Below are 144,179 nucleotides of genomic sequence, written 5' to 3' on the forward strand. Positions count from 1 at the left end.
GGTTAAATTTACACTGACGTTATCCTCCCTAAAGCTGCAGCTTGCTGTAGGGTCAACATCTCTTGTTTTTTGTATTAAAAACTTACGAGCAGCTGTCTTATTATCTGGATCGCTGTAATCCTTGGTCTTAATTTTCTACAAACATGTGTGACTTCTCTATATTTCAATAAATTCAGCAATTAACTCTCTAAAGCACTTTTTGAATTCACAAAGTAGAGAAGTATTAGACTGACTAACTAGCTAACTCAAACATGTGTTTTAATCGGACTTAATTCGAGAAAGTAAGTTATGTCGTTTGCATTGTGCCAGTTTTCAATGGTTGTGCTGCCACAGCCTTATTGTTGGATTCTCAAAGATATTCCAACCCATATGTTTGTGACAGTGTTATGTGTTGTTGGGAAAACCAAACAAATTTGAATGAAACATAAATGAATTTAAATGCCATAAAACGTTGAAAAGCGGTAAGTAATTTAATGAAAAAGTCTTATTGTGCTGTAAATTACAATTTATTTGTGAAGTTAGAGAAATTGGTTCTGTGCGTGTATTTCGAAAACATCTAATCTTACAATAAAATTGTTATACGTTGTTTGTGGTAGGTTCTTGTGTTTCTTTATTCTGCACCTGTTTTAAACACACTTATAGAGATCATGTGTCTGTATGTGTGTGCCTGTCATAAAGTGAGCGTGAAGTGCCGTTAACGCCTTCGACGAAGACCATTCGGACCACGGAAAACAGTGAAATATCTTTTTATTGTGGCTTAAGATAATGTAAGTTATTGTCAGCATTTTCCCATATTTTTCGCTGCGGAAGTGGATGAAAACTCTAAACTGTCCCATTCCACAGCTTAACAAGAGATTACGGTTATGCTCCACAGTAAATGCCAATAACTAGAAATGTTTCCTTTCTATCTGCAATAGTTTATAACATTTATAGAAAATGATCTTATCTGTTTGTGTTAGTGCTGTGTTTTAATGCAGGCTCGTAGTTTGTGATCCCCATACCTCGAATAGACGTGGCAGTATTATTTTTCGTATTTCTGTTCATATTTTGTACAGAATTTTAAAATGTGGCTATCTGTTTGACTCGTCCCAAGCATTCTATTGGAGTATTTAACAAGAAATATTCGAAATCAGTCGGAGATTAATTTTGACAGCTATGTTCTGTGTAAAAGGCGACAATAAACCAATCACCTAGGCTGCCAAAGTTGGGATGTGCTGGGTGCCCTACTTGTTTTCATCCTCGCAAAGAAATGTTTTTAAACATACTCATTGACCGAAAGCTTTCGTCACTGAGTTGAAATTTAGTGTTCTTGTCTTCAGTCTGAAGACTGCTATGTTCCAGCTCTCCATGCTACTGTATCCAGTGGAAACCTGTTCTCCAAATAACTGTTGACACACATACATTTGAATTTGAACCTGCTTACTGAACATGTCTCTTGTTCTACCAGTGCTGTCCCCCTCCCCTCCCCTCCCCTCCCCTTTCTACCAGTGCTGTCCCCCTCCCCTCCCCTCCCCTTTCTACCAGTGCTGTCCCCCTCCCCTCCCCTCCCCCCCACCCCGCCCCACACACACACACACTCACCCCTGTGTCCCTACTAAATTGATGTTTTCTTGATATTTCAGAACGTGTAAATGTGTCCCTCAGAATGTGGGAATGTGTCCTGTCATCCAATCCCTTCTTTTACTCAAGTTATAACACAAATTTCTTTTCACGCCAGTTCTATTCGATATCTCCTCAGTATTGTTGTTTTGTAGCGCCATATTTCTTAAGGTTGTTGTATTTTGTTGTGTTGACTGCTTATTGACCACATTTCAATTCCATCCAAGGCTGCACTCCAGATAAATACCTTCAGAAAAGTCTTCCAAACACTTAAATTTATATTTGATGTTAATAACTCTCTCTTCTTCAGAAACCTTTTTGTTGCTGTAGAAAGTGTATGTTTTATGACCTTTCTATTTTGCCCATCTTCAGTTACTTTATTGCCCAAATAGCAAAATTCATCTATGAGTTGTTTCTCATTCCTAGTATAATTCCTGATTTACTTTGGCTATATTCCAGTACCATCGTTCCGCTTTTATTAATGTTCGTTTCATAGCTTACTTACAAGACACTGTCAGGTCTGTTCAACTTCACTTCCCAGTCTTTTGACGTTATCTGACAGAGTTACAGTGTCACTAGCAAACCTAAAAAGGCTTTATTTCTTCTCCCCGAACTTTAATGCTTCTTCAGAGTTTTCTCTGCCTCTATTTACTGCTTACTCAATGTAAAGATTGAACAATGTCAGTAATAGGCTACAAACCTATCTCACTCCCTTCCCAGCCAGTGCTACCCTTTCATGCTGGACTGGTGTCTGGTTTGTGTACAAGTTGTATAAGCCTTTCACTGATTGTATTTGACCGCTGCTAACCTCAGAGAGCTGCATCAAACCAGTCTCAGGACTGAAGACCACAACAAAAACACCCTCAGAATTTCAAAGAGTGTATTCCAGTCAGCACTGTCAGAAGCTTCCTCTAGGTGTACAAAACCTGCAGATGTAGGTTGTCCTTCTTCAACCTATCTTCTAAGATAAGTTGTGGGATCAGAATTGCGTCGCGTATTCCAACATTTCTCAGGACCCCAAATTGACCTTCAGTGAGGTTGACAGACATTGTTCATAGTACACAGAAAGAGGCACAGCAAATGCATTAATAAACTGAGCTCTTATCATTCTGTAACAAAATCTAATGGTGGTGGTCTGAAAAGTTCCCAGCCTCACTCATAGATCATGTTACTAAGTGCATATAAATATTGTAAGTCAAAAATGAATGAACACAGTGATGTCATCAGATCAGACCACATATCATATCTGCAAAAATGTCCAACCATTCACTTATACCCCACAAATGCATGTAATTTCCTGTACTGAGGACCTTGATTTTCCCAGCAACAGACAATACTGTCACAAACTTCCGTATTGGAATTCCTTAAAAAATTCAACAATAAAGCTAAATTGGCGACGCATAACAATAGAACTTGCCTTCTAAACTAAGACAAATGGGATCTTCAGGTGATTATCCAATGAAAGAGTGCTTATAGTGTTTCAAAGACCAGTATTAAGTGAGAATTCTATGATAATACTGCAGCACTCTACATATTGTTCCCATAGGGAATGTGAAAACAAGATTCAACTTCAGTGGTTACCATAGTAGCTGTCTCCAAGTCATTCATTATTCATCTGTGTTTAATTATTGACTTTCCAAAATGGTTGCTGTGAAGACCTTTGTTTGTACAGGTATTTTACACAATATTTTGATGAATTGGGAAAAATCATAAACACCAATAACACACAAAATCTTAAAGCAACTGAACAGTTTAGATTGGTATTGACAAAGCAGTGAAGATAGTAGTGCAGATTCTACGTCGGCTGCACTGCACCCTGAGCCATCTTACATACTGCATGTAAGGGCATACTTCCGAATGGCACTTGAATCTTGAGGTGAAAGACAGGTTATTGTTTAATTTTTTACTTACAATAGGGCCATTGTGGACAAAAAAAGCTCAAGATATTGCCTTGTTATATTCCGTAAGACCCATCATGCAATTAACCTTAAGCAATTTAGGAACCTCAAAAGTGAGTCTACTAAAGAGTAAGCAGCCTTGCTTTGTGAGAGTGAATGAAGTAGTAGTCAAATGATGTGACCAAACTCTGATTGACTACTGCTTACAGCTTGGGAACTATTTAGACCTTCATAAAAGATGATTACGTGGACAATGATAACCTCTTGTCAACAATCAGGATTGTGGGCTAGACTATGACAGTCTCTCCCCTACCCCCCTCCCTCCCCCCCCCCCCCCCAAAAAAAAAAAAAAACTGCAATGAACAACAACTTACTGCAGAATAATCAAAGAAGCTGTTGATATTTTGACATTTACATAAGTGATGATAAAATTGAGACACTATACAGGGGCCTATATAAAGGAAACAAACTTGAACGCAATATTATAGAGAAGGAAGAGGAAGTAGATGGAGATGAGGTAGATGATGTGATTCTGCAAGAAGAAGACCTAAGCCGAAACAAGGCCCCTTGACTACACTACCTTCTATCAGAACTGCTGATATCTTTGGGACAGCCAACCATGACAGAACTATTCCACCTGGTTTGAAAGATCTATGAGGCAGGCGAAATACCCTCAGACTTAAACAATTTGTAATAATTCCAGTTCCAAAGAATGCAAATTCTGACAGCTGTGAATATTACTGAACTATCTGTTTAATAAGTCACGGTTGCAAAATACCGACACAAATTATTTTCAGAAGAATGGAAAAAAGCAAACAGACTGTGGCTTTACAATCAAACAATGGAAAATCCAGGATGGACTGTAATAATACCAGAGAAGGAAAGTTGTTACTCACCATATAGCGGAGATGCTGAGTCACGATAGGCACAACAAAAAGATTCACACAATTAAATCTTTCGGCCATTGAGGCGTTTGTCAGCAGTAGACACACACACACACACACACACACACACACACACACACACACACACACACACACACACGTAAACGCAACTTGCACACACATCTGCAGTCTCAGAGAACTGAAACCACACTGCGAACAGCAGCACCAGTGCATGATGGGAGTGGTGACTGGGTGGGGGTGAGGAGGAGGCTGTGGCGGAGAGAGGGAGGGATAATATGTTGGGAGTGGCAGACAGTGATGTGTTGCAGTTTAGACAGAGGGCAGGAGAGAAGATGCTGGAGGGGGTAAGTAGTGGAAAGGAGAGAAGTAAAAGAAATTAAAAGGCTGGGTGTGGCGGTGAAATGATGGCTGTGTAGTGCTGGAATGGGAACAGGGAGGAGGCTGGATGGGTGAGGACAGTGACTAACGAAGGTTGAGGCCAGGAGGATTACGGGAATGTAGGATGTATTGCAGGGAAAGTTCCCACCTGTGCAATTCAGAAAAGCTGGTGTTGGTGGGAAGGATCGATATGGCACAGGCTGTGAAGCAGTCATTGAGATGAGGGATATGTTTGGCAGTGTGTTCAGCAACAGGGTGGTCCACTTGTTTTTTTTGGCCACAGTTTGTCGGTGGCCGTTCATGCGGACAGACAGCTTGTTGGTTGTCATGCCTGCATAGAATGCAGCACAGAGGTTGCAGCTTAGCTTGTAAATCACATTACTGGTTTCACATGTAGCCCTGCCTCTGATGGGATAGGTGATGTTAGTGACCGGGCTGGAGTAGGTGGTGGTAGAAGGATGTATGGGACAGGTCTTGAATCTAGGTCTATTACAGGGGTATGAGCCATGTGGTAAGGGATTGGGAGCAGGGGTTGTGTAAGGATGGATGAGTATATTGTGTAGGTTTGGTGTACAGCGGAATAGCACGGTAGGAGGGGTGGGAACGATAGTGGGCAGGACATTTCTCATTTCAGGGCATGACAAGAGGTAATCGAAACACTGGCGGAGAATGTAATTCAGTTGCTCCAGTCCTGGATGGTACTGAGTTACGAGGGGAATGCTCCTTTGTGACTGGACTGTGGGACTTTGGGAGTTGGTGGGAGACTGGGAAGATAAGGCGCAGAAAATTTGTTTTTGTACAAGGATGGGAGGTTAATTACGGTCAGTGAAGGCTTCAGTGAGATCCTCGGTATATTTTGAGAGGGACTGCTCGTCACTGTAGATGCGACGGCCATGATTGGCTAGGCTGTATGGAATGGGTGGCAACTGTCGAAGTGGAGGTGTTGCTGGTGGTTAGTAGGTTTGATATGGACAGAGGTACTGATGTAGCCATCTCTGAGGTGAAGGTCAACATCTAGGAAGATGGCTTGTTGGGTTGAGTAGGACCAGGTGAAGCAAATGGGGGAGAAGTTGTTGAGGGTCTGGAGGAATGTGAATAAGGTGTCCTCGCCTTCAATCCAGATAGCACAGATGTCATCAGTGAATCTGAACCAGGTGAGGAGTTTAGGATTCCGGGTTTTTAGGAAGGATTCCTCTAGGTGGCTCATGAATAGGTTAGCATAGGATGGTGCCATACGGGTGTCCATAGCTGTACTACGGATTTGTTTGTAGGTAATGCCTTCAAAGGAGAAGTAATTGTGGGTCAGGATATAGTTGGTCATGGAGACTAGGAAGGAGGTTGTTGGTTTGGAATCCATAGGGCATCTGGAAAAGTAATGTTTGATAGCTGTAAGGCCATGGGCATTAGGAATGTTAGTGTACAGGGAGGTGGCATCAATAGTGACGAGCAGGGCACCGTGTGGTAAAGGGACAGGAACTGTGGAGAGTCGGTTGAGGAAATGGTTGGTATCTTTGATATAGGATAGGTTCCGGGCAATAGGTTGAAGGTGTTGGTCTACGAGAGCAGAGATTCTTCCAGTGGGGGCACAGTAACCGGCCACAATGGGAAGTCCTGGATGGTTGGGTTTATGGACTTTAGGAAGCCTGTAGAAGGTGGGAGTGCGGGGAGTGGTAGGGGTAAGTAGAGAGATGGACTCTGGGGAGATGTTCTGGGATGGACCTAAGGATTTGAGTAGTGACTGGAGATCCTTTTGGATTACTGGAATGCGATCACTGTGGCATGGTTAGTAGGTGGAAGTATCTGACAGCTGATGGAGTCCTTCCACCACGTAATTCTTGCGGTTCAAGACAATGGTGGTGGAGCTTTTGCCAGCAGTTAGGTTTATAAGGTCGGGATCTGTTTTTACATGGTGCACTACGGTTCTTTCTGCAGATGTAAGATTAGTTTGCATGTTGAGGGATTTGGGGAATGATGTTGATGCAAGGTTCGAGGTTAAGAAATTCTGGAAAGTTAACAGGGGGTGGTTTAGAGGCAGTGGGGGTGGATCACGGTTGGATGGAGGAGTGAATGGAGTTAGGCAAGGTTCAATATTGGTCTTTGGTTGAGTGTGATTGGTCGGGTTGGTGGCGAAAAAGTGTTTCCACTGTAGGGTCCGGGAGAAGGAGAGAAGGTCTTTAACTAGTCCAGCATGGTTGAATTTGGGAGTGGGACAAACGGTGTGGCCTTTTGAAAGGTCTGATATTTCTGTGAGGCTAAGGCTTCTGGAGGGTCTGTTTAGGCTCTGGGTTCTGTGTGGTGGTGGGAGGAAGTTTTGGAGGGTGGAGTAAGTGTAGCAGGTCAGCGAGACAGGGTTTGTCAGCTACGAGGGGGCGTGGGGGAGGTTTGGAGGTTGTAAAAGTGGTGGACAGCAGTACTCCGAGGCGAGAGTAGGAAGTGAGTAGGATGGAGAGCTTTTTGAGGTGGCGTTGTACATGTTGCTCAAGTTCCTGCAGGTCAAGAGTTTCAATGTGAGTTACGGGTTCCAGGAATTTGGTATTACATAGCAGGAGAATTTTGCGGAGGAGAGAAGGTACTGCAAGGAGGATTGGGCTTGGTTGATATGGTTTTCCAGGACTATGTTGGTGAGGTCTAAGGATTGGCGGAATCTGAGCAGGTGGAGGTCATTGTGGAAGGAGGGGTGGCAACCAGAGATGGGTAAGGCCATTAGGGGGGATTTCATGAGCCAAGCAACAATGCAGAACAGTATGTGGGACTGGGATCTGGCTAGGGATAAGGAAACTTTTCTGTATTGACGCAGGTAGAAGGAGCAAGGATCCATGGTGGTGCAAAATATGCGAAAAATTACGTAATAAAGTAGAATTACATACGAAAAATTACGCAAAAATACACCTAAATACGTGTGAAAAGTACGAAAAGGATGAAGTGGATACACAAAGGGGGGAGGGGGGGAACAACGAGATGAAATCTGAGGAAGACGACAATAGTGGAAGGCGAAAACTCACTAAAATTGGCGAGAAGTGAAGGGTCAAGTCGAGAATAACTAATCAATAATAAATATATGTATATTACTGTGGTTAGCAGATTTGAGGGCGGGTAAGCGTAAGGGGGACGCCAGATGTGACTGGATGAGGTGGACTTAGTGGGTGCGAACAGGCATAGAACGGAGAAAGTATGGGGGTGGGGAGAGGTTCGTAGTTAGCGATGTAAGATCGTGTGACACTGGAAAAGTGCAGGAGATAATTTCCAGAATGAGATTTTCACTCTGCAGTGGAGTGTGCGCTGATATGAAACTTCCTGGCAGATTAAAACTGTGTGGCGGACCGAGACTTGAACTTGGGACCTTTGCCTTTCGCGGGCAAGTGCTCTACCAACTGAGCTACCCAAGCCATAAGATCAGTTGTAGAGTAATGTGATTTATCTCCTCATTTTCAAAAAATCATATCTTTGTTCACAGTCAGATATCAATGTTGAAATTTTTACAGTATGTTGCTATCATATAGGCATACAATAAATAATAAATTACCATCTGAAAGAAGCTGCATAAACATTCAGTCAGATCTTGGTAAGGTTAATGTTGTATGCAAGGTCACTATTATACAACTTGAACAGCAAGGGTCCCAACACACTTCCCTGGCACACACTTGAAGTTACTTATATATCTGACGTTGATTATTCTTCATCCAGGATAACATGCTGTGTTATCTCTACCAAAACGTTTTCAATCCAGTCACAAATTTCACTAGATACCCCATATGGTCGTACTTTTGACAATAAGCGTAGGTGTGGTACTGAGTCAAATGCTTTTTGAAAATCAAGAAATACTGCATCTGCAGGTTATTCCAAAGCTTTCAGCATGTCATGTGGGTAAAATGCAAGTTGGGTTTCACATGATCGATGTTTTCGAAATCCATGCTGGTTGGCTTTGAGGATTCATTCAGCATTTCTCTGTCTACAGCCCTATGCTTTGTCTTACACCTAGTATGTAGTAATCTCTGTGTCTTTAGAAGTTTTTCCCTTCCGTTGTGAATTGCTCTACTGGGTACATATCTATCCAGTGCATGGTCAGTTGTTCTTTTAAACTTGAGCCAGAGTTCCTCTACATGCTCCTGCCCCATGCTGAAAGTATCAAGTTCCTCACTGGGGTATGACACTACTAGAATTTTATCTACGTTACTGAACTGCTTTTTTTAGTCGCCCTTTGCACTGTGGTAATCATTGTTGCCATAACTGCGTCATGGTCACTGATACCAGTTTCGATGTGCACATCATCAAAGAGGTCAAGTCTATTTGTTGCTATTAGATCCAGCATATTTCCATCATGAGTGGGGTTCCTAACTATATGTTCTACGAGGGTGTTTGAAAAGTTTTCAGAATTACCATGAGAGGTCAGTGCTAGCGCAACGAGTTGTTCAAGTGATATTCATTGGACTGTTGCCTGTAAACGCATGCCATGTTAGTGCTCTTGGAAGAGAGTTGTGGCAGTGACGTGGCACTGTTGTTGTTGCCGAGTAGTTATTCGCGAAGATGGAAAAAAAAATGAGATTCGAGCAGTGATTAAGTACTTCATAAAGAAACATATGAAAGCAAAGGATATTCATGTCAATTTCCAGAATACACTGGGGGACTGTGCTCCTTCATATTAAACTGTTACCAAGTGGAAAAATGAATTTAAATTTGGTTGAGAGAGCTTAGATAATTATTCGTGCAGTAGTCGGCCAGGATGTGTCACTACTCCAGAAATCATTGCAAAAGTGCACAAATTGGTCATGGAGGATAGCTGATTGAAAGTGTGTGAAATTCCTCAAGCTTGCCAGATGTCATCTGAAAGGGTATATCACATTTTAACTGAAGAATCAGAAATGAAAAAATTATCTGCAAGATGGGTGCCGCGACTCTTGACGCTGCATCAAAAACACGTGAGAAAGGACATTCGGAACAATGTTTGGCCCGTTTTAGGAGAAACGAACAAGATTTTTTGTGCCAGTTTGTGACCACAGATGAAACTTGGGTGCACTGCTGTACCCCAAAGACAAAACAACAGACAAAGCAGTGGAGACATGATGTTTCTCCGCCACCAAAGAAAGCAAAGACAATTCCTTTGGCAGGAAACGTCTTGGCATCAGTGTTTTGGTATATGTAGGGGATTCTGTTAGTAGATTATCTCCCACTGGGCAAACAATTACTGGAGAATACTGTGCTAACCTCATGGACAAATTACAACAAAAGATACATGAAAAAAAGGCCTGGTTTAGCTAGGAGGAAAGTTACCTTCCATAAAGACAATGCCTGTCCGCACAAGTGTCGTTGCAAAGGCAAAATTACATGAACTAATGTATTAATTGTTGCCACACCTGCCTTATTCTGCTCCGCCAGACTTCCGTCTCTTTCCAAAACTGAAAATTTTTCTTGGTGGACGAAGATTCACTCAAATGAAGAATTAATAGCTGGAGTTGACAACAACTATTTTGCAGGCCTGGAGGAAACTCCCTTTCGAGATAGGATCAAGGCACTGGAACATCATTGGACCAAGTGCATTAATCTACATTGAAAAATAAAAAAAAGTTTCAGTGATGTAAATACCTTTTTCTATTCCGTTCCAAGAACTTTTCAAACCACCCTTGTACGTAGTTGTCAGAGAAGGCAATCAATAAAGTTTTGCAGCATGTTTTACCACGGTCACTACTAACAAAACTGTAATTTTCCCAAGAAAATTGTTGGATGATTAAAGTCTCCACTGATGATTACTGTATGATTAGGGAATTTACGTGCAAGTGAACTGAGGTTTTCTCTAAAGTTTTCGGTGACCTCAGGAGATGAGTCTGGTGGGTGATAGAAAGACCCAATTATCATTTTATGCCCACCCCCTGATACTGAGTCTTGCTCAAACAGTCTCACATGCTGCTTCAATTTCTATTTCAGTGGACATGAGTTTCTCGTCTGTTGCGACAAATACACTGCATTCATTTTCCATTTGCCTGTCCTTTTGATATATACTTAAAATTTTCCCCAAAATCTAACTGCTACCAATTTCAGGTTTCAACCAGCTTTCTGTGCCTAGTATTATGTGATCTTGCCCGCTTCTCATGAGCGCTTCAAACTCTGGCACTTTTTTGTGAATGCCTCAGGCAGTTTACCATTAGGATGGTACACTTTCTCCTGTGTGAGGCATTTGTTTCGATATCACACTGATACTTGTGGGTTTCCTACAGCTATCATTATATGAATTGGATGGAGAGTTGCCTAATCTAAAAACCCTTTCATGCAACCCACACACAGTCAGCTACCTGAGTAGCAGCCTCTGATGTGTTGTGCTCACCTGACCTATTAAGGGGGACCCTACAGTTCTCAACCCTATTGCGCAAGTCCAGGAAGTCACAGCCTAACTTGTCACAGAACCTTTGAAGTGTCAGGTTCAGTCCTTTCAATCAACTCAGAACCAAAGAGCCAAAACCAGTTCTGGGGACAATGCTGCAAATTGTGAGCTTCATTGAAACTCCATGCCAAGGCTGGTATTTCAGCCTCCTCTGCCAGTCACTGGAATGACTCAAGAATGACCCTGGAGCCGTCATTTGGTCCAACACGTGCCACAATCTACAGTGGGTTGTGCCCTGTTCCCTCAATGACTGCTGGAGTAGCCTCAAGTTTAATGAGGCCCTCAGGCATACACACTGAGTGCATCTGGTGTCCTTTCCTTTCCCTTGCTGCCATTTCCCTTAGGGATACCATTATTCACAGTACGTTTGAAGTGCAGACGATTAATAGACCTCCACCCTTTAGTGTTTGCCCCCTCCTGATACCGGACAAACAGGTTTCCTCAAAACAAGTGAAGTGAGTCTCACTTTCAGGTTTCAGTGAAAGACAGCACCTCAGAGTTGTTGATTAGGGGGGAATCAATACAACACTCTGAGTCCTCCCTGGTTCCCGTCCACCCTGCACGGGATGCCTAGATCTACCATTGACACACTACTCGCAGTCAAATGGACAGTAGTTACAGATTCTGTATTTTCTGTAAAGAAGACTGAACCCACAGGAGACGACAGTGTCTGAGACACCTCTGGTACATGTATGACAGGTACGTGACTCTCGGGAGCTCTTCCAGCACACTGATTCGTAGCAGCTGCCAATCATTTGATAGTAGATAGGGTGATGCCCAGATGCTTACAAATGTCAGCCAACTCCTCCCATGTTCGAGAAAACATTCACAGTGGGTCTGCATTTTGACTGGTGCAATGTATTACAAGGCAGTGAACAAATAGCTTTAAATAAAACCTGCTGATTATCTTTTATTCTGTTGAGCTAAAAAGTTTGCTAATTCCATTTATGAATTGAAGCAAATACACAAAACTAGATTTCTGTGAAGACAGCACAAAAAACTGTGGTAAAAGTTACTGGTTTCCCAAAATGTTTTGATGTTAATTATAGTTCTTAGCAAACTCAAAAACAGAGTTAATTTATAATACGTAAAAAATAACCATTGTGCAAAAAAAAAAAATCATCAAAGCAGAAGTAATTCCATGCTGAGAAAATACCAAATAAAATTTTCATGTGGTTCTGATCATTGCACTATGACAGAATCGAAAACAGTTGGTACTTGTTCAATATCTGTATATTTTATTTCTTTCCGGTCGCTGCGCAAAGGCGGAAGACCACTGAAATTATTTAACCACAAGAGAGCAGCACTTAAGTAATGGCTGTGGCAGTAATTGTTATGCAAGACTCACCTCTGGCTACAAAACAGGCTATGTTTTGCAGACACGGATCAGATATTCAACTGTGGCTGGTTTTTTGGATCAAACAGTGTTTTAGTCAGTTAATCAAGGGTCAAGAATGCCTGCCACTAGCAATAATTTTCACATTAATACAGTTAGTTACAACTAGATTTTGGCAGGGCTTAGAGCAACTGTATGCAAACATGCTTCAGTAATATACTTTTACTGTACATGAATGAGTCCACATTACTGTTGGCATTATACTGTTTGTTATAAATATTAAACAAGTGGGTAGAAGTCAAATATCATTTTATATTGATGTTGCAGTTCTGCTGCAGTTAATAAAAGTTATAGCTATATAACAAGTGACACGTTGTAACATCCTGCACTTTTCTAATCTGTATAGTCCTCGTGCCACTATTATGTACATTTATCACACTGTCATCATTAAAATAACAGTCACACCCTGAGGGAATGCTTTTTGCTGAACCCATTTTATGAGGAACTAGGAAGAATATTCTTTTTGCAGAATGTTATTCAGATCTAGATGATAAAGTTGTCTTTTTCCCCTCTTCCCTTCTGTTTTCCTTCTACTTTTTATCTTTTTGTTTCTGTTTGAGAGAATTCTCCAGCAGTGATGATAGGATTTCCAATTTCTGTGCCCTTCGTGTCCTTCTGTCAATTGATGATGATTTCGGCCAAAGGCAGATGCCAGAAATGGGTGTGCGCACTTGTGGCACGTAATTCTAGTAATCCCGGGAAAGTTCATGGTTGGATTTCCTATGCTTGCTGGTGTCTCCAGTGTTGTTTTGTATTCAGTGATCTGAGCTGCAGTTTGTGTCTCGCTGTTTGCAGGAAGGAGCACACCACTCCAACAAATAAACATTAAAGCTGAATGGGCATATTCCCATTACTTCAAATGCTTTTGCTAACTCCTCTGCTATTGCTGTCTGGCAGTAGGCCCTTCTGATTGAAGCACCACAGTGGTGAGTATTCTTGCTCTAGTTCACTTCAAGAAAGGTAGACAACTGCTAATGTGTACATGAGAGAGCAATATCATGTAGACTTCATAGCTGTTTTTTAGTAAATCTAAGTGCTTTTGTTGTTTGGTTAATAGGCCTAAATTACTGTGTTTGTGTGTGTGTGTGTGTGTGTGTGTGTGTGTGTGTGTGTGTGTGTGTGTGTGTGTGTGTTACTTTCAATCCTAACGAAAATGCTTAGTTAGCTAAATGCCAATAAAGAATTCATGTTAGCTTTTAAGCTTTTTCTCTTCTTCTTCTTCTTCTTCTTCTAGGAGTAAGTGACACAATCAGATAGTAAATCCTTAATAATATCCTCCTGTACCAGAAATGATATATTTCCTTCTTATCCCATCCAGTAAGTCTCCCCTGACCTGGGTTTGGGGTTCTGGCTGACTTTTCTGAACTGTAGCCCTTTCGCTAAACCTCTCCAGTCCTTTTCCTCCACCCCTCTTCCTTCCTCTTCAGTTCATCTGCCAGAAGAAGGAGCCACTGGCTCCCAAAGCTGGTAAAAGTTAAATCCTTGTGTGTGTGTGTGTGTGTGTGTGTGTGTGTGTGTGTGTTCCCCTGCCACCACTTGGGTGAATATATTACTTTATATTATATTACTTTATATTATATTAGAAATGATAGAGTGCTGTACAGACAGTAAGGCACACTTGCAGTTTCCCCTGAAACATAAAGGTTGAACTCCAAAGCTGGATTAGATGGCAATCAACAATGCACATTTTATGAACATAACTACATCATTGTATCACAGGTACAGAAGCTAAGAAAGTTTGTGTTTTACATCCTTGTCACTACAGACAGAACCATAACTCAGTATAGTGATTACTAGCCTTTTCCTTGTGGCTTGGCCCGGGCATGTGTTTAACACATATATTGAACATGCTTCCTGCTCCCACTCTCTCTGCCTACCTTATCCTCACACCTGTATCGGTCTCCTCCCCCTCTCTCTCTGCCCGTTCATCTCCTCCTCCACTTCTCTTTGTCCATTTTCTCCACCCTGTCTCTTTGACCATGACTTCTTCCCCCTCTCTCTGACCATATCTTCCTCCTCTCTCCCTCTAACCATATTCTCCTCCCCTTTTCTCTTTCCATCTCCTCCTCTCTCTTTGTCTTTCCTCCTCCCCCTCGCTCTGTCCATCCCTTCCTCTATCCATCTCAACCCGTCCTCAGCTATCCTCATCAGCACCTGTAGCCCCTGCCATATAGTTAAAAAAAAAAAAAAAGTCGATGCTACTGCCCACAACATGCCTGTCATGCTGGCAGGCCACACATCAGAGATTTGAAAACAATTTATTTGCCCTTGATGTGCAGGCTGCCATGCAAATTTTGTGCATAAATCAGGCCGATACTACTCAAACACACGGAGAACCATTTCTTGTCGCTGGCATGTAGGCAACCCTGTAAAGCAAGTTGATTTGGCATGCCGATACTATTCTCACACAACGTGCCTGTCATGCAGGGCACCCTGTACACCAGGGGCTGGAAGAAACATATTTTTGCTGGTATCCTCACTCCTATTGGAGCTAGGAGATAATAAACCTCACAGTGCTGATACTTGTAAGGCCTGCTGTTTCAGTATCAAATTTGGTTTAAATCTATCCAGCGATTTGTAAGGAGATAACAGACAGATACATACACTCTGCTTTTTATATATTGGGAAGACTTTTAGAAAATATTTTTTTGGTGTGTGATCCTACATGAGGGAAGAGGAGAATTGCTTTGGAAATATGGTTCTGCTGGAGAATTCTGGATTGTCTGGGTAACTAATTAAAAGGTACTGAACCAAATTAGGAAGAAAAGAAATTTATGGCACAAGTTGACTAAATAACAAGAGGTTGATTGGATACACGCCAAGACATATTGGAATAGAAATGTATATGGTAAGAACTAAGAACAGTGCGGGGGGAGGGGGGGAGGAGAATTAAGCCTGATACAATGAACAAGTAGAAGTGGATAAAGCTTGCAGTAGTTACACATAGATGAAGAGACTTACACTGGTCAACTATTTTGGAGAGCTGTATCAAACAAGTCTTTGGACTGAAAACCAAAACATTGTCGTTTAGGTGGAGAGGGAGCAACACACTGTTCAAGTTAGGACACCTATAGCTCCTTTACTCATGATATGGAGGGAGTGACAAGAAAAAATGATGAGAACAAATGGTATTAGTTTTGAATACACACTTTTGAGGTCATTAGGCTGATTGGATGTAACCCTTATGACATTTAACGCCTGGGGTGACGAGCACCAAATTACTATAAATTACTCTTGTAGCAACTCCTATTTCTTGAGTCTGGACTACTTTAGTAAATTACTTCTTTAGTAAATACTCTTTTAGTAACTGTTGGAGAGCTCCAGTTTTTATTTACTGCTTTAGTTGTAACTAAAGCAGTAACGCCTTTTTACTAAAGAAGTAAGCCATTTCTGCACACTGCTGGCACATGCATTACATTCTCTCTTGTAGAATATTGATTGTTGGCAGACATTATTGCAGTACCTTTTGGGTGATTTATGTTCATTGCTTTAATTTTCGAAGCTAGAAAGGATTTTAAATTGAATTATCAATAGGGGAAAATCTGATTGCTATTGTACTAATTAATGATAAGATCTGTGTATTATGAAAAAGAAACCTGCTGTAAATGGATGAATCTATTATTAACCCCACCATTGTTGGTTGGCGTATTAATTTAAGCGCCAGTTTGAGATACGAGCTAGCAGCAACATGAAGTTAGCCAAGAAACGTTCAAAAAACATACCAGAAAATGAAAAATAGCAGTCTGCTGAAATAATTAAAAAGTACATAACTACTGTTGAATCTAAAAAGCACGATGTCAATATGCTAAAAAGAAAAAAGGATGCTTCGGAAAAAATAGATGTTGATTACAATCTAGAAGCTCTTACACAAAGATCACAAGAGCAGCTTAAAGTAATTTGGAAGGACATGAAAGCGAAAGCAAAGAAAATCAAAGGTAAATGTAATCTAGAACAGTTTCAAACTGGCAGTGGAGTAGGTGAGACAAAGATCGACGATATAAGCCAAATGGTTGTTGATATGATCCCACAAGTTTTCGAGGCGATAGCTGGAGTTAACAACAAGGACACATCTGAAGATAATGTGATACTTTCAAGCAACTTCAATGATGATAACTACTCATAAGGCAGCAATGAAACTGCTGGAGGTGGAACTTTATCCCACAGTCATGAACCACAGCCTGCACTCTCTTATGGGAGCTTATCAGAAGATGTGTCCAGCAAAAGGAGGAAAGAATGTGCGGTTGTAGTGAAGAACCAAGAGTTGTTGAAAAAAAGCCAGCTAGCTTCATTTCTTAAAAATGCTTTTAATGCGAGAGGAATACAATGCAAAAATGTTATTAATAGAAAGACAAAGATAAATCATGGAAGAAGAGCATATCTTTAAAATTGAAGTTATGAATAAATTCAAGAACGTAATGGAGCAAACTTCACGTTCCAGTTCTTCATTCAATGTGGTTGAGAAATTTGGGTTTCTGTGAATGAATAAGAAAATATTCATATATATAAAACATTTTTTATTGCCGTGATATTTTTTCAAATTGTTAATATTTTCTTATTTCTTGTATGGCATAATATTTGTGTTTATCATTTCAGATTCAGTGCAAATTTTTGTTAATTCCACATTCTAATATTTATCTGAATTTGGGATATTACAAAAGGAGTCTTTTTTAGGGAAATAATTGAAACATTGTATGACTTTGTATACTCAATTAAGAAATAAAATGAGAATTTTAACCCCTAGCCAAAAAATGAGAAAGAAAGAACATAACTATGAACTACATAACTGCAGCATCTGCTTCTGGCTGAAGTGCATATTGTTCGATGTCATTCACCTCCACAGCATCAGGATGAAACACATCTCTAACTTTTATTCCAAAGTTGTGAAGAACTGCAGCAGCCACAATAACATTCCCACTCTTTATATGAAGATAGTAACTGTTCTCGAAAGAACAGATACCATCGATGACCGTGCAGCTACTCTAGAATAAATGATAGTTAATTGAAACCCTCAGCTGCCGACAGGTGTTGTTGACATACCTTGATGGGGACAGCTGAAAATATGTGCGCCGACTGGGACTCGAACCCGGGATCTCCTGCTTACATGGCAGACGCTCTATCCATCTGAGTCACTGAGGACACAGACGAATAGCGTGACTGCAGGGACTTACCCCGTGCACGCTTCCGGTGAGGTCCACATTCCCAAATGTCCACAATCTACATACATAATGTTTCTAATAGATACTTTACCCATGCATTCGTTACTCGCGCCCATTTAAGTTGACAATTCCCATAAGAGTTTGGGCAACCTGTGCGCACTCGCCCAGACGAAGGTCAATGGCCGAGTAGCCATTTAACTATATATGAAGATAGTAACTATTCTCGAAATAGCAGCTGAGGGTTGCAATTAATTATCATTTATTCCCACACTTGTTTGGTTTAAATTGCATTGTTGTAGTGAGAATTTGGAAATGTTTCTTCCAAACACTGAATGCTCTCTCTATTACACATCTGGTAGCAATGTAGGCTGTATTGTAGCGGCGTTTGGCTCCTGTGTGGGCTCAGAACACAGGCATCTTAAGATGTTTGGAGACAGCACATCCACTATCTCCAACAAGCAACCCGTCATATTATCCACTTTCAAATTTTGCAGCAACTCTACTATTGTCCCCAATGCATGCATATTGCGTGGAACCTGGCTAACGGCTTACCACAATCAAATTCTTCATATTGGCATCACAAATGATTTTTGTATTAATAGAAAAGAAATTCTTACAATTTCTTTATAGTTCTGCTTGTGCTCCAGAAGGGCAAAGTATGGGCAATATGTACACAATCTATGGCCCCTATGACATTTGGGATTCCACCAGTTTGATAGAATTCCCTTTTGTTCTTTGATATATTTTCTTGGCTCTGTGGCATGGATGCATACAGTGGCTTTAAGGCAATTAAAGCATTCATCACACTGTGAAAAGCTCTTCCAGCAGTAGTACGATGGATATTAATGAGATCTCCTGCTACAATTTGATAAATACCTGTGCGAAAGATTGGCAGTCCACAAAGAAGTTGCAGCCTAGGAGACAAAGCATGCACGGTTCCTATCAGGATTATGCTGCACTAACGGCTCCAGCATACCAAGCAGCAACTCAAAAGATTCCTTACGAAACCCAAACCGCTCTTTGAAATTACTGTTCCTGACATCACAAATGAGTCTCTTCTCTACATTACAACCCTCATTCTTGGGATGTTCACTCTCCTCCATCTCCATATATTCTTCGTAGTCCAGGTAATCCATAGAATTCGACACTTAACTCACAGAACTCAAAGATCGCACCTTACTCTCGTACTTTACTCCTACTACTGGCTAGGAGTAAATTTTGGCCTAAGAGTAAATTTCCTCCTTAAGTTACTAACATAGTAATGTACTCTTCAGTGGTGCTCTCCAGCAGTAATGGAGTAAATAAATTTACTTTGGAAGTAAATGAAAAATTTACTCCTGGAGAAGTTTACTCCTTTAGTTCAGTACTATTGACTGGAAGTCGCCGATTTCCTTCTCTCTTAGTGAATTACTACTTTAGTTTCACTTACTCCTGCTTGGTGCTTGCCACACCTAGTGTTGAGGATGACTGTTGTTATAGGATATGAAATGTGATTAGCCTGTACAATAAGTGCACTTGTTGTGTATTAAGAACCTGTCGATAGAATTCAAAATGCAACAGTCTGTGAAAAGAATCCTGGTTATATTCTTTCGGGAATCATGTATGATACTCCTATAGACCAGAATCCAGATGAGCTTGTGAATACTGAAAGACACACAGAGGATGTGTGCAGCTACTCAAAATGAGAAGAATCAGAACTTTTGTTGCCTGATAATGCTAGTGCTCCAGGAGCACCTGACTGGAAAATAATTTCATTGGGCCAGAAGGTAAAGAATCCATGCACATATTGTCAAGGAAATTTGAGCATGAGTTTAGAAAGTATACGGAAGATTAAAATGATACCACACTTGTCTCGTCCTGTATCTGATGAATGTGGATAGCATTGTGGAGGTGAAGTCAGTTTTTTAAAAAAAGTATGTTTCACTTCTGAATTAATATTTACTGCTTCGGTGAATGAAGCTGTAACAGTTATTTTATAAATTTATAATACTTCACTGACCTCAATCAGTTCCACACACATGGATACAGTAAGTTATAAAAAGAAGTTATACTGCTTCGGGTCTTGCGACACAAGTCGTCTGCTGCTTCTGTTGCCTTTGTTATCATGAAATGAAATTCAGTTATTTAGAAGCATTTAATAAATCTTCTTCCCATTTGTTAGTTAATTGTCAGATGTGATGAGTTCTTGCAATATTGTACATCCATTTGAATGTTTTTTGGAGTTGGAGAATAATCTCAAAAACAGCAAGTGAAAATAAATTGTTATTGTGCTGTTGAGCTCATTTAGTGTTGTTAGAAATGACTGTAATTCATTGAACAATATTAAAATTATAAGAAACTTAGCTTTGGTTTTATAATTGTCCTCTGTATGCTGATTTCAATGGATCATACATGCAAGCTGTGGAAGAATGCATGTTCTTATATATTATTCATGCACTCTGTAAAGGTACTTGGCGCGGTTGCTGATCGAGGGTAGTTCAGTCGATAAAAATCAAAGGTGCATGATTGGCATTAATGCCTTTCTGTCACAGTCAGTTTGCACTGATTGCTTTAGCAGAAAGCATTGAGTAATCTTTGATGTATGAAAGCAGACATGGCACCTGGAGTGAACAATACATAAAGCAAAACTCAGCACAGCAAAAACAACACAGAACGATGATGACAGTGCCTGTACACACTGCAATGTATGTTGGGCTAGGTTGGTAGCAACCTGAAACAAATGAATATCAGTTTAAAATCCTACACTGTCTTGTAACCTTTGTTGATTCTGGTATTGCTAACAGCCACCGTGCTGTCGGTCTGTCTTGGAGTGCTTGAATTGTACATTTCTCTGAGGTATGTTTGGTTATTGCCTCCTGAGAGTTGAATTTCAGGTGTTATGAGTGCAGAAGTTCCACCAATGCATAGTTGTGAGTGTTTCACTTTTTCCATTGAAAGTCTTTCTGAATAAAAAGTTTCTTTTCTTTACTGAAAGAAACGTATATTTTGAGTAGAGATTTTGAAACTTGGCTTGCTGATCATTGTTTGTTACCCATTTTCTAGTAAATAGTGAATTGTAGTTGTAGAACTTTTGTATTCTGATACAAGAGTTTGAAATTATTATGCAGATGTAGTATAATGGCAAACAGTTGGTACTGCATACACAGTCATTCTGTAAATATTACTTCAAACTTTCTCACTGATTATAAGTCAATATACTCTGTATCTTGACATATATTGTGACCTTTTTTTTCAACAACTTTTGAAATTAGGAAATACATTACATACAGTAAAATTCTTTCACTATTTGGCAACACACATAAGCAAAACTTTGCTATATACAATGGAGGCATACTTGTAATTTGTTGGCAGATTACGATCCAGATGGTTGAGCAGTATGAAGCTGGTTGTTTCTATGATCCTGACCGCACCAGTAAGGATGATGGCATATGATCCAGAGTTCACTGAGGTGAATTCTGCTCTGTTTGCAGAACTTATGTCTGTGTACGAATTGTAATTTGTTTCTGTTGTGAATACGGATTCTGGACATGTCATACCTGAATTTGAAGGAAGTCGTAGTTGTCAACACCAGGGATGCATCACTGCCATCTCACAGTCCCATGTGGAGAGGTTAGTGGTAATGGTTATGTCATATGTTGTGTCATTAGTCTTGAGGCTGCTGTGACTCCAGAATTTATTAGTGAGTATGCAGTTGATGTAGATTCTGGGAAAGGAAGCAGCTGCTGTTTTTTTTAATAATACATTGCAGTGCTTTCCATATTTTCCAGATAATGTCTGTTTGTTTATTGTTGTTAAAAATATTAAGCTTTTTTTATGTTTCATTCATTTTGTGTCTAATGCTACCTAAACGTACACACATGATGTTTACAGTGTTGTGTTTTATGCTCACTTGCCAGTTAAAATTAGCTGTGCAACTCATTGGAAGATAAATTGTTTTGGTTTACTCTAAAAGTAGCATCGTGTATGATAAATGAGGATGCCGTCAAAGGTTGATTAATATGGAAGAAACATGATAGGACTGCGGGTTGATGTTTCACTGGGGTGATTGTAGCAGGGAAGCCAGTACAGTATCAGTATCTCCCATCGAGTAGTAGTGTGTACAGTTGAGAAAAGAGACTTATGGAACAGGGAAAAAAGATGTGTGCCCTTCATGCAGAATTAGAAATGGCATTTTTTGAATTACATAAGATTGAAGAGAGAAAGAGAAAATGGGTACTGGGAGAAGGTGACAAGCAATATGCCAAAGGAGAAAATGTAAGAATTCACATTTCAATCAGTCTGACTTGTTATTTGAAATGGGAAAAGAGGCTCAACCAGTTTTTGAGCAAACTAAAGTGCAGCAGATCTGAAGGAGCAATTTTAAGCGTAGGTCAGTAGAAAATTCAAGTAGGTAGGGAAAGAGTCCTCCTGTGTGGTAGCAGTAATGGGAGAGGTGTAGGCCAAATGCTACAGCAAAAGCTAAATGTAGAATACCAGGTCCCAAGCATCCTAAACCTAGTGCCAAGCTTAGCCAGGTGACAGGGAACATAGGGGCTTTGTGGAGAGATTTTGATGAAGATCAGATACTAAAAATAGGAAGAGAAGGAAACAGCGTGGCTAGAAAATTAAGAGTGTAGTATTAAAGGTGACATGAAGGAAATAGGAACAGCACCTGCACAGGAAATGGAAGGACAGATTAGCCAAGCACCTTGCAGGAATTGTAATGGCAACCAGAAGTGTACAAGGCAAAATACCTGTGGTGATGTGAGTCAGAAGGGTACATTTTTTTGGTTAGAGTCCGAAAATTACCTTGAGCAATTAAACAGAGAACCGACTCGTGGAGATAACATCTTGGACCTACTGATAACAAACAGACCCGAACTTTTCGACTCTGTAAGTGCAGAACAGGGAATCAGTGATCATAAGGCCGTTGCAGCATCCCTGAATATGGAAGTAAATAGGAATACAAAAAAAGGAGGAAGGTTTATCTGTTTAGCAAGAGTAATAGAAGGCAGATTTCAGACTACCTAACAGATCAAAACGAAAATTTCTGTTCCGACACTGACAATGTTGAGTGTTTATGGAAAAAGTTCAAGGCAATCGTAAAATGCGTTTTCGACAGGTACGTGCCGAGTAAAACTGTGAGGGATGGGAAAAACCCACCGTGGTACAACAACAAAGTTACGAAACTACTGCGAAAGCAAAGAGAGCTTCACTCAAAGTTTAAACGCAGCCAAAACCTCTCAGACAAACAGAAGCTAAACGATGTCAAAGTTAGCGTAAGAGGGCTATGCGTGAAGCGTTCAGTGAATTCGAAAGTAAAATTCTATGTACCGACTTGACAGAAAATCCTAGGAAGTTCTGGTCTTACGTTAAATCACTAAGTGGATCGAAACAGCATATCCAGACACTCCGGGATGATGAAGGCATTGAAACAGAGGATGACACGCATAAAGCTGAAATACTAAACACCTTTTTCCAAAGCTGTTTCACAGAGGAAGACCGCACTGCAGTTCCTTCTCTAAATCCTCACACAAACGAAAAAATGGCTGACATCGAAATAAGTGTCCAAGGAATAGAAAAGCAACTGGAATCACTCAACAGAGGAAAGTCCACTGGGCCTGACGGGATACCAATTCAATTCTACACAGAGTACGCGAAAGAACTTGCCCCCCTTCTAACAGCCGTGTACCGCAAGTCTCTAGAGGAACGGAAGGTTCCAAATGATTGGAAAAGAGCACAGGTAGTCCCAGTCTTCAAGAAGGGTCGCCGAGCAGATGCGCAAAACTATAGACCTATATCTCTGACGTCGATCTGTTGTAGAATTTTAGAACACATTTTTTGCTCGAGTATCATGTAGTTTTCGGAAACCCAGAATCTACTATGTAGGAATCAACATGGATTCCGGAAACAGCGATCATGTGAGACCCAACTCGCTTTATTTGTTCATGAGACCCAGAAAATATTAGACACAGGCTCCCAGGTAGATGCTATTTTCCTTGACTTCCGGAAGGCATTCGATACAGTTCCGCACTGTCGCCTGATAAACACAGTAAGAGCTTACAGAATATCAGACCAGCTGTGTGGCTGGATTGAAGAGTTTTTAGCAAACAGAACACAGCATGTTGTTACCAATGGAGAGATGTCTACAGACGTTAAAGTAACCTCTGGCGTGCCACAGGGGAGTGTTATGGGACCATTGCTTTTCACAATATATATAAATGACCTAGTAGATAGTGTCGGAAGTTCCATGCGGCTTTTCGCGGATGATGCTGTAATATACAGAGAAGTTGCAGCATTAGAAAATTGTAGCGAAATGCAGGAGGATCTGCAGCGGATAGGCACTTGGTGCAGGGAGTGGCAACTGATCCTTAACATAGACAAATGTAATGTATTGTGAATACATAGAAAGAAGGATCCTTTATTGTATGATTATATGATAGCAGAACAAACACTGGTAGCAGTTACTTCTGTAAAATATCTGGGAGTATGTGTGCGGAACGATTTGAAGTGGAATGATCATATAAAATTAATTGTTGGTAAGGCGGGTACCAGGTTGAGATTCATTGGGAGAGTCCTTAGAAAATGTAGTCCATCAACAAAGGAGGTGGCTTACAAAACACTCGTTCGAACTATACTTGAGTATTGCGCATCAGTGTGGGATCCGTACCAGATCGGGTTGACGGAGGAGATAGAGAAGATCCAAAGAAGAGCGGCGCGTTTCGTCACAGGGTTATTTGGTAACCGTGATACCGTTACGGAGATGTTTAACAAACTCAAGTGGCAGACTCTGCAAGAGAAGCGCTCTGCATCGCGGTGTAGCTTGCTCGCCAGGTTTCGAGAGGGTGCGTTTCTGGATGAGGTATCGAATATATTGCTTCCCCCTACTTATACCTCCCGAGGAGATCACGAATGTAAAATTAGAGAGATTAGAGCGCGCACGGAGGCTTTCAGATAGTCGTTCTTCCCGCGAACCATACGCGACTGGAACAGGAAAGGGAGGTAATGACAGTGGCACGTAAAGTGCCCTCCGCCACACACCGTTGGGTGGCTTGCGGAGTATAAATGTAGATGTGGATGTAGATGTTATAAACACACTCTTGAAAGACATTTGAGCAGAACAGAACTATAATATGTATGAGAAAATCGCGAAAAGTAAAATTAATTTGTTTCATCTGAATAGTAAGGAGCTGAAAAACAAGATAGTTGAGCTTCATGAATGTCTAGAACAGTGTCGGCCATGGCATGCCAAACTTCATGTGAGCACGATGTGTGGGCAGAAACCTGGGCTGTCCCAGCTGTGCTCGGTACTTCTCAGAAGTACTCAGTACAATACAACGTTTCATTTAGCATTGCGGTGTGGCATTTTTTCGGCAGCACGACACTCTTCAGTTTGGCAGAATTGTGGTGGCTGCACTGTTTATCCTTCGCTATTTGTTCGTGGCGTAAAAGAAGCTAACTGGTCCAGTGGCTGTTTACACAAAACATGCAGTCTAGTGGCCTATTTCCACAAGCCTTTAAAAGGAACAGAAGAGAAAGATAAAAATTCTCAGTATCTCTTTTGTGATACACTGTCACATAATCAATGGGGACTGCAGATTTGCTGTTGAACAACATTACAATACCACACAGAAAGAATTTAAAGGACGATGAAAGAGCAAAAAGTTATAATGATTGACAAATTGTATTCATTGTGCTATACATCAAGAAGCACTTTGTGCTAAATTTGCAGGCATGGAGCACGTGATGAAATTGGTGATACAAACAGTAAATTTTCTGATGTCGCACTCATTATCCCCCTGTCACATCCAACAGTTTTGAATGCAAGTGAATGATAAGTGTGGAAACTTTATACATCACTTAAAAGGATGTTGGTTAAGTCAAGCGGCATGACTGGAACAATTTTTCAATTTAAACCCATTGCTGTTGGATTTATGAAGGTAAAAGGAGAGCAGGAACAAATATTAGAACATTTGGAATAGAGTGCAGACCGCACATTTGAAGAGTACTTGACTACCCGCTGTCCACAGTAAGACATTGCAGAGTGAGAAACAACTTATTTCTGCTTGGATGAGGATGCATTTGAAAAGAAAATCATGTGTGAAAAGGACAAATCTTGACAAAGAAAATGTGAGGTTTGAAGAATTCATTGTGGCCTTGGAAGATTTACAAGGGCAGTTTTCTAAACATTTTGAGCCGTTTTTGGGACCATTTGCTGTTTCAGTAAAAGCTCCCAGTGCCCCTGTGCAGGTACAGAGGTTACTAATTGATATGCAGTGTAATTCCTGTTCAAAATGCAAATTCTTTTACATTAAAGCTGTCCAGGACATGTGTCTTGTTTTCCTCAGGTAGTGTTTCCACATCTGCATAATGAGGTCACAAAAGTGCTACAATATTTCGATCAACATATGTGCGTGAAGGGCATTTTTCCTATTATGAAACTAAAAGAGTCAGGTAACTGTGCAGCTAGGATAAGTGCTATGTCATTCGTGCCATCCTTTTTGTGTAGAGTTATCACTGAAAAAGGGATTGTTGCAACATACATAAAATTTGTATCCAAAGTCAACAATATTGAAACAAATTGTTCTCAGGTAGATCAGAACCTAGAAGCACGGGCTTTTGAGTTGTTACTGCAGAATACTTCCGTTGTAAATGCAGAAGTGTACAGATCACATCCAGCAATCTTTCAACTATTTATGAGGAATCTTGGTGCATTATTGCATGCGAAATCTTTGTGCATTATTGGGCTACCTGTGAGACAAGAAGAAACAGTTAGTAGTTTGTGGAGGTTTCAATGTAGTTTTCGTAAGAGGTAGGAACAGGAAAAATGAAGTGGAATCACAACTTGGGTGTTTCAATCTAATTACTGTAGTTAATTTTCCAACTTGTGCAGCAAGATGGTAGGAAGATGATTGGTAAGATTTTTTGTAGACAGTGCTGAGACTGAAACAGGTGATTTGTACCCAGTTGCTATTTGGACTATTAGATCATGATGCATGATTAATGGAAATAAACAATATAGCATCTTACAGCTTTGAGGCAGGTTCATACAAACAGTGAGGCTTATTGATTATACCAGGATACATTGCTTTAAGAGTAACTTAAAAGAGGTGGTATCAGATTAGGTATATATAGAAAGTGGTACCCATGTCAAATTCAATTTATTTCTTAGTAAATTTGTGTCAGTTTTTTGAAAGTAGTTTTCATAAAAAAAATTAGTAAGCAATGGGTAACTAGGGAATTAAAATCACATGTAACAGGATGAGAGAAATTTATATAATGGCCAGAATAAATCAATATTGAACATTAGTTCCACACTCCAGAAAATGCTGTAATATTTTAAGGAAAGTCATTAAAATGTCAAGAAGTACGCATGTGTAGACAGAAATTAATAATGCAAACAATAAGATTAAAACTGTATGAGATATTGTCAGTTGGAGGACAGGACAGCCAGTCAATGTAAAGAGTACATAACAATTAAACTGTTGTTCCAAATTATTCGGTGAATGTGAATTTTGTTTCAGCTGCAGGGCTTATAGCTATATTACCCAACTGTGATGTGTGAAAAGTTGTGCCGGATTGGGTTCAAACTCGGATTTTCTGCTTATTGCAAGTGGTTGCCTTAACCATGTCAGCTATCTGTTGACACTCCCTGGCCCGATCCAAACCTCCATATGTCAGTCTCCACATCCTTAGATTGTAGTCTTATTTACAGCTGCCTTTAAGCTCGCAACATTACTTGGTTTCTGCTCAGACACAATGACACTACCACATGGAATTAAGACCAGTTTTACGATTGTATGCCCTGTCTCAGCATATGATACTTCAGATATTTTTTGACAAACAGCAGCTGTATGAAATATTTTTCTAAATTACTTGCTGAATGCGAATTTCGTAACATCAGCTGCAATGGGTTTAGCTGTATTACCCAATTGCGACATATGAGTATAAGTAAATAAGACTATGACATAAGGAAGTGGAAAGTGACATATGCAGGTTTGAAACGAGCCAGGGAGTGTGCATGGATAGCCAAAATGGTTAAGGTGCCCACTCATGATAAGTGGGAAATCCAGGTTCGAGTCCAGGTCCAGCACAAATTGTTACATGTCACAGTTGGATAATACACCTATACCCATTGCAGCTGTCATGAATTTCATTCATTGAATAATTTGGAATGATATTTCATACAGCTGCTGATCATCAAATCATATGTAAGTAGTAATTAAACTAAACGACAGTGTTGTGACTAATAAATTCAAAAGTTGTGAGTACTTTTAACGGTCACTTTCTTAAACACAGCAACAAGAATTGGATTAAATGGTTCAGTTGAAGAAACAACACAATATATTAAAAATATCATTCCTCAAAACTGTAAGCAACTTGGAAGTGGCATCAACATCCTTCACAGTAATTAATAGAATTCTAAAAATTCTGAAAAACAAAAGCTCATATGGTGCTGATAGAATTTCAAACAGAGCTCTGAAAAGTTGTTCTGACTTAATAAGCAATGTCTTTGGTGATATATGTAATGCATCATTGGGACAGGTAATTTTTCCATACAGATTAAATTATGCAGTTGTTAATCAATCTCTTAAGAAGGTGACAAAAGACTTAAGTATTATCATCCATTTTCTTTACTGACATCTTTTCCAGAATATTCGAAAAAGTAATGTACTCAAGATTAGCCGCTCATTCAAGTAGGAGCAGTACATTTAGCCATCACAGTTTGGTTCCCAGAAGGTTTACTTGACAGAGAATGCTATTTATACAATCACTAAAATATTGCCTGTTGGTATTTTTTGTGGCCTTTCCAAGGTTTTTGACTGTGTAGATCATGTTACCCTCTTAGAAAAACTCAAGTTTTATGGGCTTATGGCTTTATACATAAATGGTTTGAATTATACTTATCAAACAAATTGCAAAAAGTTTTGTTGAATAATCCAAACAATGTTGGGATGGTAGAAAATTTTTGTGACTGCAGTGGGGGGATCACAGAGGGAGTCCCAAAGGGTTCGGTGTTGGGTCCACTCCTATTCCTTGTGTATTTGAATGACCTCCCACTTAACATTCAACGAGCAGAATTGGTACTTTTGGAGATGATTTGGAGATGATGTGTTATAAAAAGTCTCATTAGAGAGAAAGTGACTGATGAGAGTGATGATGATATTTTTCAAATAATTATTAAGTGGTTCTCTGAAAATGGACTTTCCCAAATTTTGAGTGGACACACTGCCTACAATACTGTACAACAAATAGTCATACCAACAATTGATATAACACGTGAACAAGAGTAAGTAAAAAGGGTAGAGTGATCCAGATTTTTAGGTGTGCATATTGATGAAAACTGAAAGTGGAGTAGGCGTATAACTGACTCTCAAACAATTTCGTACAACTTTCTTTGCTCTTCTTATGATTACTAGTCTCGGAAACAAACAAATCAACCTCCTGACATTTTTTGCATATTTCTTTTAGTAATGTCATATGGAATACTTTCCTGGAGTAACTTATCACTTAAAAAGAAAGTATTGATTGCACAAAAGTGAGCAGTAAGGATGCATTATGTTCACCCTTGATCACCATGTAGGTACTGCTTCAAGAGGCGAGGAATTTTAATTGCACCTTCACTATACATATACTTAGTAATGGTATTTGTAATAAATAATCCATTGCAATTTGAGAAGTATAGTGGTGTCCGCACCCTAACACTAGAGGAAAAAATTACCTTTATTACCAATTATTAAGGCTGTCAGTAGCTCAGAAAGGAGTTCAATATGCAGCAACAAAAATTTTTGATCATTTACCTTATAATATAAAAGTCTGATAGACATAGTTTTAAATCTAATCCAAAATCATTTCTAGTGACAACTCTTTTTATTCCAAGGATGAAATTCTGTTTAAAACCTGGTAACTGGTGAAAAAAAGTAGTTTTTAAATGTTGTTTCATAAGTAGGACTAAAAAAAAGTTTCATTAATGTTAACACTTATCGTGTATACATGTCCTACATAACTCTCATTATTCCACAGAATGATATCTTAACAGCTGATGCTTTATAAAAATTGTCTGTGCTTCTTTTCTGCATTTTTTCTGGAATTATTTCCATTGATCACTGTCATTGCATAGGACTGTTGTTAACAGTTCAGGTTCAACTAATAGGTGCTAATTCTGTTACACATTTATTTGTTTTATCATATAAAGGAATTTTGTTCACATGACATTTGAGGAAATTTATGTGAAGCTGTTACATAATATGAAATGTTTAATTCTCTAAGTAATGACAGAAATGTTCATGTTTTCTTGATTTCACTGCATAGGCTCAAGAAAGCACAGAAAGCTACTGGATTTTCTTTATATACATTTTATGTATGGAGAGATGTCATTTTGCATTGTGGGAAAACAAAAATTCAAGAAAAATAGCCTCTGTGCATATTTCAGAAGCCACCATTGGTCCTAACTGTGTAATATTGGTCTTTTGTGCAATTCAGGCTGTAGAGATTGTATCTTTTAATACTTGCATCACAGTGATGAAAAACAAGAAACTTCTTATGTAAAATAAATACATAAAAGAAAACCTTATAGTCTCAAGGTGATTTAGTTGCCAACAATGTTGATAGTCAGTAGATGGTATGATTGATTGTAAACAGTATCTAGTAAACCTACCACAAGGTATGACTCATTGGTTATTTACTGGGAAGTCAATTTATTGGACATGCATGTTGCCCTGCTTTGTCTCTTAGACGTCTAGTAATGTGGCTGACATGTTATGATTTCACTGTCATATGTATCATCTTTTAGTTTTTTGACTTTAAACGTAGCATTGCCTCTTTTCAGCATGAGCGTGTGTTTTTGACAAATGCTCCATAGCTAAAACTGTTCAGTAATAAAAATGAATACACAATGAAAAGAAGTTTATACCTTTCAGTTACGAATATTTTGAGAGTGGGGAAAGCCTGGATGGAGCAATACGTAAAATAAGGGAAAGGCATCAACTTGCCTACAGTAGAATGATGAGAGACTGCGTGACCGAAAAAGAGCTAGTGCTCAAAAGCTAGTGTGAATGTTCTTACATTAACATACAATGTGGGAAAAAATTATTTAAACTGGTTAAGCATCTGCTACTTGCAGATGCGCAGCAAAAACATGAAAACGTAAAATTTCAGCTGCAATCTCATTTAGCTTAACTACACATGACTCATACTTGCAGTCAGGTGGTTGTGTTACGCAAAGATTAGAAGAGCTTTGTAATATGGATAGTAAAAATAATCATGTAGGATGTTAGAGAATGGGATTTTGTCTTAACTACATTGGAAGGGAAGGCAATGGGAGTGCTGGACATTGTCAGTCAGTCTTGTGTAGTACTTTTGAACATGTTTTCCGAAACTGTCTTGAGCAACTAGTGAGACAGCACACAAACGATAGTTTGTATGCATGTTACAACATCTGCAAGATGATGTCTACACAAATTTCTCGTAAGCCGTGTAAAGAGCGGCACTAGTAGTGCCACTATGAAGATGTAAATCAGGTTTGCTTTAATATACACTGTAACAGTCATGAGCATTTGTTACCTATGAGATTGGAGGTGGTGAGTTGATATTAGCCAAGAATGCCCTTAGGCGACAAAGATGCCATTATTATTACCTCATAGAGTTCAAATAAGGTTGTGCAATAGGGGTACAAGATACTGGATGTTCCTCCCATGATATTTCAGAAAGTCTTGACAGGAATGTAGCCACTGTGTATCATTCCTGGCAGTTGTGGTCATGAAAATGTATGGTCAGACTGAGAGGAACAACCATCATGTTCGGCACATGGTTCAGGTGCTTCATACTGCATCTGCAGCAGCAATTTCAACAGCAGTTGGCAACACAGCAACACAATGAAATGTTACAAATTGGTTACTTCAAGGACAGGTCAAAGCCAGATGCCCGTTAATGTGCATTCCACTGACCCCAAACTACCACCATTTGCAACTTTGGTTCTGTCAGGTGAGAGTTCATTGGTGGAAAGAGTGAAGGTCTGTTGTCTTTTCTGATGAAGGCTGGTTCTTCCTCGGTGCTAGTGATGGCTGTTTGTTGTTTCGAGGAGAACCAGTTGAGGGCCTGCACCCAACCTGTCTGCATGGCAGGCACACTAGACCTACACCTACACCTGTGTTCTGAGGTGTGATTTTGTGTGACAGCACTCTTGTGGTTATCCCAGCATCCTGACTAAATTTGTGTATCAATCTGGTGATTTGATTTGTTGTGCTGCCATTCATGAACAGCCTTCCAGGAATTGTTTTCCAACAGAACACTCAACCATAAGCCTCTGTTGTAACCCAACATGCTCTATAGTGTGTCAACATGTTGCCTTGACCTGCTCGATCAGCAGATCTGTCTCCAGTAAAGACCTGTGGGACATCATTGGACAACAACTCCAGTGTCATCCACAGCCAGCATTACCCATCCTTGTATTGACCCACTAAGTGCAGCAGGCATGCAACTCCATCCCACAAACTGAAACTGACATGTGGCACCTGTACAAGACAATGCATGCATGTTTACAAGTTTTCATTCAACATTCTGGTCGTTATACTGGTTTTTAATGTAGCGACATTAATTTTTTAGGCCTTGTAGTTGCAAACATGTGTGATCTTATCAACAGCGTCAGTATAGAGAGAGGAATTAGTGACCACGATTTCATCATAATGACTAGAGTTGTTAAAGATAATCAATCAAGAAGGCTAGGTGAGTATTTATGACAGAAAGAGCAGATAAGCAGTTGTTAGCATCCCACTCAAACAGTGGTTGTACATCATTTAGTTCCAGTATGAAGTACGTAGAGGAATTGTAAATTGTGCTCAGGAGATGTATGTAACGAGTAAGTGCATTGACTGAAAAGACCCACTGTGATCTAATAATAAAATTTGGAAAATGCTGAGGGAACAGAATCTGTTGCAGTCTTGATTCAAAAATGAACACACAAATGATGACAGCCAAAAATCAGTAGAAATTCATGTGGCTGTAAAAAGATCTATGTGCGAAGCATATGGTTGCCACCATCATACGTTAACAGAAGACTGTCTGAGAACCCAAGAAAATTTTCCCCCTATATAAAATCACTAAGTAGGTCTAAGGTTTCTATCCAGTCACTTGTCAACCAGTCTGGTGGCACAGTAGAAGATAGCAAAAGCAAAGCTGAAGTTTTAGATTTTGTGTTTAAGAAATTGTTCGCACAGGAGAATTATACAAACGTACTTTTGATTGACCGTCACACAGATTCCTGCATGGATGACACAGTAATAAGCATATCTGCTGTAGAGAAATGTGGATGACATAGTAATAAAAATCCCTGGTCTAAAGAAATGTCTGAAAGAGCTGATAGCAAATAAGGATGCCAGGTTCAAATGGAATCGCAGTTTTGTGTTACGAAGATTACTCAATGGAATTAGCCCTTTATTTAGGTTGCATTTATCACATATATCTCAACCAGCACAAAGTCCCAAGCAACTGGAGGAAATGTATTTCAAATATAATAAATTTCCATTGGATGGAAAATCTTTTGTCTGCGAATCAGGGCGATTTTAGAAAGCATCACTAATGTAAGTGAAAGGATAATTAGAGCAAGAGTGAACTTGGGAAAGAATAGTTTTACTATACTCCAAGCGTACACACCTCAGCAAGGGTGCAGTGAGGAAGAAATAACAAAATTCCTTGAAGATAATGATGATAATTGGAGATCTGAATGCTCAGATCGGCACGGATAGAAATGGATATGAGGAGGTGATGGATCCTTTTGGATATGGAAGACGAAATGTTGAGGGTGAAGAAGTTCTGAATCTGTGCATAAGGAATCATCTTTTAGTGGAGAATACATTCTTCAAGAAACAAGATAGCCATAAGATTACTAGATATGGCTGGGACGGCAAATCTAAGACAGTTATAGACTATATATTAACAGGCAAAATAATTGGAGGAAAAGTAAGGGACACTAAAGTCATACCAAGTGAGCACTTGGATAGCAACCACAAGTTACTAGTAGCTGATCTAAATTATAAGATGAAAAGTTTGAATGCTGTACAAAGAATGCCAAAAATTAAGGAGCGGGGGTTGAAAGAAGGAGAAAATACGAAAAGTTTCCAAAATCTAGTAGCACAAAAATTGCTAAAACTGAAAGGGGTAGTGTAGAGGAAGAGTGGAACCTGTTTAAAACATCAATAGTTAACAGTACTGTGCAGATATGCGGCAAAACAAAGATTAAAGTGAAAGACGAAGAAACCAGTTGGTGGAACAATAGGGTAAAAGATACGATTAAAAAACATAAAATGGCAAAGAAAAATATGGTGTTTGAAAAAAGATATCAGAATTAGGTGCTGGTACCTAAAGATGAACATAAGGTGACAACACTGGAGAAGGATTACCGACAAAAGAAACTCCAAGCAAAGAGAATTGTGAAAGAAGAAAAGCAGAAGAGTTGGGAAATATTCACCCAGAAACTAGAGCAGGATAGCAGAGGGAACCAAAAACTGCTGTATAGGTTATTAAAAAGTAAAAGATCTGATAGAGAAGACATAAAAGCGATTGAAACGGAGGATGGGGATATTATCAGGGACATGGAAAGTATCAGAGAACAGATGAAGAATTATTTTGAAATCTTACTGAATGGGAGAGGTGGACAAGAAAGTGACACCGAAGTCATTTAATTAGAGGAAGAGCAGGATCCAATTTCTTGGTTAGAAACTGAGAATTCCCTGGAAGAGATGAAAAGTGGGAAGGCGGCTGGAGTAGATGAGCTGATAGCGGATATGATTAAAGCTGCAGGAATCCATGGAATACAAGGGTTACATCGGGTGCTGGGGGTGATATGGAAAGAAAACAAAGTGCTGGATAAATGGAAAAAAGGAATTATAATATCATTGCTCAGGAAAGGTAGTAGAAAGAAATGCACGAACTACTGAGGAATCACACTATTATCACACTGCCTTAAGATAATGGAAAATATCATAGAAAAAAGATAGCGGAAAATTTTAGAACACCAGCTAGAGGAATAACAGCATGGATTCAGAAGTAATAGGGGAACAATAGATTTCATTCTTTCCCTCCGTCAGTTAATGGAGAAATATTGGGAAAAAGGAAAGGACTTGATAGTAGTATTGGTGGATTTGGAAAAAGCATAGGACAGTGTACCAAGGGATAAAATATGGGAATGCTTGAGAAAACATAATGTTCCTGATTTCATTAATTAAAAAAGTCCAGATGCTGTACGATGGTTGTGAGAGCAGAGTACAAGTAGGAGGTAGAAGATCAAAATGGCTCAAGACAAAGAGAGGTGTTCAGCAAGGCAGTTCGCTCTCCCCTTTACTCTTCATTACACTTATGAGCACAATCATGAAAGAAATCAGGGAAGAAGAAAATGAAGATATCAACGCTTTTGTTTTTGCTGATGACATCGCCATTTGGGGAGAGACGGAAATGGAGGTTCAGAGGAGACTAGATTACTGGAACACAAAATTTAAAAAATTCAAGTTACCTGTGAGTAGGAACAAGACAGTGGCAATGAAGATGAACAGGACACCGACACCCTGTCACATCATACTGGAGGCGGAGAAGGTTGAATATGTGAAAAGCTTCAATTATCTGGGTAGCATCATATCACGCAGTGTAAGTTCCAAACTAGAAGTCTTAAACAGAATAACAAAAGGATCTAGCTTCTTTCACTAAGTTTGAAATCTAGTTTGGGACAAGGAAGTCCCTAAAAGAGCCAAATGGACCATGTATAAAACTTATCTCCTGCCAATCATGATGTATAGTCTAGAGGCCTGTGTCATAAATAAGACAGAAGAGAGTCAAATACAAGCATGTGAAATGAAGTTCCTTAGGTCAGCTCTACAAAAAACTAGTAGAGACAGAGTCAGGAATGATTATATAAGGAGAGACCTGCGGGTGACATTGACTATAGAGGAGAGGATGAGTGCTTTGGTATTGAAGTGGTTCAATCATGTGAAGCGAATGCACCTGACTCGAATTCTACGCCAGTATTTGGAGATGGAGGTATCAGGAAGAAGACCAGTTGGGTGGCCTAAAAAGAGATGGACAGACCAGGTTAAGGAAGATCTCAGGAGGAGAGGAGTAACATGGGAAGTAGTGGAGAGGGAAAAGCTATGCCAGGACAGAAACCAATGGAGGCATATTGTTCACAAACTTACCCGGCTCACTGGAAGGAAATCCTGATGATGATGATCAATCATGCGAAGCTCAGATTGCCCTTTTCTCAGTTGATATCCTATGAACAACAGTTGAAGGGCGGCAAGCAGATTCCATATTCTTAGATTTCCAAAATGCATTTGACATGATGGCACGTGGCAGACTATTGACAAAAGTACGAATGTGCAGAATAGGTTCCCCAATATGTGAGTGTGTCAAAAACTAACAGTAACAGCACTCAGTATGTTTTTTGCAATGGTGAGTGTTCATCAGAGACAAGGATATCATCAGAATGCCCCAGGGAAGTGTGATAGGACCGCTGTTATTTTCTATGTACATAAATGACCTGGCAGACAGGGTGAACAATAATCTGTGGCTGTTTGCTGTGAGGCTGCGGAGTACGGGAAGGTGTTGCCATTGAGTGATTGTAGGAGTATAGAAGATGACTTAGACAAAATTTCTTGTTGGTGTAATGCATGGCAGCTAGCTCTAAATGTAGGTTAATGCAGGTTAATGGGAAAAACAAATCTCTGATATTTGAATACAGCATTGGTAGGGTGCTGCTTGACACAGTCATGTCAATTAAATATCTGGGTGTAATGTTGCAGATTGATATGGAACGGAACGAGCATGTAAGGATTGTAATAGGGAAGATGAATGATGGACTTCAGTTCATTGAGAGAACTTTCAGAAAGTGTGATTCATCTGTAAAGGAGACAGCATATAGGCACTACCGTGACCCAGTCTTGAATACTGCTCGAGTGCTTTGGATCTGCACCAGATCGGATTAAAGGGAAACGTTGAAGCAGTTCAGAGGTAGGCTGTTAGATTTGTTACAGATAGGTTCAAACAACGTGCTCGAGCTAGAGAGAATTCTTGATCCACTTTGTCGGAAGTACCAGAAATTTGCTGTATGTGGTGACTTCAATATAAATTTTGTACATCGTCGGTGAAGAAACAATACCGCGTAAGTAGCAGAGTAAGAATTTTACACGTGAGACAAAAAACTGTCTAAAATGCCTAATACATTTCACAGCGGCGCTAAATTTGCATTGTAGCACTACAAGGAAATATTGGATGAAACAAAAAAAAGAAAAGGTTTAGAAAGCTTAATTAAGGCACATATGCGGAATTGTCTCGGCATTTATGCCATGATCTGTTACTTACGCGTATTTGTTTGTCAGTCTCCCGGCACGACTTGACACATTTACGTTGCTATTTGGTGCTGAGAAAGCTTGTAAGAATACATTTTGGAGCATTAATCGTGTTTTATTGAAAGATTTCATAGAGACATTTTTAGTAAATATACTGTGTACATAGTTCCGATAAGGTCTGCACATTTTTTCAAGAAAAATCCTAAACGTCACTCAAAGCAGCAACAGAGAATTACACTGCACTGATACTCATCACATAGTTACCTCCGCGATAATTTTCATTCATAAGGAATGTTGTCATAATGACTATGACAATCTTTAGGAAGAACAGATTTAAGTTTTTTCTTGATTTTCAGTCTTTCCCTGCGTAGTTTCGGGAAGCAAACATCTCCAAGAATTTTCCTCGGATACCTCGATAATTCTTGCCACACCCTGTTGAAAGCGCACTAGTAGTAAATAATACCATTTGGGCGGTACTGTAGCGCCCTCAGATGGGTAGCTGTAGACTCATTTTTTACAGCTCTTCCAGGCATAATTGAGTCGTACAGCTACAAACTTTTCTCTGCGTAGTTGATGAAAAAGAAATAATCTAGGTAATGGACTTCATTTGGCTTTGGCTTTTTTCTCGCTTCTTTAGATATCATAGTGCATTCGCTAGGAAGTGTAACTTCACATCGTTTAAGCTTGCACTCAATGGAACAGTGAACTGAGTCGCATTCCATCTGAGTATGGCCTTTCTCCAAAAACTTTTGTGTAATCAATTCTGTGCATCAATTGCTAATCTTAAAAGAGCATTTGATAATATCACATTTCTTTTCTGATATGTGCAGCAGTCAGAATACAGAATAACTTGAACGAGATTTTCCTTAATCGTTCTGGATAGCGTGTCCACGATGCATGAGGAAAGCATGATGCAACCAAATCACCTCGGGTTTAATCGAACCAGTAACATACTGCATCATGACTTTCTAAATTATACATTATAAAGTTATGAACAGCCAACTTTGTTTTATAATAAACTGCACTTGCACTTAACATTGGAGCTACTTTCATGCCCTGTAAGTCCATGATGTACACTGATCAGAGCTTCTGCTGGACTTCTTTCTTGTCAGCATCTTTTTCCATCCTTGCCTGCTCTTTCCATTCTGTGTGTTGCTTCCACACGTCTTCTCTCAAATTACCAATCCTGTAATTACAACACAAGTCGCACAGGTCTTTTTGGGGGGAAAATAAGCTAATATTACCATCTTCTAAAATCAAGTTAAAAGTAGCCCGACTTAATGGTGAAACCTTCTCTTCATGACATTTTTTCACATAGAGTCAGTACAGCTGCTGTTTGGATTGTAGAATAGACTCAACGTACAAATTCGAGGAGGATTTCCTGCAGTAATGTGACGGAAGTTTCGGAGAAGTGTCCAGGAATTCTTTCATGAAGGTTCCCTCATCTTTCTTCTTTGTCTGTTTGATTCTAGGTCGTTACGATTCTGTATCAGGACTCATCCTATGTGTGGAATTACCCAGCCAGTATCGGGCAGTCCATTCTTTAATCCCTAGAGTATTGAGAAACATCTTTTTGCATACTTTATGTTTCCCCAGCTCATTTTTCAAATGAGAAATGAGCGTCCCTTTTCTCCTGAGTTCGCCAGTGTTCTTCCCTGGACGTTTGGTTGGAATTACGTCCACAAGGTTGATAACGTAAACCTTCCTCTGATCCCATGACAATGTTTCCCAAAATGTTTAAATACTGCCAGCTTATCATCAGCAGAAGTCTGATGACACTTCCTTTGAAGAGATTTCTGGCACATCTTTGAAGTACATGTTGGACCTAATTTTCATGCCTCTCTTAGAGTATCATGAGTGATTTTACCAATTAGACTTCTTTTGTATCTACGAGGGTTGTTTTTTAAGTAAGGGCCGTTTGCGCGTATAGTCCCGTAGTTCGCACGGACGCCACAACAAGCCACCGCGCCACTTGCCGGCATCCTTCCCATTCACACTGATGCAAGTTGCAGCTCTGTAGCTGACGTGTACGCATCGCTGTGCTACTTTATAATGTTTACGATTATTGAATCGCCCGCCGCGTGTGAGATACGGTCAGTGATATGTTTTTTGACCGCGAGAAGCCTATCAACTGCAGAAATTCATCGCCAGTTAACAGAAGTTTATGGCTTGAATGCAATGAGTGAAGGTAAAGTGCGTCAATGGGTTAGAGAGTTTAAAAATGGCCGTCAAAACGTCCATGACGAAGAATGCTCAGGCCAGCCCTCTGTGATCACTGATGATTTGGTGGCTGCAGTCGAAACAAAGATTCGTGAGGACAGAAGATTCACAATTTCCACTCTTTCTTTGGAATTTCCACAAGTTTCAAGATCGGTTTTGTACAAAATTGTGTCTGAAAACCTAAACTTTAAGAAACTGTGTTCTCAGTGGGTACCCAGACTCCTCACAGAGGACCACAAAGGGAAGAGATTTGCCACTTCATTGGACTTTTTGATTCGTTACGAGGAAGAAGGGGATGACATGTTGAGTCAAATTGTCACTGGAGATGAAACATGGGTATCCCATATCACTCCTGAAAGCAAGCGACAATCGATGGAATGGCAACACACAACCTCACCTGTCAAGGTCAAATCCAAATAGACGCTGTCAAAACGCAGGATTATGGCAACTGTGTTCTGGGACCAGCGCGGTGTTTTGGTAGTGGACTTTATGCCACGAGGGACGACAATCAACTCAGATAGAAGCTCCGCAGAGCAATTCAAAACAAAAGGCGTGGCATGCTGACAAAAGGAGTTTTGCTCCTGCACGATAACGCTAGGCCTCACACCTCTCAAAAGACTCGGGATTTGATTGATTTATTTGGCTGGGAAGTTTTGGACCATGCACCATACAGCCCCGACCTTGCTCCTAGCGATTTTCACCTTTTCCGGTACCTGAAACACCATCTTGGAGGGCGGCGCTTCAATGACAATGATGAAGTGAAAGCGGCCGTGAACTCTTGGCTGTCGGAGCAGGCGGCCGAATTCGTTGAAGAGGGAATAAAAACTTAGTTGTACGGTATGACAAGTGCTTAAATAAACAAGGCAACTATGTAGAAAAATGGGTAAAAGTGTGTAGAATCAGAAAATAAAAGGTTTTTTTTGCAAAAGTATTTGTATCTTTTTTTAAAAATAAAAACGACCCTTACTTAAAAAACAACCCTCGTAATATACGCCTGTCCACGCATACTCAGAATTTTATTGGCATTTTTCTTCCAATCTTCACGATGTGGTTTAGACTTCCTTTTCTGTCACTGCTTACGTCACCATAATATTCTTGGCCTTCACTGTCAGAATTGTTATTGTTCCCATGATCTTCCAATAATTTGTCGGCAAACAATGAGCACCATCGCGTAGCAATGCGTGTGAAGTACTGTCGTCTCTAGTGGAAACTGTGACTCTGGTTTCATTTTGAGCATTGTTGGATACAGCCACTGAAGTTTCTAGATGGAAAAATATTTATAAATTAATTTAAACAGACAAAGATGAAGCTCAAATTCATGTATTTATGAGAATGACGGCATCAGTAATACTATTAACAATAATCCCAAGAAAATTTACCTGCGTCATTAGATGTTGCAGGAACAGTAACCGAGAACCCCATATATGAAATTAATTTTTCTTCGGTAAATGTAACTTCAGCGTTACGACTTTTCTCGCCTGTTGTTTGTTGTGCATTTACGGGAGACCCTACAAGAAAGTGGACAGTCTAGAAACCTTTGGCAGAAATGAATAAAGCACAGATCGAGTCAGGTGGGGCTGTTCTGATTTATATCACAATAAGACACTTGCAGTGCTACTAACATTCAAAGGTGAATAATAGAACAATTTCTTACTGCTGTTCAGTCACCCCCAGGAACAATTCTGCGCTTTCATAAGCTGATTTCAGCTGAGGAAGAATTTCTTCTTCAGTAAAAAGTTCATCATCTATATCGCTGTCCATTATCACGAATGGAGCTACAAGCATGGAACCACTTTCGAGCACTGTTAAATACGTAATAATGTAGTAACAATGTGCTGTAGCTCCGTGCGCTTTTGTATTTATGCGGTATTGTTTACGGTTTCCATAGATTGTAGATGTTGTTGTTGTTGTTGTGGTCTTCAGTCCTGAGACTGGTTTGATGCAGCTCTCCATGCTACTCTATCCTGTGCAAGCTTCTTCATCTCCCAGTATCTACTGCAACCTACATCCTTCTGAATCTGCTTAGTGTATTCATCTCTTGGTCTCCCTCTACGATTTTTACCCTCCACACTGCCCTCCAATGCTAAATTTGTGATCCCTTGATGCCTCAAAACATGTCCTACCAACCGATCCCTTCTTCCAGTCAAGTTGTGCCACAAACTTATCTTCTCCCCAATCCTATTCAATACCTCCTCATTAGTTACGTGATCTACCCACCTTATCTTCAGCATTCTTCTGTAGCACCACATTTCGAAAGCTTCTATTCTCTTCTTGTCCAAACTAGTTATCGTCCATGTTTCACTTCCATACATGGCTACACTCCATACAAATACTTTCAGAAACGACTTCCTGACACTTAAATCTATACTCGATGTTAACAAATTCCTCTTCTTGAGAAACGCTTTCCTTGCCATTGCCAGTCTACGTTTTATATCCTCTCTACTTCGACCATCATCGGTTATTTTACTCCCTAAATAGCAAAACTCCTTTACTACTTTAAGTGTCTCATTTCCTAATCTAATTCCCTCAGCATCACCCGACTTAATTTGACTACATTCCATTATCCTCGTTTTGCTTTTGTTGATGTTCATCTTATATCCTCCTTTCAAGACACTGTCCATTCCATTCAACTGCTCTTCCAAGTCCTTTGCTGTCTCTGACAGAATTACAATGTCATCGGCGAACCTCAAAGTTTTTACTTCTTCTCCATGAATTTTAATACCTACTCCGAATTTTTCTTTTGTTTCCTTTACTGCTTGCTCAATATACAGATTGAATAGCATCGGGGAGAGGCTACAACCCTGTCTTACTCCCTTCCCAACCACTGCTTCCCTTTCATGCCCCTCGACTCTTACAACTGCCATCTGGTTTCTGTACAAACTGTAAATAGCCTTTCGCTCCCTGTATTTTACCCCTGCCACCTTCAGAATTTGAAATAGAGTATTCCAGTTAACATTGTCAAAAGCTTTCTCCAAGTCTACAAATGCTAGAAACGTAGGTTTGCCTTTTCTTAATCTTTCTTCTAAGATAAGTCGTAAGGTCAGTATTGCCTCACGTGTTCCAACATTTCTACGGAATCCAAACTGATCTTCCCCGAGGTCGGCTTCTACCAGTTTTTCCATTCGTCTGTAAAGAATTCGCGTTAGTATTTTGCAGCTGTGACAGATTGTAGATACGCTTCATTTAATTCTCTACAGTTCCGCGGTATTGCTATCTATTTCTTTGCTGTGTCATATATGCGGTGTTGTTTTAGATAATTTTTTCATGGTAAATAATTAAAAATTTGGAACTATGGCATTAAGAGCAGATGCGCGTACGTTTAACGACAACATCTGACTTAAAAACAAAAAATTAGCAATTTGTCATTTACGCGGTATTGTTTCTTCATTGACGATATGATGGTGCAAGAAAAAGGATTTTGGTAGATCTCCTAAATTCATATGATCTGATGCAGACTGTTTTTTCCAACTAGGGTGCAGCGGAACAGTAGCACTCCCATATACAATATTTTTATTCATTCTTCATTATTAGATGGGCATTCAGTTAGTAAAAGAGTGAGTGGCCTTTCAGACCATGATGCACAAATTTTAACACTAAAGGACGTTTGTACTCAAACAAATGTCACATATAATTACAAACCATGTTGGAAAGTTAATCCAACAGCAATAGAGAGTTTTTTAAACCTTGTCAAGGAACAAGAGGGGCAGGATGTTGATAGTGCCGATAACATATATGATAAATATAATGCTTTCCTTAACACAATTCTCATGCTCTTTGAGAGTTTGCTTTCCATTAGATTGTTCTAAACCGGGTACTAGCAGTGATAAGCATCCTGAGTGGCTCACTAGTGGGATAAGGATATGTAGAACAAAGCAGGAATTGCATCAAAATGTTCAAGAAGTAGTCACATTCAAGTTACAGTAGCCTATTACAAACAGTATTGCAAGGTGCTTAAAAATGTTGATAGGAAGGCAAAGAGTATGTGGTATGCAAATAGGATAGCTAATTCACTGGATAAAATTAAAACCATGTGGTCAGTTGTGAAGGAAGTGTCTGGTCTGCAGCACAAGGTCGACAGTTTAAAGTCAGTTTGTAGTAAAAATATTTCTATTACTGATAAATCAGATATATGTACAGTATTTAACAATCATTTTCTGAGTATTGCTGATGAATTGAATAAAAATTTAGTTTATACAGGGAATCATATAATTTTCTTGGCAAATGCCTTTCCGAGATTGATGTCTGAAATACAAAAGGTTTCGAATGCTAGGCTTATTTTTTGATTTAACTAATGCATTTGATTGTGTTGATCACAAAATATTGCTCTAAAAGTTGGACCATTACGGAATATGGGGAGTAGCTCACAATTGGTTCACCTCTTACTTTAGCAACAGACAGCAAAAGGTCATTATTCACAGTGTTGAGAATGGCTGTGATGTGGGGTCTGAGTGGGGTACATTCAAGTAGGGGTGCCCCAGGGATCAGTTTTGGGGCCACTCTGTTTTCTTATTTATACAAATTATATGCCCTCTAGTGTTACATGTAACTGTAAAGTATTTCTGTTTGCTGATGACATGAGCTTGGTAGTAAAGGATGTTGTGTGCAACATTGGCCCAGTTTCAAATAGTGCAGTTCACGACATAAGTTCATAGCTTGTAGAAAATAAACTAACGCTAAATCACAATAGGACTCAGTTTTTACAGTTTCTAACACACAGTTCAACAAAACCTGACTTTTTAATTTCACAGAATGGGCATGTGATTAGTGAAACTGAACAGTTAAAATTTCTTGGTGTTCGTATAGATAGTAAACTGTCGTGGAAAGCCCATGTTCAGGATCTTGTTCAAAGACTTAATGCTGCCATTTTTACTATTTGAATGGTATCTGCAGTGAGTGATCGTTCAACATGAAAATTAGTCTACTTTGCTTACTTTAATTTGCTTATGTCGCATGGTATTATATTTTGGTCTAACTCTTCCCATTCTAAAAGGATATTTTTTGCTCAGAAATGGGTGGTTCGGGCAATAAGTGGTGTAAGTTCATGAGCCTCTTGTCGACCCCTGTTCATGAGTCTGGGTATTTTGACATTGGCGTCTCATATATATTTTCCTTACTGTCATTTCTTGTTAACAATATTAGCTTATTCCCAAGAATAAGCAGCCTTCAGTCAGTTAATATTTGGCAGAAATCCCTTATTTGGATCGGACTTCCTTAACTCTTGTGCAGAAAGGTGTGAAGTATACTGCTGCATCCATTTTCAATAAGCTACCACTCAACTTCAAAAATCTTAGCAGTCATCCACGCGCTTTCAAATCAAAATTGAAGAGTTTCCTCATGGGTCACTCCTTCTATTCTGTCGAGGAGTTCCTTAAAAAATTAGTCCAATTCTTGTTGTATTGTTGACTGTGTTTACTTAAACTTATAGATTGACTTTTTTTGGGTTCATAAACATTATATTTTTATCTGTAATTACTCTCATGTTGTAATTTCATGTACTGACATGTTCTGTGACCTTGGAGATTTGCTCCTCAATTTGGTCCTACGGAACTTGACATGTAAATAAAATAAAAATAATGCGAGTATTACAGAAATGTTCCAATAACTTAAATGGGAATCCTGAGGGAAGGCAACGTTCTTTTCGAGGAACGCTATTGAGAAAATTTAAGAGAATCTGCATTTGCGGCTGCTGAACTATTCTACTGTCACCAATGTACGTTTCACGTAAGGACTACGAAGATAAGACGAGAAATTTGGGTTTTTACAGAGGCGTACAGACAGTTGTTTTTCCCTTGCTCTGTTTGCAAGTGTATCAGGAAAGGAAATGGTTACTAGTTATGCAGGATACCTTCCACCATGCATTGTACCGTAGCTTGCAGAGTATGTATGTAGTTGTAGATGTAGAATTGCAGTTACATCAACTGCTACATTTTTTTATTGTTCCAAATAGCCCCAGATGTTTTCTGTGGGAGTGATATGGTGGGCCAGTGGTAAGATGTAGAAGATTGGGCATAACTTGGTCATCGAGAATGTTGAAATGTTCACAGTAACCTGAATGTGAAGACCGAAGCCCTGTTACAAACAACACCCTCAAAACATCACATAACCACCACCAGCCTGAACTACACACATGCTTTAATGGCACCATCATTCAAATAATGTTGCGTAGTTTGAAAAGAGGTAAAATCATGACGCATCGGGTATCTCTATGTACCTCAGTCAGCTACTGTCCAATTTATGTGTTTATTGGCCTGTTGAAGACATGCAGTTTTATTTGCCTATTTGACTCCAGATGTCCATTACATATAGGATCCTTAGCAATGTGCCCTTGGAAACTGGGACACCAGTATAGGTGGACCTGCATTCACTGACAGCAACAATTCCTTATGGGTTTGAAATCAATTACTGTTGACAAAGTGTGACATTTGGCTCCGGTACCTGCCTAGGATCTTTTTGCTACCACTATTCTTATACCATGTTACATGGTTTCTGGGGATATACCATTCCTTGTAGACATGGTGCACATTCCACATTGATACACCAACAAATCTGACAACTTCAGTCACAGTGCCACCGTCATGCGCACGTCCAAACATATTAGTTACTTTTTGTCATTTTGTCACACCTCCATGCTATGGTACAATCATGGACATGTCCAAACATAATAGCTCCATTGTGTCTTCATGTTGACCCATCTTATCATGTTGATTCCATACAAGGGACTGGCACATACACAGCACTCTACTACCATGATTATATCGGCAGATATGATTGCCTGTCACCAGTTCTTATTCGAACTAACAACATAAGGAAAAACAAAGCCATAAGAGAGAGGTAATTTACTGGGTCTTGGAGTGATATCAACAAGAATATAATGAAAGTAGTTTACATGTGTCGAATACATTAACTACTGAGAGCCTGGAGGCCCATACGTGCCCTTATAAAGACACTGTCCCTCTCAGGTGTCGCTTTTGTAGTGCTGCACATGCATATAGGACTTCGTGGTGGTGGTGGTGGTGGTGGTGGTGGGTGACTTCAGGTAGTTGCAGACCTGACATTTGAATGTCGGTGCACACTACGCTTGCCGTAGTGGCCCAACTTATATCCACTGTGTTTGGTAGGTATAGTAACAGGAAAGTTACTGCACGACTCCTTGAAAGAATGTTCTTGGTGTCTGTAGCAATGCTGGGGGCAGCAGCCAAAGGCTTGAGAAGTTTCTGGCCCACCCAGACCAGCACTACGGGTGAGGGCATCCCTGCAGCCGTAGATTCAGGGGCAACCTATGGACAGGACCGGTGGCATGACCTGGGCTGCTCTGTCCCTGGACGTGCCAGGGCAAGCCAAGAACAAGATGTTGGGGTCCATGGCCTAAGGAGGGTGCCCTGCGCCCATCCTGGGCCACAACTGGTTCCAGTTGTTTATCACGAGGCGAACTTCGCTGCAAACCACAAAGATGTGGCAACCACACTGGCTGTGCACGTTGGCCCGAATCCGTTGCAGTCACCATCCAAATGCCCGGTCCAGACTGATGTGCTAGGTGAGAAAGTCGATGAAGTCCTTGAAAGGTTGCATCACGAACTTGTCCGAAACAGGTTGCATCATGAACTTGTCCGAAACCAGGGTACAAGACAAACCTTTTTTGGAGAATGTTTTCGACAGGGCTTTGACAGTTGCGTCTGCTGTCGCTGAGGAGTATGAACAACATAAGGAAAACGAGAAAAATCATCAGTTACCAATAACCAGAAAGTAACTAAAAAAGAATGAAAATCAATGTGTAGTCTTTCCAAAGGCTGTCTAAGTGCTGGCCGTGGCAAAAAAGGAGTGTGTGATGTCCCCTACGTACCTGAACACTTGCGGCAGACCATGGCAAGGTGTTCCACCTCCCGATTAATGCCTGGTCAAAACACATGACGACACACCAACAGTTCTATTCAAGATATCCTCCAATGAGCTTGATGTAATAAGCAGAGGACTTTGCGCTGCAGAACCACTGGAACCATGGCCTTTGGAGTAAATTCTTCTGTTGATAGGAGAATAAAGTCATCCAAGAGTGAGAGGTGATGGCACAGTACAGCAGAGGCAGTATAGGAAATGGTAGTGGGAAAGCTATCCACCATGTGCCTCGCCTTCATGCCCAGTTGAAAACAAAGCAGTTCCTCATAGTCAAACAAGGGGTAAGAACCCATGGGAACAGGACTGAGCATCCACGTTTGCATGTTGTGATGTGGGATGAAAATGAATCTCATAATTGCTCAGGGACAAGGACAGAGTCCAAAGTTGAAGATGATCCGGGGTTAAACAGGGAAACCAAGATCTTATTGTTGATAATTAAATGAAATTTGCACCATAGAAGAATTTTTTTTTAGGCATAGACAATAGCAAGACCCTGTTTTTCCACCTGGAATAATGTTGCTGAGTTTAGTGTTTTTGATGCAGAGGCAATAGGCTGTTAGAGCTATCTGAATGGTGATGAGCCACAACTGCTCCCACCCCGTACTGGGCCATGGCCAAGACCATATGTTTACCAGGCTGAAATATTGCAAGATTCGGCACAGAGTGAAGACTGTTTTCAAACTGCAAAAAAGCATGCTCACAGGCTTCAGACCAAAAAAATGGAGCAGTTTTAAGAAACAACAGATGCAAGGGATGGGTGATAGAAGCTGCTCTGGGAATAAACTTGTGACAGTGTGCCACTTTTCTGGGGAATGCTGAAAGCTCGTGTAGATTAGACAGATGGGGAAAAGCCATAATGGCAGTGATATGTTGTTTCATGGGGCGCAAGCCATTCCGGGAAATTTCGTGACACAAATAAACAAAGGAATGCTGGAAAAGTGAGGCCTAGGGAGATTACATTTGAGGCCCATAGCCTGTAGAACTGTAAATAAAGAATGGAGGATACACAGGTGATCCTCAGTGGTAGCACCTGTCACAACAATATCAACAAGATAGTTAATACAATGACTATTGATGTAACCTGTTCTAAAAAATATTGAAAGCTGGCAGGCACACTAGTGACCCCAAATGTTAGCCATTGATACTGATAGAGGCCGAAAGGTGTATTAACCTCAAGCAACTCTTTTGATGCCTTGTCCAGTGGAATCTGAAGGTAGGCTTTGGTCAAGTTGATTTTCGAAATGAATTTAACCGCCCCCCCCCCCCCCTCCCTCCCAGCCAACTTTGTGAGCAACTCATGGGGATGAGTAGGGGGTAAATGATGATGCATTTACAGTGATCTTGAAGTCGCTAAAGAGCTGTAGCTAACTAGATGGCTTCTTTGCAATCACTAAGGGTGGAGCCCATTCACTTGAGGAAATCAGTCTAATCCCTCTCTGTGATGTGCATGTGTATGTGTACTTGCACGAGCCACACCTGTAAAAAGTGAGAGTGGGCAGAGGATTTGAGTGTAATATGTGCCTTGGAATTGTCTGCATAACTTAACCTAGAGCAAACAAATCAGAAAACTCAGAACACAAGGAATCCAATTCATGATAAGGCACTTGGTTCTGACACTAGATGAACTACACCTGCAATAGAAAAACAAAAAATAGCAAAGGCATCTTACTCAAACAAATTTTCAGTACTTGCATCATTATCCACCACAAACCAGTGTAAAGTTTGATCTAATTTGCAGACAATTCTGAGCTTAACACAAAACAGTATGAATATCAGTGTCCAGTGATTCCTACAATGACTCCTGGGAGAGGGGAATTGAGATGTCATACCATTGCTAAGTGCCCTTCTCCTTTTTTTCCTTTATGACAAGAGGATCACTGCTTTGCGGAGGCTGTGTGAAACAAGAGAATACGAAGGAAGTGGTATTCACTGTTCCTTCTGCTGACAGTATGTTTGTTTTGCCGGCGTGGTTGAGTTGGTTGTGCCTGGCAACCACCGCTTCCCACAACGTCCTAAGCTCCATGCACCAGGGCTGTTCGCTGCCAGCAATGGCAACATCATTACAAGCATTTAATTGGTGGCCCGTGACGTGGAAGCACATCGAACTAGTGTGCAGTATTCAAGATCTTGTCTAACTCAGGGTCCTCAAACTGGAGGGCATGTTGATGCACCGCCTTATCTGGGGCTGAACAAATGATTGCGTCTCTGACTATGGTGCTTGCATAAGACACCTGAGACTTAACTGTGATGAACCAACACTTTCAACGTAAACTGTGAAGCTCAGCTGCCCAAGCTCAATATGATTACTGTTGCTGTTTGTGATTGGTAGAATTCAACATGTGCATCAACGACATGCTTACACTGATAAGAGGCTAGTAACTACACATACTGTTAAAAGAAAGCGACAATCTCTTACAGGAGAGCTAACCAGCACAGTTAGTGATACATATTAGGGGGTATCCAAGATAAGAGTCTTATAGATCTTCTTGTTGACCACGTGGAATGCCACGAAATATTGGTGAAGCTGTTTTTTGTACTACAAAGGAAGAGCCAAACAGCAGGAGAGATCACAGATTCCGAAACTCATGAAAATTTATCCGATCCTCATCACCGCCTGTCTTCGAACTAGGAGCACAAGGAAACACAGAGCCATTGTGTCCTGTCCAGTGCTCAGAGGTTTATACATGCCATTATAAAGATGCTATCCCTATCAGGTGTCACTGGTGTAGTGCTCCACACGTGCAGCGGACATGGTAGTGGCGGTCGGTCACCGGACTGGTGTTGGTGGTCATCTTGGGTAGTTGCGGGCATGCTGTTTGTTGGTGTGCGTTATGCTTGCCGTAGTGCCCCAATTTACGTGTGCTGTTGGCGGTAGGTATTGTAACCGGCAAATGATTACAGTTCTGCACCATCTATAAAGCTCCATAACAATCAGTGTTCTCTTGTAAGGGGATGACCTATGTTTTATCTTGTGAGCTAATTCTGATGTATTGAAAATATAGGTTCCTGCAAAACAGTGGGGAAATTTTGTTAAGCAGTGTACTGGTCCTTGTCATTCTTGTAATATTCTCTTCCAAATATATGCAACACACAGTTTTTTGTTGATACTACCTCAAATGATTGGTGGAACATATTCCATGCAAACTGATGAAGATCGGCATGGTAAGGCAATTAATCACTTTTATTTTTAAAAAAGTAGTCTGCAGCTCGTGGTCTTGCAGTAGTGTTCTCACTTTCCATGCACGGGATCCGGGGTTTTCCCGGTGGGGCTAGGGATTTTCCCTGCCTTGAGATGACAGTGTGTTGTTATGTTGTCGTCATCATCATCATCATCATCATCATCATTCATCCCCATTATGGTTGGAGGAAGGCAATGGCAAACCACCTTCTCTAGGACCTTGCCTGGTCGGCAGTGTGAGTCTCCCGCATCGTCCCCTACACTCCTCGGAGTATGGGACATCATCATCATCAGGATGTGGCACAGGCAAAAATTAAATGAAATCTATGAAGACTCTGCAACAACACACAAAACTGATCGTTACGTTAAAAAATAAGTTTATGAACAGTAACATGAGATCTGCAGATTTGGCACATTTCAGATTTCGGAGAGATGAAATTTATTACATTGTGATAGAAGATTGTCACATTAAGATTAGTGAGAATGTTGTGATAAAGATATCTCATAGGAATGGGTGGACAGTATTCTGAATCAAGTTTTCTTATGAAGAAGCTGGATACATGATGGGTATCACATTTATGTATGAGAGACAAAAAAACACCTGGGGAAGCAAACTTCAAATTCTTCTTTTGGAAAGTTAAAACACAATTTGAAGTCATTTTGAGACTGTTATGTGACTGTAGACTAAAGCAAATCCACCATAACGTACCAGAGATGAAACAGTGGTCAGAAGAAAGGTTTGATGATGGTGAAAATCTTATGGGATGAAATAAGCTCTCATTTCCAAGTGGAGATTGGTGGCATCTGGTGTTTAGCATTCACTAGGTGCCATTATTATTGTTTGGGAAAGATTAAACAAATTTTCTTAGATGCACCATTGTTGGATTGTTTGCACAGTAAGTTGAAATAGAAACAACCATGATCAGAGCACAAAAAAAGTTCTTTTACACAATTGTCAAATGATCCACACATCTGCCAGTGAAATGACAAAATTGTAAGTACTGGTCTCCAAATAGTCTCCCACCCCTCCTTATTCCCCACATCTGACACCATGTGACATTTTTCTGTTTTGTATCTGTAGGAAGTGCTTTGTAGAAGGAAAAAATCATGAAGTACAGACTTGTAAATGAATATTATGTTAAATGAGAACAACATTTTGCTTTTGTCGGAGTAAAGAAGTAGGTGTCTTGTGGGAGCAGCTGTATTCACCCTCACTGGTCTCATGCTGAGAAATAATTTTTCGTTTTTGAGGAGAAAAAAGTTGGTTTCTCTGCTTCTTGTCAAACTTCTCAATCCATGCTCATAGTCTTAGCCCCCACTTCAGTTTATAATGAAATTTTGTGATACATTACATTTAACATTTTTTTTACTGGCCTACAGAACATACTTTCTCAATACCTCTCGTGCTTTCTTAATTTCCAAAGAAGAAGTAGGCCTAACAATGAAGTCAATACTTGTGACACTACTGTTACTTGTTCATAACACAGTGCCTATTCTTTTGAGATGGCTTCTTGAACTTTCTTTATTATGCTCTTTGGCTCGTAAGTTGGAAATACCTGCTGGATTTGGTCTGTTATGTTTTATTTGCTTAGTTTTTTTAATAACAGGATCATACTGTTTCTTGACCATCTTCAGCTTTTCTTCTTAAGAGGGCCACATTTTAAGATTATTTAAGTAAGCATTCAATGAAGCTGTTGAAATAGTCTAATGTTTTTGATGACAAGAATGTGTGACGTTGGATTCCAACCTTCTCACTCGTTTTACATGCATACACTTACTTCGTATGCACAGCCGATCTTCTTCTCTGGATAGCCGGCTATGTCAGTCTCCAAAAACTTCTTCTCTGAAGAATGATGCTAGTTAAAGGAATATATATGACTCTCTCTCTCTCTCTCTCTCTCTCTCTCTCTCTCTCTCTCTCTCTTTGTGAAATAATTAAGTCCTCGCAGAATACTTTTCAACAACTATCAGTGTATTTGAACTTCCACAAAGAACAAAATTCACACTTCTCACATAAACAAGTGTCATTTCACATTAGAAATAATTAAGTTACATTTACAACAGAGTTGGCTTAATAACCAGGAATAACTGTTATACAGGAATCATACACGTCTTGCCTCTAGCAAGTTCAAGTTAAAAGTTACTAAAAATCTTTTTCCACTCAATTGTTCTTTCGTCACTAACAATAGCCACAGCTATAAAACAGTACGGAATAACACAGAAGTTCCTTGAGTCTGCCGTGTTCTTTCATGAAACTTCCATTACGCGACCAGAAACACTTGTCAGCGCCGTTTGACCACTGTGTCTACAGTTTTCTTACTACACAATTCTGACCTGCGCGCGCGCGCACACACACACACACACACACACACACACACACACACACACAGGCGACGCGCAGTAGATAGGCTCTCTGACACTTATGTTTAAAATATTGTGTGTTTTCTAGATGGTCAAAAGCCAAGTGGTTCTAGAATTTAAGCGGAAATTCTTGAAATACTACAGTATGACACTACTGTGGTATTAAAAATTGTATTTGTTAGTGTTACAACAAATGGCAGCTCAGAAACTGGCTGATTAGTTTGTTTACGGTGAGAATGAAAGGAAACAGTGTTGTGCGAAAATCAGAATTTCACTTGAAGGTTTTCATTGGATAATTTTTTATGATTTTCGTATTGGCCTACCTCAACACTAATACCTCATCACGTTGTTCAGCTTCTGGTAGCCAATCATCTGCAGAAAATACTGTTAATAATTTGGTTGCAAAATTGTGTTGTACTGAGCTTCCATCAGTGATGAGTTTTGTGGGGATGGTCCAAAATAGATAGTTGTTCCAAGAAAATATCGATGCTTTGTACAACTCAATTGTAAATTGTAAAGTGACCGGCTTGTGACTTACTGTGAGATAGATGTATCCATAGTCATACTGAAAACAGCAGTACTTTTGATTTTACATGATCATTTAGTAGTGAAAACAATCTGTTTCCAATCGATTCTGCATAATTTGAACATAGCTCAAAACCTTCGCATCAAATGGCCTAAGGAAATGTTCAAAAAATTCGACAAAGGAAATTTAATGTCCATATACAACGAAGTAACAGGATATTAAACTTTAATACATTTGTACAAGCCAGAAACTAACCAGCAATCAGTTTTTTGGATATTCCAGTATATATCAAAACCAGCAAATTTGGTTTGTGTAACAAAAGGATTATTTCTTTCTTCAGTTAGACTGGGTAACACCACAGTGTCTTCAGAGGATCGAAGAACATTCAGTGGAGAATGGTTATAACAATTTGTTTGCCATGAGACATTGATGAAATTGGGAAAACCACCAAGAATGGCACATCGTTCATCATTGTAGTGCCATCTGTTACACAGCACAGAAGAATTGATTTGGCAAAGGACAATGCTGAATTTAGTCTCATTGTATGTATTCACGTGATTTATCACCTGACTTTTTTTTTCCCTTTAATATCAAACAAAAAGTATATGGATGGTGACTTTAGTCACCTCAGGAAGCTACCGAGTTCTTAAAAAATGACTGTGCTTTGAGTTACTAACATCAAAGTAGAAAAAATGTTCCCATGTGGAAGTGATAAGTTTTACAAGAGAATATTTTGAGAAATGAATTAGTTGTGTATAGAAATTTTTTCTGTTGTTGTCTTTGTTAAATGTTAAAAAGCAGGCCTTGTGTGTTCCTCACATGACTTTAATTTTATTGTTGGGAGCATTAATCTGACATTGTATGAAGAAGGTATGCTTTTTTAATAACTCTTTTATTATAGAGCAGAACTGTAATCTATGTCACTGTTTGTCTCAGTACTATTCTGTTCCGTATAATACTTATTTAGCAGTCATATTTTCATGTTTAAGGAAAAAGTTTGCCACTTCACTGATGAAAAACGTCTTTCTTAGGTTGTGATTTTATGTCAGAATAAAAATGGAATCACATGTTCCTAGAAAACGTAAACAGAGCCTATCACTGACCAGAAGGCTGGAGAAATGCCCACGTGTTGGAGAAAATAACCCTCAAGAAATTTTTTGTGTGGACAGTGACTGTGAAGTGGATGATGGGGACTGTGTTGTGGTGGCTGAAAAAATCACTATAAGGAGAGGAAGATGTCAAAATGCTGCTTGCCTATCACCTGAAGGAACTAAACTTCAGAAAGCTTCCAGGCGTGTTCAAGATTTTTATGGGCACTCGTACAGGAAAGGCCGGGCATGGAAGATCTGTGATGTATGCCATTCAAGGGCTGAAGAACATTTAGGAGTAAGTTATGCATGGGACTTTATTATATGTTTACTATAGCTCATATAAATTGTTGTAGCAGTGTTTATTTTACCATTATTACAGATTATTCTCAGTTTCTCTAAAGGAGCTAAAATATCTCTCAGATTTTTTTTTTTTGCGGAATTTTTTCATTGACACCCAAAATTCGATGCACAACTAAAGTTACCAGGACTTGAATTATATAATGTGTAAAATTAAAAAAAAAAAAATTTATATGGTTGGTTCTTCGTAAATTATTTAATCCTAAAGGCACCTGGTACATTATTCTGTAGGATCTGCAGAAACTGAGAATTTTAGCTAATGTAAGGTCAAGCATTGTTACAAGAAGTACCAAACAGTCTATCTCATGCGGCAGTGTCTCTGTACACCCTACAGTGTCGGATGAGGGACAGTAAACACTTTCGTTATTGTAATATATCATGTTGTTTTGTTTGAAGACATCCTAAATGTTCTGGTCTTATTTCTGTTCAGCTTTCTTGACACACCATCATGTAGAAAACATAATAACATCAGGTGAAGTTTCATTTAAGAATTGATTTGAGTGGGTCATTGATTTGTGTGTGTGTGTGTGTGTGTGTGTGTGTGTGTGTGTGGAAAGGGGGGGGGGGGGTTTACATTCATTTTCATTCCACACAAGCTCTTATTAATTAAGGACCATTATGTTAACATCATTATAGTCCTTTTAAATAAGTTTGATGGTGGTTACTGCTGTGCGCACCCACATGAATATTCAGGGGTTCGTCAGAACTCAGGGTCTGCACAGTGTCAGTAGGCTGGCTGGCTACTGCATCTATGGGATCTAAAATAATAATTTGGTGTAATTAGAAACATACAAAAAATAATTTTAAGGGGCTCCACAGTTAATCAGTCATAGTGTGTAATAAAGAAAGTGGGGCACCATAAAGTAAATGAATTATCTGAGTTCAAAATTTCAGTGGAACTAGATTCCATTTTGTAATTACCATATTTTGTTTGATATTGGAAATAATTTGTTTTTTGGTGCCGGAGTATTTTTCCCCCTCTTTTTATATTATGCCCTTGTTGCTGAATGTAATATTTGTTTAGTGGTCAAGTTTTGAGTGCACCAGTTTGCACAGTAATGCTTAACTTCCAGTTAGCATTGTCACATGTACTTTGAAAAAATGTGAATTGCAGGTGAATGTCAGAATGCTGCAGTATATAGAAAATACATTTCAAAACCTGTGATCAGCTTCTTATATTTTGCTAAGTTTTGTTGACCATTGAATTTTATCTGTCCGTGTGGACCAGTTTCAGGGTTTGTATGACCCGGGACAACCTTATATGACTTGGGACAACCGGGAGATCTGGGAAAAACCCAGGAATTTTTTCATCCGGGAGAAAACTGGGAAAAACCTGGGAATTTTTTAGAATTCCGGGAATTTTTCATTCTTTTAGTTTTCAGTTACATTTTTGCAATGTTGACTGGTAAGAACCGATGCTCTAAAAACAAAGAAAATCCCTGTATCTCGCTACCGTAGAATATTATTGCAGCAATAAAACATGAATGAGAGAAAAAATAAAACTTAAGTTGCAAAGGAAATGCGCATCTACAACAAAACACAGAACACATACAAGCGTCTGCCAACAGCAAAACGTATCAAAGGCTTTAGAAAGATTATGCAATGCTTTGTAACAACAAATTGCCTCCGATGAGCATGATATCACAGCTGTTTACCTTAGATTTATTTGAGCAGTTGCGAACATGCTCTTGTGCATGCACTGTTGAGTCGTGTATGAGTAGTACCTTCTCCCGCTTTTGGGTACAGAAGTGGGACTGTTAGCTGTACGAGCAGAAGCAGCGAACAGCCAGATGCTACCCGGAAAAACTTTACTAGCTGCTGAAGCTGCCAAATGCACCCATGCGCAAAAGGCCTGGATCTAGGGGGCAGAAGGGGGGGGGGGGTTGATAGTGGTACTTCCTGAATTATATTTTGTCGAGTTATAAGAAATGACTGTGCCAAAACAGTCTCGTTAATTTGATGTATGTTACAATGTGTGCAATATTGGAAAGGCCTACTTTGTTTTATCTAGCAGACAGTGACAAAATAGACGTAATCAGATTGAGAAACCACAACAGTCGTGGGTACTATTTATATTAACAGCTTTTCAGTATTAGATAAACATTTGACGAACTTTGATGAGGTAATAGATTCTTTCGCAGAAAGAAAAGCACACCATGTACAGTTGTAGCAAGATAGAGAGAAAAAATAGCTAGGCTCTAAGGACTGAAGAAATGTATACTGTCTTGTGTGTTTCTTGCCTTTACTGTTTTTATGTATCCTATATTTAATTTTATGTGACACAAAACAGCAAGTTATTAGCTAGTAGGCAATAAAAGTGCAAATTTTCTGAAGAGTTATTGTTCTCCCGGTTACAAATCATGCCATTCAGAATTTATTGCGAGTTTTTTTTAAAGAGGGGTAGGATGTCAAACCCGTCCTGAATATAGTTTGATGGCATCCATTACAAAATATACACGTCTGAATTCCACAGAGCGAAATTCATTGATGTGCAAAAGAATAATGCTGTGTGAAGGGGGATGGCGCTGCACTTTGGCACACCTAAGACAAAATAACATGTCTTACATGTCCTCGTACATACCGTATTTACTCGAATCTAAGCCGCACTTTTTTTCCAGTTTTTGTAATGCAAAAAACTGCCTGCGGCTTAGAATCGAGTGCAAAGTAAGCGGAAGTTCTGTAAAATGTTGGTAGGTGCCGCCACAATTAACTTCTGCCGTTGAATATATGTAGCGCTACACAGGCATGCTTTGCAGGCACAAAGATAAATACTGGCGCCAAAACCTCTGCGTCAGTAAATAAATTAAGGTGGAAGACGAGTTTTTTTCCCTGCTCCGAGTTTCCACCACTGCATTTTCATACATTATCCAACGAAGTAAATACAAATTCCGTATTGCTCATCTACGAATATAGCAGCCTTTCAATGTACTACGAAAATCCGACTGGCAAGACTGTTTGGGATGTTTGTCAATATGGCCAACTCTACGTTCTCAATTTTTTCCTACCTGTGAGAAGAGATGGTTGTTAATAGGAACTTTTATGAACTGTGAATCACATGCAGTATTCTCTTCACCATAAGAATAATACAAATATAAACATTTTGTCATGTATTGTTTCGTGTTTTGCTGGTATCTCATTTAAATCCTGTCTGCCTAATAAACTACGAAACTAGAGTGAGACAACAGCAAACGCGGAAGAATATACATATCATGTCATGCTTATATTCGTATTATTCTTATGCCTAATAGTGATACAGTCAGAAATGAAGCAAGGCAATTGACTAAATTTTTAAATCTAAGATGACTCTAATTTCTGTGCAGAATGTTATGTACTAAAGAGGCGTCTGCAAAGATTTTCAAACGGAGAAAAATTTTTGCCAAACTCTCGTTCAGAACTTCTATCATACGCAATATATTATTTGGTTCTTGTTGATCATTATCAAATAAAGCAGCAGTGTAAGTAACAACAAATAGCAGTCTCTTGCCATTGTTTCGCTAGTGAGACGATTCCTCTTTTTTTTTTTTAAATTGGAAGTGGTGGTGGCGTGCACAAAAGCAAGCCATGCTGCGAGCGGCAACAGGTCGTAAACACTCATTATCAGAATGCGACAAACAATGCATGACACAGTACAGTAATGCATTTTCAGCTTAGAGTGACGTAAACACCTATAAGAAAGGGAACGGCACTTATCAGATCAAAGAAAAATATGCAATAATCGATTCAAACCAGACGAAGCACCTGAAAAAGGAAGGGTACCCGTATAAATACGGATGGAGCGCCTGACGCATAGCAATGGCTACCTGGTAAAGCTTAACTACTAAGCTTACGACCCGAACCAAACTACTGTAGCTGTATCGTCATTCATTCGACCTAAATTGTATCTCATATTACAATGGACCAACTTTGTTTAGATTTGGAGGTGTGGCCTAAAACTTTTCTCTCCCCTTGAATTTCGAGTCTCAAATTTCAGGTGCGGCTTAGATTCGGGAAATTTTTTTTCCCTTGATTTCGAGTCTCATTTTTCAGGTGCGGCTTAGATTCGTGTGCGGCTTAGATTCGAGAAAATACGGTATATGTTTTATGTATCAGACTCTTCAGAAATATGTGTGCTACAAAAAGAACATATTTTTGGAAAGTCCTCTCTCAAACGCTTGCGAGAGGGGTAGGGGTAGGGTAGTATCTAGTATTGCCCCAGTTTGGAAATATCGTAAATCCGTGCAGAGCAATCTGAGCTGTAGTGGGGAGGTGGGTCGTCCCCACCTGACCCGTGTTTATGGCTAGCAATTTTGCTGTTTCCTCTTCGTTTGCTGCTCTTGCGTCAAATAAAAACAGAATGGATTTATGTGGCCGGTAACTATCAAGTGAATTAAAATACATTCACATAATTTCGGAAGGCTAAAATGTATTATTAGCATTAATCACCTTGCAGGACAATGAAGTTTTTTGTCCGTTTGCTACAGATATTTGGCTTTTATTAATCTTTTCTGCTGAGGTAGGCAATTTATTTGAAAGGAAGTGTTTAATTCAACACTATTGGCTAGTTTCAACTGTTCGCAGCATTTCAAGTGCACGTTTTCAGTTTCTAGTACGTATGGTGTTATGCCATAATAAAGAACCAAACATGAGGAAATTTACATCCCGAAAAGCACACTGAAAAGCCTACTTCATTGTTGAGGCCTACTTCATTGGGAATCTGGACACATGAATGTGCATTTAAGCCAGATTGTGCATTTTAGTTTGGTTTACAAAATTCTGATGCTTTTGGAGTAGCCTCTGATGTCTTATTTCTTTTATGACTTAAAATAAGATCTTTCAGTGTTTTACATGTACGAACATACGGGCTTCTCACGTCATTGTAGCTGCGCAAGTCCAGTGATGCCTATCTGGCTCTCTGACAACAGCTGGAACAAACCTGTTTCTAACAGGCCGCAGGAAAATATTGCGAATGGTGAGAAGTGTTACTTTCAGAGTCAATTTCCTTTTACGCAATATGAACTATTTGCGAGAATGTATGATGAATTTCTTAAATCAGGGTGTTTGACTCTCATTTAAAAATCAACTCTTTGATGACAAGCCAGTTAGAAGATTTTTGAGCCCAGAAGATCAGACATTTATTTCGTTATTAAAAATTTTACTGGCGCATTTGTGTATGTAACACGCACAAAAAAGATCAACATTATATGTGAAAGCTTAGCTTCTCTTGCACCTTATTAATCTTTGAGACAAATATTATACGTGAAAACTTTGCTGTTCTTGTAGCAACACTATGTATATTAATTTAAACCATAACTTTTCCTATTTGTGTGTTCGCGCTACTTGACAGTAATGTTGCTGTTGGCTGACTGCATCACGTGTCCTATGCTCTGAATATCAACTGTCATCGGCTGGCGAGATCACGTGAGATGAGCTATGACTGGCTTACAAAGGAGCATCACAGTTTCGATTTCGATGCTTCAGAAAGCAACATGCGGTGTTTAGTGGCATACTAATTTAAATAATATGAAAATATGCAGCGTACATGTTACTGCATATCAAAGATCTTTCCAAAACGTGTTTTTTCCTGTGAGTTTTGTTTTCTGAAGTACTGGGAAATTCTACACCACTGTATAAAACCATAACCATTCAAAGGATTGGTAGGTTTTACAGTTCCGACAGAAAGTATATTGTCACATAACATGGAAAACGTGTATTTTCACCCGGGAGAAAGTGTATCTTTAACTGGGAAATCCGGGAATTTTTTTTCCTTGTCCACGTATACACCCTGAGTGTATTCACTTGCATGTACCGGATTCCTGTTAACAAAGTAGGCAGGCATGGGAAAATCAACTTACAATAAACGTGTGTAAACTTTTGTAGCAGGTCAGGTTACTTTGAATTGTATCGCAAGGTCTTTGCTTTTTCCTAATGTAAGCACCTTCCTGTCACCATTGTTTTTTCTCGACAAGAGCTAAGTTTTACATGTGTTTTACCAAACTAAGAAGGAGAGGTCTCCAGAAGTGGGATCAGTTTTTTGAAACCACCTATACTGTACTGCAAGTTAGGGTCCCAGGTATCACACCCTCACCTGTTCGACCTTATGGACTCTCATTTGCAAGTAATTGTGTTTCACATAAGGGTCTAGAATGTGATGAATTGTAGCACCATATAGCATGGCAGCATAGTACGAGGTGGAATCCAAAATTTTCGGGCCTGTTGCTGCCATCTGGAAAGTAGTAGTAGAAGATCTTTGCACCGCTAGGTGACGAGAGCTGCAGATCTGATGAATCAGTGTGCAGAGTGGCATTCAGCTAGGAGGACGTGTTGCATGTCCTCAGTGATATCTGTAATACTCTGTGTTCGGTGCATGGCGATTTTTCGATGGATCTGAGAACCGAACAGCGCGTGTGTATCAAATTCTGTGTGAATCTTGGGAAATGTGCTACGGAGACCTTTGCAGTGATTCAGCAAGTGTTTGAGAGACAGAGCACGAGCCGTACGCGTGTGTCTGAGTGGCATGCTCGGTTCAGGGCCGGCCGTACAGACGTCGAAGATGATGCTTACTATGGAAGGCCTGTTAGCCAAACTTCAACAATTGGTTTGTGCGGATCAACATCGAACCATTCAAGACCTTGTGGATGAAGTGGGTATTGGTTGTGGGACATGTCAACGAATGTTGACTGATGAATTGGGCATGCATCGTGTTGCCGCAAAATTTGTGTCAAGGATCTTGGCTGCCGATCAGAAGGTGGAGCATGTTGAAGTGTGCACGGACCTTCGTCAGACCTCATCTGATGATCCAACCTTCTTGTCACAGGTTATCACCAGCGACGAGAGCTGGATTTATGGTTGTGACCCAGAGACAAAGCAACAGTCGTCCCAGTGGAAGAGCCCGGACTCTACATGACCCAAAAAAGCAAGACAGGTGAAGAGCAAAGTGAAGAGTATGATCATTGTTTTCTTTGATACCAAGGGAATTGTGCACAAAGAATTCATCTCACTCAACCAAACAGTGAATTCCACATACAACTGTAACGTTTTGCGATGATGGCCCGAACTTTGATGATGTCAAGGGAACTGGCTGCTGTATCATGACAACGCGCCGTGTCATATGTCCTTGCTCACCAGGACCTTTTTGGCAAACAATGTGGTTATACCCCACCCACCGTACTCGCCAGATTTGGCATCTTGCAATTTCATGCTATTCCCAAAACTAAAACTCAAGTTGAAAGGCTGTCGGTTCGACATGCTAGAGCACTCTAGAAGCATCACTGGCGGTGATAAACACCATCAAAGATCAGGACTTCTAGAAAACGTTTGACCAGTGTCATAAGCACTGGGACCAGTGTGTACACGCGGATGGGAACTACTTCGAGGCTGATGGTGATCATTAAATGTTTGTGTGACGAATGCCGTCCAAAAAAATGTACATCAAATAACGAAAAATACATTTTTGACACTGTTACACAATCAGTAGAAATGATGGTTTCATCTCTTGTTTTTAACCGATATATTGGAATTTTCAAATGTTTAGGTATTATGATAAAAATAATTAAATTCACATGCAGATAGATTAAAAATAGAAAAACATAATAAAAACTGAGAGCAAATCAGAAATTGAATATTATAATTAAAATGATATAACAAAAGTTTAGAAATTTAAAAAAAGTTACATATAAGCCAATTAATTGAATAAAGTTAATGATCAAAGTCATGTCGATGAAGATTTCAAAATATAAGGTTTCAAACTGCCTTACAAGATTTGAACTTACAACCTTTCACATGTGAGAAACACACTTTTAACCGTTACCATTTTCTAAAATACACCTATTTTTAAGGTTCTTAAACTGTCACCTGAAATTCAAAATTTTTTTTTCACCATTACTTGCAAATGAGGGGCTCACTAGGGTGAGTGGCTGCACAGTGTGAAACTGTGGACCCTTACCTACTTCACAGTATACACGGTTTCAAAAACTCCATCCCACTGCGGAGAACTACCCTTGTAAGTAGTTGTATTCTGTTCTGTATGTGGCATAATTAATTTGGATGATGCATTAGCCAGTTCATTTTCAACTGGTCATCCACCACTCTAATTTTAATGCTTATTGGTGCTTTAATTGAATATTATTTTTGTGCCCATCAGTCAGATATATAAGAAACAGCATGTGGACTCCACGTAGATAATGAATGAAATGCACTAATTATTTAGTTTTACAAGCTATTTTACATCCAACAGTTTTTTGTATCCTGCCTGGAAGGCGGCGTGTGGGTAGTAGCCGCAGGAAAAGGTAAAACATATCGGTACTGCAAATTCAGTTAAAGCACCTTACTACAAAATTATGAGGCAGAATATGAAGTATTTTGTGCAGTCAAATCACTCAGAAGAACTCACCACTATCTTAGGTTTCTGAACTATTAGTTCTGTCCTCGGTAGGAGAGCAGATTAGGTTGGTGAAGATTGAAAGGAAAGGGCAAATCATGGATCTAAGTGACTTGCCAGCTCCTTTTTAACCTTCCCTGTACCTGCTCCTCTCCTCCTACCTAAGGAAGAAATTAAGCCTCGATTGGGCATGCTGTTTTTCGTAACACAAGTGGGCCCCTGGCGTATTTCGTATACATGTCAAGAATGTGTCTTTATGTTACAAAGGTAATCATGTATGAGCAAAATCACAGTTTAATCTCAATTTAATTAAACAGTGGTTAAACAAACATACATAACAAGAGCTAAAGCACTAGATAATTAAGTAATAATAAAATAAACTTTCATTATATCAATCTTTTGCTTACCCCACACTAATGCCCCACTTGAAGCATTAAACAGCGCATTTGCAGTAGATCTAGCCATCTGCATATTCGAGTACTCATTATCTCATAGACAACTGCCTCGTTGTGGGATTGTGCTGCTAGCTTGTAATCTGGGTCATTTTTGTGCACTGACCGTAAATTTTTTTTCACTTATCTAGCTGTTTATTTTATATTGCTGACGCTCACTTACTTTCAATCTCTTTCCTGTATTGTTGTTTAGGGAGTGCTTTCAAAAAAGGATGGCAGCTCATCAGCTGAGTGTACCTGTGGTATGAGATAAAATACATCCTCTGCACTCTAGCCATCTCTTCCAAGATTTGTGTTTATGGGTATCCATTGTGAAATACATTTTTAGACTTCATAGCTACTTATACACCAGAAAAAGACTTCCAAGTGCCAGGATATTTTAGTAAAAGTCCAGTGTGTGAGTCTACTTGGGATTTTATTGTTTGTAATCTTCAAAATTTTGAGCTTTAAAAGCTATCTTTATGTATATATGTAATGTTGTTCATTATAGGATGTTGTTTACTAATAAAAAATATTATTTTTTGGAACATAATTTATAAAAAATCAATATGTTAAGGGGTTAATGTAATATGGGAAAGAGATCTATCCATATAATTGTTGCGGACAATAATTTTCAAACTACCCATTGATTAAGCTTATCAAGAGCTTACTGCTGGTTCTAACGGAAGATACAGTGATGGCGTACGGTCTAAGAGTTGTGTACAGTGTGACTGAGGGGATAATGGTTGGTGTAGTAATACTGTAACAGCAGTAGTAAATTGAGCAGGGGCATGGTGTGTGGTGGAGGAATCGAACAATATAGAGAATAATTACAGTATGATAAGTGAATAGCAGAAGTTCTGGAATGACTCAAATTGAAAGTTCAAATTTTATTTCACTACTTGTTTGTGTAGTATAATTTTATGTCAATATAGTTCATAGATTTCCTCAGGTTTTATATTGGCTGTGAAAAATAGGACTTTTGTGTTTATGGCTTTACATTTAAGCTCTTTTCCTTTTGAAATTTGGGTGCAATGTGTAACTACAGTGTGATATATTACAGAAATGCATGGGATAGTTATACTTTTAAAGGGCAGCTATTGTTACCAATATTCAGGAAAGTCATTTTTGTTTGGTGATACATGCATCTTTCTGCCAACAGAAATTGAAAAATAAATTTATTAACCGTGTGCCAATTGTGGGAGGTCAGTACCCATTTTATGGTGAAATGGTTGCGTTAGAAGAAGAAGATTCTACCGATGACGATGATGGTAAGTTAAATTAATATTGATGTTGCATTGTGTGTGCATAAATGCTTTATTAGCATCAATGCAGATTTATTTCTTTAAACCATCACAAATTATTTAAAACCTGTGGTACAGGAAATAGGGCAAATATACAACTTTTGGGGGAGGGGGGCATGACATGACTTGTACAGAGGCTGAGAATGAGCTCTGAAATTTAAAATTCACGCAAGGGAACGTAGCCTTCATCATTTGCACTAACAGTAAAAGTTAAATCTGGATTCTGGAAAAACGTGTGACTTGAGTTTATTCTTCTGTATTTACATTTCATACTTGCCTTGTTTTGTATGTATCTCTACTGTTCGCTGTTTTATTTTACATTTCAACTCACACATGATGAAATATGTATTTATGGAATCAGCAAGCTATGCAAATGGATGCACAAATATGTAATTACATTTACCATAGAAAGTTAATCAGTAGATCACTGGATGTATCTTATGGGACAGTGAAGTTTATGAACAATGAATATGCAAGTGTGTGTTATTTCACAGTGGCAAGGTTAGGTAAAGTCATTTTGAAGAATAATTTACATACTACCAGTCATAGGTTTTAGGTTTCCTTGTTTTTTATACTGATACAAGTTGAGTTGTGTCAGTGAGCTAACATTTAAAACAGCTTTTACGTCTGCAGCTCGTGGTCTAGCGGCTAGCGTTGCTGTCTCTTTATCATGTGGTCCTGGGTACGATTCCCGTCAGGGTTGGGAATTTTCTCTGCCAGGGACTGGGTGTTTGTATTGTCCTCATCATTTCATCATCATCATTTGTGAAAGTGGCTAAATTGGACCATGTAAAGATTGGGACTTTGTAAGGGTGCTGATTACCATGCAGTTGAGCGCCCCACAAACCAGACATCATCATCATGTCTTTTATGTTATTTCTTTTGCACCACTTGTCTGTTCAGATGCTAAGGTCCTAGAGCTTTAAAACTTATCTACCTCATTATGCTTTAATTCCATCATAACAATTAACGGTGTGTCTTCTGTGGTCATTGTTTAATGGCCACTACAAAGTATTCTGCATTTTACAAGATTATATTGCTTAGGTCTACATTGTCATTATTCTTGGATTAACAGTTGATTCAGTAACTATAAACTGTTCAAGATAGCACTGCCCAGTGTTGAAAATTATGCCGACTATAAAGAAGTATTTATGTTGTTATAACACAGTTACAAGACCATGTGTTGTACACAGTGAATGAGTAAAATAATTAACAAAAATTAATTTTTGAAAAGTGGCACAGATATTAAGCCATTATCGCCATTTCTTCAGAGTTTCTTATTTAAATATATCATCTCAAACCACTTCGTGAAGACTCCATGATTTTAATTCCTTAGGAACGATGTTCAGGAATGCTTTGTAGATACACACACACACACACACACACACACACACACACAAGCACTTTTGAGGACTCAAAATAATGCCCTCAATTTTTTTCTTTTTAGTTTTGAAAAAGAGAGATTAACCACAAAATAATAATAATAATAATAATAATAATAATAATAATAACTAGCTGTATGCTATAACATAGACATGATGGTATTGGGGTTGAATGCCTCTCAAAAAATAATTTCGTTGTATCTATTTTATGATGATGACTATGACAATAGTAGAGAGAGAGAGAGAGAGAGAGAGAGAGAGAGAGAGTAAATGAACAAATATGGAGTACCTAATCATCATAAGGTGGGGGAGGGGGGATGATCCTATAGCCAAAATGTTATACAGGTACTCAGGTGCCCAGAGAATAGATTCCTAATATTTTTGGGCCCAACAGATGAAAAAAGTACACTGACACTCATTTTTAAAATCAGTAGTTTAACAAAGTTTTCAGATTTTTGTGTGTCATAGCATGCTTCTTCAAACTGTGATTTGATGGCACTGAAAAGAAGTGGACAAGTAGACAGTTAAAAAATTACTTATCAAAAGATTTTAAAACTATTTGCTTATTACTCAAAATTTGATTAACAAACGTACATTATTTAAGAAAATAATATAATAATAGTTAGGAGGAGGCTGAGTGAGTTTAACAACACAGATTTTTGATATTTTGTGTTATATTTCTTATGAACAATCTCATGCTATCGTCTGCTGTTGGCAGTGTGTTTGTTACCTGAAACTTCATTGCGTAGTAAAACTGTGTGCTGTAGAGACTCTTAACCTGGAACATTGCCTTTTTTTAGTCAATACTCTTACCTACTCAGCTAATCAGGCAGCATTCATTACCTATCCTCAGAACTTAACTTCTGCCAATACTTCTTTCCTCTTTTCCCATCCAAAAAACAGCACTCAACCTGTTGCAGAGTGAGAGATTAATTTTGTTTTTTACTTGGTTGTTTGTAGTCAATTGTCATTCACTATGACACCTGCTAGATATCCTCTGATGGCAGATGCAAGTGTCCAGGTGAAATTTCGTGCATGACATTGGACGATGACAGCTAGCAACAATCCCAGGAAATGGAGTATTCGTTATACTGTCAAAACTTCAAGATTAAAGTTGATTATTTTTTAAGGAAACTTCTGAACTATACTATTTTGGTTAAATGTGATGGAAATGTATTAAAAAAAACTTCTTTGTTGCAACCCATATAGGAATTTGCCTTTGAAACCAAAAGTCCAGATATCAGTTTTTTAAATTTCAGATACAGCTTTCCACTAATTCCTGACCTATGTCCTGCTTTGGTAAATCTGTTTTTTGAGAAAGATTCTAGGACCCAGTGTGAAATGATCATCTGTTTTAAAATACTCTGAATTATGTCAAGATACTAGAAGGTCATTGCTATTTGTTTTGCACGAAGGAAAGATTTGGAAACTGATAAGAGTTTTGGTTGTACAAGGAATGTTTTGACACAAATGCAGAAATAGTTCTTTTTGCTTTGATTCACTTAAGATTGTCTCCTTGCACCAGCCGATTTCTCATTAAATTTGTTACATAAATCAGTTACTAACCTATATCATTGTGAAATATCAATAAATTCTCTCTTACTTACCAACTTTGTTTTCAAAAAATGTTATAACTGGGTCAAAAGTGTCACAACTTTTTTTGTGGATACCCTTTAATGTCCAACAAACCTATGTATTTTCATTCCCAATGTTTTTCAATGTACGGGGGCGGTTCAGAAAGTAACCTCGGTCACAGTGCGGTTTGTGGGGGGAGTAGCGACGCCATCTGTGCGTTCACGCACTCAACAGGTCAGTCGGCATCAAGCCGTGGTCGAGTGAACGTCATACCTACGCTAGTTTAGTTTTTGTGGCAGTTTGATATGTGTGCTGCAATAGAAAACCCTGCCAAATGTGAAGTGTGTGCTGTCATAAGGTTTTTTACAGCCAAAGGATATTCTGCAGCAGCTATTCATCGTGAGCTTTGTGCCGTGTACGGACCAAGAGTTATGAGTGAAGGAGTTGTCCGTGAATGGGTACGTTTATTTAAAAGTGGACGAGAAAACGTTCATGATGAAGAGAGGAGTGGTAGACCATCATTGGTGACTGACGAACTCGTTCAGACAGTTGATGCAAAAGTTTGTGAAAATCGACGTTTCTCAATGTCGGAGTTGTCTACTGGTTTTCCACAGATTTCTAAGACTCTCTTGTACGAGATAGTGACAGCAAGATTGGGTTACCGTAAGTTCTGTGCACGATGGGTGCCCAAAATTCTTACCGACCACCACAAAACTCAAAGAATGGCCTCTGCATTAGACTTTCTGTCACGTTATGAGGACGAAGGAGAACCATTGCTAAACAGAATCGTGACCGGTGACGAAACCTGGATTAAGTACGTGAACCCTGAGACAAAAGAACAATCAAAGATGTGGGCACATTCAAATTCGCCTACCAAACCAAGAAAAGCCTCGCAAGATTTTTCTGCCAGAAAACTGATGGCAACGGTGTTTTGGGATGCCAAAGTGGTGTTGTTGGTTGAATTCATGGAACGTGGTACGACCATTAATCAAGACGTGTACTGTGAAACAATAAAAAAGTTATGACGGGCTATACAGAACAAACGCCGTGGTATGCTGACTTCCGGTATCGTTTTTTTGTACGATAACGCCCGTCCTCACTCTGCTCGCAGAACAACGGCCCTTCTTGAGTCCTTCAAGTGGGACGTTATCAACCATCCACCTTACAGCCCAGACCTGGCGCCAAGTGATTATCACCTCTTCATGCATTTGAAGAAATGGCTCGGGTCACAGCGGTTTGATGACGACGAAGAGCTCAAAGATGCGGTCACAGGCTGGCTCCAGGCACAAGCGAGTGATTTTTATGCAGAAGGAATTTCAAAGCTTGTGAAGAGATATGATAAGTGCCTCAATCGCTATGGAGACTATATAGAAAAATAGTGCAAAGATGTAGTTGTAAGATGTATATATTAAAATATTTTTATTTAACTTGGTGTATTTTTTTAAATCAACCGGAGGTTACTTTCTGAACGGCCCTCGAATATCTAAGAGCATTGCATTTGTTCTTGTTACAAAAGAGATAACTTCATCATTTTGAATAGAAACTGAAGCAGTATGGAATGAAATCACAAGTAATTTTTACCATAGTATGAGGAGCTTTCAAAGAAAAGATTGAATTTTGCTTATAACATCTTTATTGCTCATTGTACTACATTTGAATGCTGTCCTCCTCAAAGCAGTCTCCTCTACTGACAATATGTCATTCCCAACATTTCCTCCATTTTTGGAGAACCAGGAACACACTTTTGGAATGGTGTGCAGGTTTCTTGCTGCATTGCCCTGAATTTCCTCTGTGGTTTGAAAGTGGAAAAGTCTGCTGGGTCTAAGTCCAGAGAATATGATGGATTGGGTGCAATGGGAGTTCAATGTTTTGTCAGATAGTTGCAGACAGGGAGCAATGTGTGACTCGGCATATTGTAATGATGCAACACTGATGTCTGGTTTCTCCACAATGTGCACACAGCATCCCGCAAACGCACTGAAATTCGCTAATAGACTTCATTATTTACCACCTGACCAGATGGTACAAATTTCTTATGGACGGTCCCTCTGCATTCAAAAAACAAAACTACCAATCACCACCTTGATCTTTGACAGACTCATAGACTCTCTTTTTGGACAAGGAGACACTTTTCCCACCCAATGCATCTGCATCTTTGTTTCAACATCATAGCCATAAATCAGTGTCTCACTCCTTGTCACTGACATTCTTAAGGAAGTTTTCATGTTGTTTTTAAAGTTTTTTAATTGTCAGTTTGTCATTAATCTGATGAGCAGCTTGTGCACATGCTTATTTCAGCAGCTGTAGTGCAACAGCTAACTGTCTCACCAAAACAAGGCTAATGGCAGTTAGTTTTTTTTTGTCTAAACCTGCTGCAAGGTGAACCTAGTAACAACAGTGTTCTCCCTCTGTCGGTTGACGTACAATTTCCAAAGTTTGGTGTGCTTTTGAACAACTCATGTTTATGTATTTAATCTACATCAATATCTACATAAATACTCCTCAAGTTTCCCTATTATGCATGGATGATGGAGGATACTTTGTATCACTACTAGGCAATCGCTTCTCTGCTCCACTCGCAAACAGGGTAAAACGACTGTCTGTATGTCTCCATACAACTCCTACTTTCTCTTATCTTTATGGTCCTTATGCAAAATGTATGTTGGCAGCAGTAGGATTGTCCTGCACTCAGCTTCGAATGCCAGTTCTCTAAATTTTCTCAATAGTGTTTCATGAAAAGAATGTCATCCTCCCACCAGGAGTTCCAATTTCAATTCACAAAGCGTCATCACGTTACTCGTGTGGCCAAATGCACCAGTAACAAATCTAAATGGTTGCCTCTGAATTGCTCCAATGTCTGCCTTTAATCCAAACTGATAGGCATCCCACACCCTTCAGAGTGGATCATACTAGTGTTTTATATCCTATCTGCTTTATGCAACACTTTCCTAAAATTTTCCCGACTAACTGAAATTGACCATCCACTGTTCCCACTACTACTCTTATGTGCTCATTCCATTTCAAATCGGTGTACAACATTAGACCTAGTTATTTAAACAGAGTGACTGTGCCGAGCAGGACACTGCCGATGCTGTATCCAAACATCATGGGATTGTTTTTCCTACTCATCTGCATTAGCTTACATCTTTCTACATTTAGAGCAAGCTGGCATTCATGATACCAACTAGAAACTCCATCAAGTCGTCATCTCTTCTGCTGCAGTCACTCAACAATGACAGCTCCCTGTACAATGGCATCATCAGCAAAAAAGCTGCAGATTGCTACTCACCCTTTCCATCATATCATTTGTGGGGAGAATAAGAGTAGTTGTATAACAGTTCCCTCAGGCACTCCTGATAATAACCTTGTCTCTGATGAACTCTTGCCATTGAGGATAACATACTGGATTCTATTACATAAGAAGTCTTAGAGCCTCTCTTATATCTGGGAACCTGATTTGTGTGCTTGTTCCTTGCTTTATGGTCTTCGGTATGGCACCATGTCAAACGCTTTCCGGAAATTTAGGAGTATGGAATCTGCCTGTTGTTCTTCATCCATGGCTCGCAGGATATAATGTGAGAAAAGGGCAAGCTGAGTTTTACACAAGTGATGCTTTCTAAAAATGTGCTGGTTTGTGGACAGAAGTTTTTCCATCAGAAGGAAATTTATTGTATTTGAACTAAGACTATGTTAAATAATTCTGTAGTAAACCTATGGTAAGGATATTGGTCTGTAATTTTGCAGGTCCATTATTTTAACCTTCTTACATACAGGAGTCACCTGCATTTTTTTCCAGTCACTCATGACTTCACATTTGGTGAGAGATTCGTTATAAATGGAAGCTAATTAAGGTGTCAGTACCATAGAGTACTCTCAGTAAAACCGAAGAGGAATTCCATCCAGATATGATGACTTATTTTGCACTCATTCAGTTGCTTCTGTATGCTAGGGATGATTATTATCATGTCCTTCATATGAGAATCTGTGCAACAGTCAGCTGGTGCTAGGTTTGTACATTTCTCCTGTGGGAATGATTTCTTAAATGCGAAATTTAAAACTTCAGATTTTCTTTTTGCTGTATTCTATTGCCACACCAGACTGGTGAAAGGGTGACGTGTTCCTTCTGCCTAAACACCAGTAAGAGGGGGAGGGGGGGGGGGGGTAGCAGCCACGTGCATGCATGCGTGCATGTTGACTGACCTGCCATCCTTTCCGACATCTCCAAACCAATCACTCTCTTCTTCTTGAAGAAGGAATGTACAGTACTGTAATCTAGAGTATTATTTAATATTTTAATTTGTTCTTCAGCAATGCAGCGAGTTGCACCTATTGGAAGTACTAGCCAGTCTTTCTGTCTCTTTGTGATTTTAACAACTTTCGTAATTTTTAATTTAATTTTTCATTTTATGCATGTAATAAATACACAAATGTAGGATTAGTTTAGTTACTATTGTCATGTTGTCATTACAAAAGGGATGTATTGAATAAGGTGACAAAATAGACAACTGAATTAAGTGCCTTTTCGATGCTTATCTTTTACTCATTAACCAGGTATAATAGACAGCATAACAGACCTTTAGCTTATTGCGGGTTTCAAATCATGACATTCTTCATATAAAGAAAGTTTTGCTGGCTTTCCAAGCCTTGTATATGGCTATGTCGGAGGAATTCGTATTTTTGCATTCCTGATCTTCGACCAGTAGGTGATGGTGAAATATTGTGTCACCTTTGCTGTGATGTACATTTGTGGTATGTCATGTGCCTCCTCCTCCCCCCCCCCAAAACACACACACACACACACACACACACACACACACACACACACAGGGGGGAGGGGGGGGGGGTGTTGCCTTCACAGGATCAATGGCAGTTATAAAATTTGGAAATGTTCTCATTGCTGTGCTATCACAGTTTTAAGAAAATGAATCATTCGTGTTACTGTACATGATAGATTACCGTTGGCAGTAGATACTTAGATACTTTGAAAGTTTGTCAAAAGTTTTTATTTGCTAGAGTTTAGCAAAAGTTGTTATATGCTAAGTTTTCAAATATGTGGAACATAGTCTTCTTGTAAAGTTAAAAGTTGTAACAACTCATTAGATTTTATTTCTAACAAGTAATGATTTGTCAGTAAAAATAATCAGGTTATGTGACTGCATTGTCAATATGTAAAACTCTCTGATGGTTGGGCCTCTGTTGCCCTTCCTCAGGGTGTTTTTGCTGGCTTCTGAATGAGAAAAACTTTGTTATATATTGGTGGAAGAAGCTGTTACCATAATCTGATATGGTATTTAGGATGAGGAATAGGAGTGTTAGATATCCTTTTTCATTTGCGTATTTTTACCAGTGGCTAAAAATAAAGCAAACACCAATCAAGGACGTCTGACACCTTTTCTTCCCATCCTCAACACCGCATAATTTTGATAACAGCCTCTTCCATCAGTATATATGAACTAAAGTTTTCTCGTTCAGCCGTCAGCAAAAACACTCTGAGGAAGGCCATGTATTTGCAACTGTGGCTGAAACGAAACATCAGAGAATTTTACGTATTAACAATGTGGTCACACATGCTGATGAATTTTACTGACAGTGACAATGGCCGCTGGAGCCTACCCGTGAAAAGGTTTGATTTATTTGGTCAGAGGTCTCACTGATTCACTCACATTTCCAATAATTTTCCTCATTGTTGTTGCTGCAGCTGTTGTGTTATTATTTCCAATAAGTTATGGTTCATTTCATTGGAGGTTTCAGTGATTCACTTGTAGTTCTTATAATCATTCTTGTCATTGTTGTTATTATCATTAAATCTATTCTAGAAATGATTACAGGGCGCACTAACTGAAGAGCACGTTGAGTGTGAAGATTATGTCATTGAGTGAAATGACAAAGTAACACAAAGGTTATTCAATAAGTTTTTCATTATAAAAATGGAAAAAGTCCCAGTACTTCATCGTATTGTTTCCACTATCAGCATTTGATCATTTCAGTGGACATAACCAAAACCAGATCTGTGTAGCAAAAAATGTAAACATATTAGATTCATGTCTAATGACAACTGTGGAAAGGAAAAGATAAATATATCTGCTCCTCAACAAATGTTGATGTGTTGTTGTTCTGTGTGCTATGGCTGTCATTATAGTATGAAAATGTACGTTTACTCCTGCCTGTTGCTGTGAAACAGTATATGCAGGTCTTATACAGATGACTGTTCTTTGCTATTCTGTTAGCCTTTTTGCAGAAATGACAAAGTAAGCGATAAGTTTTAAACTGCTGTTATGCTTCTACAGTATATGATTTATATTCCTTATTATCCCATGTGCTTACCTTTTCATGCTTCTCACTAATGCCTTTTATGGTTGTGAGTAGTAAGACCTGGGTGGAAATTCTTAACATCTGCAGCTTCCCTCTCAGCATTCATCATTATTAGTAAACAAAACACAAATGACATGTAATGATGTTTTAAATGCATCAACAATTACTGGAAAGTGAACATGGCAGCGTACAATACCTTGACATTCACTTGCAAAAAAACTTTTATTTTTAGCAAATTGTTGCGAAAGATAGTTACCTATCTTATCTGAAACTTGGTATGATATAAAATTAATAACTTCAATAAAAAAAATCAAGCGCAATTTATTTGTCTTCGTTTGGATTTAGTACCTGGGGATTGTCAGTGTGTTCCATGTTTTTGGATTCCAGCCAGATGAAATTTTGAAGTAATAAGACATAAAATGTCTACCAGTTATCTGAGCCAGGGAAGACATAGCAGCATGATATGTATAACAAAAAAGGATTGCAACAGTTGATATTCGAAAGCCTGAGAACTGCAAAATAAAGTCAGTTAAACAGATGGGGAATATTTTGTAATAAAGATGTGTGTGAGCAGAGCTGTCTGAAGAGAAATACTTTTGGGTGAGGGGGTGGAAATTGAATACAGGAAGGATATTTCATTACATCCCAACACATAGCCTTTCCAATCTATCATTCAAGTTAAATGCATAGGTGAAAGACACTGGTCAGGGTATGCAGCACACGGTAACCAATTTGTAATTAGTTGTTGTTCTGCTTCAAATCCTGCAGTGAATCTTACTAGCGGTTTACATGTGAAGTTCTGGATTTAGCATAAGGGCACAAATTATGTATACTCACTGACATGTTTATTGAATATGGTGAGGTGATTGGCAACAGAAGAGACTTGTCACGTGTGCAGGCGTTTATTTTGTAATGGGAACCTACTGTACTTTTTCAATACTTTTCGCTATGGAATATTTGCCCCCTACAGAAGGAAATGTGATGTGAGGCTACTGACTTTTGAGGATACTGTAATCAGTTAACGTGCCTTCAAGTAGTGGTACTTGGAGCACAGGTCATGAGGAGGATCTTGCAGGAGGGTAAGCCACATATGCAATACCTTCATTAAGTGCAGGTACTTTTAATCAAATTCTAAAAGTGGTGCCATGCAAATTACTTTTATTTCTGCTTATCACACTAATGGAACTGCTGCATACAGTACCACTTGCTGTGTGTAGCTAACTCTAATTCTATTATTGACAAAATTATTTAATTAGACTGATAAAAAATCTACTTACAAAGCGACAGCAGAACACATACACAAAAGGTGGTTGTAATGGGCAAGCTTTCCAATCCAGTAGCTCCTTTTTCAGGCAGAAGGAAGAGGAGTGAAGGAAAAGGACTGGAGAGGTCTAGGAAAAGGGGTAGATTTCGAGAAAGCAACCCAGACTTGTGGGCCAGGAGAGACTTACCATACGGGATGAGAAGGAATGATTGATGGTTGGGGACTGCATCGGACGAGATTTGAAAACCTGAGAGCCTAAAGGTGCAAGACAGGTTAATATGCAGACAGAGATTACTGCTTAAATATCATGTATGAGTTAATAAGAGTGAAAAGCTAAGTGCATTGTACGGAACAGAGGTGGGAGGGGGAGGGAGGGGGGGGAAGACAATGAAATATGTAGAAAACTAAAATAGAATGAAGCAAAGAGTAGTTACAGTGAAGAAATGCTGAGACAGAAGAAATTTAATGTAAATTACAGCTCGGTGGGTGGCGAGAACCAAGGACATGTTGTAGTGCTAGTTCCCACCTGCGGAGTTCTGAGAAACTAGTGTCTGAAGGAAGAATCCAGATGGCGCATGTGATGAAACAGGAGCCGAGGTCACGACTGTCATGTTGTAGGGCATGCTCTGCAACAGGATATTGTGAGTTGCCAGTACACACCCTCTGCCTATGCACATCCATCCTAATTGATAAATTGGCTGATCTAGAAGGCCAAACAGTGTTTGTAAAACAGCTGGTGTATGACGTGTGTTGTTTCGCAGGTGACTCTCCCTTTGATAGTATATGTTTTGCCCACCTACCACCATCTATAACAGCCCTGTAACTGTGTGATATGCCGTCGCTTGGTGAGTAGATTTTTTATCTATCCAATTAAATAACTCTGATTCCAGAATGAATAAGCACCAGGAAATTTCTGGATTGATGATATGTGAGCATATATGACTGACTACTGTGGCAAACATTGATCAGGATCTGTTGAATGATCAGTGGGAACACTTGATTGACATTATTCCAATTTCCAGCATAACTGAACTGGTTACCTGAATCGGTGATGTGTTTTGTGAGATGAGACAGAACCCTGCCATGCTTAAAAGAGTTGGGTAGTGGTTGTTGTCAAGATATCAAGCACATAGCTAGACTGTCTGAATACCTGCTGTAAACATTTTACTAAAATGTAAATGTGTAAAAATGTTATTGTCAGATTCTTATTGGTGCCTTTAGCAAGCAACCCTGGAACGACAACTTAGAATCGGTTTCATAAAAAAAAGATTATTTTTGTGTGTCCTGCTGTTCTCCAAATTTGTCAGCAAAAACCTTTACAACGTGACAGCTGCAAAACAGCAGTAACAGAAGATGACAGGGTAAAAAGTAAAAATAAGTAAATAACCTATGAACGAGTAGTAAAGTAAATGAGAATGGAAGGAAAGAAAGTAAATTAACCTCATAAGTATATCAGAAACATGGAAAGTTGGAGTTGGGGGGGGGGGGGGGGTGCAAGTTAGAAGACAGTTGGCAGCGACACAGCAGCGGCAAGTAATTAGTAGCATAAGTTGAAAATAGGTCAGTGATCTGAAAGAATTCATGGTGTTCAGTAAATTTTGTAATGTGTGAAAATAATCCTGAAATTAAGTACTAAGGTCCTTGTTATTGTTTTGGCCATATTTCCTAGTGACTGTATATGCACATTCAGATTGACTGCTGTAAGGTATTACATCGGTGTTGAAAGGTGAGCAGTCTTTGTTCACTGGCTGGTGTTTGATATGGTTTGTGTTATAGGTTGCTCTCCTCGTTTGAAGTAGGATTAGTGGTCAAAGCATGGGAGCAGTCAGTTATAAGAGGATTCATAAGACCAGTTGTGAACATTTTCTGTCACAAAGGTACGTTAGGGATGTAGTTGAATAGTGTGGGAAAGCACCATTTCTGTCATCAGTTTGTCTCTCGGCTCATTTCCATTGAACTGCTATATCCGGGGGGGGGGGGGGAGTTGTGTGCCTGTGTGCCCCCCCCCCACCATTCCACACACACACCCTTTAATTACTGATGGCATCTGTATTCCATATGGGTGAGACTGTAGCTGCCACATGAGGGATGTTAAGCATGTCGCCAAAGCTGCTTTGTCTTGCGGTGTGGAAGCAGTTCTTTTTCAGTGGCCAGGGCACTGTGCTTACCTAGTATCTCACTCTAGTGGCAGTTTTGAGAATTACAAAGAGATATTCCTTTGTAGTTCATTTGCTGATGTATACAAAGGAAGAAATAGCCTATTGCAAGCGAACAGGGTCAGAGATCACAGATATTTCTTTCATACAGAGATTCAGAATTGGAAATAGAAAATACAAAGATACAGAATATTAAAAGCAGTGTTGAAGACTTTATTTCAAACTATGTCTTCTTGGTACTGATGTCAGCATACTTTCAGTATTCACATGATGAGACAGACCTTTAATCACCATCTGTACTGTCTATGTTGGTGGCCATAAAATCTTCATCTACATATGTATTTCACAAGCCACCATATGGTGCATGGTGGGGAGTACCTTATACCACTGCTAGTCATTCCCTTTTGTGTTCTGTACACAAATAAATCAAAGGAAAAATCACTTCTGTAGAAGCCCTGATTTCTATTAGCTTCTTTTTGTGGTCCTAACAGGAGATGTACGTATCTGATTGTGTGTGTAATTCTGAGGAAACTGAGTAAGATTGGTTTTAACTAGACAGTCAGCCACAACTGGCATTGTTTCAGGAAGATGTGGGTCTACAGCCTGCTTCACGTAAGATGGCACATACGCACATAGAGGCGGAGTGATAGGGAGGCATGGAGGGGATGAGGTTTGTGCATGCGTGGCGGCAGAGAGCAGGCAAACGAAATCCATGTTGCCAAACTGTGTTGCTACAGACAACAATCACCTTCATTTGCCTTCAGTACACCTTAATATATGTTCAAATCTGTGAGGGAATAATACATTCTAAAACCAATTTCGATCATTCGTCTACATGAGAGAAATCTTACTTTTGTGTCTCGAGGTTGTGTCCGCTGCTCCACAGCAATTGTCTGTGTGATGTCAGAAGGTGAGAACAGCTGGTACAGCTTTGTGAAGACATCAACAGCAATTTTTCTCAAAACGCTGATTGTCTGACGACAAGATCATCGAAAATAGTTGCAATAATTGCCATTTATTGCGACTTGGACTTTGTTATAAGTGAAAATGTAATATATAACAAAATGAACTTCAAGCTCAGACTGAAGTCATTATAGTTGTTTGACAACTGCTTCTACTCCATATAATTTTTTAAATGTTTATAATGCGCTTAGGTGAGTGTGTTTCACCGCTGTTCAGTGTAAACCACTATGTGTAAAAAAGAATTACTGGTAGCAAACACTAGTGCAAAAGACTTATCGTAACAATTGTCAGTATGTTATCATATTTTTCAACTTCATTCGACATTACAGTGAGAGAACGCATTTATGATCCATTGAACAAGCTAACAATTAGCCATCTTCTGTGAATAATGTGATGGAATGCTGACCGATAACATCGAAAACCGCTGATGTCTTGACAGGGAACCCTCCCTTTCATTTTAAGCCATTTTCCAATTAGTGGCATGAAAATGACAGCGGTTTACATGTCGAAATAGTGGAGTTTTTGATGAATTTATCCAGCTGCATTCTCGAAAGTAATACAACAGGATGGGAAAAGCTTAACTTCTCCTTGGGCAGTGTGTTGAACATAATAGTCGGAATACTTTGTAGGCTGCATATTTGTAACCAATAAAAGATACGAAGTTCTCGTGTACAGTGCACACAGTTGATATGTTGATAAAAACATTTTTAAACCATGATTCTTTAAAACCAAGAAAGATCATTGCTTTGTTTCAAGCTCTACACCATAATACCATATACTGTCTGAGTTCATGTCCGAACCACCTGACTGTAAAAGTAGGATGATACGTTCAAGGCTTTTATCCATCTGCACCTCCCTGTGAAAGTCTTGTTTTTGAAACTTTCCAGCGTGACACACAGTTCGCCCACACTGAAGGGGGATGCTATCTGTTGCTTCAAGCACAAGCCTTTCAGTGTCTGTTATCTTGGAATTTTTTTTTTCCCACATGGCTTGTAACCTGTGTGCAAATTAATTCTATCGGATTATACTGAGAGTAATATGTGAGTAAACGCAAAACTGTGTGACCACATTCACATACAAGCAAGTCAAATTTGTACATTGTGTCACGTGACTTTTATAAATTAACGAGCTGCAAGAGTTCAGCACAAGTCTGGCTTACATTGTCCAGAATGTTTTTATTTTTCAGCCAGAGCACTATATCCCCTTTTCTGGTGCTTGTACTTTGTTATTTCTCTGTAACAGGTGAATGATAACAGGCACGGTAATTACAATGACTGACTTCGAAGCTAGGTATGGCAAGAATTGTTCAGTGAATCACGTCTTGAAAATGATAGCATTCATTTCCAAATAGTAGTCACTAATGATTTTCTTACATCTAAATACACATTAACTCTCACAACCCAAATCAGAAAAAGAGCCATCTTGCAGAATAAGTATCCAAGAATGTTTTCTTAAGGAAACTTTAAAACCACCAGTACCATCGCTCATTTTCCAGTAGGTATTCATGGAATGATTCTGATTCACCCATGTTTCATCAAGGTAATACACTGTAGAACTACCCCCTCCTCTTGTAACATGCATCTTTATAACAGGTGTGCTTCGTGCTGCTTCTATGTCACTTCTTTCAATTAAAAACTATCATCTTAACATGTTTAAAACCAATGTAATTTTAAAATTCTTTACATTGACGAAGTGCTACCTTTGAAGCCAATTTGCTCAGGCATAATTGTAACAAGTTTTTGTGATGCTGGGTATTCCCTTTTTATGTACATTTCAAACATGGAGTGCTTTAAAGCATCTTTATCAAAACCATCTATTTGTGTTAAAGGTTTCTTGCAATTTCGATGATTTTCAGTTTTCTACAGCTCTGACACTTTTGTTCACTGCTCTCTGTTCATCTCTCTTGCCAACAAGTGCTTCTACAGTTCGTTCCTGAGTTTTGAAAATGACAAAAATAGAAGTATCGGTTTCAGATTCAAATTTGAAGAAGTTATAAATGATGGACATAAACCTCCTCGACTGCTTGTAAGGCAGTTATATCTACAAGATTACTGTGCAATTCGCAATTAAGTGCCTGGTGGAGCGTCCATAGAACCACCTTCAAGATATTTCTCTACCGTTCCCCTCTCGAACAGCATGCAGGAAACACGAACACTTTTATCTTTCCTTGCAAACTCTAATTTCTCTTATTTTATTCTGATGAACATTTCTCTCTATGTAGGTGGGTACCAACAATGTATTTTCACACTGTGAGGAGAAAGTTGGCGACTGAAATTTCATGATAAAATCCAGCCACAACGAGAAACGCCATTGTTTTCATGCCACCCCAATTAGCGTATCATATCCGTGGCAGTCTCTCCCCTATTTCGTGAAAATACAAAATGAGTTGCCCTTTTTCAATCAGTTCTATCTGCTATGGATGCCACACATGACAGCAATACTCCAGAAGAAGGTGGAAAAGCGTAGTGCAAGTAGTCTCCTTAGAGGACATGTTGGATTTTCTAAGTGTTTTAGCAATAAATTGAAGTCTTTGGTTTGCTTCCCACACAATGTTATTGGTGGAATAGTTGCATTTTAAGTTATTCATAATTGTAATCCCTAAGTATTTAGTTGAATTTACAGCCTTTAGAATTGTTTTATCCTGTAAACTGAGTTTAGGGGATTCCTTTTAGTGATTTTCATTATTTAGAGTCTGTTGCCACTTTTCTCACCATACAGATATCATGTCTAAATCATTTTCTAATTTGTTTTAATTTCTGATGACTGTATAAGACAGTAAATCACAGAATCATCTGCATACAGTCTTAAGAGGGCTGCTCAAGTTGTCTCCTAAATTGTTTATTACATCAGGAACAGAGGAGCGTCCATGACACTCCCTTGGAAATGCCAGCTATCACTTCTATCACTTATGTTTTACTCGATTATTTTTCCTCGATTACTACATACGGTGATCTTTCTGACAGGAAATCACAAAACCAGTCACACGCCTAAGACGATACTTCATAGGCATGCAATTTAATTAAAGTTGCTTGTGTGGAAATTCATGTTTATTGCTGTCACATGACATATTCATTTGGAAATCGCACTAAAACATTAACAGATACACATTCACAGCTATACTGTTACAAGAAAGTAACATTGATGTCTGAATGAATAATTTGGTCGCTATGTGAATGAAACTGCATTGTTGCAAAATACGGCAACAGCGCAGCACAAGGGAGAGAGATTTTCGCTGTCCAGTTTGTAACTCATGGCTAGCCGCTTGGAAAGAGATTGACTCTTATTGGCTACTAGCAGTTAATGGTGGGGGATGGGCAGAACAGCTGAAAATAGGGCAGTCTTCCAGCATGATGCGAGCTGTAGTCTCACATTCATTTATATTGGTGAGGTGTTTGATTATTGTACTAATTTCTTTGACCACTGCATGATTCGAGACTTTAAATGTGAAATGAAATGAATCAGTGTGCTACTTAGTAATAGAATTGCAAGTATGAAAAGTAAATGCAATATAAAAAAGACAGTATTTTGAAAAGGTTAGGTTGCTACTCACCATATAGAGGAGATGTTGAGTCGCAGACAGCCACTGCTGCAAAGACTGCTGTATATTTAATCTTTTGGCCTTCTTCTAAAGTAGAAAGACATACACATTTACGCAGCACAACTGACACACAAATGACCATTGTCGCTGGCCACTGAGGCTGGACTGCAAGCAACTATGTCCAATAGGAAAAGCAATCTGTGGATGGTGGGGTAAGGAAGTGGCTTGGGGCATGGAGGCAGAGGGATAACAGTGGTTGCTGTGTGTGTGTGTGTGGGGGGGGGGGGGGGAGAAAGAGGGGGGGGGGGTAGTGCTGCGTGTAGGAGCATGAAGAACATGGTGGGGACAGGATAGGGCTGCTAGATGCAATTGGTTGGTTTCTTGATAGGGAGGGGCAGGGGAAAGGCAAGTGGAAAAGGAGAGAAGTGCTATCCCATTCCCTCCTGCTCTCACCCCATCACTACACAGCCTTCTGTTCCTAATCTTTTCCCCTCCTCTACTTTTCTACTCCCCTTCCACCCTCAAACCTGACTGCACCTAGCATCCCTATCCAGTCCCCCCCCCCCCCCCCCCCCCCCCCCCCCCATGTCCCTGCATGCTCTCACAGGCAGCACTACTCTCTCCCCCATCCCTACCTGATATCCATCCCCCTCTGCACCCAAACCACCAGTATGCCCTCATCACATATGGATTGCTTCTCTCATCAGCCATATTTACTCACAGTCCAGTCTCAGTGGCCAAAGACCATGGTCATGTGTGTGTCATTTGTGCTTGTGTGAATGTGCATGTGTTTTTTACTATAGAAGAAGAGCTCTTGGCCAAAAGCTTAAATGCAGAGCAGTATTCTTGTTGTGCCTGTCTTCACCTCAAATCTCCTCTGTATGGTGAGTAGCAAACTATAGTTTTCACAATACTGTCATTATTCCACCCTGGATTTTCCATTGTTCAATCTATAAAAAAACTTGCTAGCATAGGGTCTCCTGTGAAGTTACATGAATTTTGCAGTTTTCTCAGTATTATTTTGTGTATGTATGGACTACTACAAACAAGATCAATACAATAGACTACAGCGAAGTGTGTTCAGACAAAGGGAGAAATGAAACTGACAAGTGCATCAGAAAGGAGAACAGATGGTGGTGCAGGAACCTTTCACTTTTTCTTGTACCAACTCAGGTGTTATAGTAAATTATTATAAAAATGACAGAGAATGTAGGATATTTAAAGATTACTTTTATCACTCTTAGTTGTAATACCTATTTTAACAAAGTGGAAATAAAGACATCGTTAACTTAATGTTAGACATTTGAAGAATCTCTTTTATTTGCAGGCATTCAGATAACACCTGAGAATAATATAAAATAAAAAAATTAAAAAAAATGAGCTGCAAGCTTTTGTTCACTGTGCATGTACAATTGGCAACATATTTTTAAATTTCTCCATCCAAGACATAAGTATGCAAAAACATCCCAGTCACAAATGTAATTTACATACATAAGTATCATTCTTCAGTTACATTGGAGTAGCATTTTTTAAGGCTGGGGTAGATACCATGGAATAAAATGAACATATACTACCTGCTATATAAGAATGCTTTATAAAATGAAATGACGTTAAAATGTTATGACTGAACCATTTGTTATGTTTAAAATGGAAGATTGAGTATTAGGTTAGAAGTTTGAACACCAGGCTGCAAAATTGAGATTTCTAACATTTTATGAGAGATGTTACAAGACGTGATAAAATAAGAAATAAATAAATTTTTCAAGAGCTAAATATTTTACTGTCTGTGATAAAATCACCAGTTATGTAGAAGAATTAAAACATTTTAGGTGGGTGGAAGCATTTCAAACTCTGAAGGTGAAACAAAAAAATTAATGTTACGTAGACGTCAAACTGAAATTGTATGTGGTCCAAGGGGACACAAATTTAAAATGACTGCAAAAGAAATGTCATGAATGAGTATTGTGTACAATCCTTAAAATGAAGAGATTGTGATGGAGGTGTTGGTACTAAACAGTTTTGCTAGGTTTGTGCTGCTTAAATGTGTCTCATCTTCACACAGTAAAATGTTACCAACTTATTGAAATGCTTGAGCGTTGCATTCTGTACTTATGATGTTTATTGTTATTTCTGTGAGAGGAGTGCACTTTGGTTCTACTTTTGATTACTATTGTTGGGGTATTTTGATTTTCTTTGCTTCAGCTGGGAAATTTTGATTTGATTTGATTTGCTTCAGCTTCTCGGAACATTTTTTCTTTTATTTTTTTAACAAAAGGGTGCACTTATTATATACTTTCACTGACAAATATTTCTTAAATTAATGAGAGCCATTACTGCTTGTTGAGTTGCATGAACTTCATTTGCTGTGCTTCTTGTTTGGCTGTTTACCCGACCTTTACTTCAGGTGCATAGATTCTTTGTGGCAATTTTCCTCTTTGGAGCTAATGTTTTTATTCAGAAAGCACGTGTCTAATATTCTGTTGCTGTACTTCCTATTTATGCTTCAGGTCTTCAAGTATCAAATTTTCTGTTTCGGAACAGTTATTCTTCTATGCATTAATTTTTTTTCTTCAATTTTTTTGGTATGCTTTGAATTTCTACCAACATGCAAGCTTAAAATTTCTTGTAGGTAAACAGTATGATTCTAATGAAGAAGCTACATTCTGTTATGCTCTCATTCAGTACATTTACTTCTTTACAACTTCTGTTTTGTAGACTCTTCTTCAGTTGCTAGTAGTTGAATGATTGAAAAACTCCTGTCTTTTCTCAGAGGAACCATTGGATGACACAGTGGCAGAATTCATGTCAAACTGTGCTTCAGATATGATAAACACCATTTTTGAGAAGTATGACATTAATTTCCAACTGGAAGAGGGAGTCAAAAAGCTTCTTGAAGGATATGAAAAGGTTGAGAGTAAGTACTGTTTCTATATCTTCATCTTGTTTTTGAATGCATCTCCTTTTTAAATGCTTCGGTATTTCTTACATCTTAAGTGATACTTCTTGTCTGACAAATACCCAACAATTTTCGAGTCATGTTTAACATTTTTAGACAGGAATATTCCAAGACTGTAGTTTGACTTTTGTGTTAACACTTTTTCACCAAGACTAGAAACTGGAAATATATCAGTTCATGGAAGAGTATACAACCAAAACAAAATATCGTGGGAAGTGGAGCTGTGTTTTAGTGTGGTGGTGTAAAATGTTGGAATGTGTAAAGACAATCACCAAACATTTATGGGCATTGATCAGTGCATAGGTTTTTGTGATTTGTTTGATGATGCTGAAAATAATGACAGGTAGTAGCAGCAGCAGCAGCACAGGGGTGTACTGAGATCAATTATAGGTTGGACAGTATCTCGCTGGGAAATGTAAGAAGGAGTTTGGAGAGGATTTTCTGCCTTTCAACACACAGTGGAAGTTAGTTAACACTCCAGTGGACAATTTTCTTCAGCCATTCTACTCTTAGTTTGTGGTGTGTAATGAGGAGTTGGTTTTTGTGATTGATGTGATGATGTGGTTATAAAAATTCTATGCCTGTTTGGTATTTATAAAATTATGGTTTATACCATGCTGATACATACTTCAGAACTATGTAAGACAAGATTCAAGTATTGGTTGATTTATGATTAAAGATGTACAAAATAGCTTAAACATTAGCCACATTAGAACAGTTAACAATAAAAAAGCCTTGTGTGAACATTTGCCAAATTTGTAGAGCAATGATAGAAAGCAGATGAGGAAGCAAATATTTGGGCCATTTTGAAACTATTCCAACAAATTTTGTGTGAGTTTTTATTGTGAATAAGATGTGAATCCATGCCATGAATGAAACAGCACTCAGAGCAGTCAGTGAAAACCACTGGCCCTACATCAGTATAGCTGAATTCTATTTCATTCACAACAAAATATTTTTTTTTTGGGATGGAAAAGGGACTTGGCTTATTAATTACCTTGTAAAGGTGGAATACTGTCGTTACTGTTTACCTTCTAAGCCATCACCCTGAGAAGCCTCGATTGAGAAAGGGGGGGGGGGGTAGGAGGGGGGAATATTTCATTATGACAGTGAGCTTATCTACAAACACATTAATGGAAACACCAAAGGACATAAGTAAATTCGTTGAAACATCCACCTAATTCCCCAGATTAACACCCTGTGACTTACACATACTTCTGGAACTGTGCTCTGCTCCAGGGATGGTATATACTGCCTAAAAAATAATGGGTGATGTGAGTTAACATGAAAGGGCACTAAACCAAGAAATATATGCATTTTTTAGACTAAAGAGCTTTCATTGCTGACAAGATCGTTTTAATTTGTCCTTAAAAAAAAGCCTCCAAGGCTCTAAAACTGCTCCACAGTAGTTCTGTTTGAGGAATCAGACAATGACTTCCTGGTCAATTTATTTTGCTGTATGTTTATGTAAAACAACCAATTTTCCCCCTACTCATCTGCTAAGTATTGCTTCTGTTCTCCGGTGGAGTGAGAAATGCCGTTTAGTAGTAGAATGTAGGCTTTATGTTGGTTCATATACTGAACCTATTGGATCTTCAATTAGTGAGGGCAGAATGCCACTGATTTATTAAGGATAGCAAGAAGTGGTCACATTGGAATTCCTGAACATTATTAACTGTTACACAGTCCACTATTTTGACAGGTGCCATCAGCAGGATTTCTTGATTGTGCAGGAGCTGTTCAAGTACTGGTACAAAACAGTGTGAAACCACTCAACCACCAGAAAGAAATGGCAAACAGTGGTAAAATATTTTGCTGAAGCAACTGCTTCTTCAGTTAGGATCCAGTTTTCTATTGCCAGTGGGCTGTCACCGATATGGACAGGTTGGGTCAGGTTCCCAATAGTGAGTCATTTAAGCTTCTGCTTCTTCACATTGTCATTGGATTTGGGATTGACTGTGGCTTATGATGCTTCTCCTCCTGGCCATGATAAAATCTATTTTGGCATGTGGAGACACCTGACAGAGAGAGGGGGGGGGGGGGGGCAACTCTTCCCTTGAACAATGAATGAGGGGAAAATTGTAGTATCCCAACACTTGGTGACAGGCCATATCTCAACACCTTCTGAGGCATGTAAAGGACCCTGCTTGCCCAAGTAATTATTATCATGTTGCCCTCACTAACTGCAGAAAAAAGACCTCAAGGCAGATGGTCACCCACTATTCATTAGGATATTCCCTAATCCAGACATGTCCTTAGTCTCTCCCAATGTGGTCTAAGAGGGAATTATATCACACACCTTCTTGGCAGGAAGCTTTAATCTGCCAGGATATTTCAAATCAGTTCATACATCACACCAGATATTTCAAATCAGTTCACACATCACACCAGAGTGAAAATTCATTCTGGAAATAATATCATGCTTCATTGTTATGTAGGTGATTTGACAATTGTAAGACTTCACACTGACTTACTAAGTGAATCTAAATTTGTACAAGGTATTACATTTGTATATAACTTGCATTAAGGTTTAGCAGGCTAGTTGACTAAAGTAATGGATACATTATTCATATGTGCATAGATATAATTATACAGTTACTTGCAAATGATAATTATACAGTTACTTGCAAATGAGCTTACACAGGATAGAGTAGCATGGAGAGCTGCATCAAACCAGTCTCAGGACTGAAGACCACAACAACAACAACAACAACTTGCAAATGGTTATGCTCAAGAAAGCTTGTGCATTATAAAAGCTTTTACTTGTTTTTCCCAAATCTGCTTCAATACTTTTTAGAATTGGGCTGGTTTCAACTTCCAGACTTATCAGCAAACTTTGTGCCTTATAATGTGGAGGTTTTCATGCAGTTTGTCTTTGCAACTTGATATGTGTTGGTCATATACTGATGTGAGATAAAAGTTACCTTAAGAAAGTTTTGGTTTCTCTTTCTGAAATGAGCGTCTATTTAGTTGGAATGATTGTCAGGTTTAACTTTATTTTATAACAGAATGCTAAGCATAATTATTATTTTTTTAACCCAAACTTTTAAAAACAATATGAAATAATTGATTTAGAACAATATGTCAAAAAAAGTTTACTATGAAACATGTAATTTAATGTGGTATCTTAGGCAAGAAAATCCTTACAACTAGATTGGAATATGATAGATGTGTTCATCCTATTATAATTACTGCAGTTCCTCATTCATCTATCTTTGCTCAATGCAAACAGTTAGAAAAGAAAACACAACTATCAGAATTTGTCACTGGAAGGGACACGAAAATAACTATCTGAATACAGTACATCTACTCCGCAGCTGAGCCACATAGAACACGCCTGGTATTCAGAACCCTGGGTGACAACTGTTCCAATCACCACAGCTCACTATAACTCAAAAAGGTTAATGACTGGTACTATCCACCGTGTCACCGATACCGACCAAAGGCATCTTCTGTCCGGAGCATGTCATATAGCAGGTCGACCCACTCGGGGCTCCGCTCTTCCATCTTGCTCTCCGGTTGCAGCCGTTCTCCTAGTAGCTGGCTCTGGCCGCCCCTCATGGCAGTCAGCAGAGGGTGGCACCCATACTGTAGTACTGACACGAGAAGGTTGTGCGCAGCATTCAAAGGCGTCCGACATGTGGCGATGATACTATCATCACAATTTGCATTGCTGCTTCACTTTAACTTCAATGAGGGCATAAATGACCTTTTTCTATAGTATAAATGATTTGCATAAGTTAGTTTATTTTTAGACTCCCAGAAAATTTTACTGTACCCTAACGACTGAAACGAAATATGGTTAATACACATCAATTTGATACATATTTTTCACAGCTAAATCACTAATGTTGTGTAAGATGTTTATGAAATAAATGAGACTTTTTGACCACTAATATGCTGTTGATATATTTGTTCCACATTATGTGAAAACCAACAATTAAGTTTTCTCAGAAGTTATGAAATAAAGTTTATTTGTGCAAACCTCGTGACAAGCTACAGAGTTGAAATTTTTTGGAAGCATTATAATTTTCACAATGGAGGTTGACAAATGGGAAAACTAAAAAACTTGTGCAGTTTCTCCCTGTCTTCATGGAATCTTCATTATGCAGTGAGAAGTTCCCATTTTATTACAATTTATGAAGAAGTCATTGTATGATTCATACCTATGACAGTGTTTTTTGGGTGGAGGGGGAGGGTATTCCATTTCATTGCAAACTTCATGTCTTCTGACAAATGAGAAATCAGCTTTTTATACTTTTTATAATCTCACTACCCTGGGCCTCAGTCAGTGGACTGGAACAGTTGTCAGCAGTGGATTCCGGGGGCTCACGGACATCATTGGAAAAATCGAAACTTCTCAAACTCTCTCAAGACAAAACAGTAGCACTACATTTCAACACTCAACGTGAACACACTACTCAAGATGGGCAAGATCGAAAAGCTCGCAGATACTTTAAACAGGTTCAAGATCAAAATTTGTGCACTACAAGAAACAAGATCCCCATATGAAGACCATTTCAACAGAGGGAAGTACAGAATATACAAAGGAAAACCATCGGTATGCAGGAAGAACCTCAGGCTCCATGGCACAGGATTCGCAGTACACAGGACTATCACAGACGCAGTAACAGACTTCACATCGTCTAACAAAAGAATCAGCACACTGACAATTAAGTCGGCAATCAGGGCATACATGATCAGAAATGCTCACGCACCAACAAATGACCACAACGGGAAGTACCCAGACACCATTGAGGACCTTTGGACAGTAATGGAGGAGATAATCAAGAAAATACCTGCACACTGAACTAAAATTATTCTAGGAGACTTCAACTCAAAACTAGGAAAAGAACAAAAATACAGACACATCACAGGAAGATATACACCACACCATGATTCGAACCTAAACAGGAGACACCTGATAGAATTATGCGAGACCCATGAACTCAAAATCATATCAACGAACTTCAAGAAACCCATACAAAAATTAACCACATGGACACTCCCAAATGGCAAGAGAGAATTACAGATTGACCACATCATAATACAAAGAGAAGCACAGAGGGCAACCCAGAACATCAACACACAAAACGGCTTCTTTGACTCGGATCAGCACCTACTACAGATAAAGATACAACTAATCCCTAAGAGGAAACAACATAAAACTAAGATCATTAGACCAGACTCAGAATATTTAACACTCAACCAAGAGAAAATATTGGAGAAAACTAAGATAGGAACAATGCAAAACTGGGAACAGCTATCAGGAAAGCTTCAGGAAGCCTTGAAATTAGCAGTAGCACCGAGAACCAGGAAACACCGCTTGTGGAACCACACATGTGACCTAGCAATCAAAAAGTGAATAAACACATGGAAGAAGTTCAATAGCAGCAAGATACCAGAAAACTGGAAAGAATTTCTCAATACACAGAAACAGACAAGTAAAATTACCCATAAAGAGAAACGAAACTATGACAAACAGGAACTAGGAGAGATAGATGCAGACTTCGCAAGGAACAACACGAGGAATTTCTACAGGATGTTCAGAGAAAACATGATGAAATACCAAACACCGAAACCCTGCTTTAAGAGACCGGATGGCACACTAGAGACCAATACCAAGAATAACTTTAACCTCCTAGTGAAGTTCTTTGAGAAAGTCCTGCAGAATCACCAACAAACAAACTGGACACAGACGAACTTGCAACAAACCCAGATAGCGAACCACCATTGATAGAAGAAGTAAGAGAAGAACCTCAAGAACAATAGAGCACAAGGAGACATCATGAAACAGATATGGGAAACAGAAGAGATACCCAAAGAATGGCACACAGCACTGATGCACCCTCTACAGAAGAAAGGGGATAAGTCGGACCCAGACAACTATGGGGGCATCTCACTGTTACCTGTCACATATAAGATAGTTTCGAAAGCACTGCTAAATAGATTAGAAAAGCAAGCAGACCACCTGATTGGCGAATACCACGCTGGATTTCGTAAACACAGTTCGTGCGCTGAATAGATATGGAACCTTAAGATAATACTGCAACACAAACAGAACAACCTTCACCTTCATTGACTTCGAGAAGGCGTACGACTCAATAGACAGAGAAACTCTCTTTAAAATACTGAAATAATACAGAGTAGATAGGAAGACACTAACCATAATTCAGCAAACACTAACAAACACAACATCTAAAGTGAAGTTCTGTGAGGAGCTCTCAGAACAATTCGAAATTAGAACAGGAGTCGGGCAGGGCGACGACCTCTTGCCATTGCTGTTCAACATAGTACTCGACAAAATAGTGAAGGAATGGGAAAAGACACGGAAAGGAGTCCTGTTAGGAAAAGTAAGAGTCAAGTGCCTAGCATTCGTAGACCATTTAGCTATCGTAACGGTACGAGAAACAGAAACAATAAGAGCCATATAGGAACTACACGAAATTGCAGCCAAGGCCGGACTACAGATATCATACAAGAAAACAGTTCATGAGCACCCAGAAACACCCATCACTACACACAAAATATGGGACAATACACAGAACAGAAAATTTCAAGTACCTAGGAGAAGCAATACAGATTACAGGAAGAAATAAGGTATCTAATGAAGAGAGAAGAGCAAAAGTAGAGAAGGCCTACAGATTGACTTGGAATTACTACAATAAGAAAGCTATCTCACGAAAGGCCAAGCTATGACACTAAGAGCCAGTGGAACTACCAGAAACACTGTACGCAACCGAGACCACAGTAGTACAAGGACAGGTACGAATCAAACAGATAGAGAAGACTGAACAAAACAAAACACTCCTTAGGAACCAGATCAGAAGAAACAAACTACAAGGGACACCACACAACAAACTAACACAATGGACCAACCAGAGACGACGGAAGAACACAGCCAGAGGATGAAAGAACAATGGGCGAACAGGAAAAAAGAGAAGCCAAAGAGAACACAGGACCTACAGTGGATCGAAGAACGGAAGCAGAAACACAGCACATGAATGAGGCAAGTTTGGGCAGAATGTAAAGAGAAAGCAAAAATTGTGCAGCTCAGTCACCCCATTAAGGGGAGTTGGAATTTCAGGAACCACTGTAGCTATTGACATGAAACTTTTACAGGACATTAAACTGTATGATCTGCGTCTACTGAACTACAATAATTGCATTTCAGCCACTGATTTTGGAAATACAATTTTTTAATTACACAGTTAAAATTTTGTGTTCTTTTTTGTACGTTATCCTAAATAATTTAACATTATGTTCTTCTTTTACTTCAGTAGACTCAGGAATGTATGTTTTTACTCCCTTAAGATTTGAATACTCTACTCAAAGTGGTTTCTGAGATTTAGGGAAAAATGCAACAGAAAATGTAAATTTTCAGGAATGGCCTCTAAAGTTTCAAAATCTGCTTAATTTTTTATTTTAAGTCACTCAGAAGCACTCTGCATCATGCTGTATATCATCCTCTTGATCTTTTTCCAAGTTTTTTCTTCTTTTATTCTTTCTGGACTCCTTAGTGGCCAACTGTGCTTATCAATGCAAACCTTGTTCATCTTTTCAAGTTCTCTGATGCAGTTTGCTCCAGGATTAATTCCCATGTGCTGTAGCACTTTCACCCTACCAATGTTGCCATCATTAAAAGAAATACCAGCATCACTGACCCACCCACTTTAGTGTCTTCATTCCAACAAAAACATTTTTTGGTACACGAGTCCATATAAGATTATTGAACGACTCATTGGGATTTTGAGTCTGACCATGCAGATACTTCTTCAGTAATTCAGGATTTGCCAGGTCTCTGTAAACAGGTTTTATGATATCCATGACTGATGCTGGGATGGAATGTTTATGGCTGTATGAACTGTATGAGTACTGGGCATTGCGTTAATTGCACCATGAATCCGGTCCAGGAGGGAAAAGGTGGTGCACTGGTTTTTCGTCAGTTGACAGTCTGTGGAAGAACGTAGCCCTTACTGCCTGCTTAATTTTCAACAAATCCTCAGTATTATTTCTAATGGCTATCCCATAATTCTGCTGTAGTTCATAAATCATTTAGTCTGTCAGCCTGCCTCTTATGGTTTTATCACCAGAAAGTTTCTTGTCTGTCAAAACTTTATCTCAACTTCCTCAACCTTGTGCCCATCCTCCTACCAATACAAACATGTAATTTAACCTATATAAATCAGCAATCCACAGCCTTCTGTATAAAAAAATTATCAGTTTTATTAGATCTTGAAGTAATGTACGTAAAAATTTTAACATTTTCAACTGATGTAGATTATATTTAAAAAAATAAAAATAAGGTACTTCACATGTGAGTTTATAAGTGATATATATATATATATATATATATATATATATAACAGAGGGAAACGTTCCACGTGGGAAAAATATATTTAAAAAGAAAGATGATGAGACTTACCAAACAAAAGCGCTGGCAGGTCGATAGACACACAGACAAACACAAACATACACACAAAATCTAGCTTTCGCAACCAATGGTTGCCTCGTCAGGAAAGAGGGAAGGAGAGGGAAAGACAAAAGGATTTGGGTTTAAGGGAGAGGGTAAGGAGTCATTCCAAACCCGGGAGCGGAAAGACTTACCTTAGGGGGAAAAAAGGAGGGAAAAAAGGACAGGTATACACTCGCACACACACACATATCCATCCTCATATACACAGACACAAGCAGACATTTTTAAATGTCTGCTTGTGTCTGTGTATATGAGGATGGATATGTGTGTGTGTGCGAGTGTATACCTGTCCTTTTTTCCCTCCTTTTTTCCCCCTAAGGTAAGTCTTTCCGCTCCCGGGTTTGGAATGACTCCTTACCCTCTCCCTTAAACCCAAATCCTTTTGTCTTTCCCTCTCCTTCCCTCTTTCCTGACGAGGCAACCATTGGTTGCGAAAGCTAGATTTTGTGTGTATGTTTGTGTTTGTCTGTGTGTCTATCGACCTGCCAGCGCTTTTGTTTGGTAAGTCTCATCATCTTTCTTTTTAAATATATATATATATATATATATATATATATATATATATATATATATATATATATATATATATATATATATATATATATATATACCTAAAAACAAAGATGATGTGACTAAGCTTTCGCAACAAACTGTAGCCTCATCAGGAAAGAGGGAAGGAGAGGGAAAGACGAAAGGATGTGGGTTTTAAGGGAGAGGGTAAGGAGTCATTCCAGTCCCGGGAGCGGAAAGACTTACCTTAGGGGGAAAAAAGGACGGGTATACACTCGCACACACACACATATCCATCAACACGTATACAGACACAAGCAGACATATTATTGACCCAAAGTTTGGTACAGATTTATTGATGACATCTTCATGATCTGGACTCACAGTGAAGAAGAACTCCAGAATTTCCTCTCCAACCTCAACTCCTTTGGTTCCATCAGATTCACCTGGTCCTACTCTAAATCCCATGCCACTTTCCTTGACGTTGACCTCCACCTGTCCAATGGCCAGCTTCACACGTCCGTCCACATCAAACCCACCAACAAGCAACAGTACCTCCATTATGACAGCTGCCACCCATTCCACATCAAACGGTCCCTTCCCTACAGCCTAGGTCTTCGTGGCAAACGAATCTGCTCCAGTCCGGAATCCTTGAATCATTACACCAACAACCTGAAAACAGCTTTTGCATCCCGTAACTACCCTCCCGACCTGGTACAGAAGCAAATAACCAGAGCCACTTCCTCATCTCCTCAAACCCGGAACCTTCCACAGAAGAACCCCAAAAGTGCCCCACTTGTGACAGGATACTTTCCGGGACTGGATCAGATTCTGAATGTGACTCTCCAGCAAGGATACGACTTCCTCAAATCCTGCCCTGAAATGAGATCCATCCTTCATGAAATCCTCTCCACTCCACCAAGAGTGTCTTTCCGCCGTCCACCTAACCTTCGTAACCTCTTAGTTCATCCCCATGAAATCCCCAAACCACCTTCCCTACCCTCTGGCTCCTACCCCTGTAACCGCCCCCGGTGTAAAACCTGTCCCATGCACCCTCCCACCACCACCTATTCCAGTCCTGTAACCCGGAAGGTGTACACGATCAAAGGCAGAGCCACGTGTGAAAGCACCCACGTGATTTACCAACTGACCTGCCTACACTGTGAAGCGTTCTATGTGGGAATCACCAGCAACAAACTGTCCATTCGCATGAATGGACACAGGCAGACAGTGCTTGTTGGTAATGAGGATCACCCTGTGGCTAAACATGCCTTGGTGCACGGCCAGCACATCTTGGCACAGTGTTACACCGTCCGGGTTATCTGGATACTTCCCACTAACACCAACCTGTCTGAACTCCGGAGATGGGAACTTGCCCTTCAGCATATCCTCTCTTCTCGCTATCCGCCAGGCCTCAATCTCCGCTAATTTCTAATTTCAATCTGCCGCCGCTCATACCTCACCTGTCTTTCAACATCATCTTTGCCTCTGTACTTCCGTCCCGACTGACATCTCTGCCCAAACTCTTTGCCTTTACAAATGTCTGCTTGTGTCTGTGTATATGCGGATGGATATGTGTGTGTGTGCGAGTGTATACCTGTCCTTTTTTCCCCCTAAGGTAGGTCTTTCCGCTCCTGGGATTGGAATGACTCCTTACCTTCTCCCTTAAAACCCATATCCTTTTGTCTTTCCTTCTCCTTCCCTCTTTCCTGACGAGGCAACCGTTGGTTGCGAAAGCTAGATTTTTGTGTGTATGTTTGTGTTTGTTTGTGTGTCTATCGACCTGCCAGCACTTTTGTTTGGTAAGTCTCATCATCTTTCTTTTTAAATATATTTTTCCCACGTGGAATGTTTCCCTCTATTATATTCATATCATTAATCTGAACCCAACAATCACGTTTGTTATTGTTATTGTTATTGTCACTGTTACATTTCGTAGTCTTTTCTGTCTTCTTATTTCCTCCTTCTGTTTTTGCCATCAGTTTTACTTTCTATTCACCTTCTCCTTTTTTACCGTAATCCAGTATACAATTTTATCCCGCCGATATATACTCAATAATACGTAATAATACGTAACCCACTTCCAAACCATAACCAAAAAATTTTTTTTTTCCGCTTTCAACACTACCGCTGCTATAAAATCCGCCGTTTCCAGTTCACAAACAGTTCCTTTCAGCTATTAAACAACCTTTTCGGCCAGTTTTAATATCTTTTGCTTTATTTCCATTTCCGTTTTTCTCACATCATCGATCATTTTTAGCCGCTTCCCACAGGTTTTAACGTCATTATTTCTTCATCAGACAATTTTTAGCTTCATTTCCATAATCTGCCACCACCAAACCACCCTTTTAATACATCCTCACGTAGTTTTTTCGAAATTTTCCCGTATTTCTCCACCCTTTAACGTGTTTTGGCGGCAACACAACCACCTAACCTTTATGCACATCATTATCTACCTACACAAGTTCACCATAGGATCAACATAGCCCAGCTCTAACCAACCCTTTTTCGCCTTTTTTCACACCAGATCTCCATTTGATTTCTAGTTTTACCTTTATCTCTCCTATCCAGCTCCCAAAATCAGCATGCCACATCAAGAGCCACCAGCTCTATCAAAATTAACACATTCTGAATCTGTTAACACTTAGGCACCGACACCCGTAAAAATACGGGCGTGCGCGACCTGCCCGAAAGTCCGGCGCCTGTAATTTTACGGGTGCGTGTTCTCGTTCTTCCCCTTCTTTCCTTTGTGTGTTCCTACGGCTCCCACTTGTTTGGGATGCGCTGCATGGACTGTAGTTCGAGTATTGGTCACTAGATAGTGCGGGCATCCTGTCAAAGGTTCTGCTTCCCTTTTTATTTGTCGGGTTTTGTGAGCAGCGATTTTTTCTTGCGCGGTCTCAGTAGCGTCGACATAGTGAAGTGTGGCTTGACGGATGAAGAAATTGCTCGTGAGTTATATCGTGATTTAGAAGAAATTGACGTTGATTTGTCAGAGGAAGATATTGTAGATGACTCTGATGATGATGCGGACTATGTTCAAGAAGAAGTTTCTGGCAGTTCAGGTAAAGAATTCTGACAACAAAACATCTATAATTTTTGCTCAGATTTTCACTGAAAAAACTCTCAGTACGTAATTATGATTTTATTTGCAAATACTACTCTTCTGATAGACTCAGAAGAGGAGGGCAGGTGTCCAAGCACTTCAGCAGCATGTAATCCCATCGATATTGTGCCTGAAGAACGAGTGAGACTAACGGCGAGGGGAAACCGAGACGTGCGCACCGCACCGATTCTGAGGAAGATTGGACGACTACTGATCATGCACCAGATATCGACCTATTCTCAGGACAATTTGGAATATGCAATGTTGACAGTTTAGACCAGAACAGTGCGCCTCTAGAATTTTTTCCATATTTCCTGACAGACAGTATGATGAAACATATAAAGGAACAAACTAATCTGTATGCTCAACAGTGCATCAGGAAATTACAAAGCACAAATTCCCTTTCACCCACCTGCTCATTATCAAAGTGGAAAGGAGTTACACTTATGGAAATAAGGAAGTTTCTGGCAAAATGTGGCGAAAAGACACAAGCAACCAGTGTAGTGAATGTAAAGTAGCATTGTGCAAATTTCCGCGCTTCAAAATTTACCACACAAAGAGCAAAATTGCATCCGAAAATAGTTACAGGAGGTTACTGTAGATAAGACATACTGTATCCATCATAATTACAATTTTTGTGTAAAATAAAAAAATTTCCTTCTAGAAAATACAATGAATATACCTTTGACCAATTTTCCTTTTTTCAAAAACAATGTTATAATAATAACACTTGTCAAAAGTATGTATTAATTCAAGAGAAAGGTATTATATATAGTTTTAAACAAGAAAGTCTAGGTTTTTCAATAAGAGTAATTTTATTGCTATAACTGAAACCTTTCATGAGTTGTAGTAATTTTAAATACGTTAAAATCAGCCAGTCTTTATGGTAGACACCCGCGCGCAATGGCTCAGGACCCAAAGTGTTAAGTAGCTAACACAGGCCCTTAGAGGTATCTTTTGAAACAATTGAAAGAGAAGAAAGCTGTAGCGGAATCGAAGGTGACCGAAGCAAAAATTTTGGTCTTGAAAAGGAAAAAGGTAAAAACACAAGAAACACACTCTTCCACTAATCTGTAGTGCGACAGAAATTTAACAGAGGACAACGATTAAGATGAGCAATCTGAGGAAGATGACACTGAATGTCTTATTCTGTATTGGTTATTGCTTTGAAGACTGACATGGAGTTATAGGCAAATTGTTAAATTGTTAAATTGAAAAAGAGCTTTTATATATCCTGACTGCACTTCTTTTGCATAATAAACACACAAAATGTTAGAGAGGTGTTAAGGAGAGAATATTATTATTTCAGGGTTTATACACTCTTATATTGATCAATATTTTATTTAACAGTCTCATATGAGGACACCATTTCTATTTCTATTTCACAGGACACTTCCTGGCAGATTAAAACTGTGTGCCGAACCGAGACTGAACTCAGAACCTTTGCCTTTTGTGGGTAAGTGCCCAACTGACTGAGCTACCAGAGAATAACTCATGAGATGTCCTCACATCTTTACACCCACCAGTACCTCATCTTCTGAGTTCAAGTCTCAGTCCTGCACACATTTTTAATCTGCAGGAAGTTCCATATCAGCGCACAGTCTGCTGTAGAGTGAAAATTTCATTCTGGCAATTTTGCTTGTTTATGGTATTTAAAATTTATATATATTAAGTGCGAGGCGGTTGAATTCAACAAATATAAAAGTCCAATGATTTCACATGGATTTCCCATTAAAAACATATAGTTATATCAAATGTTGTAATTTGAAACAAGGTAAGCTTTACTTCAGGGATACTCCATTGGAAATGTCTGTCAGTTTTATGCAAGCTTTTACTTTTGAGTGAATTTATTATTTTACTGTTTTGGGTGGGGGAGGGGGGTTGAGATTCAGTTTTATAAAATTGCGCATGTGTGTGTGTGTTGTCTACTTTAGAAGCAGGCTTTTTGGCCGAGGGCTCACTTGTTTAGCAGCTTTTTGTCATGCCTGTCTGCAACTCAACATCTCAACTACACTCCTGGAAATTGAAATAAGAACACCGTGAATTCATTGTCCCAGGAAGGGGAAACTTTATTGACACATTCCTGGGGTCAGATACATCACATGATCACACTGACAGAACCACAGGCACATAGACACAGGCAACAGAGCATGCACAATGTCGGCACTAGTACAGTGTATATCCACCTTTCGCAGCAATGCAGGCTGCTATTCTCCCATGGAGACGATCGTAGAGTTGCTGGATGTAGTCCTGTGGAACGGCTTGCCATGCCATTTCCACCTGGCGCCTCAGTTGGACCAGCGTTCGTGCTGGACGTGCAGACCGCGTGAGATGACGCTTCATCCAGTCCCAAACATGCTCAATGGGGGACAGATCCGGAGATCTTGCTGGCCAGGGTAGTTGACTTACACCTTCTAGAGCACGTTGGGTGGCACGGGATACATGCGGACGTGCATTGTCCTGTTGGAACAGCAAGTTCCCTTGCCGGTCTAGGAATGGTAGAACGATGGGTTCGATGACGGTTTGGATGTACCGTGCACTATTCAGTGTCCCCTCGACGATCACCAGTGGTGTACGGCCAGTGTAGGAGATCGCTCCCCACACCATGATGCCGGGTGTTGGCCCTGTGTGCCTCGGTCGTATGCAGTCCTGATTGTGGCGCTCACCTGCACGGCGCCAAACATGCATACGACCATCATTGGCACCAAGGCAGAAGCGACTCCATTCGCCCCTCCATTCACGCCTGTCACGACACCACTGGAGGCGGGCTGCACGATGTTGGGGCGTGAGCGGAAGACGGCCTAACGGTGTGCGGGACCGTAGACCAGCTTCATGGAGACGGTTGCGAATGGTCCTCGCCGATACCCCAGGAGCAACAGTGTCCCTAATTTGCTGGGAAGAGGCGGTGCGGTCCCCTACGGCACTGCGTAGGATCCTACGGTCTTGGCGTGCATCCGTGCGTCGCTGCGGTCCGGTCCCAGGTCGACGGGCACGTGCACCTTCCGCCGACCACTGGCGACAACATCGATGTACTGTGGAGACCTCACGCCCCACGTGTTGAGCAATTCGGCGGTACGTCCACCCGGCCTCCCGCATGCCCACTATATGCCCTCGCTCAAAGTCCGTCAACTGCACATCCGGTTCACGTCCACGCTGTCGCGGCATGCTACCAGTGTTAAAGACTGCGATGGAGCTCCGTATGCCACGGCAAACTGGCTGACACTGACGGCGGCGGTGCACAAATGCTGCGCAGCTAGCGCCATTCGACGGCCAACACCGCGGTTCCTGGTGTGTCCGCTGTGCCGTGCGTGTGATCATTGCTTGTACAGCCCTCTCGCAGTGTCCGGAGCTGACACACTGGTGTCAATGTGTTCTTTTTTCCATTTCCAGGAGCGTATATGGGGAGGAGCAGTTTATCCATTTCATAAGATGGAAGAAATTGTAGAGGGGCTGAACAAAGGAAATGACAGGAATGGGAAGAGGAAGTAGATGAAGTCGAGGTGGGAGAGATGATACTGCAAAAAAAATTTGCCAGGGCACTGAAAGAACTAAGCCGAAACAAGGCTCCTGTAGTAGACAACATTCCATTCTTGGGAGAGGCAGCTGTAACACAATTCTTTCACCTGGTGTGTGATACATTTGAGACAGGTGAGTACCCTCAGACTTCAAGAAGAACATAATAATTCCAATTCCAAAGAAAGCAGGAACTGACAGGTGTGAATATTATCGAACTATCAGTTAATAAGTCATGGTTACAAAATATTGACACGAATTATTTAGAGAAGAATGGAAAGACTTCTTGAAGCTGACCTCGAGGAAGATCAGTTTGGTTTCTGAAGAAAGGTAGGAACATGTAAGGCAGTGTTGATCCTATGACTTATCTTAGGAGATGGATTAAAGAAAGGCAAATGTACACTTATATCTTTTGTAGACTTAAAGAAATATGTTGAGAGTATTGACATAAGTACTCTTTTTAAAATTCTAAAGGTTGCAGTGGTAAAATACATGGATCGAAAGGTTATTCACAGCTTTTACAAAAACTATTTGACAGATATATGAAGGGGAACCAGTGGTTGAGAATGGCGTGATCAGGATTATAGCCTATCCCTGAAGTTATTCAAGTTGTATGTGGAAAAGCAGTAAAGGAATCCAAAGAAAAATTTCTCGGTGGAAGTAAAGTGCAGGGAGAGAAAATAAGCACTTTGAGGTTTATGGTTGACGATGTGAAATTGTCAGAAACAGCAAAGGACGTGGACGTGGAAGTGCAGTTGAACAGAATGGACAGTGTCTTGAGCAAGATGTAGGATGAACATTAACCAAAGCAAAACAGAGCTAATGGAATGCAGTAGAACTAAATCAGCTTATGTTGAGGGATTTAGATTAGGAAATGGGATATCGAAAGTAATAGATGTGTTCTTCTATTTGGTCAGTAAAGTAACTGATGATGGCTGAGCAGAGATGAACTAAAATGTAGACTTTCAGTGGCAGGGAAAGTGTTTCTGAAGAAGAGAAATTTGTTGACATACATTTAAGTGTTAGTAAGTCGTTTCTGCAGGTGGCTGAATTGTAGCCTTGTACAGAAGTGGAACATGGATGATAAGCAGTTCAGACAAGAAGGGACTTTGAGTATGTTACTACGAAGAGTGTTGAAGATTAGATGGATAGATTGCAATATAATTGAAGAGAAAAAAAATTGTGATGGAACTTGACTAAAAGAAGGGATTGGATGATAGGACACTTTCTGAGACATCCGGGAAACATCAATTTAGTAGCGGAGGTAAGTATGGGGGGTAGAAATTTCAGATCTATACAAACACTGGAGTATAAGTCCTGGGCCATGTCACGTTGAAATGAGAGTATGAATAAACTTTAAATTATGAAACATCTGAACAGATTAAAAAAATAAGTCAAAAGTGGGACTTGAACACAGACCATCACCTTTCACGGGCAGTACTGTTGCTGACTCTATTACCTGGGCATGACTCACAACTCACGTTCACACCTTCGATGCTGTCAGTACATCACTCTAACAAGAACTCCCTGAAAAAAAATTCATTTTGCAAGGTTTTAATTGCTGTAAGTGTGCAATGAGAAATTGCAACAGCTTCTAGGCATGTCAGCTGAAGGCAGTGCTACAGCCTGAGCTACCATTGTTGGTCAATTTACAACACTAACAATGTGGACAGACAACTTTTCTCTTCCTGTGCCCCCTCACCTCTTTGATGGCGAATGTCATGTACCGTGACCGTAGTATCTAGACCTATATTATGCACACTTCATGTCCGTCACACCTGGCTAACTTGATGTTATATCCTCTAGTAAAAGGACTAACATAGTCATTGTCATGATGCCCCTATGTTAGTAGTCAAAATCTTGTTCACTGCTTAGCAATGAACACTGAAGCTTTGATGTTTTGCTAGTCAGATGAAATTGCTAAAGATTGATTCATCTATAAAGCTGCCCCTGAGCAGTAGAATGGCCTGACATGGCACCTTTTCAAATTCTTTATGCATTTATGCTTGTCCTTGTTCCCATAATTAGTTTGTTATTTTGCCTTTTTACTTTTCTGTGACAAGAGCACACTGCCTGTATTCTCCAGTGACTTGGGAGTCTGTCAGTCAGTGGCCTGATGTTGACTTCCTGCCAGGAGTCTCCCAGAAGGCCTCTTGCTGTTTCTGTTTGGCACACCTACTTCCACTTCACTGCACTTTTGTACTTCAGCTGTTTTTACTTCTGTCTATCCTGGGCCTACCTTTATTCCTCAGGAGCTGTTGTAAAAGATCAACTTGGGTGTCCACCTTTTTGTCCTCAAGGGATCCTTTAGGATTTGACTATTAGAGTGGGAAGAGACTGTTGACATTGCTTTTTAGTCCTTCTTAACCCAGTAATCAGTCAATCTGTAAATGCTGAGGGAGTTAACAGTTGACTTCAGTGGACAGAACAGACAAATTACCTTTTAAAGTTAAGGTTTTAGAGTGTCATAAATGAACTCTGCAACTATTTGGATGTCTACACTGGTGGATCTAAGTGTGAGGACCACCTTGGCTTCTCTGTTATGTACTCCAATCATGTCTTCAGATCTGCTTCCCACCAAAATGTTCTCTCTCTTACAGAGGTGCTGCGAGAGTGCTGGAGCAGGTGATACGTTTTTGAACTGTGAAATTCATCATCTACTCACTTAATATTGTAATAACACAGTAGCATTTGAAAGTACATTTTTCTCTTTGTTAATGCTTTTAATGTTTTAGATTGTAGATTACATGGTGAAAATTGTGTGCAATGAAAAGAACTTTAATAGATAGGGACCACCTGAATATTTTAAGAGACTTACCTTATGTTGAGGAGGATGGAGTTTGCTCTGTCTGGCCATTGTGATTTAGGTTTTCTGTGGTTTTCCCTAAATTTTTTCAGGCAAGTGCTGGGATGGTTCCTTCAGCAAGGCCATGGCTGATCACCTGTCCTGTCCTCATAAAAAATATGTTCTGCATGTACGTGTATTTGTTTGAGCTGTTTATAGGTATTTCAACTGAATGGAAAAAAAAGTAAATGAAAGAAGTAATGACTGAAACAAGACTCAAAGCACCAATTACCTGCCTTGAGCAGTACCAATTTTTATCCATATTAATGTATTTTGTGCTTCTTAGAAATGCAAGCTGAACATGCACCTCTGTTTAAAAATTTGCGTTGGCAGGGAATTGAACCTAAGACTCCTACATAACAGTTGAGCATTCTACCACAGAGCCATCCGGTTTGTCAAGAAAAATCAACTTTACTTTAGTATGTAAAGACACTCATAAAAATTTACTGTTGATTTTCTGAAGAATTTTTGAAAGTTGTGTTGAACAGCTTTGGGTGATTGAAATTTGAGTCCTGATAAAGATTACAAAAATCCAGTTCTCATGTGGTCTTTTCGTGAGCAGGGAATTGTTGTTCTCAAAAAGTTGGTTTTATGGCTAGCTTTTAATTCTCTTCAGCTCTGGAAGTATGTGCTGTAGGAGTGTAGTAACATTTCACTTGTTTTTAGGCATTGTTGTGTTATAATTGTTCAGCTGCTTACCTTACCATCATCCAAGAGAAAATATATTTCCTTGTGTTTCACCTCCTCCTCACAAAAGTAGGCTTTTGTTATTATATTTTTAATACTATCAAAACAAGACCACTTTGCTTTCCTTGTATATTGACGATGAATTACTATGTTCTTCTGTTTTGCTATAATGTATTTAATTTAGTTACTAATTTTTGTATTTAGACCCTTAAATGTTACTATTTCTTTTCATTCCAGGTGAAATAGAGGCTCAAATAAAATCATGTGAGGAAGTAACTTCCTCATTCCGTACTTCCTGTGATGAATTTTATAAGGAGCATGAGTCCAGCAGAGAGGTTTCTGACCATTATTACATATCTAAACTTTTGTGTGATTGGTGATTTACTGGTCTCATTGTACTATAAAATAGTCGGAATTAATTGTGTGTTAAATTTACATGCTTGACAAAGAGGAAACTTTGTAGACTGTATTTTGTTATTTTTGCACCACAATTATCCAGTGATCCATGAGTGAGTGACACAGTTGTGAATAAGCTGGATTTTAAAATTTGTTGGAGTGGTGTTCAGATAAATGAACTGCAGCTCTGATTTCAGTTTTCTGCAATTTCTTTAACTCCTTTCAGACACATTTCGGAATGACCCTTCATCACCATACTGGGTGTTTTCTTCCCTCTCCTTTTCCATCTGAACTAGTGTCACCTCTAATGACATCAGTGTCAGTAGTATGTTAAATTCTATCCTTCCTTACTCTGATCCTTCATTGGTTACAATGTTAATTTTTTTTAAAAGAAACAATTACATGAGACGTGCAATTTGTTGCACACTTTAACGGAACGGTACATCTGAGCGAGATGGTGGAATGGTTAAGACAGTGGCCTCATGTTTGGAAACCATTGGACACAAATCTGCGAGGGTAGGAACTTTAATAGCAGCAACTATTTATTTACAGCTCGTACAAAATAGACAAGTGTTTCAAAGTTTTACTGACCTCCTTCCCAGTAGTCACCAGCATTGTGTGTAACCCGTTGCCAGCGATGTAGAAGTCGTAGGATACTCTTAGCATGGCCAGTTGTGTTGACAGTTCGAGTGGTCTATTGCCCGATGAATTTGTAGCATTTCTGAAGCGAATGCTGTGAAGTGTTTCCTTCAGTTTAGAAATTGAGTTGAACTGACGAGGGCTTAAATCAGGGGAGTGCAGTAGGTGGTATAGCACTTAGAAGCCACATCAATCAAGCAAATCAGTAACAGCTTGCACTGTACATGCTTAAGCATTGTCCTGCAAAATGATGATCAGGTCCTGCAGAAAGTGTCATCACTTCTGTCTCTAAGCTGGTTGTAGGTTGTGTTCCAAAAATGAACAGCATAGAGACAGAAGTGATGACACTTTCTGCAGGACCTGACCATCATTTTGCAGGACAATGCTCAAGCATGTACAGTGCAAGCTGCTTCTGATTTGGTCCATCATATTTCGGGCTTGCAGCCGGATCACGTTGACATCTTGGCACGATATTTCGGCCAACAAACATGCAGCCATCTTCAGCTGAGTACGAGACAAAATTACTGGTGCGCGTCGTTCTATATATACTGAAAATTGGCGCGGTGGCGGCTGCGCAGTGGAGAAGGCTAATACCGTGCCCCCTATCTAATTTGGCGCGCTCTGCAGCACAAGCGGGCTGCGCATGCGTAGTGGTGTACCTACATTTGCGCTATCTGTCATAAAGCGCCTTCGCGCAGCTGAGGCGCGGTAGTCGAAAGTATAAAATCAATTTTCGTCAGCCGTCGCACTAGATGCAGACCAATGTCTCTGTGAAGCGATTAAAGAAATTACAGGATCCCATGCTTTATCCATCTGAAAGCCGCCGTCTCGATTAATAAGATCTTCTGCCAATCGTATCTCCACGGACTCCTTGATAATGGATTCCCAAAAAGATCTAGTTGTCGCTAAAATTTTTGTTCCACAATAATCCATGGAGTGTCCCGTCGAAATACAGTGTTCTGCTATGGCTGATTTGTTGGGCTGTAGTAGACGTGTGTGGCGCTCATGCTCCACGCATCTTTCCCGTACTGTGCGAGTAGTTTGGTCAATGTAGGATTTGCCACATTGACAAGGGATCTTATAAATACCCGCATTCCTCAGACCCAGATCGTCCTTCACAGAGCCAAGCAAAGCTGATATTTTCGTAGGTGGTCGGAAGATCACTTGAACACAATGCTTCTTTAAAATCCTTCCTATTTTAGAGGAGAGGTTACCCACATACGGAAGGAACGCCCTGGACCTGACCACCTCTTTGTCTTCTTCTTCTTGTTTCTCTTTACATTTCTTCTTTGTTATAGCTGTGCGGATTTGGCGTGTAGAATATCCATTCTCCCTGAAGACGGATTGCAAATGTTCTAATTCTTTAGGAAGGCTGTCCTTATCAGATACCACATGTGCCCGGTGCACCAGAGTATGCAGCAAACCCATGGTTTGTGCAGGGTGGTGGCAGCTTGTCGCCTGCAAATACAGATCTGTGTGTGTGGGCTTCCGGTAGACGGAGTGCCCCAAAGATCCATCGATTCTACGATTGACAAGGACATCCAGAAACGGCAGACATCTATCTTTTTCGACCTCCATGGTAAACTGAATATTCTTGTGAATGGAATTCAGATGTTTTAAGAATCCTGCCAGTTTTTCTTCTCCATGGGGCCAAACTACAAATGTGTCATCCACGTAACGCCAGAAGACTTTCGGTTTAAATTCAGCTGACTCGAGTGCCTTCTCCTCAAAGTCCTCCATAAAAAGGTTTGCTACCAGAGGGGACAAAGGACTGCCCATGGCAACACCGTCAACTTGTTCAAAATATTCATTATTGAATAAGAAATAAGTTGAGGATAGGCAATGATGAAATAATGCTGTTATGTTGGCTTTGAACCTTCTGCTAATGAGTGCCAGTGAATCCATCAGTGGAACCTTAGTAAATAAAGAGACGACATCAAAACTCACTAATAAGTCAGAATTGTGGAGTTGGAGCGACTTCAGTCTACTAATAAAATCGTAGAATCGATGGATCTTTGGGGCACTCCGTCTACCGGAAGCCCACACACACAGATCTGTATTTGCAGGCGACAAGCTGCCACCACCCTGCACAAACCATGGGTTTGCTGCATACTCTGGTGCACCGGGCACATGTGGTATCTGATAAGGACAGCCTTCCTAAAGAATTAGAACATTTGCAATCCGTCTTCAGGGAGAATGGATATTCTACACGCCAAATCCGCACAGCTATAACAAAGAAGAAATGTAAAGAGAAACAAGAAGAAGAAGACAAAGAGGTGGTCAGGTCCAGGGCGTTCCTTCCGTATGTGGGTAACCTCTCCTCTAAAATAGGAAGGATTTTAAAGAAGCATTGTGTTCAAGTGATCTTCCGACCACCTACGAAAATATCAGCTTTGCTTGGCTCTGTGAAGGACGATCTGGGTCTGAGGAATGCGGGTATTTATAAGATCCCTTGTCAATGTGGCAAATCCTACATTGACCAAACTACTCGCACAGTACGGGAAAGATGCGTGGAGCATGAGCGCCACACACGTCTACTACAGCCCAACAAATCAGCCATAGCAGAACACTTCCGACGGGACACTCCATGGATTATTGTGGAACAAAAATTTTAGCGACAACTAGATCTTTTTGGGAATCCATTATCAAGGAGTCCGTGGAGATACGATTGGCAGAAGATCTTATTAATCGAGACGGCGGCTTTCAGATGGATAAAGCATGGGATCCTGTAATTTCTTTAATCGCTTCACACAGACATTGTTCTGCATCTATTGCGACGGCTGACGAAAATTGACTTTATACTTTTGACTACCACGCCTCAGCTGCGCGAAGGCGCTTTACGACAGATAGCGCAAATGTAGGTACACCACTACGCATGCACAGCCCACTTGTGCTGCAGAGCGCGCCAAATTAGATAGGGGGCGCGGTATTAGCCTTCTCCACTGCGCAGGCGCCACCGCGCCAATTTTCAGTATATATAGAACGACGCGCACCAGTAATCTTCAGTCTCGTACTCACCTGAAGATGGCTGCATGTTTGTTAGCCGAAATATCGTGCCAAGATGTCAACGTGATCCGGCTGCAAGCCCGAAATATGATGGACCAATCAATACGCTGGGAAAACTTCAAGATATGCTTCTGATTTGTTTGGCTGATGGGGCTGCTAAGTGCTATCTATACCACCTACTGCACTCCACTGACTTAAGCCCTTGTAAGTTCAACTCAATTTCTAAACTGAAGGAAACACTTCACGGCATTCGCTTCAGAACTGCTACAAATTCCTCGGGCAATAGACTGCGCCACTCGAACTGTCAACACAACTGGCACTGCTAAGAGTATCCTATGACTTCCACATCGCTGGCAACGGGTTATACTTTGAAGGTCAGTAAACCTTTGAAACATGTATCTATTTTGTTCAAACTGTAAATAAATAGTTGCCACTATTAAAGTTCCAACCCTCGTACATCCAGCCATCCAGATGTAGGTTTTCTGTGTTTCACAAAATGAAGGTAAATGCTGAGATTATTCTTTATAAAATGCTGCAGCCAATTTCCTTCCATATATTTATCCTAGCCAAGCTAATGCTACACATTTAATGAAGTCATCATTGGTGAGATGTTAAATCCTAATAGACCTTCATGTTGTAAATTTAAGAGCAATATGCTTATTGTTTGACAAATATGTTTTTCTCACACCTCATTATTGCGGCATGGAGTACAAAGTTCACTTAACTTGCTTGTGATGATCATTTGTTTCTTCATTCAAGATGATCAGAAAAATTTCTCGTTTGAAATTTATCATGCGGAGTTCGTATTGTCTTAAGCAGTGAGGGTACATTGCTCTTACTGAAAACAGTTGGAGACATAAATCTGCACAGTGAGTCTACCAATTAGATCTTATGAAAAAAGCTTGAAATTAAGTGATTTTATTGGATATGTCTGGGAATTTGTCCAGTATACTTAGAGAAAATGGAGTTGGCTGTATGATGGAATTGTGACTCATCATATTCAGGAAGGCACTTACCAATTTTAGGATATATTGATAATTTTTACTTTATGGACCATCTTACTACAACTGGATGAAACGCAATTTTCATACCGTATGCATTTCACCTTTATTCTCTGGAAGGCATATTCAGTGGCCTAGAATATGTACATATTTTTGCTATTTAGTTAACATTTTCATCAATGTACCTACATGTTACAAACCGTTCTGGTGGTTAGTTTCTGATATAATGCAGTAATATTTTGAACTGTACTTACAGATTGCATGGATTATTTTCTACATATTACACACCTGTTCCATTTTTGGTGTCGTTCCTCTTTTTATAAATGCCACTTGTGTGGTCGTCCCCCCCCCCCCCCCCCCCCCTCTCTCTCTCTCTCTCCACATTTCACAGCACTAGGAGCTGCACGCTCGTTTTGGTTCGGGTTGCCGACTGTCAGACGTTATTGCCAACTTTAGAGTGTAATTTTTGAAGTATCTGTGATCTGTTTGTGTATGCATTTGTGTGTGTGTGTGTGTGTGTGTGTGTGTGTGTGTCTCCAGAAGGTGAAATGGGAGGGGGCAGGGGATTTTTTTTTTCCTGGTTGTGTGAGAGGAATGATTTTTATCGTATCATTTCTGATGTGTGTTTGTTCAATTTATCACATGTTTGTTTTTAGCGATGGCTTTCCTAATGTTGAAGTTTTCTTACATTTGTGTATATGTCATGGTTGCTTATTCTCATTATTTTCATTTCTTGTTCCATGTTTGTAGGAGGTGGTTATGGTGTTTTAAATGTTCTGCAAATGTGGAATTGTTTGTTTCATACTTCCAACACCTGATATATTCTTTGTATCCTGTTTTAAATTCCTGCATGTCATGCCTATGTATACTGCATCACAACTTTGACATTCAAGTTTATATATTCCTGATTGTTGGAATTTGTCCCTCTTGGTAGCTGGTTGGCTTAGGTGTGATTGGATTGCCTAGTCTTACATGTTATTTGGAAGCCCTGTCTCTTTAGGATGTTTGCAACTCTGTGTGTTAATTTATGTGTGTAAGTCATGGTGTACCATCTGGTTCTTTTCTATGTGGTGTTGTCATTGTGTGTGTTTGTTGAGTGTGTTTGTAAGTTTGCAATTTGTGAGTTCTCTTGTATTCTGCAAAAATATGTACATATTCCATGCCACTGAAGATGCTTTGCAGAGAATAAAGGCGAAATGGGTATGGCACGAAAATTTTGTTTCATTCAGTTGTAGTCAGACAGTGCATAAAGTAAAAATTATCAATATACCATAATATTACACGCAACTGAGGAAAACTTGACTTCAAAAGTTGAAGATGCTCTTACCAATCATTAACAGCAGCCAAAATCACTTGCTGTATACATGAAGTTTCAGTTTTTCCTTCCTTTGTGCATGACTACCACTTCATACTCAACAAATTAAAAATACATCTGTTGGATGCAATACTCTTGATGCTCTCAGACACAGCTTCAGGAACCTCGTGATTGTCTGCTAAAGTTTGTTTGTGTATGACATACAATGATGATTCAATTAACATGAATTAATCCTAAAATCTTTCTCAGGCATGTCATAGTCCTAGAGTAGATCTTTCTGGGTACATTGTTGTTTCTTATGGTTTTTGTTTTTTATGTCTTGGTTTGGATATAGAGGAGTCCGAATGCTACAGTGTTGATCTTAACATCTCTAATTGAAGTCTCTGAAAACTGCCAACTCCCCCCATGAGAATCCGATATTGTCCAAGCATCTACACAATTTTGAAACTTATTTTTACACCTCAGTGCTTGAAATGCTGCTAAGTTTTCTAAATGACAGCTTCTTTTACAGCTTAGAACATCCATAACAATATGCTGCAACATTCAATCTTTATTTACATCAGTTGAGCATGTCACACCATTATCATCAGCTGGATTTGTTTCTTTGATTGATTGATTTTTAACAGGGAAGCTAAAACAACTTAGGTCTCACCTGCCACTGCCTGCACCGAAACTAGGTTTATTGTGCGGTATCGCTCCCTGTATATCTAGTAAAGCCAACCAGTGCCCTTAAATAGAACAAGGAGTCCCTCTACCAGTTTTTTGTGAGAGACAATTTCTTCAGGTCTAGTTGTCCCGAAGAGTCTGTATCTTTTACTCTCCAGTGCCATGCATTCGAAGATTAGGTGTGATGCGGTTTCTTCACCCTCATCACAGATCCTACATTTAGGGTCCTCTTTGTGTTATACCCATTATGTGTAGGTGTTTTTTGAAATTTCCATGGCTGATCATTAGTCCTCTTTGTGTTATACCCATTATGTGTAGGTGTTTTTTGAAATTTCCATGGCTGATCATTAGTCCAGTCATGAGTTTGATCTCTTTTCTGTTCAATCAATCCCAGGATTACAGAGCTTCTTATAAAACATGGCTTGGCATCATTACCTTACCCTGTTTTTGTTTATGGATCTTAGTCCAATATCCTACGTGCTGTTTCCTAAGCCAGTTCCATAGTTCTAATTATATCATCCCCTCGGTGATTGTCAGGACAGGTTCTGGTCCAATAAATGGAGTTGTTGCCACCATCCTAGCCAATCTTATCGGTTTGTTTATTGTCACAGATCCCTGAGTGGCCAGGGACCCACACTAGGTTTACCCTATTGCTTCCCCCTAGCTCCACCAGAGCCCTGTGCCAATCTGCAACAATCTTAGATCTTATTGCAGGAGATGCTAATGATTTCAGGGCTGCCTGGCTGTCTGAATAGGTGTAGATGCTATGGTCATTGTAGCACCTATGCATATTCTCCTCCACACATTCCGTGATTGCAGTAATTTTAGCTTCGAATACAGAGGCCAGTTTTCCTAGCGAGATGATGCTCTCTAGTCTTGGCTGTTTTTTCCCACTGCTCCCTACTTCCAATTATTATGTTGTAAGGCTTGTCGAAGCAGTTGGGAGTTATTATATAGTTGGCAGGCATTTCCCCAGTCATTCCTATGTTTACCTCACTATGTTAGTGTGTGATTCTGGATATCCGTATGATACCCAGTTTTTGCCAGTTTTAAGTCTGTGTGCCCCAGCTGCTGCCTTCATCTTGACCCAAAGGTGAAGTGGAGGCATATACAGCATGGCTTCCATTCCAGCGGTTGATGTGCTGCTAATTCCGCCCGTTATGGCTAAGCAGGCCAATCTCTGTGCCTTAGCAAGCTCCTTAGGAGCAACCCGCTGTTCTACCTTCTTCAACCACACTACAGACCTGTAGGAAATCCTAGGTCTAACCACTGTGGTGTATATCCAGTGCATACCCCTGGGACTTAGGCCCCAGTTTTTGCCACAGGCTCTCCTAGTACTCACTAGGGTACTTTTTGCCTTGGAGCAGATTCTCTTAATGTGAGAGGTTCAAGTTAGCTCTCATTCAAGGTTACCCCTAGATATTTCACTATCCCCTTCACAGGTAGAGTTTCATTGAAGAGCTTTAGATTCCTGCTTGAGCACTGAATATGTCTCTTCATAAATAGCACCACAGCAGTCTTCTTAGGATTAACTCTCAGATCCTGTTTAATGCATCATTTTTGCTCAATGTCCAATCCTCCTTGTGCCATATTCCTAACTGTGTCAGTAAATTTGCCAAGTATTACTATGACAAGGTCATCTGTGTATCCTTGGCAGAAGCATTGTCTAGAACTTAGTTCCTCAATAAGTTCGTTCACCACTAAGATTCCACAATAGAGGAGACGAAACTACTCCTTGTGGGCAGCCTCTAGTGGTCTTAATTGCCATCTTTTTGTTCATCATGGTAACTTCTACCTTCCTTCCACTATGCATGGCCCTGGTCCACCTACATATAGTGGTCCATAGGTCATGCACCTCTGCTGCCCTTGCCATGGAATCGAAGGTCATGTTACTGAAGGCCCTCTTGATATCCAGGAAGATGCAGAGGGCTATTTCTTGGAACTGAAATGCTTTTTCCACCTTCCCAATAAGTTGGTGGAGACCTGTCTCATATGATTTACCTGGTTGGTATGCGTGTTGATTCGAGTGTAGAGGGACCCTACTTAGCCTCCTCTCCCCAACATATACATTAACCAGTTTTTCCAGTGTTTTGAGAATGGAGGAGGACAGACTGATTGGTCTCATATCCTTGGCCTTGGTATGATCAATTCTCCCTGGCTTTGGAATGAAGACAACCTTCACTGCTCTCCAAGTATCCCTGAATAGCCTGCATAGTACTCTTATGAGCTTTCCTCCTGCCTGTTGCAGGAGAATTAGAAAAATTCCATTTGGGCCAGTTGACTTGAATGGTTGGAATGTTCCCACCGCCCACTGGATTTTGTTGAAGTTCACACACTCCTTGGCCGATTCCCAGTTCTCTCTTCGAGTGCCTGAGAACCATTGTCTCACTGGGGTCACATACTGGTCTGTGTTGACCGGCATAGCATATTAAGGAAAGTGAGTTTTGAGGAGCAATTCCAGCGTTTCATGTGCTGTCTTTGTATATTCCCCATCCTCCTTCCTCAACGTACTTCCTGGATTGGTTGGAACTCTAGTGAGAATCTTGTGAAGTATGACTTGCACAGCCGTGCCCTCCACTTCCTCACAGAATGCCTTCTAGGGTGCCTCCTTTGCTTGTCTGATTGCAAGATTGTAATTGACAAGGGCCTCACAATATTTAGCCCATTGTCCTTTACGTTTCGCAGTATTAAACAGTTTCCGTACCTGTTTTCTTTGGATTTCCGGTTTGTTATTCCACCAAGGAACACTATTATTTGTGCAATTCCTGGTGATTGTGTGGTTGCCCTGATATGAGGTCACTATGGCACAGGTAACATCCTCTGCTACTTCCTCAAATTCTACTGGATTCCTTATGGAGGTTTCATTTCTGATAAGCCTAAGTCAAGGTCCCTCCTATATGTCTCCCAGTCTGTTTTCCTGGGATTCCTATAGGTCATGCTCTGTCTGATTCCCATTTCAACCCTGAATTTGATGTACATGTGGTCCAATGAGGATGGCTCCAACACCACATGCCATTGTCTGACATAGCTACCCATCGTCATGGAATCAAAGGTTATGTCAATTACATCTTCCCTTGTGCTATTCCTGAATGTAGGTTCATTGCCCCTATTCAGGACCTCTAAGTTGTTAGCTAAAAGAAATTCAAGAAGGTACTCACCTCTACTGTTGTTGTCCTTGCTGCCCCACACTAGGTTGTGGGCATTGGCGTCGCATACCACCAGCAGTTGATCACCTTGTTGTTGGCAGGTCTCTACCAGTCTCCTCGCCTGCAAAGGAGGAGGAGAGCCGTCTTCGTAAGGAAGGTATGCTGAGGCCAAAATAATTTCTCTCATGATACGTTCCTCACATAGGTGCATTTTAATGGTCACGAAGTCCCTAGAGTAGAAATCCATCATTGGCGTGAAAGAAATCCCATTTCTTACATAGATGCATGTTCTGGAGTTTCTTAGATACCTAGCATAGATCAGCTGACCTCCAGTGCCACCGAGGCCCAATACACCCCCTTTTTATAAATATGGTTCTTGTATCAGGGCCACGACCACTTCCTGTCACCCCAGGCAGCGGCTCAGGGTTAGCGGAGGCCCCTTTACTGTGCCGCAGATTAATCTGCAGCACTTCAGGCTTGCTGCCATCTCTGGGGTCTCCGAGAACCCTGACAGTGAACTGCGAGAACCCTAAAAACAGTTTCAGGTCCTGATCCTGCATTGCCTTCAGGGACTTCGCACCGACCTCCACCAGCAGGGTTCGTCCTTCCGGAGCAACATTCTGGTTAATCACTCTCCAGTCTTCTGTTGAGACTTTTGGGTTCTAGGCCCCTATTTTCCCAAACAGCAGTAAGTCCACCTTTTGGACCTAGTACCACTCTGCAGCTGTTAAATGCAAGAGGGAACCTGAGTCCATGAGAAGGCATTTCCGTTATACTTAGATGTAGTAAGTATCTATGCAGAGGCGAATGTGCAATAGTAAGAGGCAATAAATATTGATTTTTGTAGAGACCAGTGGAGCAGAGGTGATGGTATCCAACAGGCTGCATGAAGTCAGAGATTATGATGTGTGGCCATTGGGGTCAGTGGAGATAGTTTTTCAGGTGCAAACTCTTCAGTGTAAGTAATGTGTGGAAATAGTATCTCATGTAAGAGAAGGTTGCAGCATGATCCTGCTGTTGGGTTTTTTGTATCAATGTCATTCCAAAATTGATCTTTGGTGATGTGTGGTGGAACTTAGTGGGGAAAAATTCCAATTAGTGAAGCTGTCACCAGTGTAGAGCTCTTGCAAGTTGTATCTACCATATCAGACAAACTAATTAAACCACATAAAATCAAACAATGGAAAATCCAGGATGGAATGTAACAATATTATGAAAAGGAAAGTTGCTACTCACCACAGTCACAGATAGGTGTAACTAGAAGACTGTTACGAATAAGCATTCGGCCAGGAAAGCCTTCGTCATAAATAGGTGACACACACACACGGCAGGAAAGCCTTCGTCATAAATAGGCGACACACACACACACACACACACACACACACACACACGACTGCAGTCTCTGGCAACTGAAGCCACACTGTGAGCAACAGCATCAGTGCGTGATGGGAGTGGCGACTGGGTAGTGGTTGGGAGGAGGCTGGGGCAGCGAGGGGAGCAATAATAGGGTAGGGGTGGGGGACAATGAAGTGCTGCTAGGGAGCACGCAGAGCCAAGGTGGAGAGAGTATAGGGCAGCTATGTGCAGTCGGGAGGTTGGACAGAGGGCAGGGAAGTCGGTGGTGGCGGTGGGGTGGGGTGGAGGCGGGGGGGGGGGGGGGTGTAGTGGAAAAGGAGAGAAGTAAGAAGCCTGGATGCAATGGTGGAATGAGGGCTGTGTACTGCTTGAATCGAAACAGGGAAGATGCTGGTTGGTTGAGGACAATGGCTAACGAAGGTTGAGGCCATAAGGGTTATGGGAACATAGCATATATTGCAGGGAAAGTTCACACCTGCGAAATTAGGAAAAGCTAGTGTTGTGGGAAGGATCCATACAGCACAAGCTGTGAAGCAGTCATTGAAATGAAATGAAGAATGTTCTGTTGAGCAGTGTGCTCAGCAACAGGGTGGTCCAGTTATTTCTTGGCCACTGTTTGTCAGTGGCCATTCATGGGGACAGACAGCTTGTTGGTTGTTATGTCCACATAGAATGCAGCACAGTGGTGGCAACTTAGCTTGTGGATTACATGACTGGTTTCATGGGTAGCCCTTCCTTTGATGGGATTGGTGATGTTTGTGACAGGACTGGAGTAGATGGTGGTGAGAGGATGTATGGAACAGGTCTTGCATTTAGGTCTATTACATGGATACGAGAAATGAGGTAAATGGTTGGGAACAGGATTTCAGTAGGGATGGGTGAATATATTGTGTAGATTTGATGGATGGTGGAATACCACTGTGTGTGGGGGGGATACTGGACAGGACATTTCTCATTTCAAGGCACTACGAGAGGTAGTCGAAACCCTGGCAGAGAATGTAATTCAGTTGCTCCTCTCTTAGGTGTTTCTGAGTTAGGAGGGGAATGCTCCTCTGTGGCCGGATGATGGGACTTTTGGAGGTTGTGGAAGACTGGAGGGATAAGGTGTGAGATATTTGTTTTTGTACATGATTGGGTGGATAATTACAGTCTGTGACGGCTTTAGTGAGAGCCATGGTATATTTTGAGAGGGACCACTCGTCACCACAGATGCAACAGCCACGGGTGGCTAGGCTGTATCAAAGGGACTTCTTGTTATGGAACGGGTGGCAGCTGTTGAAGTGGAGATATTGCTGGTGGTTAGTAGGTTGATACGGACAGAGGTACTGATGTAGCTGTCTTTGAGGTGGAGGTCAACATGTAGGAAGATGGCTTGTCGGGTTGAGTAGGAACAGGCAAAAAAAAAGGAGAGAAGCTATTGAGGTTCTGGAGGAATGTGGAAAGGGTGTCCTTACCCTCAATCCTGATCGCAAAGATGTCATCAGTGAATCTGAATCAGGTGAGAGGTTTAGGATTCTGGATGTGTAGCAACTATTCCTCTAGATGGCCCATGAGTAGGTTGGCATAGGTTGTCGTCATGCAAATGCCTACAGCTGTACCCTGGATTTGTTTGTGGATGATGCCTTCAAAAGAGAAGTAATTGTGGGTGAGGATATAGTTGGTCGTGGCGACTGGGGAGGAGGTTGTTGGTTTGGTTTCCATGGAGTGTTAGGAAAGGTAGTGTTCAATAGCGGTAAAGCAATGGGCATTACGGACGTTAGTGTAAAGGGAAGTGGCATCAATAGTGACAAGCAGGACACCGTGTGGTAGAGAGACAAGAACTGTGGAGAGTCGGTAGAGGAAATGGTTGGCATCTTTTATATAGGAGGGTAGGTTTCGGGTAATAACTTGAAGGTGTTTGTCAATGAGAGCAGAGATTCTCTCAACATGCACACTAACCGTACATCCGCAGAAAGAACTGCAATCCACCATCAAAAACCTGATCCCAACCTTATAATCCTACCTGTGTACAAAGGCTCCACCGCTGTTGTTTTGAACTGCAAGGATTACCTGGCAGAAGGACTCTGCTAGCAGTCAGATAAGTCCACCTAAAAGCCTTGCCACAATGGTCCCATTCCAGAAATCCAGCAGGATCTCCAGTCACTCCTCAAAATCCTTATGCCCATCCCAGAACCTCTCCCTGGAGTCCATCTCTCTGCTCACCCCTACCACTCCCCACAATCCTACCTTCTACATGCTTCCTAATGTCCATAAACCTAACCACCCAGGGTGGCCATTGTGGCCGGTTACCGTGCCCCCACTGAGAGAATCTCTGCTCTTATAGACCAACACCTTCAACCTATTACTCAGAACGTACCCTTCTATATAAAAGATACCGACCATTTACTGACTCTGTACAGTTCCTGTTCCTTTACCAAATGGTGCCATGCTTGTCACTATTGATGCAGGGTGTCTACGACCCGGGACAACTGGGAAATCCGGGAAAAACCCGGGAATTTTTTCATCCGGGAGAAAACCGGGAAAAACCCGGGAATTTCTCGGAATTGCGGGAATTTTTCATTGTTTTAGCTTTCAGTTAAATTTTTGTAATTTTGACTGCAGAATTGATTCTCTAGCAAAGAATGTTAATGTATCCTGCTACTGGAGAATGATACTGCAGCAAGAAAATATAAAGGAGAGGGGAAAAAAATTAAACTTTAGTGGCAAAGGAAATGTGCAATTTACAACAACAAAACACCGTGCAAGCACAAGCGTCTGCAAATAGCAAAAATATGTCAAAGGCCGTAGGGCGCAGACTGTAATTCTTCGTAACAATAAACTGCTTGCTATGAGCATGACGTCACAACTGTTCACATAAGGTTCGTTTGACCAATTGCCAGCGGTCTGTTGCACATGCGCATTTGACTCGCGTATAAGCAGTACCTTCTCCCGCTTCCCGCTACTTGAAGTTTGGCTGTTAGCTGTATCGGTAGTTTCAGCAAGCAGCCAGATACAAACGAGAAAAAATTTTCTCCCACACCCTAGCTGCCAGATTCACTCTTGCACAGAGTTGTAGTGGGGAGGGGGTTAACCTCCACGTGACCCGTGTTTACGTTAAGTGATTTCGCTGCTTCTCTTCGTGTACAGCTCCCACATCAAATGAAAACAAAACGGATATCAGGTGAATTAAAATACATTCACATAATTACGGAGGGCAAAAACGTATTATTAATTTCAGTTTTCTGATTTTATTTTATTTCCAAGTTTGTAGCAGTCAATCATTAATCGCCTTGCAGAACAGTGAAGTTAATTTTGCAAGTTTGCTAAAGAAATTTGGCTTTATTAATCTTTCCGCTGAGGCAGTCATTTTATTTGAAACGAAGTGTTTCATTCTACAGTATTGCCTAGCTCCAACTGTTCGCTGAATTTCAAGTGCACGTTATCATCTTCTGCCATACATGGCATTATGCCATAATAAAGAACCAAAAATGAGATCCCAGAGTACTGGTACTCCAAGAAAATTTACATCCCAAAAACCACACTGAAAAGCTTAATATCAGATGGGACCTACTTCATTGTGAATCTGGAAAAAGCCAATTTGCACTCAAGCCGAATTATGCATTTTAGTATAGTTTATGAAATTCCGATGCTCTTTGGAGTACCCTCTGATGACCTGTTTCTTTTATGGTGTAATGTAAGCTCTGTTAGTACTTTATACACACGAACATGCAGGCTTCCTACACCAATACAGTTGCACACGCACAATAATGCCTGTTTTTCTGGCGCTCTCTGGCAGCTGGTAAATCGAACCTATTTCTAACGGTCTCTAGATAGTATTGCGAACGGTGGTTAGAAAAACATTACTTTCAAAGTAAATTTCTGAATTATGTTACATGTGAGAAAGATGGATGGCTATCTAAATCACAGAGCGTTCGTAACTGAACAGTTTGAGGACCAGCCACTTACAAGAATTTCGAGCCGAGACATTTATGTCAGAATTTTAAATTGACTGGCACATTTGTGTGATGTATCTTAAAATTTAACACATGCAAAAAAAAAAAAAAAAATAAAAATCAATATTACATGTGAAAACTTAGCTTCTGTTGTAGCATGTTAATCTTAGAGACCAAAATTATATGTGAAAGCTTAGTTTTTCTTGTAGATATACGGTAGTGTGTACATTAATGTAAACCGTTAACTTTTCCTCTTGCGTGTTCGCGCTATGTAACCAGTGATTTTGCTATTGGCCGACTATAACACGTGTCCTATGCTCTGAATAGCTGCTGTTATCGGCTGGCGAGATGTCGTGGCTTGAGATGTGACTCGCTTACAAAAGGACATCGCAATCTCGGTTTCAACGCTCCGGAAACTAACGCGCTGTGTTTGGTGCAATTCGAATTTATACTTTCGTAATACGAAAATATGCAGCGTATATGTTGCTGCAAATCAAAGGTCTTTCCAAAACTTCTCTGCCCCGCCTTTTCTTTTTTTTCCGGGAAGTTCTGCGCGATTGTATAAAACGTTAACCATTCAAAGGATTGATAAGTTTTACAGTTCTGAGGGAAAATCTACGGAAAACCTACTGTCACTTAGCACAGAAAAAGTGTATTTTCGCCTGGGAAAAAGCGTATTTTTTAAACGGAATATCCGGGAGAAATCCGGGAATAATCCGGGAATTTTTTTCCTTGTCCCCGTATACACCCTGTGATGCCACCTCCCGTTACACTAACATCTGTAATGCCCATGGTCCTATTACTATTGAAGACTACTTTTTCCAACACCCGACAGAACCCAAACCAGCAATCTCCTTCACAGTCGCCATGACCAACTATATCCTCAACCCCAGTTACTTCTTCTTTGAAGGCGTCACCTACAAACAAATCCGTGGTACGGCTGTGGGCACCCACATGGAACCATCCTATGCCAACCTAGAGGAATCGTTCCTAAACACCCAGAATCCAAAACCTCTAACCTGATTCAGGTTCACTGATGACATCTTTGTGATTGAGATTGAGGGTGAGAACACCCTATCCACATTCCTCCAGAACCTCAACAGCTGCCCCCCCCCCCCCCCCTTTTTTTTTCACCTGGTCCTACTCAGCCCAACAAGCCATCTTCCTACATGTTGGCTACATCAGTACCTCTTTCCATATCAACCTACTAACCACCAGCAATATCTCCAACTTCAACAGCTGCCACCCTTACCATACCAAGAAGTCCCTTCAATATGGCCTAGCCACCCTTGGTCATTGGATCTGTGGTGATGTGCAGTGTCTCTGGAAATACACTGTGGCTGTTACTGAAGCCATCACAGACCTTAATCATCCTCCCAGTCTCGTACAAAAAAAAAAAAAATTGTTGCACACCATATCTTTCCAGCCTTCCATCACCTCCCAAAGTCCCACCATCCGGCCACAGAGGAGCATTCCCCTCCTAACTCAGTATCACCCAAGACTGGAGCAGCTGAATTACATTCTCTGCCAGGGTTTTGACTACCTCTTGTAGTGCCTTCAAATGAGAAATGTCCTGTCCAGCAAACCCCCCCCCCCCCCCCCCAGTGTTATTTGACCGTCCATCAAACCTCCACAATATATTCATCCATCCCTACCAAAATCCTGTCCCCAACCCTTTACCTCATGGCTCATATCCCTTTAATAGACCTAAATGCAAGACCTGTCCCATATATCCTCTCACCACCATCTACTCCAGTCCAGTCACAAACATCACCTATCCCATCAAAGGCAGGGCTACTTGTGAAACCAGTCATGATCTACAAGCTAAGCAGCTACTGCTGTGCTGCATTCTATGTAGGCATGGCAACCAACAAGCTGTCTGTCCCCATAAATGACCACCGACAAACAGTGGCCAAGAAATACCTGAACCAGCCTGTTGCTGAACACAGTGCTCAACATGACATTCTTCATTTCAATGACTGCTTCACCACCTGTGCTGTATGGATCCTTCCCACCGATACCAGCTTTTCTGATTTTCTCAGGTGGGAACTTTCCCATAACCCTTCTGGCCTCAACCTTCGTTAGCGATTGTTCTCAACCAACCAGCACCTTCCCTGTTTCCATTAAAGCAGTACACAGCCCTCATTCCACCATTCCACCCAGTCTTCTTACTTCTCTCCTTTTCTGCTACCGACTCCCCCCCCCCCCTTTCCTACATCTCCCTTGCCCACCATCCTACCTCCCGACTGCACATAGCTGCCCTATACTCTCTCCACCTCGGCTCTGTGTGCTCCCTAGCAGCACTTCATGTCCCCCACTCCTACTCTATTTTTGTTCCCCCTCCATGCCCCAGCCTCCTCCCAACCACTAACCAGTCGCCACTCCCATCACGCACTGGTACTGCTACTCGCAGTTACCAGAGACTGCAGTGAAGTGCGTGTGAGTTACATTTGTGCGCAAGCACGTGCGCCTATGTGTTTGTGTGTGTTGTCTATTTTTGATGAAGGACTTACTGGCCGAAAATTTATTTGTGATAGTCTTTTTGTTGTGCCTATCTGCCCCTCAGTATCTCCACTATATGGTGAGTAGCAACTTTCCTTTTCATAATGTTGTTATAAACCACATAAGTATAATATAGATGCTGGAACGGAATGTTGTTTTGGATTCAGTGAATTGTTCTGTTAAGAGTTTTGTACTTGCAGAAGAGAGGTTGTGAGAGCATAGTACATATGAATCTGAGTAATTTTGGAGCTGAACTGGTGAAGATGGTGAGGGGGATGCAGGGAATAAGTTTGGACATTTCAGAGAAGGCGGCTTTGTGCAGGGAGGGTGTAGACAATGAGCTGCTGGTAACACTGCATTATGTAAGAAGTTGGAGCATATAAAGGCACTAGAGAGAGTGCAAATAGTGGATTTATTATTTGAGTTAAAAAATCTGTTTTTTCTTGAGGGTCTGTGGTCATTGAGAACTATTACTCAGCACCGAATTTTGACAGGAAGTGAGGCACTAGTGTACCGTAAACCATTTTGGATTCCTCAGTATTTACAACTTATTATGTATGAGTTTATCAACCAGCAGTTGTATTATAAGATAAAGAAGGGATTGGTAGTCCAAGGTGGTCAGGAATTGTGGTGATGTCTTCAAGTATTAGGACGATTCTGAGAAGTACAGGTTTTGCTGTGATTACCATCACCTTGATAGTAAGACAGTGACAGACACATACCCCATATCCAAAATCATAGCTACCATTGATAATCTGTCTAATTCATGTATGCTCAAAAGACGTGGAAGAACATAGGCAACAGCTGAGAGAAGTATTTTAAAAGGATGCAGGTTGCACATATGATGATAAGTACGGAAAAATATTATTTTGCTCTGGAGGAAGTAGGGTACTTGGGGCATGTGCTTGGCAGAGCAGGAGTAGGAATGAATCGAAGACTTGTGCAAGTGGTAACATATTTCCCAGTTCCTAAGTTATGTAAAGAGCTACAGTTGCTTTTGGGGCGCTCTAACTTATAGGAAATTCATGGGGGGGGGGGGGGGGTTGGTGATACATAGTGACCACTCACACAGCTTTTTGAAGAAAGGTATAAAAATTGTGTGGACAGAGGAATGTCATTGTGTGTGGGAAGAGTTAAAAATGTTTTAACATCAAATCGAGTTTTAATTTTTCTAGATTTTCAACAGGAGTTTATACTGTTGTGTTACACATCTGATGACACTTGGTGTGTTCTGTGACAAGAAGTGAGCAGCGAGGGGCATCCTGTGGCTTTCACATTAAGACAACTTAATAAAGCAGAGAAAAACTGTTCTACCATAGAAGAGATGCTTAGCCTTGTATGTGGAGTCACATATTTTTGTGTTATCTTTATGAGAAGAAATTTAAAGTAGAGTCTGACCTTGTCACTTTGAAATGGTTATTGGGGTAGAAAGACCTTTCCAACATACTAACAAGATGGGCATTAATACTCAGTGAGTTCGACTATATAGCGGTGCAAAAGCCAGGGAAAGAACACTGAAATGCAGATGATTTGAGCAGAAAAGTAGCAGCAATACAAGTAATGGATCATGGCCTAACTGGAGGGCAAGCTGTGCAGAACACTGTCAATGACTGCAAGCTACACAAGACGAAACTGCAGTGCAGCATGTGTGATGGTCTGTTGTGTAAGGTGAGCAGGATAGGACCACCGGCAGTGGTTGCTGCTAAGTTAAAGGAGAAAGTTGTGAGAGAGGTGCATTATCATCTGTTGACCACTCGTGGAGGGGACAGAGCAACAAAGCAAAGGATGGCTGAGAGATGTTGGTGAAAGGGAAAAAAGGGAGATATGGATCAGTATTTTTAGAAATTGTGTGCAGTGTGCACACTGTGCAACCTGTGATAGATGAATACCATTAAAGATACTTTTTTGAAGCTCCTTGATATGATTGGATTGGATGTGTAAGAACCATTTAATTGGAGTCCAGTGGGGAATTGTTTTGTGTTAACAATAATACACTCCTGGAATTGAAAAACAAAAACATTGATGCTTAATTGGAGTACAATGGGGAATTGTTTTTGTGTTGACAATAATACACTTGTGGAAATTGAAAAACAAACACATTGGCACAAGTGAATAATACCCACCATACTTGCACTGGACATTACAAGAGGGTAGTGCATGCGATGATCAAACATGCAGCGCTGCTGTCACACCAGGAACCACACTATTGGCCATGGAATGTTGCTAGTTGTCTAGCGGTTGGTCACTGCCATAACCAGTGGCAGCGAGTTTGCCATGGCGTACGGAATTCTGTCTGTGTCTGCAACATTTTTAGCATGCTAGCAGGACATGTAGTGGGCCTGTTGGAGGCCATGTGGACGTACCTCAGAATTACACAAGACTTGGTGCGTGAGGTCTCCACACTGCATCGATGTTGTCGCCAGTGGTCAGCAGAAGGTGCACACGCTGTTGACCAGGGTCCAGACAGTGGCGACGCACAGATGCACACTGAGACCGTCGCATCCTACGAAGTGCCATAATGGACCCCATCGTCACTTCGCAGCAACCTACGAACAGTGAAGCAGGGCTACGGTCCCACGAACCGTTAGGTTGTCTTCCGCTCATGCCACAACATCGTTCAGCCCGCCTCCAGTGGTGTCACGATAGGCATTTATAGGAGGACAGATGGAGATGTGTCATCTTCAGTGACGAAGAGTCACTTCTGTATTGGTGCCAATGATGGTTGTATGCGTGTGTAGCGTCGTGCAGGTGAGTGCCAAAATCAGGAGTGTATATGACTGAGGTACAAAGGGCCAACACCAGGCATCATGGTGTGGGGAGCGATATCTTACACTGGCCGTACTCCTCTGGTGATCATTGAGGGAACATTGAACAGTGCGTGATACATTCAAACCATCATCCAACCCATTATGCTACTGTTCATGAACCGCAAGGTGATGTGCTTTTCCAACAGGACAATGCATGACCACATGTATCCTGTGCCACTCAGCATGCTCTTGAAGGTGTATGTCAACTACCCTGGCCAGCACAACCCCTGGATCTGTCCCCCATTGAGCATGTTTGGGACTGGATGAAACATCATCTTGTGCAGACTGCACATCTGGCATGAACTGTGGCCCAACTGAAGCACCAGGTGGAAATTGCATGGCAGGCCATTCCACAAGCTACATTCAGCACCTCTACGATCATCTCCACGGAAGAATTTCAACCTGCATTGCTGCAAAAGGAGGGTATACACGGTACTGTCACTGACATTGTGCATGCTCTGTTGACTGTACTCATATTTGTATCACTCTGATTATGTGATCATGTGTTGTATACATCCTCAAGAATATGTCAATAAAATTTCTCCATGCTAGGGTAACAAATTCACTTTTCTTGGTCTGTCAGATGATTGCTAGGACAGAATAGTTGCATTGAAAAATCAAAAGAATGGTAAACTACTATGCAAATTGACACCATAATGACTAAGACAGATATCTCTCTTCTGCCATGTTGTATAATACAGAGGCCCACATTAATACGGGATTATGTTGATACAAGGTATTATATGGCATGACAATGCCATTACCATTTGACATGATTAAGGCAAGAAGGTGCAGTCCATGATTTTGCGAGAATGGTGGGAGAAATATGGAAATAGGTGCAGAAGGCAAACACAAAGTCATCCCCTTAGTCCCTGGCACCCCCCGCCCCCCTCCACCTCCCCCCCCTTTCCTGCCGTCCACAGAACCTCTCCCCTTACGCAGAGCCTCTGCCCGTCTGTGGAGCCTTGGCCCCTCCACGGAGCCTCAACCCCTTCACGGAGCCTCGGCCCTTCCACAGTGTCTCGCCTTCTCTGCAGAGCCTCACCTTCTCCGCAGAGCCTCACCCCTCCACAGAGCCTCACCCTTTCTACAGAGCCTCGCCACCTCCACAGAGCCTCTCAGTCCTCCCTGCCCTCTGTGAAAACCTCCATTAATTGGCCAGTGGAGAATTTTACGTAAAGTTGAACATTAACTTTGCAGGAGTGGTCTTGTGGGCTTCGTAATTGGTGGTATTGAAGGCAAAAGATAGCCAATTCAACAAGAAGTCTCATCACCTCTAGGATCCGGAATGGTAAATATGCAGTATCCTCTGATCAAAACAGAACTGCTTGAACTCTTTAGACATGAAGACTTGTACATTATCACTAACGAAGGTTTTTGTGATCCAAAACTGGCAGAAATTGTCTCACGATGTTCGATGCTAAAAGCGGCAGTGGTGCCACTGCTAGGGATCAACCAGACAAATCTAGTGATGGTGTTGAACACAACCAAGACAAAATGTTTTCCTCTTTGGAGACAGGGCAAGGGCCTTACTTGAGTTAGTCCATTGGTTGAAACTCGGAGGTTGATTGCAGAAAACCCCTCCTAGGGCCACTATCAGATCTACCCACCTTGCATTGTTCAGATTGAGCGACCAGCCTATGAACATTCTGTTCCAGACCTCTCCAGGTCAACTTCTGCCTCACTGTAAGCTACATTTTATGGAACCTCGAATGACCTCCGCACAAGGAATGATGGAAATATCTAAACACTCAGGGGATTAGGTTGCAGGATGCACAGATTTGGATCCCTCATCCCCCTTGGATCAGAAACACAAGAAACCTTTTTCCAGGGGATATCCTGGAACAGTTCCCCCAGCTTTCAACTTCTTATAAACGGATTGCAGTTTTAGGTCTTGTTGTTATTCTTTTTTGAGACTGGCAAGCATGGGCAGAATCTCGTTCAGGATTCCCATGTTGCATACAAGCTGCCCGTTAACCTTGGGCTCCTCACCCACGTCGTCCACTTGAAACATTCTGCTCAATGTATTGGCTGTTTGGTTCTACCTCCCTTTATGGCAAACATCCAACTGGAAAGCGGAGAACTGTACTGCCCACTTTATGGCAAACATCCAACTGGAAAGCGGAGAACTGTACTGCCCACTGTGCTATTCTCCCCTTCTTGCGTGGCCAAGGCAACACACAGCTCAGGGCCTGGTTGTCAGTTTCCAAGCCAAACCCATGATGTTCCGAATAAAACTTATATTCTTCTAGTGCAAACATTGTGGTCAATGCTTTCTGTTAAAATACTGAAAATAGGGTTTCAGCTGGCGACAACACCCATGAGGTGTATGCAACCTTCTCTCTACATCCTTGCCTTGTAATAGAACAGCCACCAACCCGACATAGAAAGTGTCAGTTTGAATGATGAACGGGCAGTTAAAATCAGGGATCCCTAATTCCAGTGCCATGCTTACAGCAGGTTTTGCTGTATTAAAGACAGCTTGTTGAGATTCACACCATTCAAATTTTTTGCTCATCCTACGTAATTGGAGCCGCTATCTGGGTGAAATTTGGTATGAACTTTTGAAAGAAATTCACCATGCCTTTAAAACGAATGGTGGCCTTCTTGCCTTTCTGGACTGGAAACGAATGACTAGCCTGGGTCCAGCTGTGGTCGATGGTGACCCGTTTTTGAGACATGATGTTTCCTAAAAAGGATATCTCATCCCAGGCAAAGGTTACTTTGATGGGTTTAACAGTCAGACCCAAACACTGGGCAGGTGTGGTCAAGATGCTCTGCAAAACTAGTGCTGTACATGGCTACATTGCCCAAGTAGTTGAAAACAAACTTTGACTTAAAGTCCCTTAAAACTGAATGCAATAGATGCGATAAGATTGCCGCACCTGTGGCCAGCCGAAAAGGGACCTTATTAAATTCCAAAAGGTTGTAGTTGGTTCAGAACGGCATTACAGGCTTCGGCTATTATACTTAAGGGATCTGATAGTAGGCCCGGTGTAAGCCCAGAACTGTAAATACCTTGGTCTCCCCACAAACCATGTAAAGCAGTTGTGTAATTACAGGAATGGGACAGACTCCAGCACATCTGATTTAACACCTGGTAATCAATTACAGGTCTAAACCCCTCCCAATGAGGCTTAGGAACCAGAAATATAGGAAAGACAGAAGGACAGATGACACCAACAACAAGTAACTGTTTGATGATTTTAACTTTTGATGTTGTAAGGCCTCAACCTCGCCCTGCAGCCTTTGTACTTTGGACAACGCTGAGGGATCTTTACTAACACTGGATTCAACAAACCCCTCCAAAAAGGGGTGCTTTAAACAAACCACAATTTAAAAATTTAATTAATCAAAATTGCTGTGCTCAAAATCATTTAGGCAACAGGTTAATTTATCAAACCTCCATCCAGATGGGCCCAGAATAATCAGAACTCTCTACTCTTTCAGTTAAAAAAAGTATCACTTTCAATCTATAATGTAAAAAGAAAGCACTTTCTTAACATCATACACATATGTCAATTATGGTGGGATTCCGTTGTGGCACCCTTCAGAGATCACAGGCGCTCATGACTGCACAGGACGATGACAGTGTATGAGGCAGTGCCTAACACGACTCAGGCAAAATAAGTCCCACTGTGCAACATATAAATAAATAAATTCACTGCTAAGTATGGCGTTACATGCTGAGACACCAACCAAAATCAACACAAGCAGAGCAGGCAGCAGATCAGTAGTTAATTACATAAGACAATCCATGAAAGCTGTAGATAATTAAGAAACGGACTAGCGTAAGCAACACCAATTTGCTGTAAGGTGAAGCAGATATCTTTGGAGTCTTACACCGTCAGGTGGCTTGCGGAGTATGGATGTAGATGCAGATTACGGTGGGGAACTATGAATTGAAAGCAGTTTAGGAATAATGACAGAATTACTGTTAGTGGGAACTTGTTCTGGGTTCACACATGAACACCCTGATAGTACATGCCTTCCACAATGATTGCCAAACCATTTCAAAGGCACAACTGTTAACACTGACCTCATCAGCAGGCTCAACCAACTTGTTTAAGTAGACAGAATTTGGGCACTGTTGAACTAGAACAGTAAGGCAGTGCAATCGCAGCACAGTAAGGTTTCTAGCAGGAAATGGACCAACAACTTAATAGTTTGTGGCACAATACTTATAGCAACAAACAGCTCACCTGCAGGAACAGATGCAGTCGGCAGCAGCAGCAAGCAGACCGAAGGGACTGCACGATGCCACAGGACGTGAAATGATCGTTCCTAGGTGTAAACTGGCCATCGACAGCCATAGTTTCCACTATGGACACTGCCAGCCTCATTTCTGCTACACCAAGGAGGTCTCACATTGCAATGCCCCATTCAACTATCCAGCTTCTCCATCGTGCCAATCCACTAGTGACCCCGCCCTGCATCAGTGCTTACTGCTGGCCCCAGCCACAATTGTGTAGCCACTTGGCACGCAGGTGTACTGTCCTATTCTAGTCATCCCCATAACTCTCTCCAACCTCACTACAAATTGACTGAACTAATGACTGTTGTAGCATGTCCATTAAAGCTTCACACAGCCAATCATGCCACAGTAGAGACAAGCCAAATGGAAGAGCCAACACATGACCAGTGCCACAGATAAAGAAAAGCTGCTACAGCTCAGTTACCTTGTATATCCATCTTGCTCCCATTGAATCAAGGTCCAAACATTGTTGACAATGATGATGATGATGATTTTAAAGACAATATATTGATATTTGTTAAATGCATTAAGTTGCCAAAAAAAGCAAATAGCTTGGAGTCAGTTTTCTTTGAGTATGGTTTGAGTCTTTAGCTGATAAATAGTATTTTAGAAATAATTTTCTGTTCTGCATTCTAATTTTCATATGGGTTTTGATTCAGTAGTAGAGCTCTTAAATGTAACAGGACAATTTGTTTTTCCCTTAATGCTTATTCATATTTCAGTTATTATACTTGTGTTGTTTTGTTATTGTTCAAACAAATAATCTTTGTTATTCCAGGAGCTGACACCAGTAGAGATTGATTGTGAGTTGCCACCAGTAGAGATTGATTGTGGACCAGCAGAAGTCATCATTGATGATGATAATAGTGATGGTGATGATGTTATAGTTGTGGAATCTGTCCGATCATTACAGAATCTGCCCGAAGCCTTGAATGAGAACACCTCATCAACAAACAGTCAGCCACATTCAGTGTGTCCAAATGAGCAGTCTGTCACTGAACAGACACCAGTAGCGCAAACCAGTCAGCCTGATTTATCCTCTGCTACGGCAACAAACCATAGAGTTTTTGGTGAACTTAGAACCATTGTTAAATTCTCGGGAGGAAATTCAGGCTGCTCAAATACAAAAACTGATGTAGTGAATGGTTGTATCCTTGATAAAAGGAACAGTGAAGTGCAAAGAGTTCAAGTGCGTGCAGCCGGTACAGGTAAGACTATTCATAGTAATGACACATGAAAGATTTCATGTTGAAAATTTGGTTCTGTTGATGAGTGGTTCATGGGTACTTACACTAGTAGCAGCAAATGAACTTTAATACATTCTGAGCTACTGCTCATCGTCTGGTTTAAGTACACACTTTCATACAAACTACCACATTGTGGTTATGAGTGGGACAGTGTGTTGTTAAGCTAGAAGAAGAGCATTAACTCAAAACTTAGTAAGTCTCCAAGCTATTAGATTTGTCTACGCACCACGCATCAGTTGGCTAAATTCACAACAAGTTAATTGTTGCATTGTGAAGGTTTCTATAGATCTGAAATAATGCATGTGTTCAGATTGTGAGTGCTGTTAGTGTTACACTCTGAACTGCTGGTTCATTTAATACTGTTCAGACAAACCAGGTAGTTATTTCTTGATGTGGACTTCCTCACCCCTGCAACAGTTCTTGTTCGGGAATCTGTAAACTGTTGTCAAACCTCAACTTCCTAATAAATGATGATAGAAAGTATTTCTTCCAATAAAAGTAATATTCTGATTTTGTTATGATAATATAAGAGAACACCATGTTTACAGTGAATGTTAATAAGAGGGTTGGAACTTTAATAGCACACTTCATCTTCAGGCCTCGAGTGGCCTCCCAGGACCATCCGACCGCCATGTCATCCTCAGAGGAGGATGCGGATAGGAGGGGCGTGGGCTCAGCACACCACTCTCCCGGTCATTATGATGGTATTCTTGACCGAAGCCGCTACTATTTGGTCAAGAAGCTCCTCAGTTGGCATCATGAGGCTGAGTGCACCCCGAAAAATGGCAGCAGCGCATGGCGGTCCGGATGGTCACCCATCGAAGTGCCGACCATGCCCAACAGCGCTTAACGTTGGTGATCTCACGGGAACCAGTGTATCCACTGCGGCAAGGATGTTGCCAACTTTAATAGTGGCAACCATTTATTTACAGCTCGTACAAAATAGATACATGTTTCAAAGTTTTACTGACCTGCAAAGTAGTCACCAGCATTGTGTATAGCCCGTTGCCAGCGATGTGGAAGTCGTAGGATACTCTTAGCAGTGCCATTTGTGTTGACAGTTCGAGCAGTGTGGTCTATTGCCCGACAAATTTGTAGCTGTTCTGAAGCGAATACTGTGAAGCATTTCCTTCAGTTTAGAAATTGAGTTGAACACACGAGGGCTGAAGTCAGGGGTTTGCAGTAGGTGGTACAGCACTTCGCAGTCCCATCAGTCAAACAAATCGGTAACAGCTTGCACTGTATGTGCTTGAGCATTGCCCTGAAAAATGATGGTCAGGTCCTGCAGAAAGTGTCATCAATTCTGTCTCTAAGCTGGTTGTTGGTTGTGTTCCATATGACCTATGGGAAGGTTAGCACAGGATGGGACCTTCCTGGTTCCCATAGCAATATACCTGATTTGTTTGTGGGCCTGATCATTAGAAGTGAAAAATGAAGTAGTTCTGGGTCGTTTAACTTTGCTCGTGTTTTAGATGGTGAGTTAATATTTACCATCTGAGTTTTCTCTTCAATTTTTCAGTGATGTGTAGACTGACAAGTGAAGTCAATACACCATGTGATCATAAGTATCCGGTCACCACAAAAAACATATGTTTTTCATATTAGGTGCCACCTACTGCCAGGTACTCCATATCAGCGACCTCAGTAGTCATTAGACATTGTGAGAGAACAGAATGTGGTGTTCCGCGGAACTCGTGGACTTCGAATGTGGTCAGGTGATTGGATGTCACTTGTGTCATACATCTGTATGCGAGATTTCCACACTCCTAAACATCCCTAGGTCCACTGTTCCCGATGTGATACTGAAGTGGAAATTTGAAGGTACATGTATAGCACAAAAGCATACAAGCCAACCTTGTCTGTTGACTCACAGAGACTCCCGACAGTTGAAGAGGGTCGTAATGTGTAATAGGCAACATCTATCTATCACACAGGTATTCCAGACTGTATCAGGATCCACTGCAAGTACTATGACAGTTAGGTGGGAGGTGAGAAAACTTGGATTTCATGGTTGAGGGGCTGTTCATAAGCCACACGTCACGCCGGTAAATGCCAAATGATGCCTCGCTTGGTGTAAGGAGCGTAAACATTGGACGGTTGAACAGTGAAAAAACATTGTGTGGAGAGACAAATGTGGCGATCCAATGGCAGGATGTGGGTATGGCGAAGTCCGGTGAATGTCATCTTGCAGCGTGTGTAGTGTCAACAGTAAAATTCGGAGGTAGTGGTGTTATTGTGTAGTCGTGTTTTTCATGGAGGGGTCCTTGTGCACCCCTTGTTGTTTCGCATGGCACTATCACAGAAGAGGTTTTAAGCACCTCCTTGCTTCCCACTGTTGAAGAGCAATTTGGGGATGGTGATTGTGTCTTTCAAAACAGGACTGAGCACGTGTTTGTTATGGACGGCCTTTGGTGGAGTGGTTGCACGACAATGACATCCCTGTAATGGACTGGCCTGCACAGAGTCCGGACCTGAATCCTATTGAACACCTTTGGGATGTTTTGGAACGCTGACTAATGCCAGGCCTCACAGACCGACATCGATACCTCTCCTCAGTGCAGGACTCCATGAAGAATGGGCTGCCATTTCCCAAGAAATCTTTTCTAGAACCGGATTGAATGTATACCTGCAAGAGTGGCAGCTGTCATCAACGCTAAGGGTGGGTCAACACTATATTGAATTCCAGCATTACTGATGGAGGGCGCCATGGACTCGTAGGTCATTTTCAGCCAGGTGTCCATATACTTTTGATCATATAGTGTATCAGTCACAGCAGCACAGAAGGTAGCCAGTGAAACTGTCCAAATTCCCAATCATCATTGAAATACTACTTCAGGGTATTTTTCACATTTTCTTATAGCTGTAGAACAACATGCTTGTTTTTTGGCATACAGGTGTTTTAAATGGAACAGGATGATATCAACAGGCTAACAGATTACTGAATTTGTACTCAACATCATTTATTTCTGCTGCTTTAGAGATATCCATAATCAGCTCAGTATTCAGCTGCTTTGAGTAATGAGTGGTAAATGTACATTCTTCAGACACAAGTTCCTTATTGAGTGAAATACTACCTATTTCTTTATATTTGCTCTCAAATTCCGCTTTGTTGGATACTTATATTCAGAAAAATATTTCTTTTCTGTGAAAGATTTTGTTCAGCAATTGTTTGCTTAGGGTGTGATTCACAAATTCCGCATTGAAGAGTTGCCTTACACATTTTTTCTCATTTTTACTTAGTACATCTCACTTCGTCATTGCAGCCTTCACTTGGCATTGGTGAGTGGGTGACAAATTGATCAAAGTTTTTCAGGCTTTCCGGTGCTCTTTTGACATTTTGAAAAAAAACGGGACTTAGCCGGATGTTTGTGTTGTTCCCGCTTACCTCCTGAGAAAGCACCTGAAGAAGACAGCAAGTTATGCCATCAAAATATTGTGTGAGAATTGTGAGAATGGTGTGAATGTCCAGCAGAAGCCCCGTTTTTTTTCCCCCCTTCAAAATGTCAGATCAAAAGTTGATATGGAAAATGTTCATATCAACAAATGTAACGTTTTATCAATATACAGGCAGAGAGAACTTTTACTCGATGATTACACGATTGCAGAACAAATGCTGGAAGGAATTACTTCCATAAAATATCCAGGAGTATGTATATGGGACAGTTTTAAGTGGAACAACCACATAAAATTAATCACAGGCAAGGCAAATATCAGACTGAGATTGATTTGAAGAATCCTTTGGAAATGTAGCCCATCAACAAAGATAGTAGTTTATAAAACACTTGTTCAATCAATATTTGAATATTGCACATCAATCTGGAATCTGTACCAGATAGGATTGATAGAGGAAATAGAGAAAATCCAAAGAACACTTTCCATGTTCATGTAGTAAGCATGAAAGCATTGCAGAGATTCTCACTCAACTCCAACGGCAGAAACTACAAGAGAGATGTTCTGCATAACTGTATGGTCTACTGTTAAAGTTCCAAGAATGAACGTTCCTGGAAAAGTCAACCAACATATTGATTCCTTTGCATATATATTGTGGAAAGACCCTGAAGATAAAATTAGAGAGACATTAGAGTCCACATAGATGTTTACCAGCAATAGTTCTTTTTGTGACCCATGTGTGATTGGAACAGGAACAGGTGGAAGTGATACTGCTACACGAAGTATGCTCTGCCATATGCTGAAATGTAATTGCAGAGTATAAATGTAGATGTAGATGTTCTAAATGTTATTTTTTCGGAGAATGCATTTTCAGTGGTATTGTATGTTTGATACTCTTGTTTCATGTTCGTAGTCTTGCTCCGTGAATCGAACCATGGAGAAAGTCTTTGAAACATATGTTAGTAGATGGCACATGGTATTTGTGCTGTGCTTCCACCTCAGTTCCAAAATTTAAAAGATATGAGAAATGGTTTTTCTTGACTAGTTAAAACTGTGGTGCTGCATTTCTGTACTTTTATTCTCACAAATAAAATGCAGTCCCTCAATTATTATTAATAGCACTTGTAACAAAAACATTCTTCTTGCTATTTTGTCGAAAACTGGTATTTTTGAGACTGTAGCTATGTACAGAATTCAAGTTGGGTCTTGCAAAGAAAAAAACAGCAACTGGGCAGTGTTAATAATACACAGAGACTGGTTGCTGTTTTCTTCTTTGCAAAAATGAAAGTGTAAAGACTGTCTTGTAAAGACTTATTTCTAATAAAATATTTATTTTCCAATTTGTCATGTTATATTTTATGTTGATATGGAGAGTAGAGTAATTCTGTGGTATCGGAATACCTTCTGAGTTTTTTTGGATCAGATCAACTATGTACAAACAGAGATACATTGTTTTTTTTCTTTTTTTCATTTTACTGGCAATTATAGATTTGGCACTTAGATTTCCCATTTGTACTCTTCAGATGATTTTGAACTTGCCAGGGTACTTTCATTCAGTTGTTAATTGTGGCGCAGAACTTCTTGCAAGACCCTCAGACGTCCCTTGTGAATTGAGACTGTGATGAAGAAAAGATACAATTCCGTAAATTGTTTTGAGAAACATCTACTGTTACCCATGTTCATCACCCAAATTTTTATCCTAGCTTGACTAGTTTAAAGTATCTGGCGATTGTTTATGTTTGTGGAGTATCTTGTTTTACGACTCAACTGTGATAATATCCTTGAACATTATATGATGTACAGCAGCACTGTAAGGCACAGCAGTAACATGAGCAGCTGCTTGACAGTGTCACTTTTGGATGTGATTGTGCAAGACTGTAATTATCAGAAACATGGTGGCAACTTGTAACACTTTCAGACAAAAATATGGTACTATTACAAATAAGTTTGACTAGAATTTCTGTTAAGTAAGTGTTTATATCAAGTTGTTGATATTATGTTGTCAAAATCCGGTACATCAGATTTAATCAACATAAATATAAAACTGTGTACCATTTTATGGTTATGTAATTATTAACTGTCAGAAATGTAAAATGTCTATTCAGGTATAACTTTTCAGGCATTAGTAGGTTACTCATACCGAGAAGAAAATTTATTATTTGGAAAGAGGGGGATTAACATACACATTAAAAATTGTTTCCTTTATGAAATGCTTTCAACATACTGTGATGCCGTAACAGAAAGATTCACTCCTCTCAAAGATCATCTGTTATTGTAAATTTATGGAACACTATAAAGTTTTTCAGTTCAGGTGATATATAAGGGGCATTCAAATGAAACCTGGTCTCTAGTGTAAAGTAACGGTAACGATTTTATTAACTCAAAAATGTAGTACACATTACTCAAAAATGGTCGCCAAAACTGTAGGCACATTTATCCCATTGCGACACTAGTTGGTTGATACCATCCTTGAAGAAAGCTAGTAGGCTGCTGTCAGATTCAGGCCTGGACCCAGTCACAAGCTTCGTTGTCCATTGCGAATCAATATCCACGAATAGCTTGTTTTAGAGATCCAAACACATGAAAGTCACATGGAAAAAGGTCGGACTGTACGGTGGATGTTCCAGCATTTTACACTGAAACTGCTGCAACTTCATCTTCACCACATTGGTCGTGTGTGGGCGGGCATTATCATGCAGGAGGATGACGCCATTGTACAACATGCCTCGGCATTTTGACTTGATGGCTCATCTAAGGTTCTGTAGAGTGGCTTGATAATGCTGGGCATTGATGATGGTTCCCCGTTCCAGGAAGTCGACTAGGAGTGGGCCCTTCTGGTCAAAAAAGGATCTTGCCAGAATTGGTGTATGTGGCCTTGGATTTCTTTGGAGGTGGCGAAGTTGCATGTTTCTACTGCTTGCTCTGACGCTTGCTTTCCGGTTCAAAATGGTGAAATGTTTCATCACCTGTGACAATACGTGACAGGAAGCCGTATTCCTCCTCATGACAACGTTGCAGATGACTCAAAGACAGCGCCATTCGAGTATTGTGCTGTTTGGTGGTCAGTTGGTGGGGAACCTACTGCACACAGATTTTTCGAAAGTTCAAGTGTTGATGCATTGTGGTGTAGGTGGTGCCCAAGGCAATAACCAGTAATTGATGGATTTCGTCCGTGGGTATTCTGCAGTAGTCCAAGACTAAAAGCATTCACTTCCGCAACCATTCCCGGTGTGATGACTCCTCGTTGTTCCTGCTTACTCACCTGCATTTTAAGTAGTGGACGATAACTTGTGTGACCATCTTTTCTTCAGCGTGAAACCACACTAGCACAATGCAACACTAAACGGTGTGCACACGTCAGTCTCTCTACCAATAGATTGCGCCACCATACCTACAGTTACGTGGTGCCACCTCACGTTTAAGGCAAAGGTAGATGCACTGACCAAGTTTAATTTGAATGAACCTCATATTTTTTGATGCAGAATATTTTCATGCATGCGTGCAGGATCTTCATTGTTATTCAAAGTTATTACAGAGGTTGTGAAGAAATGCATTGTGTGTTTTATGTAGCGTATTTTCTTTTCTTTCAGGTGAAATGGTGAGAGGTAGCTACACAAAAGCTTCAGGAAAGGAGTCATCAGCTGTAAGTAGTTTTGGTTTAAACATTTTTCGTGCAAAATATGAAAAAAGCTATGTATATTAGAGAACAAAATCAGTGGAGGAGGAACGGTTTCATTTTTTGTAAAAATGTGTTGCAACCAAATGTAACATGGTTAGGTACATATTTCAGTTATCTTTTAAAAGGTTTTCATAAATAAAAAAAATATACATGTAAATAGAGGTAGCAGGAAACGTATACTTTCCATGAATTTTCATCATTTCCCACTTACTCACAGATGTTACACTGTGTTAATGTATTTTGTTTATATTTTTTTGTTTCAGCATACCAGTTTATTTCTGTTTTATCAGATTAACCATTTGAGTTACTAAGTTCTATGACAGAAACAGGAATTATTGACCCTGTGCTTGACTTCATCCAAAGTTCTGCACCTGATATTATCTTTTGGGCTGTTATCTTCTTATTCTGACAGCACACCCCACAAGATCAGATTAGGGGGATCACATGTTACTGACTGACTTCCATGTTGTCCCCTGAAATCATTGGATGTCCGGAGTGGCACATGGTTAGCACATCATCATGTGTAGAATATAACTTTTAAGTCATATTTTTAAATTATATTTTAGATAAACATGGCAGTGTACCACAGTGTACATAGATGGCTCAAAACAAGAAGACACACTAGTTTGCTCAGCAGTCCTCCCTGACTACATCTACAAGTTTTGACTTTGCAGAAGTTTACTGTACTCACTGTAAAATGCCATGGGATCTTTAAGGTGCTGAAGCATACGTTATTAAGGAAAGAAATTTCATGTGGGTTCAGATTCCTTCAATGACCCTACAAGTGCTATGGGTAATGTGTGGCACAGAAAATGATTCAAAACATACAGGACAACCTCATTGTACAATAAAAGAAGGAGGATATAGGATGCACTTAGGCTGCTGTACTTTTAGTAGGTGTCAGAGACAATTCTTTCTGTAATCTCTTTTTTTTCTAGTCCAGGCACTGGAAAGCTTTTTTAGTTTGCAATGTAATAATGGAAGCGCTGTCTTCTAGGAAACGTGGGTTTAATTCTTCAACAGATGCGGAACAGGGAGGGGTATTTTGCACAGTTGTGAGAAAGTATACAGACACAGGGTTTGGCTGCAAGGTGTAAAACAAAAAGTGTAAAACATTAATACTATCCTTTTACACTTTTTGTTTCAGAGTCTGTTTCTTTTGATGCAGATTTTGCTGGGTAATTTCCTTTTCTTTAGATCATATGCCCCCCACGCACGTGCACGCACGCCCACCCACCCACCCACCCGCACGCACAGTGAGAGTGAGAGAGAGAGAGAGAGAGAGAGAGAGAGAGAGAGAGAGAGAGAGAGAGGAAAAGGAAAAGGAAAAGGAAAAGGAAAAGGAAAAGGAAAAGGAAAAGGAAAAAGAAGAAGAAGAAGAAGAAGAAGAAGAATTGAACATTCTTAATGCTTGATACACAAGCTTTCCTTTCTGGGTATGCAAAGCGCACTTAAGTTGTTCCTGTGACGGCAGTTGGTAATGACTTGTGCATTGGTAATATTTCTGTGTAGTGGGGTGTTGAAATGTTGATTGCAGTCAGTCGACTCCCGAATATTTTTTGAAAAGGTGTTTTGTAACACTTTCTCAGTTATAGATATTTGTAGACATTCAATCGGAGTTGACACTGAATATGGGCATTGTAATTGACCTCTAGTTTTTCCACTGGTTTTCTTATCCAGATGCAGTAAGGCAGTGGAGGAGCAGGGTTGAATATGCAGTCTGCCATACAGAGAAGTTTTCTGCTGTCTCCCTAAAACACAGTAAGACAAAAGCAGATTATTTCATTTGAATAAGGTCACAGTTTCCTGCCCTGCACCTATCCATTCCAAATCTCTAATGATCTGCCGTAAGTGAACCTGTCATAGGCCGGCCGTTGTGACCGAGTGGTTCTAGGCACTTCAGTCCAGAACCGCGCTGCTGCTACGGTCGCAGATTTGAATCCTGCCTCGGGCATGGATGTGTGTGATGTCCTTAGGTTAGTTAGGTTTAAGTAGTTCTAAGTCTAGGGGACTGTTGACCTCAGATGTTAAGTCCCATAATGCTTAGAGCCATTTGAACCATTTGAACTTGTCATAAAAGGAACTTTGTGATTCAGTCTTCCTTACTTCCTTCCAACATGTTGAGCATTGTATCTATTTCTATTTATTTCAGACATTGTAACTATTTCATAATCATTTTGTGCAAACAGCAGAGTAAATTACAGCTATTTTCTGATTGAAATGAAGTAATTTGTTGCACACACATTAACAATATAAAACAGCAACTAAAACTTCTTGTACAAAACATTATATGGAATAAAAAAGCTCAGTCTCCATAGGACCCAAAGGATTGGAATCAGTTAGCTGTTTAAACAGATATGCAATGAAGCCATGCAGATTTGTATGAACATTTGTTACGTCAGTATCTCCTAATTATTGCAGTATTCACATTATCAGTTTTGACAGTTTATTGCAGTCTTCAGGTGTGATAACTAATCCACAAACATCTTTGTCATAATATATAAAAACGCAGGTTATATGCATGCTGAACATTATGAAATGGTATAAAATATGTCAATGAATTGCATGCCGTATCGTCCCTTGATAAAAGAAAGACAGTTATTCATTCTGAATTGTGGTAGCTCCTGTTTCAACACCACCACAGAAGAGTAAAGTAATTTACCCTTTAACTATACACAATTTATTTTCATTTACTTGTGTGCTTAGTAGTTTAATTAGTAAATTCTTGCAGTTTTTTGTGTATGTGAGACACAGTCAGTATGGATAGTTATTGTGAATGCTGTGGTCAGATGCAGGCTGAGTCAACAACCCTTTGTTCACAGCTTCAGATGGCGCTGGTATCGGTCATGCAGCTTGTGGTTTTTGCCAATGGATGTCACTGTGTGTGTGTGTGTGGGGGGGGGGGGTAACCCGGATCCAAGGGAGATGCAGCATGTCACATGTTTTCCCGATCAGTCTACTAAAGTGGCTGCTGTGGTTAGTGCCCACACTGAGGTTGACCACTTGCCTTTGATTGAGTGGGAGGTCTTTCCAAAGTGCAACAGGCAGAGAAAGACTTTTCCAAGGGGGTTATGATTGACATGCCTCCCAGGTTCGTTTGACAATCATGTTTCAGATGCTATCTGCTGTTGATAAAGATCCTGAGCCAGATGCAGTTGCTTGTCCTGTTTCAGAGGAATAATCTCTGTAGTGGCATGAACTTTACATTGTAATCAGAATAACACAGGCACTGCAATATTATATATAATCCTTTTTTATGTGGATACCATACCCTGCGACAACACTGCAGGAGAGGCTGGACAAGTGTAGTGCAAGCAGTCTCATTTTTTTCGTTCTGTTGCATCTTCTAATTCCTCTGCCAATAAACACAGTCTTCAGTTTGCTTACCCCACAAACTTACCGATGTGATTGTTCCACATTTCAGTTGTTTGTAATTGTAATCTCTAAGTATTGAGGAAAACTGCTAGCCTTTTGATTTGTGTAATTTATCAGGTAACCAAAATTTAACGGATTCATTATAGTACTGATGTGGCTGACGTCACGCTTTTCCCTTAGAGCCAGTTGCCACTTACCACATCATACAGATATCTTGTCTAAATCCTGTTGCAATTGTTTTTGATCTTATGATGAATTTATGAGGCAGTAAATGACGCTCATCGTCTGTAAACAATCTAAGAGGGCTGCTCAGATGGTCTCCTAAATATTTTATATAGATTAGGAATAGAAGAGGCCCTGTAGCACTTCCTTGGAGAATGCCAGATATCACTTCTATTATATCTGTCAGTTACTGTGAACAGTGACCTTCCTGACAGGAAATCATGAATCCAGTGAATGATTGCTAAGTGTGTAGCAATTGTATTAGCATACTCTGAAGAGCCTGTTTCATGTGAAATCATCCGGTGGCCATTGTCCTCATCTCGCAGATGTTTTAGAAAATTTGGCATAAAAAGGTTTATAATGAAAGAGGATTACAATAAAGTTCCAGAATTTTTTGATCAAAATAGGCGCACAATTTGATTAGAAATCTCATGGGAGGAATGGTGTTGAAAGCCTTCTGCTAATCTAGAAATATGGAATCAATTTGAGATCCTCTGTTGATAGCACTCATTACTTCGTGCAAATAAATGCCTAGTTGTTCTTCAAAAGAACAATATTTTCTGGATCCATGTTGACCTTATGTAACTAGATCATGTTCTTCGAGGTAATTCATAATATTCCAACACAATATATATTCCAAAATCCTACTGCAAATTGATGTCAGTGATATGATCTGTAATTCAGCAGAGTCCTGTTTCCTGTCCTGAGTATTGGTGTGGCGTGTGCAATTTTCCAATCTTTAGGTATGGATCATTTGATGATTGAATGGAAAAATATGATTGCCGAGTGGAGCTATTGTATTAGCATTTTATGAAGGACCTGTTTTACATAAAAATATTACAGTGGCCATTGCCCTCATATCACAAATGAAAATTTGGTATACAGAAGTACATAATGAAAGGGAGTTGTAATAATATTTCCAGGATTTTTTGATCCAGACTACACTTAAGAGGCCAATTTGAAGCATGGGTCATGGTTACAAACTGGCGTCTAGAGACAAGGTGGCACATAAGATTGTAAATACCATAACATTTTTTTATTTATGAATAAATTTTATTCAGTTTTACGTCATTGGAAAGATATGGGAGTCAGCTATATCTTAAAAATATTAAGTACTGTTAATTTTTCATTTAAGCACATTCTTAAGACAAAAAGACAACACATCTCGAAGGAATTATCTGAGGGATGGAAATCAGTAGATGTGGCATACATATACAGACAAACAAAAGAGTACAGTTTCAGAAAAATTTGACGATTTATTCAAGAGAAAGAGCTTCACAAATTGAGCATGTCAATAATGCATTGGTCTACTTCTGGCCCTTACGCAAATATCCTCATGTGGGATATTGTGCCAAATTCAGTCCAATTGGCGGGTTAGATCATCAAAATTTTGAGCTGGTTGGAGTGTCAACCCGTAATTCTCCAGTTGTTCTCAGTTGGAGAAGAGATCGGGAAACCTTGCTAGGCAAGGTAGGGTTTGGTGTGCATGAAGACAAGCAGTAGACCATCCTTGACTACATTTCAGCAAGAAGCCTGCTTGCACATGGTGAAGGTTTCTATTTGTTCAACCAGCTCAGGATTTTGACAACTCCACCAGTCAATGCCAAGCCAAATAAATGTGTGCATAAGGGCCAGAGGTGGACCACTGCATTATGACTTGCTCAGTTTGTGAAGCTCTTTTTCTTGAATAAATCATACAGTTTTCCTGAAATTGTAATCGTTTATTTGTCTGCACATCATGTGTATCACATGTACTGATTTCCATCCCATTTGGGTAATTCCTTTGTGGTGAATACATGTGCGCACATGTGTGTGTGTGTGTGTGTGTGTGTGTGTGTTTCCTCTCTTAGAGTATATTTACAAATCACTAATGAAAGTCATTTCTAAAATTTCTTTTTATAAATTTTAGGAATCTTTTTCACGAAAATCAAATGCTCCACTATCATAACTTGTTTCACATAATGCCATAATGCCTGTTGTTATGCTTTTCAACTAACGGAAATGAGAAGGTGTTTCTCCTTTCTTGCTAGGTTTCTTACTTTTTTCAGTAAAGCTATAATGATTGTTGATTCTGAGACTAAACAACAATACTTGAAACAACAATGAAAAATACTGACATTAACTCTTTCTTGTTTGCCGTCACACATTCTTCATACTACTGCTTTGACTAATTGGTGTGTCAGAAAAAGTATAAATGGTCTTGTTCTTTATTGCAGCTTACAAACTCGATTTAGAAATCATGATGTAAAGCAAATGTTCTGTAGGTTTTGTTTCTGCAGAGGTGTGCCAGATGGAAAGTAATAGTAGCAAAGAGATTGATTTAATGGACACGACCAATCTGAATCGAACTAATATTGAATTACTGAAGTGACGAAGCATTGTGAAAACACTGAAAGTGTTCATTCTTTTTATCAGAGGCTCCATTTGGGGGGGGGGGGGGGGGGGGGAACAGCCAAAGAATTTACTGTGAATCATCGAAGTAGCATGGAAAATGACTGTTCAGAAATCATTGAAAGTTCATCACAGTAACAAAGTATAAAAGTGTTGGGCTTATTCCATTAAGCTTTGTATAACATGCTGCAGGCCAATTTTGTTTCCTGCATTATATAGCTTGCCAGGGATGGATGAATATGATGTCGAAGAGCCAGTGTATATACTAGGTCCATCCACAACCCCAGAAAAATTTATTGAAAGTTATGAATTACTTAAACTGTCACAATTTAAAGTTACCAAAGTAAACAAGGCAGCTGCCCAGAATATATTTGATCCTAGTCTTGTCTTAGCATTAAAATTCCAGCAAACAGCATCAGTAATGATTCATGTTCCAGTGGAAAATTTGTCTGAAGAACATGGCAGTGCTGAGTACGCAGGCTGTAGTACTTTAAATCAAAAATTTCCAAGAGAAATTTAGCTGAAGCTTTGTTAAAAAAATGACAACAACAACAACAGCAGCAACAACGACCCTGTAGAATGTAGACCTTTACCAAAATGCTATGCAAAAACATTCTATGTTCTCCAGAAAACTGCGCTCTCATCAATGTACTTTAACAAATACCACACACTGTACACTATAAAAACTTTAAGAACTTAGTAAATTTGTAACATAACAAGCTAGACGCAGGGCTAAATGCAGAATGGAATTTTTTTGCCACTAGTCATCGCAGAAATGCGTGTGATGGAGCCGGTGGTACTATCAAATATTTAGCCACCAGAGCAAGTTTACGATACCC

General features: G+C 40.2%; 1 protein-coding gene across 1 annotated transcript; it reads left to right on the plus strand.

The window, feature by feature from the left end:
- The first annotated feature begins 330 nt into the window (after positions 1 to 330).
- On the plus strand, positions 331 to 104,395 carry LOC126101404 (uncharacterized). Its single transcript, XM_049912067.1, has 7 exons — positions 331 to 461; positions 13,345 to 13,475; positions 21,057 to 21,314; positions 54,225 to 54,579; positions 64,591 to 64,699; positions 84,693 to 84,836; positions 104,253 to 104,395. The coding sequence occupies exons 4-7, from the start codon at positions 54,250 to 54,252 to the stop codon at positions 104,393 to 104,395; spliced, it is 726 nt and encodes a 241-aa protein (XP_049768024.1). The 5' UTR covers positions 331 to 461; positions 13,345 to 13,475; positions 21,057 to 21,314; positions 54,225 to 54,249.
- Positions 104,396 to 144,179: the final 39,784 nt, after the last annotated feature.

Source organism: Schistocerca cancellata, chromosome 9, assembly GCF_023864275.1.
Source record: "Schistocerca cancellata isolate TAMUIC-IGC-003103 chromosome 9, iqSchCanc2.1, whole genome shotgun sequence".
NCBI classification, from domain to species: Eukaryota; Metazoa; Arthropoda; class Insecta; order Orthoptera; family Acrididae; genus Schistocerca; species Schistocerca cancellata.

Excerpts from the sequence above, each read along its gene's own strand:
- LOC126101404 (XM_049912067.1), top strand. The coding sequence starts at position 54,250 with ATGGAATCACATGTTCCTAGAAAACGTAAACAGAGCCTATCACTGACC. Across the intron at positions 64,700-84,692 it reads TTCTACCGATGACGATGATG|AGGAACCATTGGATGACACA; the intron begins GTAAGTTAAATT and ends GTCTTTTCTCAG. Across the intron at positions 84,837-104,252 it reads AGGATATGAAAAGGTTGAGA|GTGAAATAGAGGCTCAAATA; the intron begins GTAAGTACTGTT and ends TTTTCATTCCAG.